General features: G+C 45.6%; 1 protein-coding gene and 2 long non-coding RNA genes across 3 annotated transcripts, besides 5 other annotated features; all 3 read right to left on the bottom strand.

Annotated features, from left to right (window-relative positions):
* Positions 26,387-26,886: an enhancer, noted in NCBI's record as "H3K4me1 hESC enhancer chr2:445149-445648 (GRCh37/hg19 assembly coordinates)". NCBI's record gives its function as "activates a minimal SCP1, AML or CMV promoter by ChIP-STARR-seq in primed H9 embryonic stem cells {active_cell/tissue: H9 hESC(primed)}" and the evidence as "EXISTENCE:reporter gene assay evidence [ECO:0000049][PMID:30033119]".
* Positions 26,887-27,388: an enhancer, noted in NCBI's record as "H3K4me1 hESC enhancer chr2:444647-445148 (GRCh37/hg19 assembly coordinates)". NCBI's record gives its function as "activates a minimal SCP1, AML or CMV promoter by ChIP-STARR-seq in primed H9 embryonic stem cells {active_cell/tissue: H9 hESC(primed)}" and the evidence as "EXISTENCE:reporter gene assay evidence [ECO:0000049][PMID:30033119]".
* Positions 35,960-36,129: an enhancer, noted in NCBI's record as "experimental_58516 CRE fragment used in MPRA reporter constructs". NCBI's record gives its function as "activates a minimal promoter by MPRAs in K562 erythroleukemia cells, with activity observed for the introgressed 2:435991 variant allele {active_cell/tissue: K562}" and the evidence as "EXISTENCE:reporter gene assay evidence [ECO:0000049][PMID:34662402]".
* On the bottom strand, positions 42,585-43,618 carry LOC124907599 (uncharacterized). The gene is made up of 2 exons (XR_007086058.1): positions 43,104-43,618; positions 42,585-42,724 (listed from the first exon to the last, which is right to left on the bottom strand). It is a non-coding gene; the product is annotated as an uncharacterized LOC124907599 (long non-coding RNA).
* A 4,168-nt stretch (positions 43,619-47,786) lies between these two features.
* LOC124905962 (collagen alpha-2(I) chain-like) lies at positions 47,787-55,423 on the bottom strand. Its single transcript, XM_047446892.1, has 3 exons — positions 55,336-55,423; positions 50,771-52,011; positions 47,787-50,197 (listed from the first exon to the last, which is right to left on the bottom strand). Exons 1-2 carry the CDS (start codon positions 55,421-55,423, stop codon positions 50,852-50,854), a joined length of 1,248 nt encoding a protein of 415 aa, XP_047302848.1. The 3' UTR covers positions 47,787-50,197; positions 50,771-50,851.
* Positions 77,697-78,396: an enhancer, noted in NCBI's record as "NANOG-H3K27ac-H3K4me1 hESC enhancer chr2:393639-394338 (GRCh37/hg19 assembly coordinates)". NCBI's record gives its function as "activates a minimal SCP1, AML or CMV promoter by ChIP-STARR-seq in primed H9 embryonic stem cells {active_cell/tissue: H9 hESC(primed)}" and the evidence as "EXISTENCE:reporter gene assay evidence [ECO:0000049][PMID:30033119]".
* On the bottom strand, positions 84,758-104,500 carry LOC105373351 (uncharacterized). Its single transcript, XR_922703.3, has 3 exons — positions 104,453-104,500; positions 85,979-86,078; positions 84,758-84,944 (listed from the first exon to the last, which is right to left on the bottom strand). It is a non-coding gene; the product is annotated as an uncharacterized LOC105373351 (long non-coding RNA).
* Positions 97,264-98,463: an enhancer, noted in NCBI's record as "MED14-independent group 3 enhancer chr2:373572-374771 (GRCh37/hg19 assembly coordinates)". NCBI's record gives its function as "activates an origin of replication core promoter dependent on BRD2, BRD4, P300/CBP and CDK7 cofactors, and independent of MED14, by STARR-seq in HCT116 cells {active_cell/tissue: HCT116}" and the evidence as "EXISTENCE:reporter gene assay evidence [ECO:0000049][PMID:35650434]".
* Positions 104,501-113,781: the final 9,281 nt, after the last annotated feature.

Below are 113,781 nucleotides of genomic sequence, written 5' to 3'. Positions count from 1 at the left end.
CTCCAGCATCCAGCCATCTCACTATTAGTATTTGTTGTCTTTCCTCATTTATGTTATAATTTTGCTGCTTTTAATGTGGTAAGTGATTTTACTGCATCCTGGACAATAAGTGGGAGACTATCTATTATACGTAGGAGATTATCAATTTACTATATGAGTAGAGTCTGCACCTTCTTATCTGCTTTGCTGGCAGGCAGTTTTCCTGCTGAGGCATAGCTTGGCCAGGTGGGGATCTATGTCCAGCTTCCCACTGGGACCCTGTGACGTCATCACAAAAGGCCACTGACCACATCCCCTTGGTGCCTCCAAGTGGGGCGTGAAATCATTTTCCTTCCGGGCTTCGCTGACACCAAAGAGAAGAGGGAGGTCAGCAGAGAGCCAGCTACCACCTCTTACCACCACCTTCTGCCTTGTAGACACCAGGTGGGGTGGGAGCTCGGCTCCGTGCTCGGACCCACTACCTCACACTGCCTGTTAGATCCCACTGTTGCTGGGAGAGGATGGACCCCACTGACACTACTCTGGGGGAGGAACCAAAGCACTGCTGCCTCCATGTGAAGGGGATGGGAGACCAGGCCGTCCTCGCTTCTGCAGTACAGACCCCGGGAGGCATCAGAGCTTTCTGCTTCTGCTCAAGGTGGGATGCAGACTCGGGCCCCACTCTGCCCAACTCCACCCCACCAGAGGCAAAGAGAGAAGTGGAAGATCAGCTTTCTCTTCTACCCTCTAAAACCAATGTTTTATGTTTTCTGAAGTAGAACAATACTGCCTTTTGTTTTCTATGGTTAGGCAACCTTGGCCCAAGCCTTTGACAAAGGAAGGAGGCTTTCCTTGAAGCTTTTGTGCCTGTGGGCACTAGTAGTTTGGTTAGAGTTTCTGCAGCTCCTGTCTGGAATCTATGATAACAAATAGGCAGTCAGGGAACTCACCTGTTTTGGATAGAACGAGTTGCAAGGATGTCAGAGACTCACCTGTCCTGGGTGAATGGGAGTTTCAGGGGACCAGGGACTCACCTGTCCTGGGGGGATTGGGACCTGCAAGGGGGCCAGAGACTCACCTGTTCTAAGTGGATTGGGAGCTGCAGGAGAGCAGGGACTCACTTGTTCTGGGTGGATGGGAGCTCCAGGGTCAGGGGGCAACTCTGTTTTTCCTCAGCTTCTGAGGTCCCGAGGCTGCCTGTTTTCTTCTCCCCTTTGGGAGAAGTGCTTGTGGTTATGTCTAAGGTGTTTCAGTTTAAGGGGCACCCCGGCGAGGAATGCGGCAGCTCCATCTCAGAGAAGTGGACATCCTGGTGCGCCTTTCTTCAGTGCTGATAGTTTTAAATGTAACTTTATATTTATAATTTTCCATTGTCCTCTTGCAGATAGGCAGTCAGAATGCAAGGGCTTGTCTTTGTGATTGTGGAGCTTGAGAAAGATGTGGCATTGCCTGCTTCTGGCACTTCCCAGGCATTCATTTATTTTTAGCTTTGATCCTTTCCTGATATCTGTTTGGGATCAGAGACTGAAAGAGGAAGTGTGTATGCTCAATAAATTGTATTGTTCCACAAACTTTTATTTGAAGACAGCTATAAATTTGATCTATAAAAGAGATTATAATAAGCCCACATTCCAGCTCTTTTGAACATATAGGAAACACTCATGTTCATAAAACAACTAATATAATAAACAAAAATATATCCTAACTGCCCAGTTTTTGTGTTCCCGAAGGATTTTCCCATGCTACAGGTAAATAATAAAGTAACACTGTCATTCTTAAAATGCATACCTGCACCCCAGCAAACTCTAATGCTGAGTCATTTAGTAACGGAAATAGTTTATTAAGATGTGCAGTGTAATTTTATGTGTCTTTCCTACCAAGGCCATTTTTTAAAGGAAAGCACAAGGAGAAAAATTAACTCATCAGATTGTCAAATCACACCGCTGGATTTGAAAAAGTCAAACACGGTGAGGTGTGCAGGTATATTTTTACAATCCGGACAAAGCCAAATGAGTGTACACCTCATTTTCGTGAGCCGTTTTGGAAACCTGGGAAGACATTGGTAGACATCATTATACAATTGGGCACATTGATAGCAGATTGAACAAGACAGAGAATTTATCATGATCATGTCTATTCTGGTTAATTTACCTTAAAAACTCTGCTAGCCTAGCTGTGCTATGAGAATTAAACACCTGCGGGATAAACATTATTGTAGATGGGACCCGCAGTAAAGAGCGCTGCGTATCGCATGAATGCCCAGACGGGCTCAGCGTCACCGAGGGAGCTGCACAGTCCTCCCCAGCTCAGGGACTCCATCCGCCGCCCGCATCCCACCTGCTGCACCAGTGGACTCTGGCCCCAGATTATCAGGGAAAATTTATAGTCGTCAGGGGAAAAATAAACGCCATTGCATATGAGTTCCACCTTCAGCACGAAGAACAGAGCATTGAACTCACCCATGCGGAGGCTCCCCAATGTGCACACAGAGCCCGCAGTTACAGTCCCTGAAATCCAGGCTCACAATCAGTAATACCAGGTGAGAGTTATCATTAAAACGGTCCACTGCGGTAAAGATAAGAGTTTAAACGCCCCCAATTTTCTTCTTTTAGATAATAGGTGCAAGGCTTACAGCACCATCATGATATTAATTTCAATTTATGAGATTAAAATTTATATTTAAATTTATATTGATGATGATGATGATTTAAATTTATGTTTGAGGCTTAAAAAAAATAACTGTTTTCAATACAATATTCACCTTTACAGAAAAGTTACCTATAAAATAAGAATAAGCGGCATAGTTAAAGCCTGAGAATTTGGGAATTCACAAAGCATGCCGACTTCCAGGCAGGCCGAGGCTCAGGGTCAAGGGATCCCTCCCAGGCCCCAGCTCCGCCCGCGATGCCCAGGGCTGCACCTCGCAGGCGGGTCTGACGGAAACGGCTCCGAGACACGTGCCTGGCCTTTCTGCGCGATTGCAGGTTTAAAGAAATTACCTGGGATACAAAGCCTGCTCACACTGAACTGAAGCATAATAACGAAACGTTGAAATTTCTTCCTTCCGCAGCTCCTGATTTGAGGCATCAAACTCCCACAGTGAGTTCCCCGCTTCAGGGCCGCAGGACAGCGTCTGGCTTCCTCACTTCCTGCCTAATGGATCTTGCTGCGCAAATTGGACTTTTCGGGTTTTATTACTCCCTAAGGGGATTGCTGCTGGATTACGCTCATTTACTTTTTTATTCTTTATCTATTATTTACACAAGAAAATATTCCTGTTTTTCTTTCTGAATATCCTCCGTTATTCCTGGCATTAGCGGAATAATTTTTGTCAGTTTTATAAATTGCCTATGACTGTACATTTCCGAGCCAATGTGTTGAGGAGTTCCTATGAATCGGCGGTAACCGATGATGAACAGCCCAGGCGCCCAGTGGCGGTGCAGGACGAGGCCCCTTCACCTCCGCTCTAAACCCTGGAGAAGGCGCTGGGGGTCTCGGGGAGGCAGGAGGTGGGAGTGCGCCCCGCAGCCTCCTAAGACCGCCCCCCGCCCCCCGCTGCGTCCTGCACAGGGAGCTCCAGGCTGTTGCAGGAGGATGCGGGAGGCGGGGTTCAAGGGGCGCGCAGGAGCCCCGGAGGCGCGCGCTGCTTTGCAGCTCCTAAGGCTGTGCCGACGTAGGGGACCTCACCCGGGGCTTGGGAAGCGCACCCCTGATTTATAAGCAGCGCGTGCTGAGCGGTCGCGGCTCAGTCCGGTGCAGCTGAGGGACCAGGGCTCCCTGGACGGCCTCGCCCGCGCGTCCTCGGTCATTGCGTTTGTCCGGGGAGCTTGCGCGGCGTCTCCCGGCTCCCTGGGCGGGCTCTGCGCCCCAGGCCCCGCGCTCACTCTGGCTCGGTGTCGACCCCCTCGCTGGCCCATGCAGCCTCGTCCTGCCCCTCGCGGCTCCTCCGCCCTGGTTTCTGCGTCCTTCCCTCATCCGCTCGCCACAACCCGGCGGAGCTGCCCAGCCCAAGGTGCAGTGTGCGCCCCTGGGACGCGCCTCTGAGAGCCACGAGGGCCCTGAATGCACAGCGCGGGAGTTTCAGGCCCAGGAGTGACCGCCTGCACTTGCGCGCTCATTAACTCTTCTCTGCCTGCCTGGGCCCCCGGCGTGAGTGGGAATCACGGCCCACGGACGCCTGGGATGACTCGGCCTTGCGCCCCGGCGTGCAGCAGGTCTCTGGGCAGGTCTCTGGGCGCAGCGAACCCTGGTCTGCCGGGAGCTCCTTCTTGACCTTCCTTCCTCCACAAGAAGGGAGCGCCTCCCGACAGGCCACAGGCTACATCATTTTGGATTATGCAATAAAATGCTTGGTTTGTGCGCGTACAAGGGCACCAGCTAATGCCCCAGGGCAGGGCTTACTGTGGCCACTGCTGAACCAAATAAAAGCCCACGTGATGTGGAAACTGCATGGAATAATACGTTGTCTGGACAGGCGTCACTTACAAATCTCGAGACCGGGTTCTTTGTGTAAATGGTACTTTACTTTTAAACAGTTTAGGAAAAGCCCAGTTATCTTTCATTCACACGCCTGTTCTCTGTCCCGGGTGGGTGCCCCTGCTGAGCGGACAGAGCACCACCCCCACCCATGCAGGGGCCACAGAGCCAGCTCCGGGCGGGGCGGGGAGGGCCTCTCCACTCCCCATAGCTCAGGAGCTGCTCTCCCTGGCAGGTGGGCTGCCAGGAAGGGTGAACAGGAGGAGGCTTTGGGGCCAGGCCCGCGGGGACCCTAGAGGAGCCTGTGCAGTCCCAGGAAGAGAAGAAGCTGGAGAGGGATTTCTCCCTGCCGGCTCCAGACGCATCTGCACAGCCTCCCAGGGCCCAGGTGGGAGGGAGGACGGGTTCCTGCAGCTGCCTGATGGGGACACTGGGGCGCCTGCCGATCGCAGACCAGACCTGGACACGTGGGTTCAACTCTCTGCATTTCGAATTCAGTTTTTCTAAGACGAAATAATGCCAGGATCCCTCTGCGGGATCGTTTCGAGGATTAAAGGAATTTATTAAGGGGCAAGTGCAGAAGGGAGCCGGGCAGCCAGTACATCTGATGTCATTGGTGGTTCTGAATAGTTTCTGGTATTTTATTCAAAATGTTAAAATATTTCATTTAAAACGTAGGCTTTGGTTTGTAGTGTGAGTTAGGGATCCAATAACAGGCAGAAAAAAAAATCCTTGCCAGAAAAATAAATAGACGGTGAAATAGTCACACAGTAAAGGGTTGGTTAACAGTGAAGAAGGATGAAGGCAAGATGCTCACGGTCCCGTGAACGAACCTTCGGAACTCGGAGGAGACTGGAAATTCCTAGCGAGTGAAACGCTACCTTAGAGGCCCTCAGGGCCGGGTGCTGTGGCTCACGCCTGTAATTCCAGCACTTTGGGAGGTCGAGGCGAGTGGATCACAAGGTCAGGGGATCGAGACCATCCTGGCTAACACAGTGAAACCCCATCTCTACTATCAGTACAAAAAATTAGCTGGGCGTGGTGGCGGGCACCTGTAGTCCCAGCTACTCGGGAGGCTGGGGCAGGAGAATGGCGTGAACCCGGGAGGCGGAGCTTGCAGTGAACCGAGATCGCGCCACTGCACTCCAGCCTGGGCGACAGAGCCAGACTCCGTCTCAAAAAAAAAAAAAAAAAAAGAAAAAAAGAAAAAAAAAGAAGTCCTCAGGTCCCCCTTAACAGATGAGGAATGAAGATCAGGGGCTACAGTCATCAGAGATAACCTCCATGGTGAAAAATAGACAGCTGGGTGTTGGAAGGCCTGAGCGTGATGAGATTCCCGTCTATCTGGTGACTGGAAGGCGCCGTTTCTTCCATGACTGAAATGGACACATTCATTTTTTTGTCTACTTCTCAAGGGAAATGTGTGGCTCGGCTGAAACAGCAGGAAATCTGTGAAATCCTTCGCAAACACCAGCTATTCAAGCTATTTTTAACCCTGAACTAGAAAACAGGTGTCTCGCCTATTGCCAGCCCTTAAGAGAATAATTAAAACAGTTGCTTCAAAATGTGGAAACTTCAGGATTGATTAAAATGTTTCTCAGTGTCAGGATTGATTAAAATGTTTCTCAGCGTCCTAGGGGCAGGGATGTGGCGTGATGGGCCCACCTTGTGTACATGCTGTGGTGGGACAGCGTTGTAAAAACACGTTTATTTGTAGAAAAGTACTAAAGTCAGGACGGCTTTTTATAGAATGACCTCAAGTTTTACAATTTTTCGTCATATATAACACAAGCGCCATTTTCTTTGTTTTAAATAAATTTCCTGGTTGTATGCATCCTCAAATATTCTGAAACAGCCTTCCGCAGAACCACAGACCTGGATGTAGCTAGTCGATCAAACAGACCCTGAGCCCAGTGGAGGCTTACGCATCTGGAAATCCTGGTTTCCAAATTATGTGACCTTTTTCTGCCTTATGTCATAATTAGAATTGTTATGAAACAGATTAAATTCTTTATTGAGCATATAGACGGCTGAGAAAGATAAGCAGAGCCCAGGTTTTTCAAGTGGGCAAAGTCACAGGCATCCACACGGCCAGCTACTTCTCATTCGCTCTTCAGCCCCTATGTTTGATGACCTACCACCACAGAGCGTCTCTGAGAAGGGCCAGGAGCTCTGAGAACAAAACAGACACCGTCCCTGAACCTTCGACGCTTTCACATAAAAATAAACTCTCCTTTCAGATTTGGATTAGTCAGGACCCAATAGAAGTCGGGAATAATAGTGCAATTAGAGAGGTGGCTGTCTCATGATGATAGACTCCACATTCCAGGGCTAGGAATGGACTAAGTAAGTGCCAGCCAGGCGGGTCCCGCTCACCGCCCCTCGCTGAGCCCAAAACCAGCTGCACGAGTTAGCTCTATGGCCCCTGCTGCCCTGTGGCCGCTGCCAGTTGGGGGCTCTGAGACCTGCTGGGCCAGAAGAAACCCCCAGGCAGGAAATGAAACCCAGCGGATGCCCTCTGTCTGTGGATTGAGGAAGCGAGCCTGCTCAGGCTTCGCTGAGCAATTTTGACTGAATGTCCGGTTCTGTGTATTATCTGAGCACCACCAATTTAGGCACTGCCAGTCCATACAATCTTCTTTCAGCCACTCACAAATGTGCTGCCAGTTAGGCAGGTATGTAAAAATAAACACATTGGGTCCGCCCAGAATAAGCACAGGTGTGTTCACGGGGAGTGCCCCTGGGACACGGGCAGCCTCTATGAGGCTCTGAAGCAAGATGGCGGCCCCCATATTCCTGCTCCTGGAGTTCCACAGAAGCAGAGCGCCGGGGCTTAGCTCCCTGTCTGCCTGATGAGGCACGGAGGCTACCCAGGGGCTGAGGTGCTGGCCAGGTACTGACCCAGGAAACAAAGGCTCTAGCAGCCCAGACCTGCCCCTCCAGCCTCTCCAGCGGGTTTGGAAGCACCTCAAATACTGGCCAAAAGTCCTAGCTTCACTTCCGAGATCTGCTAGTGAATCCTGACACCATAGGGAATACGATCATAAAATATCAGCCATGGGAAGAAAAGAACCGTCCCATGGGCAGCCGAGGGTCAGGCGTCTTTCAGTAGCGGTTGCTCGTGAAGGACACACCTGGGAGATGGTGGTGGAAGATGCGCGGCCTGAGGAGGGAAGGGGGACACATCCCAGCATCTGGGAGCTCAGGCCCGACCCAGGGAAGAGAGTGAAGGGAACAGGAAGTGGAGGAACCGGTGAAGACAGACACGTTTCCTCATCAATGGAGGAACGCCGGGTGTTCCTGTGACCAAGCTACTTTTCACGCAAAGTCAGACAAAAATTTCCAAATAAAAAAAAAAGGACATGGTTGGCTCCATCCTCACATTAACTTATAATCATAAAGTCTTGGACTAGAATATAGAGATAACCTAGATAAATTTCAACTTTTTGCTGACAAGAACTGTGCCCAACTAAAGTTCAGTGACTTATTTACGCTTAGGACAGTTGGGATAAGAAATTCAGCCTCTGAAATCTGGACCAAAGGTCTTCCTTTCATGGCATATCCTAGCACAAAATACTTCTCATATATGGTTTTGAAACTACTCTGTTTTGTAGAATAGAAATATTTGGTTTTGTTTGTGGTATGCCGTAACCTTCCAGTAAATTATATAATATTTAAGTGATTTTACCTAAGAGAAATGGTTAGTAGTTATCTTGTCAAATAAATAGTAATTTTATTTCAGGTAAATAAAGAAAAGGGAAATACATTAATGTACTTTTGGAAAAGTAGATGACTAAAGGTTGATATGCATTTTGATTTTGTTGAAACTCTGTCTCAAATTTCCATAAACCCTTGTTCACAAGGCCAGCAGGAGAATTTGAAATGAGAAGATGGAGCTGCAAGACACCTTAAATACAAAAGAGGTTTCAACGCTACAGAAATCCCCACTCTCCCATTGCAGAACAGCTGTGTCGCTAGGATTTCATGTAATTTACATGAGGAAATAACTTCACATCGCCTTCTCATTTTAATTGGGTCGGTTGTAAACAAACTGCCATGACCCTTTCTTTGAGACCATAAACTGGGGAATTTTTCATTATTGCTTTTACAACCTTTGGAAGTGGTTTGTACACATTTCAGGGAACAATTCTGGGCATTGAAGTATTTAGTTTCTAAAAAATCACTCATTCATTAAAATGTTAGAATCCAAACGCCTTTTCCCTGATATAATTAAAAAGAAAAACAAAAACACACATACCATTAAACATTAAAGAAAATTCATGAAGCCATTTGAAAGAAAACTGCAATTTTCCAACTCCCTGCCGTCCCTACAGGAGGATATTTTCAGGAGCACCTGGAAAATGCTCTGTAATGATGATCTGCATTTGCCAAAACAGCTTCCATCATTCCAGTATCAAAGGATTTACTCTCTTCCACAATAAATTCTGGATTTATTAATACCCAAACTGCACTTAAGGGGAGAGTCTATAATTGAAACAGTAAAGGAAGGACATTTAATAAATAAACATGAAAATATACAAAGATCACCAGATATCTGTGAATTCATATAATTATTGTAGTATTTTCATCTCATTAGTCTTAAATTATAACATGTATAAGTATAAATTCATGTAATAAACTCTGATACATTATTTATAGTTGTTTAACTATTATTAAATATTGTTAAAATTCCTTCTGAAAATCAATCTTATAAGAACATTTCAATAAACCAGAATTAAATAAACAAGTAACTGAAAACCTAGATTGTTGTTATATTCTATCGGAAAATAACAAAATTAAAGATACCACCTCAGATAACTATGACTAGATTGACCAGCCAAGCTTTGTCATGTTTATTTATCTCGATCTGAAATATCAAGAACTATATGGAACCAAGATTAGCCTTAGTGTGAAAATTGCAAGTAGTTCAAGAAATCTCTATTATCAAACACACAGGGCCTCCAGTTCGCTGCAGCTGAGGAGAAAATTTGACTAAAACTTTTTACAGGAGGGGCTTCAGGGAGTTGGATGCCTTTCACAAGGACATGGAGTGAAAGAAGTTAGTTAGAGAACGGGATATAGTTGGTATATGATTCAATTTACACACGCAAACACACACACAAGCCAAAAATAGGCACAACCAAAATGTTTGTTTTTAGAGCTGCAGCTTCAATAGATAAAATATGAAATTGAAGAAAAGAACCTTTTTTAAATTTAAACAAAAACATTCATGTTACAACTTTAGGACAATAATTCCCAACACGAGGTCACTGGACCACCTGCTGCAGAGTAACACCAGGCAGTTGTCACAAATGCTGACCTGGACTGGCCAAGACTCTGAACCACGAATTCATGGGCTGGCCAGGGAGTGCCCATCTTGATCAGTTCGCTATGTATTTATTAAACTCATCAAAATTATATGTTCTGAGAATCCTCTTTTATTTGTACTTTTGAAAAATTATAAAATTTTGTAATTTTTCTTACAGTGATAACATTTTTTAACATAGGAAAGTTGAAAAGAAAGAATTCTAAGCCTGCTGAAGAGTTGGAAATTTGAAGAATACAGAGTGGAGGTGAAGGACAGTTTCCTACAGGAGGGCGGGTATGAGGGAGAGAAGGTGTTTCCTGAGTCCCTGCAGGAAGCCACAGCAGTGAGGGCAGGCTGGAGGCAGAGCCTGGCCAGGGAGGCTTATCCCCCAACACCAGGGAGAGGCAGGGCAGGCAGGTGGGAGGCTCTGCAGATTGCAGGGAGAATTCATCATTATGAATGTCATAAAATTTATCTTATGACAGATAAATAGATTTTTTTAATTTTTCATGCCAACTATGAGTGGTAAAGAATGACAAGTTTTCTTCAGTTTGGCACTTACCAATATTCGTGACTAAAGTCAGTAAATCACATGCTTAGACAAGATATGAAAAAGACTCACAATTCCTTAATTAGTGAGCAGATTTTCTTTTCTTTGAGACAAAGCTCTGGGAAGGAAAACTCTCATTCCCAATGGCCCTAAACCAGCCTATTTGTTCCTCTATGTCTGTCCGCAGCCTCTTCCCCTCCATATCTCGGGGACTGCCCAGGCCATCCTGAGCTCAGCCAGGCTCCATCCCACCAACTCTCCATTCGATCCAATGGTCCGCAGGTCCTGAGGGTTCAGGAATACCCCTCTGTTCTGCCCTGTCCTCTTTCTTACCTCTCTCCTGGATTTTGTCAACCTAAACAACAAACAGAGAAAGGACATCCAAATGAGAATAACTTTTATTCTGGAATGGGCATTGCAGTAGGAACCCAAGTGCCATGCCAACCTGCACGTACTCGGAGGGGTCAGTGACAACAAAGGTTTTTGAAGGAAAATGAGGAGAACCACACGATTGTTTTGAGATGATTTATTATTCTTGGCTACAAGGATCAATAACAAGGGTGGCCCCAGTCCAGGCTGCGCAAGCAGTTGCTGGGCAGATGACCTCACAGAAGTATTTTTTGGGTAAGGTTGTGGTGGCCTTTGTGCACAGTTGTGGTTTCCTGCCGTCTTTTGTGGTAGTTCTTGTTGCCAGGCATTCATCTGTGAGTCTCCTCCCTTCCCTGGCTCCGTTTTTCAGGGTTTTGACATAAGCGTCTCCAGTCTGATTCTGACAAATGTCACAACTGGACACGTTCTCCCCTCAGTGACCTCACAGTCCTCCTATTAAAACAAACTGCCTAGAATTGATCAGATAATTTAATTCACACAAGCTCTATGTGGATGAGTAACATGAACAGAGAAATCTTGCTCAGAGAAATATTGTATTTTATTAACAATTGAAACTGCAAACCAAAAAAGTAAAATATATTCATGGTCTTCACTTTGGAGCCCAAAGATGTAAAGACAGCCCTGACATCACCTCAGCAGAGAGAAAGCAAAATTCCGTTTTCAGGTCTGGGAAATGCAGGCACAGGCAGCGAACATCAGGATCTTCTCAGATCAAACCTACTTCTCAAAGCCTGGACCCTCAGGGACAACACTCTGGGCTTAAAAATAAACAGAAACAATAATGCCTCTAACTTCAAACTATGGCGAGGAAAACTGCCTTATTCAAACCTTCATATTGAGGTTCTGAAAAGTAATTTCCTCTGGGGTTTCTAGCCCCAGTGTGGAATCCAGGTGCATTTACAGAGGCAAATCACATGGGAAGTTTAATGGAGAATTAATCCTAAAGTGGCCCTGAACTTATTTTACCTGAACATACAGGACAGTGGCAAAAATAAGTCTACTCTTAAGCTAACTTGACTTAAATCTGAACTCAAAGAAATTCCACAGATAAACTTTCAGGAAAAACGAACTAACCATCCAAAATCAAGAAACACATTAGCAACAAGTTTCAGTGCAGCAGGTCGGCAGGATCAGAGCCACAGAGGCTCCAGCCACAGAAGTCATCCGAGACTCTGGCAAGCCTGCGGCTGAAGGATTTTTAAATAAGGAAAGAACAGACTGCAGATGGACCAAGAGCAACTGTCTAAAAATGTGCAAACAAAGTTGGAAATGAACCAAATTCAAAGTCTAGGCAAGCAAAACATAACATTTAAAATTCAAAGCCTGATGTATGTATTAAAAATCAGATTAGACATTGTTGAGTAAAAAAGCAGTGAACCCCCAAAATGGATCCAGTGAAAATTCAGGGAGAGAAGGGTATAAAAGAGAGATTAGGATCCACTGCTGATTGCATGCGAAGGTCCAATGTTTTTGTATAGATATGAAATATTTTTAATCTTATTTCTAGGCACAATATCTTTTTAATTTCTGTTCATTTGTTTTATATATTTGCCATTATAAATTGGTCTCATTGTATTTTCTATCTGGTTGCAGTTCACATATTTAAACATGTTGTTTTACATATAGAATATACAGCTGACCCTTGAACAACACGGGTTTGACCTGTGCGGATCCACTCATATACCGAATTTTTTCAGTAGAAGTTGCCCTGAGGGAGCCTCCCTCTGCTGTGCCCTCATCCGCCTCCTCTGCCTCCTGCACCTCTGCCACCAGGACAGCAAGACCAAAGCTTTCTCCTCTTCCACCTGCTCAGCCAGCTCAACGTGAAGACAAGGATGAAGACCTGTACGACAGTCAACTTACGCTTAGTGAATGATAAATATACTTTCCCTTCCTTATGACTTCTTTTTTTTTTTTTTTTGAGACGGAGTCTCGCTCTGTCCCCCAGGCTGGAGTGCAGTGGTGCGATCTTGGCTCACTGCCAGCTCTGCCTCCCAGATTCACGCCATTCTCCTGCCTCAGCCTCCCAAGTAGCTGGGACTACAGGCGCTGGCCACCACGCCTGGCTAATTTTTTTGTATTTTTAGTAGAGACGGGATTTCACCGTGTTAGCCAGGACGGTCTCAATCTCCTGACCTCGTGATCCACCTGCCTTGGCCTCCCAAAGTGCTGGGATTACAGGCGTGAGCCACCGCGCCCGGCCGCCTTATGATTTCTTAATAACATTTTATTTTCTCTATCTTACTTTATTGTAAGAATACAGTCTATGACATACAACGTATACAGTATGTATTAATCGACTGTTTATGTTATCAGTAAGGGTTCCCGTCCACAGTAGGCTGTTAGTAGTTAAGTTTTGGGAGAATCGAAAGTTATATGCTGATTTTTCACTGCTCAGGGATCAGTGCCCTTAAATTCCATATTGTTTAAGGGCCAACTGAACATACACATATTTACCAGCCAGCCAATTGATTCTATTCTTTCTCAGTTGATTCTTCTGAGTTTTCTTATAGAAAGCCATATCATACTCAATAATAATAATTTTGCCTCCTCCTTAATTAGACCTCATTTCTTTCTGTGGTCTAATTGCACAGAAAAAAACCTCCAGAACAGTGTTAGATAAAGTTGGCAGAACTGTAATCCATGCGGTGTCAGTTTTCAATGGGAGCTCTTTTATCCCCCAAGCCATCCTCCTCTGCTCCCTCCCCCCAGCCCCTGGGAGAGACTTGAGAACACACTGAAGCCTGCAGCTCCTGGTCTGTCATCTTCAAACAGACTTTCAGCTTTCCAGTATGTAAGACTGAGTGGACATACGAAGTTCTCAAAGCTTCTCATCCCCAGTGGTTTCCGACTTTGACTATCATCTTTAACTGTGGCCTGGTAAATTTGAATAATATTCTCTAAATTTTTATTCATGAATTTTAGATTTATGTATAAAAATTCTACCTGACAAATGGCAAAATTGGCATGCCAACACATTTCATCACGTTTTGTTTCCTCCTTGATACCATCATCCATTTGTCTGTTTTTTATGTCTCTGCTTTGTAGCAAGTGTGTTCAGTTATCGGCTGCAATCACCGCAGGTGCTCAGCTGCCATCTGTGTGTGAGTGAATCGGCCTCAGGCCCCACCATGACTTCTCAATCTCTCGCCATCCTAGCTCTCCTGATTCGTTGGTTACTTTAATTTTGTTAAATGATGATTTTTCAAGAGACTTTCTTGGTTGCTTCATTTAGTTCTTGAGGATTGAGACTGTCTTCCCTGCTTTTATTTTTTAAATGACAAATCGGTCAGGTGTAAGCCTACTGACTCACATTTCTTTTTCTGAAGGCCTGAACAGCTCAACTGTTACTCATCCTTTACAGAAAAGTTTGGTACAAGCACGACTGTCCCTCTAGTATGGGAATGACTGGGATGCTGGGGTTTTTTTCTGCCTGGTTCCCAGAAGGATCCTTTATCTTAAAATCTAAGTTCACTACTTTTTCTGGTACAATCATCTTGCTATACTCTTCCAGAATATTGATTAAGTGTATGCTGGACTCCCTTTCTCCATATCTCTCATTTTCTAATTAAATTAATTTCTTCATCATTTCCCTTTTTGACTGGTTTTCTCAGATCTCACCTCTGTATCTCTGATTGCAGAAATTTTCCTTAAGAACCAATTTTGAAGAACCACACCAAGCAATCATAGTGTGATCTTTCTTCTAATGTAAATGTGTGTCTTGAGTTTTTTAATTACTTTCCTTTGATTTTATTTTGTTGTTTCTAGTAATTGTTTCCTGTGTTAGAGGCATGCAGCACAGGCTCTGCTGTTTTCTCAGGAGGGTGGCAGGTGTGGAGGTCTGAGGGTGGCTTCCATGCAGTTCAGATGAGTCAGCTGTGAACTCCAGCTTCAGTGAGTCCATGCTTTCTACATGTGGCTGCATCGGCTGCAGAGAAGTCTCATGTTATGCATGCTTTCTGTTTATGGTGTTGCTTTATTTTATTTTTCTGCACCAATACTGTAAAGCTCCAATTTTTCCCAGATGCTGCTCTCTGCCCCACCCCTCCTCTGGACTGCTCCACAGGGATGACAGGGGCGGTGAGGTTTCCCCTCTGGGTCCCACTCACCTGAAACTTAGGCAACAGAACCACATGGTTAGGGACAGTTTTACAGCAAGAGAAGCCTCTAATTCTCTCTCTCCTGAAGAAAACATCAGCATTGGCCTTTTCACTCTGCGAATGCATTCAATGTTTCTTTCTGCTCTTGGCATCTTCCCTGGTTTGGTCTAAACTTCACTGTGTTTGCCGGCTGTTCTTTGAGTTGGAATATACATGGACTAGTCGATGTCTTGTAATTCCATTAAATGGTGATTTTGCTACATTAGTCCCTGCAGCATGAAGGGACGATGGAGAGGATGGTAGCAGAGACTTCAGCCCCTGCTGTGTTCTCAGCTGAATCTATGGCCCCCAGCCCCAGTAGGCTGTTTGGCTTCTGGACTGGATAGGCAATGTGTCTTCTGTAGGATTTTAAACAAGCATTGATATGGTTTGACTGTCTCCTCACCCAAATCTCATCTTGAATTGTAGTTCTCATAATTCTCACGTGTTGTGGGAGGGACCTGGTGGGAGGTATTTGAATCATGGGGGTGGCTACCTCCATGCTGTTTCCATGATAGTGAGTGAGTTCTCACCAGATCTGATGGTTTTATAAGGGGCTTTTCCCCCTTAGCTCTGCCACTATGTGAAGAAGGACATGTTTGCTTCCCCTTCTGCCATGATGTTACATTTCCTGAGGCCTCCCAGCCCTGTGGAACTATAAGCCAATTAAATCTCTTTGCTTTATAAATTTCTCAGTCTTGGGTATGTCTTTATTAGCTGCATGAGAACGGATTAATCCAAGCATTTATAAAGGACATTAAATATTTGTATAAAGTGTTATTTCCTGAGTCTTTTAACAATGCTGCTCAAACTCCCTGTTTAGGATGGCATGTTCAGCAGCTGTGCTGAGCCCACGTCTCCCAGGTAGGATGCTGGCCTCTCTGTCCAACCTTCTGGTGACTTCTGGGTGGGATAGTGGCCTTTCTGTCCACCCTCCTACTCCACACTCCCTCCCTCCTAATACATTCAATTCCATGTTCCCCAACTCTTGGGAAATCCATGCCCACAGCAATGAGGTAGGACTAATGGGTCTTTCTGTTCAGTGAGGTAACACGGAGCCCAGGCTCAAGGTTTCTGCAATTATTGTGCTATTGTGCTCTGTTCACCAGCACACCCCTTTCCAGGGTGTAATTATTAAGCAAATTCCGCAGCCTGAAAAGAATGATTATTCTCATTGAAGCATGTTTTTACAAGGCTTACAACAGAATTGCTCCAGGATACATGCAAGATATGTTTGTTTGTCACTTGAATTTCTTTTGCCAACATTTCAGGCTCTACCTAGAAATATAAGCAATTTGATGCTTTAGAAATCCTGTGGGTAATTTAAACTTATATTCACATGGTATATTAAACATAGATTAAGCTTTGTTTTAAACTTGTAATTGTACTGTGTTTTCTAATCTCAGAAATTAAAAGATCAAATGATCAAATTAGTGGTTTTGAAGTGAGTTATTGACAGAGAGCATCCCCACAACTAGGATAGAAGGGCTGTCATGTCACAGCTCATTCGGAAAAGGCAGCCATGGAGAAGGAGAGTAAAGAGGAGTGGCAGAAATCCTGAGCTTGTAACTCACTTTCTGGAAACTGTCTCCAAGATAAATTCCGTTAAACACTTTCTTTAAAGGCAGTATTTCACAGCCCACCACTGCTCTATGGTTTTGCTTCTCTTTTTCAGTCCTAACCCTGGATCCCTCTTATCTGCCACAGACGTGACTGCAAGAAACCTGCGTCCACAGACACGGCTCTCCCAAGTGAGTGGACATCCCAGCGGGGAAGCACCACACATGTGATGGACAGCTCAACTTCCTCCTGGGTTTTAGGTGTCCTCCGCATGTGGAGGTGTTGAGTGCAGGTTCCTGGCACCACGCGCATGGCTGACCCAATGTCGCCCAAACCACAAAAGTCACACAAGCAGGTTCTGCAGGGCGATGGGTTCCCTCTCATAGCAGCCGTGCACACGGGCCTTTCATGAGAAACTCTTACAGGAAATGCTGGCCCACCCCTGACTGAACCATGAAATCACAAAGTTACAGGATGAAACAGAAGAATCAACACACTGCCATGCAGAGTCCAGAGACCCCGCAGTCTAGAAAACAGGGCGGAGCAAAGGGAAAGCCAGCAGCTGCCAGCAGCTTCTGAGGACGGCAGAAAGTGCTGCGTGAAAGGCCTCTGCACACCCCACGGAGTGGCCTGGGCATCCTTAGACGCCGGATCCTTTGCAAGTCAAAGAAAGCGTTCAGTCCTGAATAAGATTTTGGTTTTGATGGCACTTATTGATCATGTTGTACTTTTTGCCATTTGGGACTTGGTATCTCTGGGGATCTCCGTCATACTTTAATCCAATGCTAGACAAAGCTTTATGCAGAATCTTTTCATTACAAATACAGTTCTGCCGGACTAGAAAGCTGCACTGTTCTGGGTACCTGCCACCTGTTCAGCATTGCTCTGGGCGTTGAGGACACAGCGTGACCACACCAGCCCTTGCCTGGCCTCCCGCAGGCCTGACAACACAGACATGGGTTTGGTTAGGGGGAAATCAGGGTCTTCTATCGGTTACATTTCTGTGCAGAAAAAAACTATTTTTAGCTAAACATCTACTCTACTACAATAATTTAAAAATAATTATCGACTTAAATCGTTATTGAGTGTGATATTGTTTCTAAATTTATTTGGTCATATTATACTGATTAAACAAGATTTTTCACATTTGTGTGTGCAGTTATGGCTCGTTATATTTTATGAGAATGTTGTTTGCTAAGCCTCTCGAGAATAATTGGACCAGGCACGGTGGTTCACACCTGTAATCCCAGCACTTTGGGAGGCCAAGGTGAGAGGACTGCTTGAGGCCAGGAGTTCAAGGCCAGTCTGAGCAACATAAGGAGATCCTGCCTCTACGAACTGCGCTGGGCATGGTGGCATGTGTCTATGGTCCCAGCTACTTGGAAGGCTGAGGCAGGGGGATCATTTGAGCCTGGGAGGCCAAGGCTGCAGTGAGCTGTGATAGGTTCATTGTACTCCAGGCTGGGCAACAGAGCCAGACCCTACCTCGAAAAAAAAAGAATAGAATAAAAAAGAAAAGAAGAGAAGAGGGGATGGGAGTTTTTACCACATTTTAAAAGTCCCTTACCTCCTAAGTAGGATTATTTAGAATGACATAACAGAAAATTCTGATCTCTGGGATATCTTTCTCTTAGTTCCAGCATAAGTATAAATTAGGGCAAGTTCTGAGCATTTTCATAATTTTTTAAAAACCTCCTTAATTTCCTTATTTATCAAGCAGGATAATTGAACATACATCAAAGTATTTCATGTGAAATTAAGACATACATCAAATACTTAGAAGTATGTAGACATTCCCTGGCTTCCCTGAGCATTTGCATAATTTTCTCCTCCTGTGATCTGCAAGCACTTTGAGTCCTACGACCCCCATCACTGAGAATAGCGGTTGGCTCATAAGAGGTCCTTAGTAAATGAACGATTGGATGATTCCTGTTCATTAGATCTGCACTGAACATGCAAGTTATGACACGTTTACCCAATTATCTTACCCCTGGAATTAGGTTAGGCAGTAATATCATAGCCTCATCCTCAGACAAAAACCTAAAAGTGATTATATATTAATGCATGTCGTTTCTAAGGCCACAGGTTGTCAGCAACACCAGGGCTGGCACTTGTCCCTTGCACGTGCACGAAGGGCGACCCCCTGACATTTCACTGCTTGGCACAGGCAGCCTGCACCGAAGGCCCATGGCATTTAGTTCCCTTAAGGATGTGCGAGCTCTTACCACCCCCTCAACCCACAAATTCAGCTGAGTAATTTTACCAAGTTGACCTTAAACTCACTGAGGTATGAAGAGATGTAAGGAATGAAGAGGCTGTGAAAGATTTACTCAGCCCCATAACTGAACACATCCTAACCCAACAAGCAAGTCACCTGGGTGGTGAGGCAGCTAAGGACGCATGGCTTTTTACTTACTGTGCCTCACAGGACTGCAGAACCAAGTCAATTCTGTGGCGGCCGAGGGCGCTGCTCGTGGGTTTGCAGGCTGTCGTGGGCAGTGCCACCCACTCCCAGGCTGTCCTATTTTCCAAGGCCTTTGGGTCAAGAAACTCTAACAGGGATCAACCTTTCCTTGCAGCACTTCACAGCTCCGTGTTGCAGTTTAGCTCTTAATGTATAGGAGACACTGTGACATCAGCTGTCCACACCTCAATTTGCTGGTATCCTAGATGGGAAATAAGAAGAAAATCACACATTGACCAAGGCTGTGCATTTGGTAGCCTCTATGTGAACACAGCTGTGGAAGAGAGCAATGGGTGGCAGGGGGCCCAAAGCGTGGCCTGGAGACACTGCGTCTGAGCCCCACCCTCCCCGACTGTATGACATGAAGGCACTCTGTCTACCTGTGAGTCAGAGATGCCATCGCTACAAGCCATCTCCTAAAAGATCTGCAAGGAGAAAATATTATAAACTATGTTTAAAAGTCATTCTCAACTGCACCATTTCAGGTTTTTTTCTTTATGTGAGTTTTATAATGAAAATAATATTGGAAACCACTCCAAAACAAAGTCCTTTAAAGGCATTTAAAAATAATAGAGCATGCAATCCAAAAATATTTGGTAACAGCTGATCTATTTGATGGAAATTAGTAATAAATATCTACCCTAACTTAGCTTGCAGAGTGTTAGGATCAAATAAAAATAGTATTAAGCCATAAGCTTGCTACCAGAGGTCAGATACATAGTTGAAAGCAGTTCTATAACAAGCACAGGTGGATACTCTGTGGCAGGGGACCCCAGCCCCAGGGCTCGGGATGGTACTGGTCCGTGGACTGTCAGGAACTGGGCTGCAGAGCAGGAGGTGAACGACTGGCAGGTGAGCAAAGCTTCATCTGTATTTACAGCCGCTCCCCATTGCCCGCGTCACCGCCTGAGCCCCACCTCCTGTCAGGTGAGCAGCCGCATTAGATTCTCACAGGAGCGTGAACCCTGATGTGAACTCTGTGTGCCAGGAATCTCGGCTGCGCACTCCTTACGAGAATCTAATGCCTGATGATCTGTCCTTCTCTCCCATCATCCTCAGATGGGACTGTCTAGCTGCAGAAAAACAAGCTCAGGGCTCCCACCGATTCCACAGTATGGAGTTGTATAATTATTTCATTACATATTACGATGCAATAATAACAGAAATAAAGTGCACAATAAATGGAATACACTTGAATCATCCCGAAACCATCCCCCCACCACCCCCATCCCATCCGTGGAAAAACTGTCTTCCGTTGAACCGATCCCTGGTGCCAGCGAGGCCGGGGACCGCGGCTCCACGGCACTCTGTTATTTCTCATCTAAAGCAAGGCCATTGTCGCCACAACGGTCTTAAGGCAAACATGAAGACTTGTCTCCATGCGTCCCCTCTGGTCTTCGCCTGTCTTGGGCGTTTCCACTGGGGAGGCTGCCGATGTGTCCTGGGGTGCCAGGCGGCCTCCTCTTTTGGTCAGACGTGCAGTTCCCTCTCTCTCCTCCTGGGCCCTCTGTTTCCAGGACACTTTATTTCTTCTGCCAGTTACATTCAGTCTTCCTACTCCCAGTTTTAAGTCTGCCTTTCCTGCCCTGAGTCTCCTGGTGGGAGCGTCTGTGGCCACACGGTCACACTGTGCGCTCTCCTTTTGCATGCCTGTGTCACTCCTCCCTGAGGCCAGGCATCTGTCCTCAGAGATGGTGGCCAAGGATATTTCACGGACCTTCCCGTTCTGCAGTCCTGACCTCCCCTCCCCTACATTATTTTATGTTTAGATATCCAGGTATGTAAAATCATTCCCTGTACATCGTATGTGCCAACACAGTGTAAAACTAATTTTATTTTAGTACAAAAATTATGTGTGAATATAGATAGATAGAAAGAGATATAAAAACATACACCAAAATTGTAAAAAAAAAGCAGTTACCTTTGGGCTATGATAATTTTTTCCGTCTTTGGGATGATTTTCTAGTTTTTAAAATAATTTTTAATAAATATGCTAATTGATCATCAATAATCATAACAACATATATTATCAAAAAGGTAAAAAGAAAAATAATGCATGGGGTACTATTTTGGGTGGCTATTACAAAGCAAAAATCATTATGGAGGGTGACGGTTCAAGAGTCACTAGCAAGGAAAATTAGTACAAATTCTCACTTTTCAGACTAATTTCAGAGCTCAATTTAATGAATGAAAAGACTAGATAAAACACTAAATGTAAAGAATACGAACTAGAGTTGAATTTAGTGGCCACCTAGCACAGTGGCCTTTGATTGCACACGAGGCCAACAGCGTTTGCCTGACTTGGGAGATCGATCATGGAGTCCCCAGCCAGCACATGGAGTCCCCAGGTGTCCCAGCTCCACGTCTGGTGCCCGTGCAGTTACACCTGGGTGCTCCGGGCAGCCTGACCACCAGTCTCAGCCCAGATTGCAACCACAGCCATCGCAGACTCCCAGAATCGGAATAGCAAGAAGTTGCAGGCCCCAGGACAGTTCTGTCACTGAGTGGGGGTGTTTGCTGAGAAGCATGCTCAGGCTGTATCTGTGCCAACAGGAGAGCTCCAGGTGTGCAGTGTCTATGAAATCTGCAGTTTTCTGGAACGACATGAACCAAATGTATTTTAAAAGAAAGTCCCGCCTTTGAAATTATTGAAAACATATGGTACTTAAAGTTAAGTGCATTCAGCAGTAGAAAGAAATGTGACAAATATTTTCACAATAAAAGCAATTGAAAATGTTTTATAAGTTTTTAATCTATAGTTAAAGTGTTAAGGTAGTAATAGTCTGATTTGTAGTAATATATTATTTTCAGGCCTCCATCACTCTTTACGAAATGTATGCCAAGAACAAAATAAAATTATGTTTTGAACTACCAATACAAATAAAAATAATTCTATGTAGAAAGGAAACTCTAAAGGGGGCAGTTTTTCTTAACCGACTGTTTCACAACTGGACACCCTAGATTCTATGTTGTCGATGGTGACCGCCTTGGAGGGGCCACCGCTGAAGTGGAGCCTCAGAGGCAAAGCCACCTGCTCTGTGTCATCCTCCAGCACCCAGATTCAACAGCAATCCTCCCCACTCTTCTAGTGGGAAGCAGGCAGAGAATAGAGACCTGGAATGTCTGTCTTCATTAGCAGTGAAGACCTGCCCTCCAATCATAAGATTTGGAAGACTTGAAGTTACCTAGGAGCACAGTCACTTTAGCAGAGGCTTTGGACCACCAATGGGAATGCTAGCACTGCTCCAAGTTTGCTTTTCCACCTAGAGCTGATTACACACACCTCAGCCATCCACACATTCATGCACTGAACAAATACTTACCAAATGCCAAATTTATGCCAAGCATTGCTGATATGCAAGTAAAGAAAGCAAATTTTTTTCCCTACACAAATGGAGAAGGCCAACAGCCCATAATGAATAAGGCAGTGGCAGTGCAGCCTCCATGGGCTGCAAGGTGTCGGGTGTCATCAGCCGGAAGCCGCCTGGCCTTCCCTCTCCCGCAGACTGCTGCCAATGACAAACAGAAATACTGTAAATGTGGAGATTCACTCATGGGGAAGTGTTCAAGAGTAATTTTAAGGCTATCCTTTCAGTTCTATAGAAACTGTACATCTGATCAAAACAAAAATGTTGGCAGTACCAGGAGAACCATCAGTGGGCATGTTTCCTTGCCAAGGACTGGCTCAGACCCAAAGCCAGGGCAGTCTGGCCCTCAGGGTCTTGCAATTTGCTCTTGCACAAGCTAGAGGGACCTCTGCTGATGACGGTGTCCCCTCCCATGATAAGAATCATGACCATTCAGACGAACAAGTCTCATTATTTAAGCACAGAGGGCTAGTGTTGCTTTTTTTTTTTTAATTATACTTTTAAGTTTTAGGGTACATGTGCACAACCTGCAGGTTTTACCTTCAGCAAAGGAAATGGACACCATTTGGCCTATGGGCTATGAACCAGACACCATTTGGCCTATAGGCTATGAACCGAGACACCCAGCTGTAGGCTGTGAAATGATTGAGGGTAACAACCACTGATCCCTGTGTTGCTAGTACTGGGCATGATCATTATATATAGAAATATCACAATAAATGTTTTATATGAATAAATTAATATGCAAATCCCAAATCACATGTCCAGTTACACCAGATCAAAATTCAGTGTGTTAACATTTATTCCCAAATGGGGTATTTGGCCATGAAAATATATTTCTTTGAAAAATAATTGCAAGCTTTGGCTTTCAACACGGACCCATTATATAAATGGAGAAAAACGAGGGTATATAAGTTGCATCAACACTGAAGCAACTGACAATGGTCCATGCAACAGCACCCAGGAAATATAGTGGAAATTGATCATGTAACGCTATGCTAAAAATCCATATCCCAGAGCTGCATTCTGGGGCCAGCACTTCATTTTAAAAGTGAGATAAACGAGAAAAATGTTCTCTTATCAGCCTAAAATCATATTATCTTAATGTCATTTCCATTTCCACTCCGAGACATAGCAACTATCTTCTGCACATTAATAACATAATAACATACCAAATGCAAATGAGGTCTTCGTTCAATGTCCAACAGAGACAATAACACATTAAAGCCACCCTGTGGGTAGTAATTAAAAGAATGAGAATCTGATTCATCGGGGTGACGGCATGAGTTAATTACCCCACGCTCTTTAGCATAACTCAAGTTGAATATCAGGGAGGGGCAATCCCTGGATCTGGGCTCTTAATACCCACTGGTATTGGTGAAGGAGGTTAACGTGTGATCTGCTGGGCAGGGAAGGAGCTGGAAGTTGAGAACCACAATGAGACCCACAGCAGAATTTTATCACTCTTTGGCAGATGAGGCTCAGAAAAACTAAATTACAGACCACAGGGTCACGACTATAAAGAGCAAGCATTGTTTGTCTTTCTGTAAAAGGGTTTTTCAATCAAAATTATGGTGTAATTTGGCACTGAATCTCTGATAAATGAAAACCATCTGAAACGAAAGCTTCTTAGACTTTTTTACCCAGCGTTTCATGAGCAGCCTCCTCCTGGGGCCTCCCGTCATCATCTTCGTGCCTGTGAAGCAGATGGCATGCCCTCTCTTTCAACTTGCCGGCCATTTTCCATTTGCAAGTGACAGGCAGGACTTAGGCAATTTTTACGCATAGTGGATATTTGACAATGGACTTGTAAAGGCCCACTTGACGCTCTTGCTGCTGGACGCAGAGTGAACCCTGAGTTTACATGGACATTTGTCATTGTTCTTAGAGGATACTTAGGACACCCAACACCTGCCACAAGGTCCAGGTCCATAGTAAGGGCAAGCTCAGATGAGTGGCCCAGTCATCCCACTGCTCCTAACAGCACTGCCCTCCCCTGCCTGTTAAGGCAGAGCCCGGGTGTGGCTGTGTCTGCACTGGTGGTGGGTGAGGTGCCAGGCTTTGTGTCTCCTGCAAATGGACAGGCTGTGAGACCTGACACAGTGGCTTCGGGACACCAGTGGCATCTCCCAAGGTTGGCAAGCTGGCCCTGAGTCCACTCCTACTTGGTTGCAGGAATCAAGGAAGGGCCCTCCAAGATAGAGTCAGCCCAGAACCGGAAATGCTTCCTAAAGAGCCGCAGCATCACGAAGGGAACCAAGTGGCCACTCGAGGACAGCAATCTAGGAGAACTGAAGGGAAGAAAGAGAAACACGAAACAGCACGAAATTGGAGGTGAAAGACAACAAATCTGTCCCAGGCCAGTGGTCTGGCTTCGCCACAGTGACACGGTTAGGGCCTCTGTTCAGTTCAGCCACCAGCTGTGCCTGGGGAAAGGCTTAGCTGTCAGCTCACAAATGAACAGCATGTTATCAGTTACTTGTAATTAATGGTGAACTTTTAACCTAAACAATCAGTAAAAGCCAGTTAACTGCTGTGCGTGTGGTTCCTGGCCACCACCTTGCTAGTGCTCCCCATGTCTGAGTGGGGCAGGTGCCAGCCCTGAAGGACGTTCACAGGGTCTCTGACCTGCCGCTCCTAGGAGGTCACAAGGGACCAAGGGAGGGGCTCCGACCTGAACGGAGCAACGGCTGCTGGTTCCTCTTCAACAATCACATTTATTTTTCACCAGTTTTGCATTTCCTAAGTACATATACATTTTTTAACAGATTTCAGCAAATGACCCAGGATTGTTACACTGATTTTAAAAAACTGTTACTTTTAACACTTTTGTTTTTTTATGATTCTAGTGTAATGTTTTCAACTTTGGCTGTAAAAACTGATAAAAATTAAAAAGTTTCAAATGGCACGACTGTAATACATCACATTTGAATTCAAATCAGTGTTACATTAATCTGACCTTTGATGACTGCAGGGATAATACTTTTTAACCATGTGATCAGAATGACAGAAATTTGCATTTTCCTTCCAGATTCCACGTCCTTGTCTCCTCTCTCTCAGGGAGCAGCCATGCTGTGGGGCAGCCACGGAGATTCCTGATAGGCGAGGAGCAGCGAGGGCCGCTGGGGAGCTCTGTTCAGATAACTCCCATGGAGCTTGCTCTGGGCTTGCAGCACATTTACAGTGCCCTTGTGATGTGGGTTACGTCTAAGCCCTGAGCTAAAAGAACAAATCAGATCACTTTGAAATAAGCCCAGCAATTGCAGTGTCCTGCATTATTCAAAAAGCCTTGGTTCTGTCACAGACGCTGTTTTATGCTAGAGATGTGGGATGTGTGCGTGGTGATCAGCCCTGTCGTTAGGAAGCTGTCCATTCGGTAAAGACTGAATTGTGTAGGGGCTGATGCCGCCCTATCAGCTGGAGTATAAAATGCAGTCATTTGAAACTCTCATTCTGTCTTCCAAGAAGATACAGTCTTCATATGTAGCACACTGGGAAAAAGGCATAAACCTTTTATTAACTCAGTTTAACAATGAAAATAGGTTGTTACTGGTTTTACAATATAATGAAGAATTCATAATTGGTGCAATTAGCCTGTTGTGCTGCTGTAAGAAGATTCATGGTGACAAGATGATTTTTTTAATTACATGCAACACGGAACAGGCCCAGCCCTCCCTTCCCTGCTTCGTCTTCCCGCAGCTCTGCATGTGGCAGTTGCTGGCCAAGCACAGGTGTGATCCCAGGATGCAGCCGCATGTTCCCCTGAGAAGCACAGAATGCAGAGCCAGGCCTCAGAATCAAACCCCTCGTTCCTGCACTTTTGCATCCGAAGAATGTTTTTTCCTCCCTTGGATAATCATGAATTTTGTCCAAGGCAAAATTAGATTTAAAAATTTATAGTCACCAATAAACCAAACTTCATACTTTGAAAATAGCAAACATCAACAAAAGAGTAATGATATTCTAATGGAGGCAAAATAAACCTGATCCTCAAAAATAATTTCTTGCTGTTTACTTTGTCATCTCAGGTCTCACCTTCTCTGGGCCTCTACCTCACCCGGCACCACCCACCCCTAACAAAAATGTGTAAACGATGATGAGTAAGTGAGCTGTCCCTCCACAAGACTCGCCTTGAGTCAGAGGGACCCACCCAAGGATGGACACTTCACTTCATGTAAGATGTTCCCAGGACCACACGCTGCTCGGACACCAGACCCGAACCTGGTCTTCCCAGAAACAAAAACACAAACGCCGTGAAAATGCAAATGCCGTGGGAACATGAAAAAGCATTGAGACTATTTCCTCAGTTAGATTAACCTCAGCGAAGGAAAAGACCGAGAGTCTGTTTCCTCGGTTAGATTAACCTCAGCGAAGGGAAAGACCGAGAGCTGGTAACTTTTGAAGAGGCTCGAACAGTGACGTGGGCGTGGGGCGTGCATCCTGCGGGGAACTTCTGGAAGCCCAGACGCTAGAGAGATGCAGAGTGAAATGTTGAAATCAGACCCAAGGGGAACGTGGCTCAGGGCAGGCGGCTGGAGCCCACTGGCCGTGCCTTCCCCTGTGCAGGGCATGTACCGTGACCTCTGCTGCATCTGTGAGGATCACCAGTGCTTGATGACATTCCCACAGACACAGAGTAGGACAGAGCTGACCTGGACTCACACACGCAGGAGCCCTGGGCCTGCACTATTCCCATGGAGGTCGGCAGGGCCCGGCGGGGAGGCCCAGGCCGTGGGCTCCAGCACCTCACTCCTGCCGTGAATTAAGTATGGCGTGTCCACCTTCCCAGGGGCGCGACTTTGTCTGTAGGACGTGGGGGACGCTTCCTTGTCGCAGTGGAGCACGGGTCTGAAACACGCGTGTGAAGCCGCCCCACAATCTCTGCCATGTCATTGAGATTCTCATGCTGCCCCTCACCTCCAGGGCCAGGGTCCCGGGAGAAGAGGGCACAGGGGCTCCAGCCTGATGGGGGGAACATAGCTTCTGCCAGTGGAAGAGGCAGGGCACACATGGAATGGGAGGCTTCCGCCCGAGCCCATCTTTACTTCACGCCGAGCAAATCCCGGTGCTGTGCCCGGGTTCAAATCCCAGTGCTGTGTCTGGGTTCAAATCCTGGTGCCGTGTCTGCTGCAAGTGGGTGGCCTTGACCAAGTTACCAGGGCTGTCTCGGGTTCCTCCCCCATTTAAAAAGGATCCAATACTTCTCAGGGCCTTCAGGTTACCTAAGCCCCACACTGTTGTAAAGAGAACGTAAATGGAGCTCAGGACAGCTGAGCACGTGGAGGTTCCTGGGGTCGCTGGAGAGGGGGTGGAAGCTCAGCACCCGCCCACGAGCCTCGCCCTGGCACCTTTTCCTCTGAATCCTTTGTAGACCCTTTATAACAAAGCAGTGCACATAAACAACGAAAGAGAACCCACCGGACGTTTTGCACAGAGGCCAGTGCATAGTGAATGCCACGTAAATGCTGTTATCAGCCACTTTAAAGTATTTGTATTGTGTGTCTAACTCTGAAAAGTAAAACAAACAGGTATCTCTCTTTGCTAAAAAGACATGAGTCCAAAGATAGCCCAGAAGACTCAGAAAGGGTGAGCAGAGCCCCCCACAACGGGACTTCAGGGAAGTGGGTGCGTCCTGTTTCTCCACAGCCCTCAACAGGTGTAGAAAAAGACTCCTTGGGCTGGGATTTTAAAAATCAATTTTGTGGGTGATGATTTGTTGCAACTGCAACACCATCCTTTTTACCTTCACAACACTCAGAAACCTTCTGAGTATTTCCTAGAAGAATTCCTCGGAACCATCAGCCATCAGAAAGGCTAACGGGAAGTGCCCGCCCTCTCCAAGTGACAGGAATGATTTATCACAGCGGTTTCTCATTCTATTACAGAACCTGAGCTCTATTAAGTTTGGCGTAAGTGTGAACTCTGTTTTTGAAGGGCTATACAACGAAAGAGAAACAGTTTACTGCAAATTAAAATATAATGTACAAAGTTCTCTAATTACCTTTAATTTCACCTCAATCCATTTCAGTATTATGTGTGCATTTTGAGAAAAGTTAGCTGCTATTTTAATAATAGATGTAAAAGACTGTCTCTGAAAATAAGTCACTTCAACCAACCATGAACCAACGGCTTTCAAATACATATCATGGAACAAACGCTGGAAAAGTTGGGGTGGGATTGAAGGACACACGGGGTGGGATTTTTCCTGCACAGACCTTGGCCTCGCCTGGGTTGGTAAGAAGTGGACAGACACACGACCCACAGTGCAGGCTAGGCACCGGCCAAGCAAGTGCTGTGGGCCAAGCTGCTCAGACTTCAGTCTGCAGAGGAGCTGCCGGCGCCCTTGCTAACAGGCAGGTTCCGGTCTGTGGATCTGAGGAGGGGCCCGAGGTGGTGCTCACTGGCCAATGTGGAAACACTGTGAGTGACGAGACGCAGGGAACCCTGGGAGTCAAGGGAGGCGAAGAGCAGAGACGCGGTCCGGAGCAGAGCCGCACAGGTGTGGAGGTGATTGTGGGCAGCCTGGAGGCGCGAAGGCCAGGGCCTCACCTTGTTCACCACGCTGCTTGGTGACTTGGGGAAGCGGGCCCCCTCTCCAGGGAGGGCTGTCTGTGAGTCTGTCTGTGATTCTCCAAGTCAATATCCAAGTGATTGGCAGAGTTCCCTCCTCAAATCCCCCAGCTGATTTAGAGACCAGCATGATGGCCGAGGAGGTGGCTGTGTAGGGGCAGTGTGGGGGGTGGGAAGTGCCACTGAAGACTCACCCGTGGGCACACAGCTGTGGGGGAGCTCCCAGTGACCATCTCACAGCACAGCAAACGGTGTGATGGTCGCTTTGGTGTCCCCTGAAGACTCACCCGTGTGCACACAGCTGTGGGGGAGTTCCCAGTGACCATCTCATAGCACAGCAAACGGTGTGATGGTCGTTTTGGTGTCCACTGAAGACTCACCTGTGTGTGCACAGCTGTGGGGGAGTTCCCAGTGACTATCTCATAGCACAGCAAACGGTGTGATGGTCGTTTTGGTGTCCACTGAAGACTCACCCGTGTGCGCACAGCTGTGGGGGGCTCCCAGTGAGCATCTCACAGCACAGCAAACGCGGTGTGATGGTCGTTTTGGTGTCCCCTGAAGACTCACCCGTGTGCACACAGCTGTGGGGGAGTTCCCAGTGACCATCTCATAGCACAGCAAACGGTGTGATGGTCGTTTTGGTGTCCACTGAAGACTCACCCGTGTGCGCACAGCTGTGGGGGGCTCCCAGTGAGCATCTCACAGCACAGCAAATGCGGTGTGATGGTCGTTTTGGTGTCCCCTGAAGACTCACCTGTGTGCACACAGCTGTGGGGGAGCTCCCAGTGACCATCTCACAGCACAGCAAACGGTGTGATGGTCACTTTGGTGTCCCCTGAAGACTCACCCGTGTGCACACAGCTGTGGGGGAGTTCCCAGTGACCATCTCATAGCACAGCAAACGGTGTGATGGTTGTTTTGGTGTCCACTGAAGACTCACCTGTGTGTGCACAGCTGTGGGGGAGTTCCCAGTGACCATCTCATAGCACAGCAAACGGTGTGATGGTCGTTTTGGTGTCCCCTGAAGACTCACCCGTGTGCACACAGCTGTGGAGGAGCTCCCAGTGACCATCTCACAGCACAGCAAACACGGTGTGATGGTCGTTTTGGTGTCTCCTGAAGACTCACCCGTGTGCACACAGCTGTTGGGGCGCTCCCAGTGAGCATCTCACAGCACAGCAAACGGTGTGATGGTCGTTTTGGTGTCCACTGGGCTGGGCTGCAGTCCCAGTTATTTAACCAAACACTCAGCTAGGCATTGCTGTGATGGCATTTTGCAGAAGTGACTGCTTCTGAGAAGCTGACCCTTGATCGTTTCCCTGCTTCTCATACTTTCATTATGAGTGAACATGAAAATGCTCTTTTACAGTAAAGCACAGTTTTGATGTTACTTCCAGGACACAGAGTTCGCGCCACAGTAAACAGGGCGTGTGTGTGGAAACTGGCCTGGAAGTTGGGCTGTCGGGAGGGTGGAGGGAGAGAGCCAAGCTGGGGCTGCAGGGCTGCAAAGCCTGGGTGACACAGAGCGCGGCACCCCCCACGCCTGCTCCACCACGCGCTTGCCCTCCGAAAAGCCAGATCCTGTCTCTGTGGCTTTCTCCAGCCTCACAGGGACACAGTTCCCAGGGATGCTGCCTGTAAGTGTCTACGGAGCCTCAACACACAGTTCTGTAATTATTGTAGTATTTTTCAAATCAAGGCACTGTATAGACACAGACTGGTGCTGCCTCCTCTCTGGGATGTTGGTCAGGGTGGTGAGGGAAGCAGGCTGAAATCGAAAGGGCAACTGAACGCCTTCGTCATAAAATGTCTGTGAAGGCTTCTGTTCTGAGCCAGACTTGGACCTGGGCAGAGCCTGACTCTTGGGGCCTGGAGAAGCCACAAAGATGCTAAAATGTGATGGAACCTCCAGACAGTGTTGCCTTCTTTTAAGTCATTCCAGGACCTCCCGTGACTGTCACAGTGGTCTGTAGTGGGCCAGGTTCTCGTAAGAGAAGCAAGCATGGAGATGCCAGCCCATAGGCAGGGCAAGAAAACGGGAGAAGGGCTCCAAGGGCTGAAAGGTGAGACGGGGTGGGAACGTCTCATCACCAATGTCTGCCATCTGAAACTGCCGGTGGTCTCCACAAGCCCCGAAGCCCACCCAGCAGCTGCCCTGTCCTGCTGGGCACAGCCCCCACAGCCCATTTCTCAAGGGTGGTCTTCACGTTCCTATCTCGTGTCTTTCGGGAACAGACGGTGCCCTGTCCTCCATCCCCCCACCCTCTGCTCCACCTGCTTCCCCGAGGCCTGGGCTCTGCCTGCTCCATCTACCCGCGGCCAACTCACCTGAGCAGGTGGCACGTGCTGTAAACAGCACTGGGTGTGGAGATTCGTTTGGTTAACAAAGCTGTAGACCCACTATCAGAAAAGGAGATCACAGGCAGGAGACACTGAAGAGTATCCACTAAAACTGTGGCAGTCCCTTAGGCTAGGGTGCCCGGGTGCTCCAGGGAAACGGAGCCCACAAGAGGAATCTGTATGTATTTAGAGGGAGTGAATGTGTGTATATACATATAGAGAATATATACACTTATATGGAGAGAGAGTGGGGGAGAGAGAGAGTTACTTTGAAGTAATTGGCTTCTGCAATCGTGGGGTCTGCCTGGCAAGTCTGAGAGTGACAGAGTAAGCCAGCAGCTGGAAACGCAGCAGGATGCCACTGCTGTCTTGAGGCAGAATTTATTCTACAGGAAACCTCAGTTTTCGCTCTTAAGGCCTCAACAGATTGGATGAGACCCACACACATTATCAAGGGTCAGCCCCCTCAGAGGCAGTCACATCTGCAAAATACCCTCACAGCAACGCCTAGCAGAGTGTTTGATTAAGTAACTGGCACTGCAGCCCTGCCAAGCAGATGCGGAAATGACCATCATGCTTAGTTTGCTGCATGATGGGATGGTCATTCTAAGACCAAAAAGAACATTTTTTTGGAAAAGGAGCTTGGCAAGACTTTGCAGCCAACATTCTTGAACCGCGCAACACGAATAGGGTGCAAAGTACGGCTCACGCTGTACTTCACGCTGGCTGGCCTTTTGTTCCCGGGCGTCTGTGAGGATCTCGAAAGTACAGTTTGTTCTGCTACAGAGAGTGTCTCCAGGACCCAAATTAGCTCATGTGCAATTAATAAGTAGAGAACGATGCTAATGGGACACAAAAGCACCACAGTCAGCTTTATAGTCGGGGGCCTGGAGCTGTGGCCGCACACATCCAAGTCTTCCGGCTCAGAGAGGAGCCCCTGCCCTGCATGGCACCCCCCAGTTGCCCTGGCCTGGCCCAGCAGTGCCCCATGCAGGGTCCTAGCACCCAGCTCTGTGCCTCCGTGGCTCCTGCCCTGTCCACTGCACCAGCGGCCGCTTCTCCCACAAGGTGGCTCAGTTCAACTGGCTCCCTGGTGTCCAGGTCACAAAGTGGTTTTAGCGCCCTGGGTTCTGAGCGCTCTGCAGAAACCCTATTTCCCCTCACTGTTAGAGCAAGATATGTAGAAAGTGGTACTTTTTATAAACACATGTGTCACACTAAGAGTTCCGCTGTGAAATATCTAAACATACCATTCGACGTTCTTCCCTTCCTCAGACCTCCGCTTCTCCATATTTCTGGGTATTTTGATGCATTATATAGAATGCTAAAAACAAAGACTCTAATTCTATGTAAAGAGTCTTGAAGAAAAAGGAGTTGGAAGATTCATATCTACATTGCAAATTCTTGATAAAAACAGAATGTGTGTGTCTCTTTTCAACATTACGTACATTTTCCCTTGCAGAGGCGTATCCGTGTATTGGCTGGAAAGAGCTAATACCAGCTAACCCATGTGCCAGGCAACACCAGCAACTGGCAGAAGTCAGCAGCAATCCGATCCCACGTGACCGCTCCCTGAAGGCCCAGCCACGTGCAGGGGCCGCTAATCCGAGTAAAGATGATAAAGATCTCGCGTGCTGGGCATTGTCAGAGGCCACCTGGAGCGCACCGCACTGCACCTCCTGCGTCTCACTGCCTCTACTCTCTTCCGGGCTGCCTTGGAGCCAGGGAGATGGAATGTCTCATTCCACTGACATGGAACTTTGTCAATTTACCTAGTAAACATTTGCCAGTGCCCCCCACATGCCGGGTCTCGTGTTTGATGCTGGAAATGCAACTATGGAAAAGGCCAATCTTGTAGCCAAATGCAATCAACAGGCCCTGAAAATGCCCAGTGGGCTGGTGAGCGTCTACAACATCTACAACAGGCAAAAGGAAATTTCACGACGACTCGAGCCCCTGCATTCAACAGGGGGAAATGCATTCAATCCAGCAGGGAGAACCCAAGGTGAAGACAGTTCCCAGAAGCAGAAGCAACGCAGCCCCGGCACCAAGGTGTGAGCCCAGCTGTGGCCGAGGGTTCCTCTCACCTGGTGTGTGCCTCGTGCAAGGGAACCTGCAGAGACGCTGCCCTAAGACCTGCCAAATGGGGACCTGGAGATACATGTGGGAGGCAGCCTTCAAAAGGGAAACCAACCGCACACCCACCAGCAGGGAACAGCTCAGTTGACTTACGTAGAACTGAGGGAATGGCACTCGCTGCACCCCAGAAAACGAGTGGAAGATGAAAGGATTCCATGGAAAATGTCGACGATACATTTGAAGTAAAAAGGCACCTATATTCATAGCATGATCTCATTTTTAATCAGAAATATATTTGGAGAGAGGACAGAGATTAAACATAGCAGACAGAAAGTGGGAAGGGCTTATTCCAACTACTGACAGTACTTGACTCTGGAAAGTTAAACGGAGAATGACAGGAAGTTTAAATGGGATATTTGTACAAATATTTCAGGGTTTCCAACCTCGGCACTTTTAGCAGTTTAGGCTGTATGTTTGTGGCGGGCACCGTCGTGTTGTTAATTTAGGTTAAATTTGGGCTAAAGCTGCCTCCGTACTCTGAGGCCTCAGCCTAGCTCAGCATGTAAACAAACCACAAGCTGCCACGGGTGTGTATTCCGGTGACAGGTGGCTGCGTCTCAGCGAGCCAGAGCTGTAGCCAATCAGGCTATCTCTGCAGTCACTTCTGCTTTCTGCTATAAATATTCCCTGCCCACCGTGCGCCTGTTTTTGTCCTCGGTGATTCTTGGCTCATGAATCTTTTTTGCTCACTTAAACTCTGTTAAATTTAATTTGTCTAACCTTGTTTTAAACTGCGTGCACTGTAGGGTGTTGAGTGGCATCTTGGCCCCACCCATTCAGTGTCAGTCACATTCCTCCTCCAGGTGGGGCAAACAAAAATATCTCCGTACCTTGCCAAATGTTCCCTGGGGGCAAGATTGCCTCTGGTTGAGAACCTGAGAAACAGAGATGGGATTTGTGATAATTTAGAAATAAAACATAATGCAAGGTGGTCAATTATAATGGTGAGAAACAAAAAACTGCTTGGGAGCACAAAGGCGGATGTTGAATCCACCAACGTCCTTCACTTCCTTGTGCCTCAGTTTCCTCATCCACAGAAGCAGCGTAAAACACAGTAGTTCACAAGAATTGTGAGAAAAGTACCTGGTGCATAGTAGGCTCTTAAGGATTGTTAGATCCTTTTTTCCTCTTTAGTGTTGAATCTGGCTCCATCTGTGCTAGATCAGGAGCTCCCTTCACCTTGCTTACTCCCGTACTCATGCTACACACGCAGTGGAAGCTCAGTGAGACGTCTACACACACAGTGGGAGCTCACATCCATGCACACAGTGGGAGCTCACATCCATGCACACAGTGGGAGCTCACATCCATGCACACAGTGGAAGCTCATATCCATGCACACAGTGGGAGCTCACATCCATGCACACAGTCGAGCTCATATCCATGCACACAGTGGGAACTCTATCCATGCACACAGTGGGAGCTCACATCCATGCACATAGTGGGAGCTCATGTCCATGCACACAGTGGGAGCTCATATCCACGCACACAGAGCTGATGATATCCATGTACAGAGTAAGGGCTCATATCCATGCACAGAGTGAAAGCTCATTATGTGCTTATACCTACATAATCAAGCTCATATCCATGCACACAGTGGAAGCTCAAATCCATGCACATAATGGGAGCTGATATCCATGGACACAGTGGGAGCTCATATCCATCCACAGAGTGAGAGCTGATATCCATGCAAACAGTGGGAGCTCTATCCATGCACACAATGGGAGCTCTGTCCATGCACACAGTGGGAACTCTATCCATGCACACAGTGGGAACTCTATCCATGCACACAGTGCGAGCTTTATCCATGCACACAGTGGGAGCTCATATCCATGCACACAGTGGGAGCTCATATCCATGCACGCAGTGGGAGCTCATATCCATGCACGCAGTGGGAACTGATATCCATGCACACAGAGCTGATGATATCCATGCACAGAGTATGAGCTCATATCCATGCACAGAGTGAGAGCTGATATCCACGGACACAGTGGGAGCTCTATCCACGCACACAGTGGGAACTCTATCCATGCACACAGTGGGAGCTCTATCCACGCACACAGTGGGAGCTCTATCCACGCACACGGTGGGAACTCTATCCACGCACATGGTGGGAGCTCATATCCACGCACACGGTGGGAGCTCTATCCACGCACACGGTGGGAACTCTATCCACGCACGTGGTGGGAGCTCATATCCACGCACACGGTGGGAGCTCTATCCACGCACACAGTGGGAGCTCTATCCACGCACACAGTGGGAGCTCATATCCACGCACACAGTGGGAGCTCTATCCACGCACACAGTGGGAGCTCTATCCTCGCACACAGTGGGAGCTCTGTCCACGCACACAGTGGGAGCTCTGTCCACGCACACAGTGGGAGCTCATATCCATGCACACAGTGGGAGCTCTATCCATGCACACAATGGGAGCTCAGTGGAACACGCCAGATGGTCAGTGGAGCTGAGTCTTGACTGGGAAAACTCAAGCACTTTAGAAAAAAACACAGTAGAAGAAGTCTATGTGACTTCAGAGCAACACAGTAGTCTCATGTCTATAAAAGGAATAAATATAGTGAACATTTAGAAGAAATTATGGTTATCTTATTTACTGAAAAGGGGTCTTACAAAAATAGATGGAATGTTTAAAATTAGCACTAAATAAGAAGAATTTGCTAATTACCAATATGAAATATTAAATGGTCTGAAGGAACAATAGGAAGGAAATGGCAGAGCAGAAATCACATTAATGTCCCAAGGAGACCCATTAATAGAATTGTACTTTGCTATTGGAAATGGATCACTAATTAAGAATAGACTATCAGTGGTGCAAGTAGCTTTGTGCACAGAGACTTAAGGCAGAAGTCGTGAAATTGGATGTGCATGAAGAAACCAGCTGCATGACCCAGGTTGTGAGGCAACTTTTCCATGCCTTTCCCAAAAAAAAAAAATAATAATAATAATAATAATAATAATAATGATCTTGCCTAAATCTCAGGTACAGGGAAAAAAATGTCAATTTATCCATAAAGTTAAATGGTATTAACAATGAATCAAAAAGTAATAAAGGATGTGGAATCAATAAAACAAAATTTAAAACTGTGTTGATGAAGGTACGCTCATTTAATGCACACTGGTTGCTCTATAAAGTAGTATACAACTTTTGAAAAGAAGTTCTGTAGTTCTAGCTGTCAATTTACAGAAAATGTCTGTACACTTTGACCCACTATTTCCAATAAGTTATAAGGAAATAAATAATCTGTAACTCTAGGTTTTTCTTTCATAGAGAAGTCTTGCACCTTCTATTAACACTCTGATTTATCACCCACCGGGGGGCTGGTGGTGGGTGCAGCCCACTCAAGATGCAAGTAGTAAGGGGTGTGTCTCTGTCAATCATTTAAAAACAATAATAAAAAGCTGGGATTCTTTGCTTTACATACTAGAATTTTTAAACAATGCCAGGAAACAAGTATTGCTTCCTAAAAAGGCCTTTTGTTAGCATAAGTTCAAAATAACTGTCGAGGTTACTACTGAGTTTTAAAATATATGTAAAATTCAAATTCACATATTGTAACATGCAGTTTTTTTTTTTTTTTGAGACAAAGTCTCACTCTGTCCCAGATACATGGGGAGGTGAGAGAGCAGGACAGAGGGTCACCTGAGTCCAGAAGTCAAAGCTGCAGTGAGCCATGATTGTGTTACTGCACTCTAGCCTGGGTGACAGTGTGAGACCCTGTCTCAGAAAAAAAAGAAAAAGAAAGGAAGGAAGAAGGAAGGAAGGAAGGAGCAGGAGAGAGAGAAAGAAAGAAGAAAGAAAGAAAGAAAGAAAGAAAGAAGAAAGAGAAAGAGAAAGAAGAAGAAAGAAAGAAAGAAAGAGAAAGAAAGAAAGGAAGGAAGTAAGGAAAGGAAGGAAAGGAAGGAGAGGAAGGAAAGGAAGAAAGGAATAAAGAAAAAAGGAAAAAGAAAGAGAAAGAAAGAAAGAAAAAGAAAGAAAGAGAAAAAGAAAGAAGAAAGAAAGAAAGAGAGAAAGGAAGGAAGGAAGGGATTAAAAATGGTCAAATATATGAACTGCTAGGTGTAACACTTTTGTTTGGAAAGTGCAAATTGAAGTCATGCAATAACATTTGAATAAAGTTTACTGAATTTCAGTGTCTTCAAAATTGAAATGTATCACTTTCCAAGTATTAGTTGTTGCTTTACAAATAATTTCAAGAAAATCATCATCATCACTGAGCTTTTCATAAGTATCAACTGAAAATGGCCTTTGATGTAGAGCAGGGTGCAGAAAGGTGAGTGGCCATGGGTGCCAAGCACTGCAGGAATCCCATATGGGCCCAGGAGAGAGGGGCCCAGCTTCTGCAGCAGACCAGCCAACTCTGCTGCTGGAACTCTGAAGGAACAAAGGGGAGTTAAGAGGTCGTTGGAAAAGAGACAGAACGTAAATGGTAAAGCCACGCTGTGCTTTTGTTTTTAAGGAAATCTTGAGCATGAAACAGGAAAGATGAGAGAAGTGAACCTAGTCCAAGAACGATTGTTTGTGCCTTTAGAAAGGAAGCAAGGATGCAGCGAAGGAGGAAGGGAATATGTGGTTGTGGACCCACAAACAACAAACAAACAAACCACCAACACACTTGCAAAATCGTGAATGACTCTTGGTATCAATATAACCACAAGATAATTTTTAGAAAACAAAATCAGATGTTAAGCATTCCTTTAAGAAGGCCAAGGAAAGAATAATTGCCAATTTATCTGTGGAGCAAGAAAACATGGTAAATTTAAAATAGTAAATTAAGAATGACATTCTTCAAAAAGTGTATACTTTTAATTTGCTACTGATACATGATAATACTACAGTAACAAATAACAACAATTATTAAACAATTAACTATTGCTAAATGCTTCTGCAGTCCCTCCTTTGAGGGGCCAAGGTGGTAAGATCACTTGAGGCCAGGAGTTCAAGACCTTATCTCTACCAAGAAAAAAAAGATAGAATTAAACTATATACAAAAGTACAGATGAAATAACGTGATGTCTGGAGTGGGTACAATTGTGTTCCCCAAAAAGATATATTGAAGACCTACCTCCGTTACCTGTGAATGTGAATGTATTTAGAAATAGGCTTTGCAGGTGTAATAAAGTTCAGATGAGGTCCTCTGGGTCAGGGTGGGCCTTAATTCCAGCATGACTCTCCAGTTGTATGTGATAAAAACAGGGAATTTGGACTCAGGTGCAGGGGATGCAGGGAGCCCCACTGTGTGGAGGCTGAGGTGGGGACTGGAGGGCATGTCTACAAGTTGGGGAGCTCCGAGGATGGCTGGCAGCCACTAGGAGCTGGGCAGGGCCTGGAACAGGTTCTCACTCAAAGCCTGTGGAAGGAACCAACCCTGCCAACACCTTGATCTCAGACTTCAGGCCACCAGCACTGAGGGGGAATGAATTTCTGTTGTTTTAGCCACCTCGTCTGCGGGGATTCCTCATGCAGACCTAGGAGATTGATAGAATGCCTGACATTTCTTCTCTAGTAAATGAACGGAGAATTACGGGTGAAGCTGGAGGAGCTATGGATCCATAGCTGTAAAAACGGGGTGACGGGTTCCAGGGAATAGTGTGTGCAACTTATCATTTCATGTTTTCTAATATAAGCAAATAAGCATGTATATTTCTTATTTTCATGGACAAATGTTTCCAATACTTTACATGCTTTTCTTCACCTTGCTTTTTCCCTTAACATATGCTAGAGATATTTCTCACTCATTTTTGTAACTGCATATTTTTATGTTGTGTGAAAATGCCATATCGCTTCCTCTTCAATCTCACACCCAGGACAGAGCCTGGGACAGCCGGGCTGTTTTCTAGCTTGCTTACTTGCAATTCTATTGCAAATTGAGCCCCATACGTCTTCTAGTATTTGTGCTCAGAAGGCTAAATCCCTGGAGGTAGGATTGCTTTTTCTAGAGAAAAATGATATAATATTTCGCCAGATATTGCAAAACTTCCCACTCACACCAGTTTAGCATTTTGCATTCCCACCAGCTTGTAAAAGAACGCCCTGTCTTATAGTCAACAGAAGAGGCTACTTTTTTAAAGAAATGCTTTTATTTTAGTTTAGTTTTAATTGGTGTTTTTCTTGTAATGAATGAAGTTCAGTATTTTTAAAAAAGCATTTCTTTATCTATGAACAGTCTGTTCATATACTTAATGTATTTTTATATGCTTATTGGTCTTTCTGTTCTGTGGTTTTAGAAGTTCTTAATGTAGATGGACTGCCAACCCTTCGTGTGTGATATAACTTGTCAGTCAATATTTTCCATTTATCATTAGCTTATGCTTTTTACCATGTAGATATTTTTCCATATAATGAAACCTACCACATTTCCTCTATTGCCTCTGGATTTTGAGTCATGGGGAATAAAATAATAGATATATGTTTCTGTATAGGGGTTCATCTCCTGCATTTCAATATGATCCATTTGGAAATTATCTTAGGATACACTGTGAGGAATGGATCCAGTTTTATCTTTTCACTAAACACCGTTCCTTATACTCACATGGGAAGGGGCTAGGATTCTCCACGTTCTGAAGAGCTTCTATGCACAGTCTGGTGAGTCCAAGTGTGGCACATGAACATCTCCTGGAGGCTGGCTGGATGTGCAGAACCTCAGAGCCCACCCAGACCTGCTGAACCAGAGTCCAAATGTTAACAAAATACTCAGGAGGTTCCTACATTCGAGAAGATTCAAGTTCGAGAAGGACTAATATTCAAAAGGTAGTTTTTCTTTTGGCTTTCTCCCCAAAATAATAGGCAGATTAAAAAATGAATACTGCCTTCCATTAGCCTCGCCATACTAATACAACACATTTACACCTTTTAAATTAGGGACCTCATGTATTGCATGATGATCGGGTCTTAATGTTTGTATGAAAATCATGGAAGGTGATAAAGATGCCCCTCAGCCTAAGGCTTAGCAAACCCAACAATGACTCCCCTCTCGAATGTGACTTAGACTTGTTTATACCATAATTACTCATTTTTGTTTAAGTTGCCATTTTTGAACTTTATAAACACACTATATTTTATATAGTCTTAAGTGATAACGTTTCACTCAATATTATGTTTCTAACATTTATCCAAGTCATGAATAACTATACTCCATTCTTTTTCACTAATGCATACTACTATACTGTGTAAATGTATTTAAAATATTTATATATTCTCTTTTTATATCCTGAGATGTCCCGATATCTTTCACCGGTATAAATCATTACAAATTATACTTCTAAAAGCAATTCTTTTTATTTATATTTTTCATTTCAAAAGTGTGCTAGAATTTTTCTCAGGTGTGTATTTAGGAATGGAAACGTAGGGTAAGAGAAGGTAAGCAAGCTCAGGTGATCATGCACATTGATTTTTGATCGTGCAAAGGGCCACATGGATTCATACTCCCAGAGTAGTGTGGCAGTGCGGCCCCCAGCCAGCGTCATGCATGGGTGACCTTCATCAGATCAGGGCTTGTGAATTGACATCTATGCAGTCAAATGTACTGACTTTGGTTATCTGATTACTTCACGTTATGCTTATAAAAATTGTTTGATATTTTTAGATTTCAAAATGGTTACTTTTTATGTAATGATTCTATCCTCTTGAATTAGTTACAAATAATTCACCTTTGTGGAACAAAAGACCCAACTTGGAGCATCTTAAATATGTGGAGACTTTTTTTCCCCAAGTAATAGGAAGTCAAGAGATAGACAGTTGGTGGCACTGCTTCAGTCTTCGCTGTGAGGAGACGGATCTTACGGTCACTTTTATGAGCTGGGCTACGTTCTCATGGAGCATTGAGACCCACAGAGTCATGAGAATCAGCGGCCGCCCGAGCCCTCCTCGCCCATTGTGGTTCCTGGAGCCGTCCTCGTAGGATGTGTGTGTGAGGACGTCCTGCCCCACTCTGTTCTTTTAGGTGGTCAGAGAATTTAAGAGAAAAACAGGAAGCTGTTGTTTCTCATGAGATGAAGCCTGTGTGATCCACTAACAATTATATTTCATCTCTATTTTATTTTCTGAAAATTCCTGTTAAACTCAGATAGTAGCTTATCTGACAATTTCAGTTTCCCAGGGGGTGAGTACTGTGTTTTTTTCTCTGTGCCCTCACGTTCGGAGGGATGGGCCATGGCTGGGAGTGGTGCCCGCTTAGGGCCCTTTTGCGGCACCCCTCCCACTCCTGCCTGCAGGGTCACGTCCCCCTGGAGCGGGCACGGTCCTGTGTGCATCTCGTCACCCCGCAGGCTGCAGGATCCTGAGCCCAGGATGCAAGTGAGTCTTATTTCTTCCCCTACATGGTCCAGACAAGAGCCTGGGCTCTGGATCTTTGTATTTAAGTGTGTGGCCAGGGAAACACACAAACCAGGCTGTGATAACCAGACTTCCTCTCTCCAGTGAAAAAAAAAAGCAAAAAATACAACAATTAAAACTAAAATGCATGGCTTGATTATTGAGTCTTCTTTCATCATGGAATTCATTGCTCCTATAGATCATCCAGTGTGCAATAAAGGAACTCACTACACACACAAAAATGAAACAAAATGTTCTCTTGTCCACTAGTTTGATCTGGTTATTATAGCAGCTCTACTTCAAATTTTAAAAAATAGAAATTGGGGGACAGCGATGCTTCCGTGTGCCCTTCGAGCTCACGCTCAGCGCGGCTGTGGCTTCCTGTTTACCAGCGCTTGCCTGGACCATCCATTTGCCGTCTCTGCCACCAGCCCACGTCCCGTTCATAAAAGAGATTTCTGTTTACCGCCTGCTATTTAGAGTTCTTCCATCAAAGTTCGATTTGCAGTGTTTTACTCTATTATGCTGTCCTTCTCCTTTCCACCAGCTGTTTTCCCTGACTCAGTGGCGTTCAGATGAGCATGGCTCACCCATGCCCACGTCTTCCTGTCCACCGTTACTGGTGGCTGCTGACCTTGCTCTGCTGTGCCCCTGGCAGGCCCTCCTCAGTGGGGTGGAGGCCCTGCAAACCGGGGCAGGGCTGGAGCCACTGACTAAAGGGCGGCAGGGAGCCGGCAGGTCTGACCCATGCAGTGCTGCTTTCTGCCCAAGAGCACCTGTGTGGCTCAGTTATTTTCCTGTCTTTACCGGCACCTGGCACAACACTTTCTACACCCTTTGCTGAATAGAATTAAAATCCAAATGTAATCTTAGATGATTAGGAGACATGTCTTGCCTAGAGGATGAGTGAATATAGCCCAGTCTATTAGTCTGTTCTCACATTGCTTTAAAAAACAAATGCCGGTGACTGGGTAATTTAAAGAACAGAGTTTTTATTGACTCATAGTTCCACAGGCTGTACAGGAAGCATGGCGGCTTCTGCTTCTGGGGAGGCCTCAGCGAGCTTCCAATCATGGCAGAAGGCGAAGTGGGAGCCGACTTGCCTTTTACGGCTGGAGCAGGAGGAAGAGCAAGAAGGGAGGTGCCACGCACTTTTCAAAACCAGATCTCTTGGGGACTCACTCACTTTACAGCACCAAGGCAGGTGGTGCTAAAGCATTCATGAGAACTCCACCCCCATGGCCCCACCACCTCCCACCAGGCCTCAACAGTAGGGACTACGATTCAACGTGAGATTTGGGTGGGGACACAGATCCAAACCATGTCACCCAGTAACTTCCCTCTGTCCACTAATGCTTCACAGAAATGATTAGCACGGGCCACAGGAGAAAGGCCACATGTGAAAGGAGACATGGCGTGACACTGCATGAACCTTCCTGACATTTCTCTAGACACAGTGGAGATGGAACCAAACCAAAGAGACTAACTCACTGTTCTGATTCCTGCAGTGTCTCTACACCCCTAGTCAGTCAGTGGAAGGACCCGGGCGGGAGGGTTGTCCAAACCCACAGGCTGGGGCTGGGCATGGCTGAGGGGCACGGGCGACCCCGCTGCTTTCCTTTCCACAATGGGTTTGCAGGCTCTGGAAGCAGAGGCACCAAAAAGGTGGCAAAATGCTGAACAAAGCACTGGGACGGAGGGGGCTTGTCCCAGACCTGGCAGGACATGTGGGCAGGCTGGGCCCAAGTGAGGCAGTTTTTCAGGCACTGGACCCAAGCCCAGTACTCACCAGAGAGAGAAGAAAAGGGGCCCGGAGGAGAGTCACCCCAGCCCCTCAGTCTCCTGGTTCACCGAACAAAGAACATGCATTTGCAGGTGAAGCCATCGTTGCTTATTTTTTCTCTTGATTTGAAATGTAGGGATATATGCCTACCTCTGTAATCTCTGATGGAGGCCATAACTTGATTAGAAGTCAATATACAACACAGACTTCCCTCTCTGTAAGGCTGAGCAAGGAAGAAAAATAGCAGAATATGTAATCACATATATTTAACACAGATTCACAAGTTAAATTAGTCATATGTTGTGGCAATGGACACTTAATTCAATAACTAAACAGAAAACAAAACTAAACAATCCTCCAAGACTTAGAAAACGAGCATGAAAAGTTTCTAAAGATGGGAAGTGTGGAAGACGGACAGACCGGGCAGATTTAATCCATAAATCACAAAACCCACAGGTGGAGGGCACAGCCCCCAGGCAGAGGCAATGCCCAAAGACAGCAGAAGACAGCATTCTCTATCACTTTGTCTGTGAGGCATAAACATTTGCCACTTAATCACTGGGTCATCTCCTTGTGGTTTAAATTCACATGTTACTGATTGTTAGTGAGGCTGGAATCTTTTCATGAATGTACTAGCTATTCATTTTTCTCTTCTATAACTTGCCTAATCTTTTGCCCAGTTTTCTATTATGTGTGTTGTATTTTCTTTAAATTGTGACAGTTCATCTATTCTGTATTTTGGGTGGATTAAAGATCTAATATAAAAAGTAAATTTTCAAAATATTTAGGGGGAAAATGATGAGTATCTTCATTAAAAACTAAAATAACATAGTATCTTAAATAATTTATAGAAGCATAAATGTTAAAGTATGCCAATCAATTCAGCTACATACAAATTTATAACTTTTATTTACTAACGAATACCATGAAATGGAAGAACACAGCCTCGTAGAAGACAACTGCGGCTCCCTAAATACCTTCAAAATGAGCACCTGAAGCAAAATGACTGGGAACATGAAAAAGACAATCTCTGGTGGCTGTGCCAGCAGAGCCCCCTGCGTGCCAGCGGAGCCCCCTGCGTGCCTGCGGAACCCCCTGCGTGCCTGCGGAGCCCCCTGCGTGCCAGCGGAGCCCCCTGCGTGCCAGCGGAGCCCCCTGCGTGCCTGCGGAGCCCCCGGCGTGCCAGCGGAACCCCCTGCGTGCCTGCGGAGCCCCCTGCGTGCCAGCGGAGCCCCCGGCGTGCCTGCGGAGCCCCCGGCGTGCCAGCGGAACCCCCTGCGTGCCAGCGGAGCCCCCGGCGTGCCTGCGGAGCCCCCGGCGTGCCTGCGGAGCCCCCTGCGTGCCACCGGAGCCCCCTGCGTGCCTGCGGAACCCCCTGCGTGCCAGCGGAACCCCCGGCGTGCCAGCGGAACCCCCCGGCGTGCCTGCGGAGCCCCCTGCGTGCCTGCGGAACCCCCGGCGTGCCAGCGGAACCCCCTGCGTGCCAGCGGAGCCCCCGGCGTGCCTGCGGAGCCCCCGGCGTGCCTGCGGAGCCCCCTGCGTGCCACCGGAGCCCCCTGCGTGCCTGCGGAACCCCCTGCGTGCCAACGGAACCCCCGGCGTGCCAGCGGAACCCCCGGCGTGCCTGCGGAGCCCCCTGCGTGCCTGCGGAACCCCCGGCGTGCCAGCGGAACCCCCTGCGTGCCAGCGGAACCCCCGGCGTGCCAGGGGAGCCCCCTGCGTGCCTGCGGAGCCCCCGGCGTGCCTGCGGAGCCCCCTGCGTGCCAGCGGAGCCCCAGGCGTGCCAGCGGAGCCCCCGGCGTGCCTGCAGAACCCCCGGCGTGCCAGCGGAACCCCCTGCGTGCCAGCGGAACCCCCGGCGTGCCTGCGGAGCCCCCGGCGTGCCTGCGGAACCCCCTGCGTGCCAGCGGAGCCCCCTGCGTGCCTGCGGAGCCCCCTGCGTGCCTGCGGAACCCCTGCGTGCCAGCGGAGCCCCCTGCGTGCCTGCGGAACCCCCTGCGTGCCAGCGGAGCCCCCTGCGTGCCTGCGGAGCCCCCTGCGTGCCTGCGGAACCCCTGCGTGCCATCGGAACCCCCGGCGTGCCATCGGAGCCCCCTTTGTGCCTGCGGAGCCCTCTGCGTGCCTGCGGAACCCCCTGCGTGCCTGTGGAGCCCCCTGCGTGCCTGCGGACCTGCCAGGGAACTATAGGGTCACCCATCAGGACTCTCATGCATGAGATGGGTTATCTCATTTCACCCATGCACTAAAGTAGGAAATATGCTTTTTCTATTTCTCACAGGAAAGAAAGACTTGCAAGGTTTAATATCACTTGGACAGATGTGGGTAGCGCCGGGGCTCCAACCCTGCTTGTGGGTCTAGAGCCCGTGACACCATCCCGGAGGACGCCCGTAGGGCCCCTGCGATGGCAGTAAGTAGGGCCCCAGAAGAGGCTCCCCAGGCACATCCCTGTCTTGTTTCCCCTGGTCACTTGGTGCTAAGCCGGCACGGCGCCCTGCTGAGTGGGATCCCTACCATGAGAGAGCAGCTGGGAAGGACGACTTGGGTTCAGCTCTGAGGGAAAGCAAAGGCGAGGAGCAGAGGCGAAGCCTGGGCCCCGGAGTGAAGAGACCAACCTCAGCGTCAGCCGCACGCTGGGCCACAGCCATGCCAGGTGTAGTCCTGGGCCCACCTCAGCCATACCCACCTCTTGCCTTGGAAATGGAGGCAGCTCTCCTTTATTTCAGAGCGCTGGGGACATCGTACATCATTCCAACATTTCTGTCACTTTTTTCAGTAGCACCCCATGATCAGACACAGCCTCGTTGTCCTTCAGGCTGGCCACTTCCCAAGCCTTGCAGAGACTGAGAGAATGGCATCCGAAAAACTAGAAAAGCACATTTCATTTTCATGTTCCTTGATAATGTAATATATTACAACAAGTCATGGTGAGAAAATTTACATTCAAGCATGTTCAACTTTGTTGTGTGTTCTTCTACAACAATCAGGGGAAGAGTGAATTTTTAACATTGCCTTTATGGCCTCAGGCTTCTATAATTTGGCTCAGTAAAAATCTGTTACTTTTAATGATTGAGTCTTCCACTCCATCGTAGCTGTGGGTGATGGTGAACTCACCCCGATAACACCATGTTCCGAGGCTTCCAACCTTGCCTTCAAACCTTCACACAGGTGTGTTAAGCTGTACTTTTCACCATGGAACAGGTTTCTCCCCCGTGCTGTGTGAAGCTTCTTTTATACGCATTTATAAACTCCACCCATTCACGAGGGAGGAGCCCTCATGACCTAATCACCCCCTAAAGGCCCTGCTCTTAACGCTACTGCCTTGGAGATCAAGCTTCAACATAATCATGGGGACACTTGGGCCTGGCAAGGAGCGAGTGGATGGGAAATTTGGGGAAAACAGACAACTTTATGCCACCTGCTTTCTGACTCATATGAGCTAAGACATGACTTAAAAGGAGAAAAGGTCTTTGTTGGAAGCCAGGGAATGAGAGCAAAAGAAAGATAAAACACGTGGAAAGCACAAGACTTGTTTTTTAGGAGAGGCATCATGGGCAGTTAAAGTAAATAAACTTTCCTGCTAGACAAGCTTCAATCCACACCATCCTCCCCATGAGCTAATCACATTCCACGGCCAACTCACCTAACCCTTTAGGCCCATTTTTTTCATCTGTAAAATTTCATTATTGTTATAAGCATGACTAAAGCTTACGCATCTGAAAGGCACGCCTCAGTTGAGAAACAGCCCCTCCATGGAAACATTTCCTCCTTTATTGGCGGTGCTGACCCCTTGTCCAGCCTCTGCAATTTCACAGTTTCATTGCAGACTCTCCTGCTTCTTGCTGTTCCCGACGCGATGAGCCTGGATTGGACCCGGCCAGGATTTTGTGGTTGTCCTTTGCCATGACTGGGTTCCAGGAGGAAGCTGCCCCTCTCCACTCTGACCTCCTTGGCCATAGAGGTGGTGGTGGAGGTGGTGGAGGTGGGTGGGGGTGGGCATTTATTTGAGCAATAACGAGGGTTTCTCAAGTGGGAGGAAAATAAAAATGTCTCCTGCTGAGTCCTAGATTTGCCGCAGAACAGCAGCAGAAGCAGCCCCATCAGTCTCCCCGACCCCTGACTGGACTCTATACCCCCGGGGCCAACGCTCCCAATTCAGAGTCAGTCTCCAACCCCTGCAACATGAGCTCATGGAACCTGCTAAGTTCATGGAATAAGCTCATGGAACTTATTTTAGGACGTTATTTCTGTATGTACCTTCTCAAGGCCATGAGTGCCCCGGGCAGGAGTCAGGCCATACACCTCACCGGATGGGAAGTGCCTATCGCGGGCGCTGGAGATCAGGAGGCGTCTGGTAAGTGACGAATGCACGGATGGGCACATGAACAAATGGGTGCATGAATAAATGAATTTATTAAGAAATTGTTTAGTAAATACACTGTCTTTCAGGCTTGAAAACTCATCCTTCATTTTATGATATTAGCGACGCAAAACCATTGGTAAAACAGGGTAATTTTTCTTCATTTTGGAAGACACACTGAACTTTGGTTTTTAAGAATGTTATGAGAAGTGAAGTCCAAATAGTTTCAAAAACTGTTTTTATGTAGCTTTTGTTAAATATTCCTCTAATAATCATTCATGTGGTTGGTGTCTGATTAATAGGTAAATCACGTGTCCAGATAGAAATCCAAATCCTAATATTCATGTAGATTACATTTTATCATGTGCCGGGTGAGAGTGGGAAGTAGAGAGAGGAAGTCAGGAAAAGGCAGGACGCACACTTGGGCCACGCAGCCGTCGGCAGAAGCTGCCACCAGCAATACAACACTCAGCAGAGGCTGCCACCAGGAACACACAACACTCGGCAGAAGCTGCCCCCGCGGCCACACAGTCCTTGGCAGAGGCTGCCACCAGGAACACACAACACTCAGCAGAGGCTGCCACCAGGAACACACAATACTCAGCAGAGGCTGCCCCCGGGGCCACACAGTCCTTGGCAGAGGCTGCCACCAGGGACAGCTCCGTGTGCACCTCCAGAGACACAGACCTGACTTGGGTAGAACAGCAAATGTTCCAGGATGAAAGCATTTCCTGCATTTTCAAGCCATTTGCATTTGCCATGGGGCTTTGACTTACCTTTCAGTTTATCGCTTCTCAAGAACCCCTTCATTAAGTAATTCCTGTATTTTTGGTTATGCAGGGTTAAAATTTGAATCCTCTTTTGACAAATAAGGATACTCACGTGTTTAGATTTAAGGAGCTCACCAAGGCGTACACACAGCTGGTGATGAGAGATGGGGTCCTGGTGCTGAGTCCAGTGTACTCCACGGCCATCATGCAACCTGAGTATACGTGTTAAGCAGCCCTTGCTTTAGGGACCCACTGCAGCTGGATCAGTGAATTCCTTTTACTTCAAAGTAACAGCTATCGGACACCCCCCGCTACTCATTCTCAACAATGTCACCTGTTATGGGAGACAGGCATAAAAACATAGAGCCAGCATATGGCTCATGGAATGATGAGAGGGTCTTTGCCTTTCACAGGTGCATTAGCACCAAGAGGCCTGCTTGTCCAGCTGGAAATGGTTTTGAGAGGTGCAGACACCCAACTGCAAGCTTCATGGTGCATCTGTGCCACTGCATGCAGCTGACGAGGAGCCATACATGAGCTATTTTGCCCAAAGCATCGATGGCATGGCTCCCATTGCAATCCAGCAACAGGAAGCATGGTGAAGAGTGGCCGCTGTCCCCATGAAGATGAGCAATGTGACCCACAGACCAGCCAAGGAACCAGCTTCCTCACTGTGAGCAATGCACACAGTTTTCCACTGTCTCCCCTGGTAGGAGGAGACCCTGAGCAACAACATCAGGACGTGTAAATGACTAATCATGTGCTCTTCAGGAGCGGAGATTCTCACCATGGCAGGTCACTCCTCTTCCTGGACACGGGGTGAGGCCGCGTTCCCCAGCCCCTCGCTGTGAGGTGCAGCTGTGTGACCAAGTCCTGGCCAGGAGACTGGGAGGGAGAGTGATGGCCACCACCTCTAGGCCTCCTCTGAAATCTCACCAGTTCCTCCCAGCTTCCTTGTTTATATTCTACCTGCAGATGTCCATGGAGCTACTGGAGCCCAGGGGAGGATCCCAGATTCCTGGGCGGTGTTGTGGAGCACAGCCCTCATCTGGCCTAGGTTTGACAGTCATGCAAGTGAACAATACGTTCTTATTTTGGTAAGCTACTAAAATTCGGAGGCGTTGTTACAATAGTGAGCCTACTCTGAGGAATACATCATGTCTTTTATTTCCTATAACTTTAAACTCTTAGAAACTTGGAAATTGCCAATTCTCATCTTTTATTAACCATGGCTCAGTTTAGCAGAATGGATAGAAGCAATAACAATATCTGAAGCTGTGTGGGGCTAACTAAGACATGTGGCCTGGGGAATCCAGGCAGGGTGCAGTAGCTAACAGAGTACGTTTAGGTCTTTTTTGCCTAACAATGATTAAATGTCTGCCACATAGCTGCCGAAGGTGGAGGTAGAAACAATATTTAAGCACTGCAGGAAAACAGACGTTACCTACCACTGTAGTCAGCGTAGAACTTAGTAGGATGGGAAGCATTGGAGCAAGTTGAGCTCCTGGCACCAAGTTCCCAACTAGACAGGGGTCGTCCATAGGACAGGACCCCATGGAGGCAACAGTGATTCTCAGCGAAATGGGTGCTTGCAGCTGCGACAATGCAAATACTTACAGAGAAGCACACGAGCAGGTGTCCATCAGGCACCCAGCTTCAATCTGTAGTGCTTGGTCTGAAAAAATAAAGATATTCAAGGCATGAACTCACCTTCAGGCAGGGTGAAGTTGAATTGGGGACACAAGATTAATACAACTGAAATAACACCAAGCAAAACTAGAGAGAAGAAATACAGTTCTCATCTGCCCCTCACCACGAAGGCCACGTGACATCACGCAGAGAGCCCTACCCGGGCAGCAATGAGGTGGCCACACGTGAGCTGGGCCTTGCAAGAACCCTGAGCCCTGCAGAGCCTAGAAAGAGCCAAGGAGGGTCTGTGGGGATGGAAGGCCCTCGAGGCCATTCCTCCCGGACCCTTCATTTCCCCATCAGCACAATAAACACAGCATGCGGTGTGACCCCACCGTTTCACGAAGGTAAACTGAGAATACGCGTGAACGTGCCTTCTAGAAGGAAAGCACATGCGTATCTATGGTCTGTAATTATCCTCTTCCTACACTGAATTCCTGGACAACAGGGCCACACCTTTCACCTCTGAATCCACAGAGACTAGAAGAATGCCCAGCCCAAAGCAAGCACTCACTAAGTATTTTCTAACTTATTAAAAAGTATGAATGGACAAATGAACCTTTTTCTATTTCAAATTAGATGAAACTTCTGGTGAGATTAAAACAACATGACTTGTTCTGCGATAAAAATCACCCTTTCTCTACCCCCGCTTCTGGACAGACCTCTTCACAGCAAAACCCACGTGAACCTCGTCCAGCCACAGGCCGCGCGCAGCAACGCCTCCAGGTAAACCCACGTGAACCTCGTCCAGCCACAGGCCGCGCGCAGCAACGCCTCCAGGCAAACCCACGTGAACCTCGTCTAGCCACAGGCCGCGCGCAGCAACGCCTCCAGGCAAACCCACGTGAACCTCGTCCAGCCACAGGCCGCGCGCAGCAACGCCTCCAGGCAAACCCACGTGAACCTCGTCCAGCCACAGGCCGCGCGCAGCAACGCCTCCAGGCAAACCCACGTGAACCTCGTCCAGCCACAGGCCGCGCGCAGCAACGCCTCCAGGCAAACCCACGTGAACCTCGTCTAGCCACAGGCCGCGCGCAGCAACGCCTCCAGGCAAACCCACGTGAACCTCGTCTAGCCACAGGCCGCGCGCAGCAACGCCTCCAGGCAAACCCACGTGAACCTCGTCTAGCCACAGGCCGCGCGCAGCAACGCCTCCAGGCAAACCCACGTGAACCTCGTCTAGCCACAGGCCGCGCGCAGCAACGCCTCCAGGCAAACCCACGTGAACCTCGTCTAGCCACAGGCCGCGCGCAGCAACGCCTCCAGGCAAACCCACGTGAACCTCGTCTAGCCACAGGCCGCGCGCAGCAACGCCTCCAGGCAAACCCACGTGAACCTCGTCTAGCCACAGGCCGCGCGCAGCAACGCCTCCAGGCAAACCCACGTGAACCTCGTCCAGCCACAGGCCGTGCGCAGCAACGCCTCCAGGTAAACCCACGTGAACCTCGTCTAGCCACAGGCCGCGCGCAGCAACGCCTCCAGGCAAACCCACGTGAACCTCGTCCAGCCACAGGCCGCGCGCAGCAACGCCTCCAGGCAAACCCACGTGAACCTCGTCTAGCCACAGGCCGCGCGCAGCAACGCCTCCAGGCAAACCCACGTGAACCTCGTCTAGCCACAGGCCGTGTGCAGCAATGCCTCCAGGCAAACCCACGTGAACCTCGTCTAGCCACAGGCCGCGCGCAGCAACGCCTCCAGGCAAACCCACGTGAACCTCGTCTAGCCACAGGCTGCGTGCAGCAACGCCTCCAGGCAAACCCACGGGAACCTCGTCTAGCCACAGGCTGTGCGCAGCAGTGCCTCCAGGCAAAAGTTTTTAATTTTCTTTGGTTTGGGAATTTTATTTTATATTGGACTGAGTAACTCCGTTTCAAGGGCTATGTCTCCAACATGTTACAGTTCATGGAAAGGACACATCTGGAGTGTAATTTACAATGTATCTGGGCACATATGGTTTAAAAGTTATTTCTGAATGCTATACTGTGGGCCTTTTACCTTAAAATTATGTAGCATTTTCAGATTCAAAAGCAAGTGTTTGTGAGTCAGCTCTCACAATTTGTCTCAGTCTCAAAAGCAGATATTAAAGGTCCACATGAACCCAGGGATATTATGTTAACTGACTGTGTTTTCGTAGCAAGCGGCTGTATTTTAAAGGGAACTTAGCACTTGGAGGAAAGAGAAGCCTGGATGTTTAAGGCATGTCCTCTGGTTTCAGAGGATTTCAAGCCCAGTAGGAACCACTGCAGCATCCCCAAGCCAGCCTCATCTCATGACCTAGTTTTTACAAAAATGTGGCTAGAAATATTGAGAACTGGGAGTTTAAAATTCAAAACTTCAGCTAACTCTAGAAAGTCTTGCCGTGGATATAGAGACAGCTCTTTACAGAACTGAGGCACTGACGGAGCTTCTACAATTCCAACTTCCTTACAGGATTTAAACAACGACAACAAAGAAAAAAGCAAAAAACAAAAAAGTGGGAAAGGCTAAATCCTGAGTGATGAATACACAGACAGGAAGAAGACAGAAAACCCAGCTTTTCTCAGAGAACACAAAGATCAGGACGTCCACAGACTGGGGACTGTGAGCTTTCCAGCTCTGCTCTGTGGGCACATGGGTGGTGGGACAGCATTGACTTTTGTGTGATACTATAATAAGTTCTGTAAACTATACTTTTGTTTTTTAAGTTCAGAGTACAAATTCAGGTTTGTTACATAGCTACACTGTGTCATGGGGGTTTGCTGTACAGATTATCTCATCACCCGGGTATTAAGCCTAGTGCCCGTTAGTTACTTTTCCTGGTTCTCTCCCTCCTCCTAGGCCCCAGTGTCTGCTGTTCCCGTCTATGTGTCCCTGTGTTCCACCATTTATCTCCTACTTGTAAGTGAGAACGTGTGGTGTTTGGTTTTCTGCTCCTGTGTTAATTTGCTGAGGATAGTGATCTCCAGCTTCATCCATGTCTCTGCAAAGGACATCATCACGTCTTTTTTATGGCTGAATAATACTACACTTTCAATCCCATAATTTTTAGGGTTCTATGTTGAATGCATGCGTATTCACAGATGCTACAGTGTACATCTGTCTTTTCCTCAGGAAAAAGACCAGGAATCTGAAAGGACATCAAGGAGTGGCCATGAACGCACCATGTGCCATGAGGTCATGGAGACCATAACACGGCGGGGATGCTGGAGAAACTGCCCATGTCTTACCCTCCCAGGGACACAGTACTCTTCCTGGATACATGGAAGCATTCGTTCATTCATTTTACAAAATATATTGCTTTTCTATAAAGAACACAGGATTATAAAGATATATTAACTGTATCCCCAGCTGCCCCTAAGAATGTTACTGAGACAGACCAAAACTAAAATACTAACAGCAACCAACTAGACACGCAAACAACCAAAACACTCACCCTGTCCCACGCTAAGGGAAACAGCGGGATCGTAGGGACCGGTGTCCAAACAAGACTACGTGCTTAGGGATGGTTTAGTAAAAAGTAGAGCTTGAGAGAGAACTTAATGGAGATAAAGAAGCTAGCAGGGTGAAAACACGGATTGCTGGCATTCTAGGAAAAGGAAATACCATTTCTGGAGACACAAATTTATGTAAATGCATGGCATATTTGGAGAATATAAATAATTTCTGTGAATAAAATACATCAAATTAGATAAATACAGCTAAATAGTATAAGCTTTATCCTAAGGGTTATGGAGAGCCATGAAAAGGACCTCACTGCCCCACATATAACGTGGAAAACTCACTCATGTGGCAGGCAGCCTAGGGAGAATCTGGGTGGGACATGTCTGGAACATCACTGCACTTGCGTTAAGTAATGACTACTGGGGTGAAGAATGGGAAGAAATTCAGAAGGAACTTCATGTATACAGGATTTGACCTGGGTCTGTAGGTCACGGAGGCTGCAATCATGGAAAGCAATGTTTGGAGTTGGCAATATGAAGTCCCAGTGTTTGGGGTCGTTCAGGAAATGCTCATAAGGGAACAGGAGGAAGAAGAGCAGCTTCTCTGTCCCGAGGCTAACACACCCAATCCATGCCTGGTGCTCACACAGACCTTCTGTCCACAGCACTGTGCGGCATCAGCCCCAGTAAGGGTGCTTGTCTCACTTGCTTTAATCTGGGCTTCCTGAAGGCAGGCACTTTATTAGGTGTTTAGTAAATGTTTGTTAAGAAAACAAACAAATGGATAAACTCCTCTCTTGCCTTGTGTCCATCTCACAGTAGAAAAGTGTGGACTTCCCAGTTTGCAATTAGCTTTCGTGAAAGTTACAACACATTTTGTAAATGAATGTGACATTGCAGTACTTTGTAAATGAATGTGACATTGCAGTACGTATGGCTTAATACAGCAACAAGGGAACCACAGCTGCCTCTAAGAGCTCTCCGGTTCACACTGAAGTGAATTTCCTTGGTCACCTGTTATCTCAGCCAGATATCTGAAATGTTCTTCATCTCTCAAACCAGCCACACAATTAGGTAGAGGCAAGACCCCAATAAAAAACAGATGCTGCCTGCTTCAGAAACAACGCTTTCTTGGGAACATAATTTCAAGGTCTGAAGCATGAGTTATTTCCCCAAAGCAATAGAATTGTTGATCATGTTAGATTCCCAAGAACATTATTTTTAAAAGCCTGCTGACAAAATTGGTTAGTGTATTTCAGCCCTGACAGGCGCTTAGTCAGAATGGTTTTGCTCTCCAGGGAAACACAGAAGGTGGAAATGCACAATTATTAGGATTGAGGTCACCGACAAAGCTCCTCTCATTGAAAAAAAAATTAATATAAATATATAAATTGCATGCACACATACATACGAAGTGTAGCTAAATTTCATTTTCCATTTCAATTCAAGATGCGGTTTTGTTTTCTGACAGATCTGTTCTTGTAGCAATCCTTCCTGTTATAATACAACAGCTTTATATCTTTTAAAGTATTAAAAGCAAATTCAGAAATGTGCCTTTTTACAGACAATTTTAACGTATTTTGTCCATCTTTGGTCTTAAAATACTAACTTTAACAATCAGGCAAAATCATCATAGCTCAGGTATCCCATTTAGCAATGACATCAAGTGGCGATTTACCCTGAAATTGTATGAAGACCACACAACCACCCAACGAGAGTGCCATCATCAGCGTGGTGGGGCGGGAGCTTTCTGCCGTCATCAGCGTGGTGGGGCGGGAGCTTTCTGCCGTCATCAGCGTGGTGGGGTGGGAGCTTTCTGCCATCATCTGCCTGCAGAAGCATCAAGTTTTACAACTAACCACGCAAGAGAAGGTCCAGCACACTGAAAGAACAAAAAATCCAAGAATGAATGCTTTGAAGTGGGCAAAAAGCACAGTTTCAGCTTATCTGCCTCACTCCTCCTGCCAGGCAGCATAGCTCGGTGCCAAGGGGAACCCCCTCAGCCCATGATCTCCCTGATGGGGGAAAGTGAGAGTATAGTGAGTAAGCACCCAGCCCCCCCAGCACTGGCGGACTCTGCCCAAGAGGCCCACCTTTTTCTTGCTCCACCTGGAACACTGAGGTTAACAGCACGGCTGTGTAGTTGGGAGATACTGGGAGCAGAGAAGAGAGATGGGTGCTCTACCAACATTCTGCAGACTCCATGAGGAAGCCCGCCCATAAATCACCCAGGACACCCACATGTGGACCCCCCAAACAGACCCATGGGCACCCCAAGGACTACATACAGCTCGTCTCCCCCGTACCTAAGCTGGCTTCCCAAGCATGCCCCTGCAGACAGCGCGTGCAAGCATAGCCAGCGGACACTCAGCTCAACTCGGCAGAATTTGGAGAAGACACACATACATCAGCATTTCAGGGCATCACACTGGAGAAAACAAATGGGAGGCTTTTAGCACCTGTCCTGGACTTTGCACAATCAGAAGGCATACAATCTTAAGAACTTCCTGTCAAGAAGGAATATGAGGGATTAAGCAGATGCATGCACAAAAAAGATCTCATATAGCCTCAGAATCCAAAACAGAGCTGATTGGTGAAGGTATTTCTCTCCTGAAGCAAGTCAGTAAAGACTGAAGGAGGTGACCGCTTCTTCAAATGTGCCAACATCAATGCAAGACTTCGAGGAACATGAAACAATCAAGGAAACATGACACCACCAAAGGAGCATAATAATATTCCTATAACCAACGCTAGAGAAATGGAGATATACAAACGGCCAGAAAAATTCAAAATAATTGTGTTAAGGAGGCTTGGTGAGCTACAACAGAACACAGACACTCAACAAAATTTAAAAGTAATACATAAATAAAATAAGAGGCTCAATACAGATATAAAAATCCTTTTAAAAACAAAATGAAAGTTCTGGAGCTGAAGAGTAAATTAATGAAAGCTTAAAAGGCAATGGACAGCATCAATATCTGGCTTAAACAGAAGAAACTTGAAGACATGGCATTTAGAAACATTCAGTTGGTGGGAAAAAAAGATTGAGAAATTCTACAAAATGTATGGGACACCATCAAGAAAGCTATAATTCATACTACAGAGGTCTAAAAAAGAGAAAAAGAGGGAGAAAGCTTATTTTTAAAAATAATGGCTTCAAATTTAGCAAATCTTTGAAAAGGTAAGGACATTCAAGTATGTGAAGCTAAAATGTCTCCAATTAAGTTCAACCCAAAGAAGACTTCACCAATACACATTATAATAAAACTTTCAAAAATCAAAGACAGAGAATTTTGAAAGCAGCAATAAAAGAAAGGAAATCAAATAGAAGGGAGCCCCTACAAGGCTACTAGAGGATTTTTCAGCAGAAACCTAGAGGGCCAGGACAGAGGAAGATGCTACATTTGAAATGATGAAAAAAAGAAAAAAAAAAATAAACCTCAATCTGACAAGCAAAAAGACTTCACCTGGAAATGCAGTCTTTTAGAAATGAAGAAGAGATGAAGACTTTCCCAGTCAAACAAAAGATGAAAAAGTTCAGCACCAATATAACTGCCTCACAAGAAATGCTAAAGGGAGTTCTTCAAGTTGAAACAAAAGGACACTAACTGACAACATGAAAATATAAAGTACAAAACTGACTGGTAAACACATGTAGTCAAATTCAGAATACTTTAACGATATAACGATGTGTAAATAACTTATAACCCTATTAAAATATTAAAAGACAGAAATATTAAAATCACTATAGCTAGAAACATTTGTTAATGGATACACACATAAAAATATGTAAATTGTGACATCAAGAATATAAAATGCTGAGAGCGGGAGTAAAAGTGCAGAATGTTTTGATTCAATTGAAGTTAAGTTGTTATCAATTTAAAATAGGTTGATATAACTATAAAACGTTTTACTTAGGCCTCTTAATCATCACAAAGCAAACTATGGTAGATACACAAAAGATAAAGGAATCAAAGGATACTACTTCAGAAAAGCATCAAATCATGAAGAAAGACAACAAGAGAGGAAGAAAGAAACAAAAGGTCTACAGAAAAGCCAGAAAACAATTAACACATGGGCAATGGTTAATCCTTATCTGTCAATAATTGCCTTGAATATAAATGGGTTAAATTTTCCAATCAAAAGACATAGATGGGCTAAATTGATTAAAAAATAAAAACAAGATCAACCACCTGCTGCCTACAAGAGACTCATTTCAGCTTTAAGAACACACATAAGCTGAAAATGAAAGAAAGGAAAAATATATTCTATGCAATTGGAAACCAAAAAATAGCAAGGGTGGCTATACTTATAGTAGACAAAATAGTCTTTAAGTCAAAAACTATACCAAGAAACAAAGAAGGTCATTATATAATGATAATGGGGTCAATTCATCAAGAGGATCTAACAATGATAACCATATATGCATCCAATATCAGAGCACCTAAATATAGGAGCAAATATTAACATATTTGAAAGGATAAATAGTCTGTAATATAAGGGGCTTTGACACACGCCCCATTTTCAATAATGCACAGATCATCTAGATAGAAAACCAACAAGGAAACATTGGACTTGATCTACACTTTAGACTAAACGTACCCACAGACATATACAGAACATTCCATCCAGTGGCAGCAGAATACTTATTCCTCACAAGACACTCAAAACACACTCCAGGATACATCATCTGTTAGGCCACAGAACAAGTCTTAATAATTTTTAAATTATATCAAACATCTTTTCCAACCACAATGGTATGAAATTGTAAATCAATAACAGGAAAAGTGGAAAATTCAAAAATATGTGAAAATTAAACAACCCATTCCTGAGCAGCCAATTGGTCAAAGAAATAAAAATTGAAAATAACATGAGACAAATAATGGAAATATGATGTAAAAAAACTTATAGGATGCAGCAAAATCTGTTGTAATAAGTTTATAGTATTAAATGCCTACATGAAAAAAATACCTAAATAACCTAACGTTATACTTGAAGGAACTGAAAAAAAGAACAAACTAAGCCCAAAGTTAGTAGAAGAAAGGAAACAACAAGGACCAGCAAAAATGTAAATGAAATAGAGTCTAGAAAAACAATAGAAAACATCAACAAAACTAAGAGTTGGGGTTTTTGTTGAAAAGATAAGCAAAATTAACAAACTTTTTGCTAGAGTAATAAAGAAAAAGAGAGGAGTCAAATGAATAAAAACGAGAGAGGATACATTAAAACATACCATATAAATGCAAAGGATCAGTACAGACTACAATGAACAATTACATTCTATCAAATGGGTAACCTAGAAGAAACAAACCAATTCTTAGAAAGATACAACATATGAAGACTGAATTATGAGGAAATAGAAAATCTGAATGGACCAGTAATTAGGGAGATTGAATCAGTAATCAAAAATTGCCCACCAAAGAAAAACCCAGGATCTGATGGCTTTGCTGGTGAATTCTACCAGGTATTTAAAGAAAAATTCACACCATCTTTCTCAAACTTTCCCAAAACCTTGAAGAGTAGGGAAGAATTCCAAACTCATGTTATGAAGCCAGCATTACCCTAATACCAAAGTCAGACAAGGACATTACAAGAAAAGAAAATTACGTCTATATACCTGATGAATGTAGATGCAAAAATACTATGCATAATAGTTTTAATTTATTTCCATAAATAAATGGATACTCCATGTTCAAGCATCAGAAAATAAATATTGTCAAAATAGCATCACTATCCAACATGATCTACATGTTAAATATAATCTCTGTCAAAATTTCAATGGCATTTTCAGAGAACTTAAAAAAAAATCTATTCTAAAATTTGTATGGAATCACAAAAGATCCCAAATAGCTAAATCAATGTTGAGGAAAATGAACAAAGCTGGAGGTGTCACACTTTCTGATTTCAAATTATATTGCAAAGCTATGGTAATCAAGACAGTATGGTTAGTACCACACAGACCAGTGGAAACAGATGCATGGACCAATGGAACATAACAAAAGTCCAGAAATAAATCCATGCATTTATAGTCAACTAATCATTAGCAAAGAGACCAAGAATACACAATGGGCAAAGGAGAGTCTCTTCAATAGATGGTGTTGGGAAAACGTAACATCAACACTTAAAAAAAAATTAAGATTCTTAGCTTACACATACAAATCAGCTCAAAATAGATTAGAGATTTAAACATGAGAACTGAAACCACAAAACTCTTTAAAAAAATCACATGGGGAAAAGATCCATGACATTGGTCTTGGCAATGATTTTTGGATGTGACACTAGAAGCACAGGCAAGGAAAGCAAAAATAGAGAAATGGGATTGCATCAAACTAAAAAAGCTTCTGTGTAGGAAACAATTGACAGAGTGGAAACAACCTGAGACAAAATGAGGGGAAACATTTGCAAATCCTATATCACATAAGGGGCTAATGTCCAAAATACATAGGGAACTCATACAAGTCAAGAGCCAAAAAAAAAAAAAAAAAGCAAATAACCCAATTTAAAAATGCAAAGGATCTGAATAGACATTTTTCCAAAGAGGACATACAAATGACCTAGAGGTCTATGAGGAGGTGCTCAGCATCACTAATTGTGAGAGAGATGAGACTCAAAACCACATGAGATAATATCCCACCTGTTAAGATGGCTAATACCCAAAAGTCAGAAGATGTTGGTGAGGATTTGGCAAAAATTGAATCCTTGTATACTGGTGGTGAAAGTGTAAACTGGTACAGCAATGATAGAAAACAGTATGAAACCATTTTTTAAAAATTGAAAATAAACTGTCATCATAACCACCAATAGTCCATTCATGTATTATCCAAAGAAAATAAAAGCACTATCTGGAGGACATGTCTGCACTCCCACACTCACTGCAGGACCATTCACAATATCCAAGGTATCAAAATGACCTAAGTGTCCATTGATGGATGAATGGGTAAAGGGATGTCATATGATGGAATATTATTCAGCCTTAAAGAAGAAGGAATTTTGTCATTTGCAACAACATGAAAAAACCTGGGTATATTATGCTAAGTGAAACAAGCCAGACACAGAAAGACACATACTGTATGATTTCATTTGTCTGAGGAATCTAAAAACAGTCAAACTCATAGAAGCAGAGTAGAAGAGTGGTTATCAGGAACTGGGGCAGGGAGTGGAAAAATGATGAGATGTTGGTCAAAGGGTACGAAGTTCATTTATCAGATGAGTAAGTTCTGAAGACCTAATGTTTATCATGGTCACCATAGTTAATAATAATGTATTATTTGTATGTACATATATTTGTACAATGTATACTTGGAATTTACTAAGATGGTAGATCATAAATATTCTCATTCTCTACACACCCAAAAAGGTAACTATATGATGAGATGTCATGGATGTGTTAACTAATTTGATTATAGTAATCATCTCACAAAATTTACTTATTTCAAAACACCACATTGTGTATATACAAATATATAGAGTTTTGTCAATTACACCTCAATAAATCTGGAAAAAGGTATTGGTAATAAATGTGAAACCCATATTACATAATGGGGATTGTGTCAGTTGACTGTGTGGTTTCAAAGATGAGAATCTATAAATCATGTGCGGTAGGTTCCAATATCAGCCTCTATCTGCTCTTCACTAAGAAACTGATGAAAAATTTCCAGATTAGTTATGGGATTTTATAGAAATATTTTGGATGGGAGAGATAAATCTATACAGATCACCATCTCAAGTGAAACATAAAAATAATATCCAAATTATTAAAAAGCCAAGATAAAAAGGAATGAACACAGTGGTAAAGCACAGTGCAGGACAGTGGTGTGGACAGTGAGGATGTTGGTGTGGACAGTGGAGGATGGTGTGGACTGTGAGGATGGTGGTGTGGACAATGAGGATGGTGGTGTGGACAGTGAAGATGGTGGTGTGGACAGTGAAGATGGTGGTGCAGACAGTGGAGGATGGTGTGGACTGTGAGGATGGTGGTGTGGACAGTGAGAATGGTGGTGTGGCAGTGAGGATGATGGTGTGGACAGTGAGGATGGTGGTGTGGACAGTGAGGATGGTGGTGTAGACAGTGAGAATGGTGGTGTGGCAGTGAGGATGATGGTGTGGATGGTGAGGATGGTGGTGTGGACAGTGAGGATAGTGATGTGGACGGTCGGTGGGGATACTGGTGGGGACAGTGAGAATGGTGGAGTGGAGGGTGAGGATGATGATGTAAATGGTGAGGATGGGGGTGTGGATGGTGGAGGATGGTAGCATAGACAGTAGAGGATGGTGGTGTAGACACTGGTGGATGGTGGTGTGGACAGTGAGGATGGTGGTGTGGATGGTGAGAATGTAGAGGTGAACAGTGAGAATTATGGTGTAGACACTGGTGGATGGTGGTGTGGATGACGAGGATGGTGGTGTGGATGGTGAGGGTGGTGGTTTGGATGGTGGAAGATGGTTGTGTGGATGGCAAAGATGGTGGCAGGGATGGTAAGGATGATAGTGTGGACAGTGTGGATGGGGGAGGATGGTGGAGCAGACGGTGAGGATGGTTGTGTTTGTGGTGATGGTGGTGTGGACAGTGTGAATGATGATGTAGACACTAGTGGATTATGTTATGGATGGTAAGAGTTGTGGTGCGGATTGTTGGATGGTGGTTTAGACAGTGGAGGTTGGTGGTGTGGACACTGGAGGATGGTGGTGTGGATGAGGATGGTGGTGTAGACAGTGGAGGATGGTGGTCAGGATGGTGAGAATGCTGTAGAGTCTGTAGATATGTTGGAGACAGAATTTCGAGGCATTGCTGGTGGTGTTTGTGTGAGGAAAGAGAACACAATAGGAAGGACATTAAGATTCTGCTTGGAGTAATGGATTCGTGTGGGTGACTCACCTTTTCTTCAAAAGAGCAGTGCTTCTGAGCCTCTGCACACTGACACAGGGCATCCTTGCGTTGAAAGTCCTCTGCTCTGTAAACCCCAAGTCTTCTTTCTTCAGGGCTGGTTTTTTTTGTTGTTGTTTGTTTGTTTGTTTGAGACAGAGTCTCACTCTGTCCCCCAGGCTGGAGTGCAGTGGCGTGATCTTGGCTCACTGCAACCTCTGCCTCCCAGGTTCAAGTGATTCTCCTGCCTCAGCCTCCTGAGTAGCTGGAACTACAGGTGTCTGCCACCACGCCCAGCTAATTTTTGTATTTTTAGTAGGGATGGGGTTTCACCATGTTGGCCAGGCTTGTCTCGAACTCCTCACCTCAGATGATCTGCCCACCTCGGCCTCCCAAAGTGCTGGGATTACAGGCCCGAGCCAGCATGCCTGGCCTCTTCAGGGCTGTTATAAAAGAGGCCACATAGGCGGCTGCTGTGACCTCTGCTTATGCAGAATAAACGCACTGTTCCTCTGAGCTCCTCCGTCTCTGCGTGCACAGTAGCAGTCCATGTCGCACATCTAACTCGTGTCAACTGATTTTTCCACAGCCTGTTAGACAAAGGATTTTTTAAAGAAGAGAGTATGTCCTTTTTTCTCTGTACCCAAATATCTCCATTTCCTGTAAAAAATGCCATGCACTGGTGAATGGGGAACGGACACACGTGTATGTATTTCCCACGGCATCATAAGCTGACATGCCCAGGTGTTGTTGGATGAACCGTTCCTTATATTTGGGCACAGAGCCTACACGAGAACTTTCAGATAATATTTCCTTTTGGCCTTACTGCTGTGCCTAGATTAGCTGCGATTCTTCAAAGACATTTGTTTATTTAATCATCATTGACCTTACTCTTCAGCATCTTTTTGGTTGTTTAGTTTGAAAAGTCATGTCGGCTTTGTTACACATCAGTCCCCTCTCACCTGGACCATAACTCTTTCACACAATTGAGTCATCCAATAACATGCCTCCTCCTACATCCCACATTTAAAACTTGAGGGATTTAAAAAGAAAGTTTTTTTTTAAGTCAGAGGAGGGAAATAAAACAAGATTCCATAAACTCAGCAAGAACTCTATTTAAAAAAACTTCTCATTTACAAAACTTTGAAAAGATTGAATATCCAGTATCATCAAAAGATGGCTTCAATAATTAGAAAACTATTTGCTTTGGAAGTGTTGAGTTCAACACATAATGTAATTTCTGTCCACTGCATGAATGACAATATTGGCAGCAACACATTTTACGATGCAGCTGCATTTCGTCCAAAGCTTTATGATTGTAAAAGCACGGCAAAACATGGCACTTCATAGGCTAGTGTTTTGGGATATTTTTGCAAAATCTGCATTTAAGATTTTAAAAGCTTAACTTTTGCCCAGCAAATTCATAACTCATATGCATATTACTTTTTCGCCTCAGCCACACAGTCCTACACTACGGCTGGAGCTGAGTGTGTATGGAAGACACAGCCACACTTCCACACTCCACACCTGCATGCTTCCTGCCACTGAGGAACCTATGAAACGTGCCGTGAGGGATGAAGTCCTGTCCAAAGACATGCTTTGGAGGACGTGGCCGAATGCAAATAAGTCTTTCTGAGTGAGGACCCATCAGACACATGGTCATCTCACAGCAGGGCTAGTGCAGGTGAGGGGTTGAGCTGCAGGGAGAGTAGACGTGGGCTTGGAGGGTTTTGGGGGGGGTTCTGAGGAGGACCTGGCATCCGGAGCCACTGGGACAGGGACTGAGCACCAGCCGGGGTAGCTGAGAGGGTCACCAGCCCTTCCTTGCTGCTCACAGGCTGAAGTGGAGTTGCGCTTCTGCTTCTTGCCCATAATACAGCCACGGTCAATTAAACTAACACCCTGAAACCAGACGCAGCCAATCCAGAGTGAGCCTCAGTCGTGTTAGCCTTTATAGTAAGGGTGACACTCTCTGGCATGCATTCTGCTGGGACCCGGAGGCACAGGGACAGACATGTATGTGAGGTCCACACAAGGAAAAAGGTCCACTGGTTTGGGTCAGTTAAGGTTTCCACAGCATGATTATTGGCCAGGTCAACTCCAGAAAGTGCGTTGTCAGTATTTCTCAAAAGCACTAACATTTAATTTTATTGCTCTTCCTGTTTTGCAAAGTGGCGTCATCACTATTACATCAAACACGACTACTCAAGCAGTGGCTGAAGATTTAAAGGAGCTTCACCACCTGTGCCCAGCAGCAAAATAAGATTTGATCTTTTATAGCATCTTGCTTGATAAATAACTAACAAGCTTCCCCTGAACCGTGGACCACATTCCTTTAATTCAAGTTTTAGAAATGAATGACTGTGTTAATTCCACACATGTCCCCTAGCATATTATGTCTAACTCACAGAATCAAGGGTAATTTCGGTTGTATAAATGCCGTTAATGCCTTCCAGCCACACCCCAGGAGCACACCTGCAGTTGGACAGCTGGGCTCATGAATGGTTGCAGCAGGGAGGACTCACCCTGGGGAGCCGCAGGTTGTCAGGAAGGGGGTGTCAGGAAGGACTTATCATAGGGTTTGGCTTGTGCTTGGTAATTTGGGGGTGGGGTTAAGGAAGCAGGATTTTCTGTGGATTGGATCTCCTCAGGAAGCAGGAGTAATTTTACAATTTGGTCTCAAATATATCCCCTTTAGGAAGAGGGAAGACGAGACTGGGCAGAACTGGTAAAGATGTAGCCACCCCTCACATTAGCTAGAAGAGGGGATTGGGGATTCTGTGGCTTGAACAATGTTCCCGTTTTGTCTGTACTCTGGATGATTACTGGGGGGTCGTTTTTGTCTTAAATCATGATTGGCATTGTCTGATGTTTATGTTCTCCGAGTTGTCCAACAGGAGAGTACAAAGCATGTCCCCAAGGCACAAGGCCACTCCTGGCTGTCAGGGGCTGCTTTTTCATTCTTAAATTTCACAACTGTGAACTTACAACCCTACAGTCAGATGGCCAGGAGAGGTCAGGTGCTATGTGGAAGGTTGGATCGCCACCATCTGCACAGAGACCAAGCATGGTCTGTTCTTCCTGCTGACTGTCTGTGGCACTGTCTCCACCCAGCACATCACACAGGCTGTGAGCTCCATGTGTCCTGAGGCCTGAAGGATGACTTCTAACTGGGGCTCCCTGGGCCTCATCGCATTTCCTTTGGAAGTGTTTAGTTCAACACATAATGTAATTGCTGTCCACTGCATGAATGACAATATTGGCAGCAACACATTTTACGATGCAGCTGCATTTCGTCCAAAGCTTTATGATTGTAAAAGCACGGCAAAACGTGGCACTTCATAAGCTAATGTTTTGGGATATTTTTGCAAAATCTGCATTTAAGATTTTGAAAGCTTAACTTTTGCCCAGCAAATTTATAACTCATACACATATTACTTTTTCTCCTCAGCCACACAGTCCTACACTATGGCTGGAGCTGAGCATGGATGGAAGAGATGGCCACACATCCACACTCCACACCTGCATGCTTCCTGCCACTGTGGAACCACTGAAATGCCAAGGTCTCTTTTGAAATTACCACTGGAGTCCCAGACTTCAGGCCCTGCAGGCATTTGAGTTTTCTCTGTCTTCATTCCCTTGATAACCAACCCAGGGACGATTCTAAGTCAGGTGCTCTGGGGCCAGACCAATCACTGGTGTGTTTTCAAAGATTCTCAGCTAATTCCAATGTGTAGTCAAGATCGAGGGCCGCTGCTTTAGGATATGACATCAGAAGACATCAGATTGAGGACCAGTTCTGCTAAACTACTAATAAACCATTTTTCCTGGTTATCATTGTAAGACTCAAATTAACCATGAATGTACAATCACTTTCTGTCCTGCACGGCCTCCAGGAGCCTGACTTATGGATTCCTTCAATAATGTTGGAATGCTGCGCCTGAGGAAAGTGAGGGGCTGGCAGATCCACTCAGCTACTATTCTGTCATGACTTTCAGTTCAGCCTCAGCTTCCAAGTTTGCTTGTCTCACCAAGGGTCTGTGAAAAACTAGCCTCCAAAAATTAGCCAGAAAAGCTGGAGAAGATCCTGTATTTGAAAGCGTCATGATATGGTTTGGCTTTGTCCTCACCCAATTCTCATCTTGAACTGTAATCCCCATAATACCCATGTGTCTAGGGAAACACCTGGTCAGAGGTGGTTGGCTTATGGGGAATATTTCCCCCATGCTGTTCTCATGCTAGTGAGTTCTCAGGAGACCTGATGGTTTTATAAGGAGTTCTTCCCCCTTCACTCCTCACTCCTCTCTCCTGCTGCCATCTGAGAAGGTCCAAGCTTATCTTTCACCTTCCCCCATGATTGTAAGTTTCCTGAGGCCTCCCCAGCCAGGTGGAACTGTGAGTCAATTAAACCTCTTTCCTTTATAAATTACCCAGTCTCAGGTATTTCTTTACAGCAGTGTGAAAATGGACTAATAAGGTAAATTGGTACCAAGATTGGAGTGCTACTATAAATATACTTGAAAATGTGGAAGTGACTTTGGAACTCGTTAATGGACAGAGGCTGTAACAGTCAGAGGGCTCAGAAGAAGACAAGAAGATGTGGGAAAGTTTGGAGTTTCCTAGAGACTACGAAAATGCTGGTAGTGATGTGAACAATGAAGTCCAGGCTGAGGTGCTCTCAGATGGAGATGAGGAACTTATTGGGAACTGGAGCAAAGGTGACGATGGAGATGAGGAACCTGTTGGGAACTGGAGCAAAAGTGACTCTTGCTCTGCTTCAGCAAAGAGACTGCTGGCATTTTGCCCCTGCCCTGGGATCTGTGGAACTTACAACTTGATGGAGATGCTTTAGGGTATCTGGTGGAAGAAATTTCTAAGCAGCAGAGCACTCAAAATGTGACCTAGGTGCTCTTAAAAGCATGCAGTTATATTCATTCACAAAGAGATGGTTTGGAATTGGAATGTATGCTTAAAAGGGAAGCAGAGCATAAAAGTCTGGAAAATTTGCAGCCTAAAGATGTGATAGAAGAGAAAAACCCAATTTCTGGGGAGAAACTCAGGCTGGCTGCAGAGATTTGCATAAGTAACAAGGAGCTAAATGTTAATTGTCAAGAAAATGGGCAAAATGTCTCCAAGGCATGACAGAGACCTTCACAGCAGCACCCCATCCATTGCAGGCTCAGAGGCTTAGAAAGAAAAAATGGGTCTTGCTGCTTCATGCATTCTTGGGACTTGGTGGCCTGCATCCCAGCCATGGTTAAAAGGGGCCAGTTTATAGCTCAGGCCATTGCTTCAGAAGGGTGTAAGCCCCAAGCCTTGGCAGCTTCCACGCGGTGTTGGTCCTGTGGGTGCACAGAAGTCAAGAATTAAGATTTGGAAACCTCCACCTAGATTTCAGAGGATGTATAGAAATGCCTGGGTGTCCAGGCAAGAGTTTGCTGCAGGGATGGAGCCCTCATGGAGAACCTCTGCTAGGGCAGTGCAGAGGGAAATGGAGTTGGAGGAAAAGGGGTTGGAGTCCCCACACAGAGTCTCTACTGGGGCACTGCCTAGTGGAGCTGTGAGAAGAGGGCCACCATCCTCCAAACCCCAGATTGGTAGATCTACCAACAACTTGTACCATGCACCTGGAAAAGCCACAGACACTCAACACAAGCCAATGAAAGCAGCCAGGAAGTGGGCTGTACCCTCCAAAGCCACAGGGCAGAGCTGCCCAAGACCAGGGAGCCCACCTCTTGCATCAGTGTGACCTGCAAGTGAGACCTGGAGTCAAAGAACACTATTTAGGAGCTTTAAGATTCAATGACTGCCCTGTTGGATTTTGGACTTGCATGGGGCCTGTAGCCTCTTTGTTTTGGCCAATTTCTCCCATTTGGAATGGGAGCATTTATCCAATGCCTGTACCCCCATTGTATCTTGAAAGTAACAAACTTGCTTTTGGTTTTACAGGCTCATAGGCGGAAGGGACTTGCCTTGTCTCAAATGAGACTCTAGACTTATACTTTTGGGTTAATGCTGGAATGAGTTAAGGATTTGGAGGACTGTGTTTCAAAATGTGAGGACATGAGATTTGGGAGAGGCCAGGGGCAGAATTATATGATTTGCCTTTGTTCCCACCCAATTCTCATCTTGAATTGTAATCTTTATAATCCCCATGTGCCCAGGGAGAGACCTGGTGGGAGGTGATTGGATCATGGGGTCGGTTCCCCCCATGCCATTCTCGTGATAGTGAGTGAGTTCTCCCGAGATCTGATGGTTTTATAAGGGGCTCCGCCCCATTCCCTCTTCACTCTCTCCTGCTGGCACGTGAAGAAGGCCCAAGCTTGCTTCCCTCTGCCTTCTGCCATGATTGTTAAGTTTCCTGAGGCCTCCCCAGCATGTAGAACTGGGAGTCAATTAAATCTCTTTGCTTTAGAAATTACCCATTTCCAGGTACTTCTTCATAGCAGTGTGAAAACAGACTAATACACTCACCAAACTACTTGAAGAGAATTCCAAATGCAAAAATCTTCCCAAGCTTTTGAACAGCTCCTGCAGACAGAGAGAGCTAGGAAAGGCTGGTCCCTCAGGCCCATCACTGCTGAGGTGTGTGAGGGGCCACTCAGCATCTCCCATGCCCGTGCCAACCTGGACCCTGACAGACAGGCTGTGAAGATGGAGCTCGCTCACCTCTGGCCAGGTCAGTCAGCGGTTGAAGGCAGCCCTCCAGACAGCAGCATTCACTCAAGGACAGATGTGGGCAGTGCCCCAGAACTTACCATGTGCCCCCTCAATATTTAAAACTGATCCAGTGATACACACATTTTTTCCTGATCTTGAATTTTACCACAAACTGGAAAATAACTGGAAAGTTGTATTTTTGTTCAGAGGTTCTCTCTCTCTTTCAGGGCTGTCAGGGTGATTTCTTTACCACTATTCCCAGACTATAAGGCTGTTTTGATATGTAAATGCACTTTGTCATTATTTTAGATAGTATCAGGGTTCACTCAGCCAACACTGATGAAGGCACCAAGAGTTAAGTCCCTGCAGTTCCTGGTGCCGTGCTGAGGGGAGGATGATGCTGCTGGAGCTGACCCTGCAAGGTGCTCTTGGATCTAGAAAGGAGAAGCCTCTCTCCTGGCCTCAGGCCCAGTTGGTGGCTCTCAAATCTAGAAAAGAGGGGCCTCTCTCCCAGCCACAGGGCCAGCTGGTGCCACATCCCTCAAATCTAGAAGAAGAGGCCTCTCTCCTGGCCTCAGGCCCACTCAGTGGCGCTCAGATCTAGAAGGGAGAGGCCTGTCTCCCGGCCACAGGGCCAGCCAGTGCCCTATGTTTTGGAAAACTGGATGCTGGGGTCCTGCTTTCATTTCTCCAATCATGTCAGTCCCAAACATCCAAATCATTTTTGGCCTTCAACCACCAAGGTGAAACTCTAGCTCATATTCCTGTATTTGAATACCCATTGTGGTATTTATGAGATTATTCCTACAAGTGTAGGAAGAGAGGGAACGTCCTAGCATGTATGGAATTTCTACCAGGTGCCTGGATCAGTATAATAATTTTACTTGGTCCAAAGTAAATCCCTTCAGGTAAGTATTAATCTCCCCATTTCACTGATGTGAGTACTGATGCTAAGAGAAGTTGAAGTGTCCAAAGTCACACGGTCAGTCCATGGTGGGGCGTAGGACCACAGACCATTTTGATTCCAAAGCCTGTGTTCTTTTAGGATACACTTTTGTCACCTCAGGTGGAGAAACAAGAAGAGAGATGAAGGGCTGGCCCTGTCAGTGACAAGGAAGGAGTGTGTCTGTGACATCGTTACTACTAATACAAATATTAGTATTATTATTATTTAGCCACTACATTGGACCAGACATCACACAGAGTGACTTTCAAACATAGACATTTAAAATTTTCACAACCACCCTGCAGAGCGGGTGTTAGTATTTCCATTTTTATTTAAAGAAAAACTGAAACCCAAAGTGCTTTGTTTTCCTGGCCCAGGTTTCACAGCTGGGAGGCAGCACAGCGGGAGCCCATCCTTCTTGGCCCGGCTCCAGCCTCCACCGCCTTCCACACAGGCCCTGAGTTTGGGGGCAGAATTGCAGAGTGCCATTTCTACAAATCCATTGTGTGTATTTTATGGATTTTTCTAATCACCAGTTAATTCAAAATCCATCAGTGACATGCCATGGCCCCAGCCATGAGGAGCGCACAGTCTGAGACTCACATTCCTCACGCAGCTCTGGGGCTATGAACCCAGGGCCTGTCCCATCCTCCACAGCCTGGAGGCAGGGATGAGAGACATCAGTGATGGATTATGTCATTAGAAAGATAAGGAAAACTTCAGCGAGATGGCAGAGAAGCGCGAAGTGGGTGAAAGGTCCCCCCTACCTCCGACGTGGCCTGGAGACCTGTGCAAACCAGTTCTCTCAACGTGCCGCATGTTCCTTCTCACTTCCGGATCCTCTTGCCTGTGCCATGGTGTCTGTGGGATGGTCTGTGCCTTCTGCCTGGCTGACTCCCCACAGGGACCCCTTGTTACCCCCTGAGGCTGGCTGGGGTGCCTGTGTTGAGCTTCACTGTTGCAGCACCTGTTCCGTAGCCCTGTAATACTGACCTGTTCCATACCCTGTGGCCCTGGCCTGTTCTGTAGCCATGTAACCCCAGCCTGTTCCATAGCCCTGTGGCCCTGGCCTGTTCTATAGCCATGTAACCCCAGCCTGTTCCATAGCCGTGTGGCCCTGGCCTGTTCTGTAGCCAAGTAACCCCAGCCTGTTCCATACCCTGTGGCCCTGGCCTGTTCTGTAGCCATGTAACCCCAGCCTGTTCCATAGCCGTGTGGCCCTGGCCTGTTCTGTAGCCAAGTAACCCCAGCCTGTTCCATACCCTGTGGCCCTGGCCTGTTCTGTAGCCATGTAACCCCAGCCTGTTCCATAGCCGTGCGGCCCCGGCCTGTTCTATAGCCATGTAACCCCAGCCTGTTCCATAGCCCTGTGGCCCTGGCCTGTTCTGTAGCCATGTAACCCCAGCCTGTTCCATAGCCCTGTGGCCCTGGCCTGTTCTATAGCCATGTAACCCCAGCCTGTTCCATAGCCGTGTGGCCCTGGCCTGTTCTGTAGCCAAGTAACCCCAGCCTGTTCCATAGCCCTGTGGCCCTGGCCTGTTCTGTAGCCAAGTAACCCCAGCCTGTTCCATAGCCCTGTGGCCCTGGCCTGTTCTGTAGCCATGTAACCCCAGCCTGTTCCATAGCCGTGTGGCCCTGGCCTGTTCTGTAGCCAAGTAACCCCAGCCTGTTCCATACCCTGGGGCCCTGGCCTGTTCTGTAGCCATGTAACCCCAGCCTGGTCCATAACCCTGCGGCCCCGGCCTGTTCTATAGCCACGTAACCCCAACCTGTTCCATAGCCATGTGGCCCCGGCCTGTTCTATAGCCATGTAACCCCAGCCTGTTCCATAGCCGTGTGGCCCCGGCCTGTTCTATAGCCAAGTAACCCCAGCCTGTTCCATAGCCGTGCGGCCCCGGCCTGTTCTATAGCCAAGTAACCCCAGCCTGTTCCATAGCCGTGCGGCCCCGGCCTGTTCTATAGCCAAGTAACCCCAGCCTGTTCCATAGCCCTGTGGCCCTGGCCTGTTCTGTAGCCAAGTAACCCCAGCCTGTTCCATAGCCCTGTGGCCCTGGCCTGTTCTATAGCCATGTAACCCCAGCCTGTTCCATAGCCGTGCGGCCCCGGCCTGTTCTATAGCCATGTAACCCCAACCTGTTCCATAGCCGTGTGGCCCTGGCCTGTTCTATAGCCACGTAACCCCAACCTGTTCCATAGCCATGTGGCCCTGGCCTGTTCTATAGCCATGTAACCCCAGCCTGTTCCATAGCCGTGTGGCCCCGGCCTGTTCTATAGCCATGTAACCCCAGCCTGTTCCATAGCCCTGTGGCCCTGGCCTGTTCTGTAGCCAAGTAACCCCAGCCTGTTCCATAGCCCTGTGGCCCTGGCCTGTTCTATAGCCAAGTAACCCCAGCCTGTTCCATAGCCGTGTGGCCCTGGCCTGTTCTATAGCCACGTAACCCCAACCTGTTCCATAGCCGTGTGGCCCTGGCCTGTTCTATAGCCATGTAACCCCAGCCTGTTCCATAGCCGTGCGGCCCCGGCCTGTTCTATAGCCATGTAACCCCAACCTGTTCCATAGCCGTGTGGCCCTGGCCTGTTCTATAGCCACGTAACCCCAACCTGTTCCATAGCCATGTGGCCCTGGCCTGTTCTATAGCCATGTAACCCCAGCCTGTTCCATAGCCGTGTGGCCCCGGCCTGTTCTATAGCCATGTAACCCCAGCCTGTTCCATAGCCCTGTGGCCCTGGCCTGTTCTGTAGCCAAGTAACCCCAGCCTGTTCCATAGCCCTGTGGCCCTGGCCTGTTCTATAGCCATGTAACCCCAACCTGTTCCATAGCCGTGCGGCCCCGGCCTGTTCTATAGCCAAGTAACCCCAGCCTGTTCCATAGCCCTGTGGCCCTGGCCTGTTCTATAGCCATGTAACCCCAGCCTGTTCCATAGCCGTGTGGCCCCGGCCTGTTCTATAGCCAAGTAACCCCAACCTGTTCCATAGCCATGTGGCCCCGGCCTGTTCTATAGCCATGTAACCCCAGCCTGTTCCATAGCCCTGTGGCCCCGGCCTGTTCTATAGCCATGTAACCCCAGCCTGTTCCGTAGCCACGTAACCCCAACCTGTTCCATAGCCGTGTGGCCCCGGCCTGTTCTATAGCCATGTAACCCCAGCCTGTTCCATAGCCCTGTGGCCCCGGCCTGTTCTATAGCCATGTAACCCCAGCCTGTTCCGTAGCCACGTAACCCCGGCCTGTTCCATAGCCGTGTGGCCCCGGCCTGTTCTATAGCCATGTAACCCCAGCCTGTTCCGTAGAGCCACGTAACCCCAACCTGTTCCATAGCCGTGTGGCCCCGGCCTGTTCTATAGCCAAGTAACCCCAACCTGTTCCATAGCCATGTGGCCCCGGCCTGTTCTATAGCCATGTAACCCCAACCTGTTCCATAGCCGTGTGACCCCGGCCTGTTCTATAGCCGTGCAGCCCTGGCCTGTTCCATAGCCCTGTGACCCTGGCTGTCTGCACAGCCCACGGCTTTGGTCCTAGAAGGCCCCAACTGGGGCTTTTCACCTTTGTGTCTCCGACACGTCAGTGCCCAGCAAATAATGAGCACTTAATTCATATTTGTTGAATGAATGAATAATAAAAAGAGCAATTATTTTCATTGAGCCTTCGATTAATTGAATTTAAGATATTATAGTTTGAGTTTGGACTGAATGTTGCCTTCGTCATGTTGCAAACACCTGGAATCTCGGGAACTTAAGTCTAGTGAACCAGTTATGTATGACACAAGTCACCTGTTTCTCAAGAGAAATGCTCAAAGGCATTCAGGAGATTCAGGAAATTCACTGACGCCCAAGGGCTGGGTAGCGTTTGATTCACAAACGGAAAAATGATCGAACGATGCCTCATGTCCTCGTGAAGCACATGTTAATTTCTGAGCATAGGAATAGTTGAGGATGGCTACTGCATTCTGCATTTTTTAAACACTTGGCAAAGTGGTTTCTTTAATTGTACTATTTTCTCCAGAATCAAAATAAAAGAATGCATAGCAAGAGCCTAAACTTACAGAAACGAATAAAAGATCTCTGTCCTTTGGCTTTCTTTTGTGCCCTGAACGAATCCCGAATTGCTGTGATGATTTGATTTACCTGCCCAGATCCTTCGCTGTGCATGGAAACACGATCCTCCCTGAGGTGGCCTCCTGGAAGCCGCACGTGATGCCTCCCATTCCGGGGGAACCAAGAAGCAGCGCTCGCAACAGCTGTCCTCAGTCACCTGCACCGTAACTTTGAAGAAAAAAGTGCCAAACTCTGATGGAATCCATTGCACAACGCTGCAGCTTTGGCTTTTCAATATGCACCGGGAGTATAAAAGCATTCGCAGAGAAAAGAAAGAAAATCAACCTAAGCCACAAATGACAGACTATGCATGTTAAAAGTCCAAAACAAATTAAGATAAACTGTTAGAATTTAGTAAGGTTTCTGGATAAAAGGTCAAATTTTTAAATGTAATTATATTTCTATAATCCAGAAACAAACAAAAAATAAAACAGCACTACAAAATATTTAATACCTGGAACAAATTTACAAACTATGTACAGGGCCCACTGACTCAATGTTGTGAAGGTATCTTTTACTGCCAAATAAATCTGTAGATTCAATGAATTATCATTAATTGCCCAGAATTTGTGCTTGTAAAGTTTTTCAAATTCTGAAATTTATATGGAATTGCAGAAGCCGAGGACAGGTGAAGGGGCTGGGAAAGGGGCCCAGGGCACTGGCTGTGCCCTGAAGGTCCTGACCCCAAGACCAGCAAAGCGGGTGCGTGGAGAAGCCTCGCAGCCAGGCAGGCAGGGACACCCACCTGTGACGGATGTCTCTGAAAGCCTCCACCCCACGGCGCTGGATCATCAAACGCGCGTAGAGAAAAGAAGGAAACTCAACCCACCTCAGGCTCACACGAAACAAACCCCAGGTGGATTGTGGAAATGAACAGGGAGGGTGAAAAAACAAAGATCCTACAAGATAACCTTGGAAAATGCCTTTATACTGGGAAAGAAAAAAATTTTCCTGGCAAAACACAAACGTTGTGACCATAAAGGAAAAGATTTATAGCCAAACTATATTAAATAGTAACATAAATAATATAAATATAAATGCAAGTGCAAATGTGCATGTATTTACACACATATACACACACACCAGGTGCAGGTTAAAATTCTCAAAAGGAAAGATGCAGGATGTAAAATATTTCACAGGCGTCCGCACACCTCCGTACTAAAATGATTTGAAAGCATCACAGTGAATCCCTGCACAGCGTTCTGGTATCTCCCTGTGCCATCCTTCATCTAACCTGCCCCTTCCTTAGCTTCCGCAGGTAGAGGGGTCCCAGGCCGTGGCAATGGCTCCCATGCCCGTTGGCGGGGTGGGGAGGTCACTGGGTGGGAAGACGAGGGCTCCACCTGCTTCTGGGTTCCAGGAGGGCACAGGCCATGTGCAATGCACATCTCAGGTTCTCTGTCTATAAAACAGGAACAAATCCTATCTGCCCTATTTCTGCCCAATATTTACGGAAGAATCAAGATAATAGCATTGCAATACTCTATAAACGCTATGTTAAATTGAATGAGGAACAAGCATGTCACTTCGTACAGATCATTTTAATTTTGGTTGTCACTCTTGCCATTCAAAATTTCAGCAGCAAACTTTCCCAGGCCTGTGTCCTAGTCAGCCCAGGATACTGTAACAAAATACCATGCACTGGGCAGCTTGAACAGCAGACATTCGCTTCCCACAGGTCTGGAGGCTGAGGTCCAAGACCAAGGCACTGACAGGGCTGGTTTCGCCTGAGGCACCTTCTCTGGGGGCCACGGCCACCGTCCTGACTGCACCCACAGGGCTCGGCTTCTCTGTGTGGGCCCAGGAAGAGAGGGAGCCTGTGGGATCTGGTGCCTCTTCTCACAAGGACACTCGCCCCAGCACGAGGCCCCACCCTCACGACCTCATCAAACCCTAATCTCCTCCGCTGAGGGTGAGGCTGCAACCTACGAATTTCAGAGCGACACACACATTCCGTCCATAACACACTTGTCCGTTTAAGGGCATATTTTCCTTCTAGTTCTTCACTAGAAATAGAAAACATAAAAAAAAAAAAAACTGGTAAGAGGATAAAAATCTCGGTCATCCCAGTTGGCCCAAGATTTTCAAAAGAACAATCCTAACTCTGAGAAAATGCTCAGGTTTTGTTTTCCTTCATTCTGTACTTATGGTTCCACACTTAGGCAGACTCGGCTTAAACCCATGTGGCTCTGTGGGGTACCTGCCCCCAGTCCAATCAGTGTGTGGCCCTGGGACAGCCACAGGGTGAACAGCCACACTTTCCAAATGCCGTTTGCTGTCACTCCACAAAGAAGCCACCTGCAGTGCAATTCCACTGACAGATCCATGACAAGACCAGAATAACACATCATTAATGACTTAAGCCAAAGGAAAAGGTATCAATAAAGCAGATATTTTATAAAAAGACAATAATTAACCAAACACCCACGTGCTGGCAGACACTGTTATTTCACAGCAGATTCAATGTGGTGGCAACACAGCTGATTTGGGAGTGAAATAATTGATGCTTTAGGCATACGTGGTGCTGAAAACAGGATTTTCTTCCATTTGAGAGTGGAGCTGCACTGCTGACTAAAAACATCCATTTCTATAATCAGCAACCTGAAGGCTTTCTTAACACAGAAGGGCCAGAGAATATTCCGTCTCCACGGTCGCCCCCGCCTGAGCATCTGCGTTGAGGCTTCCTGTGTTCAGTTGTTGGACATCACTCAGCTGAAGCAGCTGAGAAATCAGCTCCATTACTGCACCCACAGCTTCGCAACTGGACATTTAAAATGAAGCAACATAGGCCGGGTGCGGTGGCTCACACTTGTAATCCCAGCACTTTGGGAGGCCGAGGCAGGTGGATCACTTGAGGCCAGAAGTTCGAGGCCACACTGGCCAACATGGTGAAACCCCGTCTCTACTAAAAATACAAAAATTAGCCGGGTTTGGTGGCACATGCCTGTAGTCCCAGCTACTCGGGAGGCTGAAGCAGGAGAATCTCTTGAACCTGGGAAGCAGAGGCTGCAGTGAGCCGAGATCGCCACTGCACTCCAGCTTGGGCCACAAAGCCCAGGCTGTCTCCAAAATGAAATAAAAGAAAAAAGTAAAATGCTGCCATAGAGATTAATTAAATCTAGGCTAATATCCTCCCAAGTAATAAACATAAAGTTACTTAAACAGCTGAGCCAGGCGCCCGCCAGTGTCGAGGGTGCTGTAGTGAGACAGGTGCACAGTGAGCATCCAGGAAATGTGGAGAGACCGCAAAACGAGGAGGCACAGAGGAGACGCGGGCCCCAGCGGGGGGAGTCAGTGACACGCCATGAAAACACACAACACGGACGTGGAAGGATAGAATATGCCAACACCGGGGAGGTGTCGACTGCGCTGTTAACTGAAGCGTACAACAGATAAAAGGAACTACAAAGCAACATTGTAAGTTCAAAAGGTGGCACAAGCCACTGAGAAAGGTTTCGAGTGTTAGGTTATATTCGCGGCAGATGTGGGGGTCTCTGGTGAGAGGAGGCCGTGGAGACCCTCAGAGCCTGACTTCACAGGACACGAGGCTCAGTGCAGGGGTCCACAGACCACAGTGAAGGCGAGAGCTGGGACTGCCAGCGAGTCCAGGAGCACAGTGGGTCTGGAGATGAGATGAGGCTGCAAATAAGGAAACTGACAAAGCCATCCAGGCTCCATGGCAACGGCACAGCTTCCGGAAACACGTTTCTTTCTGAATGAGAGGCTGCGGGAGGCAACAGGGAGGAAACCGGAGGTGGAGGCCGCCCCACGCGTCTGCCCAGCACCTCCTGGAGGGTGGATCTCCGAGCTGGGGGCCTCATCTGAAAGGGGCTGGAGTCTTTCACAGTTGGCATGGCAATGAAAAAAGGTATGAAAAGGCAGTTAACACATTTCAGGACAAGCAGATCAGAGCCAGCCCTGCAGGCATCTAGGCAGATGAGTAGGTACTTTTGGAATGTGGAGTTTGAGTGCAGGCTGCATGAGATCGCTTGGGAGCAGGCACCTTCAGCCTGCCGTGAAGTTTGACTGCCTAGTAAGCACATGCCTGCACCCTCAGCCTGTCGTGAAGTTTGAGTGTGTGGTAAGCTCGTGCCTGCACCCTCAGCCCGCCGTGAAGTTTGAGTGTGTGGTAAGCTCGTGCCTGCACCCTCAGCCCGCCGTGAAGTTTGAGTGCGTGGTAAGCACATGCCTGCACCCTCAGCCTGTCGTGAAGTTTGAGTGTGTGGTAAGCACATGCCTGCATCCTCAGCCCGCCCTGAAGTTTCAATGCGTGGTAAGCTCGTGCCTGCACCCTCAGCCCGCCGTGAAGTTTGAGTGCGTGGTAAGCACATGCCTGCACCCTCAGCCTGCCGTGAAGTTTGAGTGCCTGGTAAGCACATGCCTGCACCCTCAGCCTGCCGTGAAGTTTGAGTGCCTGGTAAGCACATGCCTGCATCCTCAGCCCGCCCTGAAGTTTCAATGCGTGGTAAGCACATGCCTGCACCCTCAGCCCACCATGAAGTTTGAATACCTGGTACGCACATGCCTGCACCCTCAGCCCCCCATGAAGTTTGAGTGTGCGGTAAGCACATGCCTGCACCCTCAGCCCACCATGAAGTTTGAATACCTGGTAAGCACGTGCCTGCACCCTCAGCCCACCGTGAAGTTTGAGTGTGTAGTAAGCACCTGCCTGCATCCTCAGCCAGTCGTGAAGTTTGAATGCCTGGTAAGCACGTGCCTGCATCCTCAGCCCGCCCTGAGGTTTGAGTGTGTGGTAAGCACCTGCCTGCACCCTCAGCCTGCCTGTGAGGTTTGAGTGTGTGGTAAGCACATGCCTGCATCCTCAGCCTGCCGTGAGGTTTGAGTGTGTGGTAAGCACATGCCTGCACCCTCACCCCGCCGTGAAGTTTGAGCACACGCTTACCACATGCCAGGTTCTATGTTAGGCTCCAGCTGCCCAAGAGTGAGCAGGGGGAAGCAGCCGCCCTCACGGGACCCAAAGTGTAGCATGAAGGTCAGTTGTGAGCTGGCGTGAATTCGGAAACCAGCTTCCGGAGCATTGAGCGAAGGTTCGCCTTGTGAGCAGCGCACGTCGTCTAGATGCTGCCCGTGGATCTGTGCATTGCGCCTGCGTGCGCCCTTTCCTCTTTGCAGTGACCTGCGTGCGCCCTTTCCTCTTTGCGGTGACCCCACCCGAGAGGCTTTCTCTTCTGTACATCCACGCTTCTCAAGCATGTACCAGTTTTTCCGGCACGTGGGAACTGCAAAGGCTCAAGTATCTTTGTTGGTTGGTTTCTTCAGAACTGAAAGCTGGACATGCTGGGGAGATTGTCTGACTCTTGCCAGTCCTGGTTCTAACTCGGGCTGTGTGGAGCTCCAGGCTCCTGGTTGGCTGTGGAGTCCAAGCCCAGGGCCTCCCACCTCCACCAGCCACAGCCCTGATGGACCCCTGTTCTGTGCTCCTCGTCCTCCCTGCTCTGGGAGGCAGGGACAGCGGAGCCACGCATGATGCCAAGAGCTTCCCTGCTGGCCTAGAGTCACAGACGCTTAGAGGTGGGACGGATAGGCCTCTCGCCTGCAGGTGGGAGACCGAGGTGGAGACAGGGCGAGCACTTGCTCGATTTCTTAACTGACTGATTCCCACCCCCCTTCGCTGTTTCTGGGGATGGTCACTGATGTTTCTTTTTTCACGGCCCATCAGCACAGTGAAGCTGAAATCCCATCCTCCCATCCGTAATCACAGCAGGAAAGGAACAAAAAAGGAATATCCTGGCATCCTGTGGCCTTTCAAAACTGGGTCTGGGTAAAATGGAAATAACTTTTTGATTTTATCTATACAATACCAGGACTTCCTGGGTGTGACAGAGAAGCGTTATGTCAATTATGTGAAAGAGAATTATCCAGGAAGATATCTAGGACTTCTATAGCAACAACTCAGGTTTCTACAGCTCCTGGGTGTCTCAAAATGCTCTCACCTGACTCATCTCCTACCACGCCCACTTTCCCACCCACCTCCCAGCTGTGTATCATCATCTCTAATTTAAAGAAAAAGTACCCCAAAGTGTGAGGGCCTTCCCTCTGCCGCACATCATCGAGAACACCAGGAACAAGCCCAGAATGTTAGACAGCATACAGCGCAGCTGGAACCATCTCTCCACCCACATCACCGAGAACCCAGGATGTTAGACGGCACACAGTGCAGCTGGAACCATCTCTCCACCCACATCACCGAGAACACCAGGAACAAGCCCAGAATGTTAGACGGCACACAGCGCAGCTGGAACCATCTCTCCACCCACATCACCGAGAACACCAGGAACAAGCCCAGAATGTTAGACGGCACACAGTGCAGCTGGAACCATCTCTCCACCCATATCACTGAGAACACCAGGAACAAGCCCAGAATGTTAGACGGTACACAGTGCAGCTGGAACCATCTCTCCATCCACATCACCGAGAACGCCAGGAACAAGCCCAGAATGTTAGACGGCACACAGTGCAGCTGGAACCATCTCTCCACCCACATCACTGAGAACACCAGGAACAAGCCCAGGATGTTAGACGGCACACCGTGCAGCTGGAACCATCTCTCCACCCACATCACTGAGAACCCAAAATGTTAGACAGCACACAGCACAGCTGGAATTATCTCTACATCTCAGGAACACCTCGGGGGTGGCCGTCGCTTACTGGAGCATTCACCTGCAAGACTCCACAGGGCCACTGAGGACTCGACTCAGTTCCACTGCTGATGAGAGTGGCGTTCTTCCGTCTGAAATCAGGCATCCATCCCTGCCCCACGACGACAAGCACGGAAGTCCTGGCAGCCCTGGCACCGGCTCTCGCCTGAAACCCTCACAGAGCCGGCTCTGGAATGCTGCTCTGTACTGCACCCTCCAGTTAATCCCATTCCCAACACATGTCCAGGAAAGATGATAAACAAAGTGAATATCCATGCAAAAGAGATCACTTAAAGGTCTATTTAAATTGTGTGCTCTTCTCTTTTATTTTCCTTCATATGTGATCTTTCCCCTAGTCATACAGAAATAGCCATTTGCTCAGGGAGATGTGATTGTCAGGGTGGAAATGCAAATTAAAGGAAGAGGCATCACTGCCGCCCTGACTGACGGAACGAGATAACTGAGTTCCCACCAAAACACGTGTAAAATCATGGCTGTAAGGAGAAAAGTAAGTGGATAAATAAGTACTTGTATGAACTCACACACACACATACACACGCATGTACATATACACATACATATGTACTATCTAAATCCCTTGAACACCCACACACACATACACACACGTGTACATATACATACGTACTGTCTAAATCCCTTAAACACACACACACAAGCACATGTACATATACATATGTACTGTCTAAATCCCTTAAACATGCACACACACACGCACGTGTACATATAGGTATGTACTGTCTAAATCCCTTAAACATGCACACACACGTGTACATATACGTATGTACTGTCTAAATCCCTTAAACATGCACACACACATACACACATGTGTACATATACGTATGTACTGTCTAAATCCCTTAAACACGCACACACACATACGCACATGTGTACATATACGTATATACTGTCTAAATCCCTTAAACACGCACACACACATACGCATGTGTGCATATACATATGTACTGTCTAAATCCCTTAAACACGCACACACATACACACATGTGTACATATACGTATGTACTGTTTAAATCCCTTACACACACATACGCATGTGTACATATACGTATGTACTGTCTAAATCCCTTAAACACGCACACACACATACGCACATGTGTACATATACGTATGTACTGTCTAAATCCTTAAACACGCACACACACATACGCACATGTGTACATATACGTATGTACTGTCTAAATCCCTTAAACACACACACGTGTACATATACATATGTACTGTCTAAAGCCCTTACACACACACACGTACATGTACATATATGTATGTACTAAATCCCTTAAACACGCACACACATATGCACGTGCACATATACGTATGTATTGTCTAAATCCCTTAAACACGCACACACACATATGCACATGTGTACATATACGTATGTAGTCTAAATCCCTTAAACACGCACACACACATACACACACGTGTACATATACGTATGTACTGTCTAAATCCCTTACACACACATATGCATGTGTACATATACGTATGTACTGTCTAAATCCCTTAAACACGCACACACACATACGCACATGTGTACATATACGTATGTACTGTCTAAATCCCTTAAACACGCACACACACACGCACATGTGTACATATACGTATGTACTGTCTAAATCCCTTAAACACGCACACACACGTACACACATGTGTACATATGCGTATGTACTGTCTAAATCCCTTAAACACGCACACACACATACGCACGTGTACATATACGTATGTACTGTCTAAATCCCCTAAACGCGCACACACATACGCACATGTGTACATATACGTATGTACTGTCTAAATCCCTTAAACACGCACACACACATACACACGTGTACATATACGTATGTACTGTGTAAATCCCCTAAACACGCACACACACATACGCATGTGTACATATACGTATGTACTGTCTAAATCCCTTAAACGCGCGCACACACATACGCACGTGTACATATACGTATGTACTGTCTAAATCCCCTAAACGCGCACACACATACGCACGTGTACATATACGTATGTACTGTCTAAATCCCTTAAACATGCACACACACATACGCACGTGTACATATATGTATGTACTGTGTAAATCCCCTAAACACGCACACACACATACGCATGTGTACATATACGTATGTACTGTCTAAATCCCTTAAACGCGCACACACATATGCACGTGTACATATACGTATGTACTGTCTAAATCCCTTAAACACGCGCACACACATATGCACGTGTACATACACGTATGTACTGTGTAAATCCCTTAAACACGCACACACACATACGCACGTGTACATATACGTATGTACTGTCTAAATCCCCTAAACACGCACACACACATACGCACGTGTACATATACGTATGTACTGTCTAAATCCCTTACACACACATACGCACGTGTACATATACGTATGTACTGTCTAAATCCCTTACACACACATACGCACGTGTACATATACGTATGTACTGTCTAAATCCCTTAAACACACACACACACATACGCACGTGTACATATATGTATGTACTGTCTAAATCCCTTAAACTTCTCTTGACATACCAAGAGCCAGGCCTGGAGGAGTTTTCACAAAGTCCTGGGTGGAAAACTGGGGATGTGATCAAGGAAGTGTCCTGCCCAGAAAGTCCCTGATGGAGAAAGATGGAGATGGACGTCTGGAGTGAAAGAAGGTGGGACAAGGAGCTCACAAGCCGGGTCTTTTCTTTCCTGATGCTAAGGACGGAATCTAAAGGCAGAGCATTCAGAGCAGGGCCTCGGAGCGGCTGCGGGTGCCTTGTGGGTGCCTGTCGGCCAAGCCACAGCCCCGGCTCAGACCTGCAGCCGCCTCTGAGTCAGCATTCCTAAGTAAGTCAGGGGGTTCCAGTGGAGACCACGTGCAGTGGCTGAGGAGGCCGTCTGGGGTGTCGAGGCTTTGCTCCAGAGGGTCCCCAGCCAGAGGCAGTGGCAGGAGCACAGTGTGCTCAGCCCCCAATGGTGCCCACCTGCCAGGAGCCACCAGATTTCAGAGACCAGATCCCGGCCTCCACGGCCAGCCCAGACCCCGGCCTCCACGGCCAGCCACAGACCATCCCAGGACCCCCTCTCGCCCGCAGCAGGGAAGAAGGAGCTGCAAGAGGTGGAGTATTCGCCCCTGGAAGCTGAGTCCGCCTGAAACTCAAAGAACCTGAAATCCTCGTAGTAGCTTCTGTCTCCTCCAGCTGCAGCCAGTGTGTGAGGAGGAGTCAAGCACAGAAAAGCAAAGAATACATGAGGAAGCCGACCATAAAATTATAAAAACTTGGATTCTTCTTCCTCTCAATGAAGGCTTAACACCTATGTGACAATAGGGAGTTATGCTTATAATCGAGTTATAAACATGAAAAGCAGATAGGTAGTCGCCTGTATGTTATAGAGATGACTATACAGATATGTAAGTGTAGAGAAGAAATTTAAAAATTACACTGAAATATTCGCGACGGTTGAATTATGATGTTTGTATTGTTCAAGGTGATTTCATCTTTTTTTCTATTTTGTATAGTTTTTATAATATGAAAATAACATTTCTTTGAGTCTGCATTTTCTCCTGAAAATCAGTTTCATATACATAAAGTTAATTTTGCTTTCCTCCCAGAAGTTGTCTTGCTATTTAGACTTATGATCAGCTATTTCCTCCATCTCAGACAGGGACATTCACAGAAAAATATTAAGAAATTTGACTGATTACCTTGGTGTGCTGGACAAGTCAGAAAAACCCTTTGGCTATAATAAAATACTTTGTTTTATTCAGTTGTAGGTGATAGTTGGTCTAGAATTTTTTCTTTTTAAACATATTTTGAATTTTACTGAAAACTCCTAGGAATACACAGTTAATGTTGAGTAGGGGAGCTACACAAGGATGTAAAATTTAACCAAATCATCTGATTGTGAATTCAAAAATTAAAAACTTACCATGGGTCCCATGAGGAGCCAATTCCACTCCATAGTCTGAATTTTCTAAATAGGAAACTGACAAGTCGGGTAAAGTGATTGCAGTTGTCCTGATCTTGTTGATATTAGTTTCAAAAAATCACTGTTTGGAGAAAGTGAAGGGGGGAAAAGCTGGAGTGGATGCAGAGAGCGGTGAGGGGGGCAGAAGCCCAGGACAGAGAAGGGAGCAGGGCAGAGGCGACAGGGGAGAGGGGAGAGGGAGAAGGCAGAGGGGAGAGGACAGAAGGGAGAGCGCAGAGGGCAGAGGGGAGAGGGCAGAGAGCAGAGGGCAGAGGGCAGAGGGGAGAGGGCAGAGGGGAGAGGGCAGAGGGCAGAGGGCAGAGGGGAGAGGGCAGAGGGCAGAGGGGAGAGGGGAGAGGGGAGCGGGCAGAGGGGAGAGGGGAGAGGGGAGCGGGCAGACGGGAGCGGGCAGAGGGCAGAACCTGGCTCCTGCTCTCAGGTAAGTGGTGAGCAGTGGGGCGCCTGCAGGGAGACCCCTCTTGCTGATTTGCAGGATGGAGTGAAGGCCACTCAGAGCCACCCCAGGACAGAGGACAGGAGTCTGAACCGCCCCCCATGGAAGGGGAGCCAGGGAATGGGGAGGAGTTGGGCACAGCATGGGGGACCTGGGGCCTCAAGCACAAAGCCCTCAAATCTCCTCTCATGAGGTCAGCCATGAGGAGACATGTTCTAATGATTCGTTCTTGTCAAGGTAAAGGTATTGCTGAAGAATTTAATATAAGAATAAAACTGAAGTTCAGAAAAGGGAACAGGTCCAGCTCTGAGAGCTGCTGTTCTGAATCCAGTGAGCCTTGTGTCTGTCAAAATTAGGAGACATTGCTTCTTTTTCCTATGACGACTGCACGGAGCAAATATATCCCTCTCTGCCCAGCCCTGTGGTCCCACCTCCTCTCAGGGAAACTGGCTCTTTGGACCAGGAATGGATAAATGGTTTTATGTTTGGCGTTTTTTTCATCAAAGAATTGCTTTCTCCGGGGACTGCCTGCCACTTTGGGGATTTGGCCCCAAGGCGGCCTCATTGGGAGGGCTGGATGATTTCTATTAGCCAGAGAGAAGAAAACAAAGTTGTAGAATCCATACACACTTCCTGGAGCTGCTCTTAAACACTGTAATTACCTTTTCGTTCAGAAAGAGCACTTTGTAAGCCTCCGACATCCAGTAACTCAAGTCCTGAGCAGGCAGCAATGATCCCAGCTGTGGGTCATTAGCCATCTCCCTGTGGGAGGAAAGGGGAGCAGGATTTTAATTCACCCTGTTCCACCTTCCCTCCAGAGAGGGAGGAGAAAACCCTCACCCAGCCGAGCCCCACACCATGTCCACATGGCTTGTGAATTGTTGCAGGACTTTCTAAACGTATTTGGCCACATTATCTCAAAGTATAAATTCGGATTTCAGTTTTGCACTCAATTCTTATTCCATATTTTATTTCAGAACATAAGAGGACAACACAATATAAAAGTGCTATTTAAAAATACGATTTCCTTCTTTATAAAATGCACCAAGTCCAGCACTTTGAGCACTTTATAAAGAAGGAAATCGTATTTTTAAAAACTGTTCGCAATTACAATAGTGAACCACTCACTTTCCAAATGATTTCTCAAAGGGGGTTCCAAGAATAAAGTCCAGCCACTCACAGACCCTTGACTAAGAAAATGTCCTCTCCTCTGTAAGAGTGTCCTCAGCCAGCTCTGACTCTCAGGAGGGACAGGGGGGACGGAGGGTGGTAGGTCCCAGGCTCCAGACCGCAGGAGCCACCAGGAACCCGTGCAGGCCCCACGTGCACCCAGTAGTAACATCAGGTGACAGCAGGCGAAAGGCCAAGGACCTTGAGGGAGGTTCACAGTCAGCTACTGGGTGTGTGGAACTCTGCAAAGCTTTCTTTATGTGACAAATGCTGAATGCCAGGGTGAGAGGGCTGCCTCAGGGTGGCTGGCTGGGCTGGAGGGGGTTATGGTTTTAGAGGGGTCTTGCCGAATAGAGACAAGAGTTGCCATGCTCATAGGTGCCTCGGTGCAGGTTGACATTTGGGGGTTCAGGTTTGAAGGTGAAGAGTGTTCCCGCCCTGCTACAGCCCTGAGCAGGAGAGCCTGAGTGGGGCGTGAGTCTCTAGGTGGGCCTGCGGTTGCGCTTTCTGAGATGAAGATTAGAAACGTGGAATTCCCAAACCTCTCTTTTCATAAACCACCTATTCATTAAAATTATTACACTTCATTAGTTTTTCAAGCCTTATGTTAGAAATAATACCTATACATCATTTAAAGAAAAACAAAGCAAAAGATGGCTCCCTCTCTGGCCTTAGCTGATATTTAAACAACATAACTTGATTAATAAGATTAATTTATCCTAACATTTGACTACCATGATCTTTTTTTTTTTAAGACAGGGTCTGCTGTCTTGCCCAGGCTGGAGGGCAATGGCACCACCACTGCCCACCTCAGGTTCAACCTCCTGGGCTCCAGCCATCCTCCTGCCTCAGCCTCCTGTGTAGCTGGGACCACAGGCATGCGTCACCATCCCCAGCTAATGTTTATTAGTAGAGATGAGGCCTTACTATGTTGCCCAGGCTGGTCTGGAACTCCTGGGCTCAAGTGATCCTCCCGCCTCTGTCTCATTACAGGTGTGAGCCCCGCCCGCAGCCTGATCTTTTCTATCACATTCTGAGTCCTGGTTTCAGAGCTAGATCCTTCTTCATTGGCCCCCAGCTCCACAACTTCAAAACCACTTGGAATCAAAGTACATATACAGTTATTGACTATCTATATGCATTTCCACTTAACTGGTAAGTCCAAACATTCCCCTTTGTTATAATCTGCTATAAGAACAATTCTATCCAAATTCTGCACCCTCAAATCCTACTATTCCTTGCATGAAAGAAAGGATAAAAAGATACAGAACTTTAGCGTCACTGAGTTCCAGAAATGTTGTCCGTTTCCCTGCATAGGAAGAGGGCACAGCACCCAGCACATGAGGCCTGGCGGGACCTCCCCATCAGGGATGCAAGCATCACTGCCCACCCGGCTCCTGCTGCATCAGAGCCTCCATCCTGGGCCCTCCCACCTGCACCTGCAACTGGGCTCCTTGTAGACACGCCGTGGCCGCTGAGTCACAGGGTCACAGGCGGCTGCCAGCCCTGCAGGGTGGGGCTGGCTTCATCACGGAGCCACACCCCAAGGATCTGTTGGCCGGCATCTGGAAAAAGCCCAGCACTCAGGACCTTTACCCAGAAAGTAGGAAAACCTGGATGGTAATAATTTTCCATATCAAATTATACAACTTTCTACTCCCTTTTTAAAAGGACAGAAACACTCTGTGCCCAAGTAGAAATTTTCATGGCAGCTTCTTACTAGGCATTATGTGAAAAATAAATTCCTTGACTTTCATCTTCAGTTCAGGCTGTCGGAAGGTAGTTTTAACTGGCACAAATAATGTAAATTTTATTAGCAAAAAAAGTGCAGTTAAATTGTCTAAGTGTGTGCGTATGTGTGTGTCAGAAAAAATATTTAAAATAATTGTTTAAAATAATTCAAGTATTTTGATTACACTCACACAGTCACGCTATTGATTAGACTTGCAATCAATAGTTGATGAATGCCGAACTGTCTTAAGCCACGTTGGCTTACACTGCAAGACAGCGTCAGGGAGGAGAAAACTAGGAGAAAGACACAAAGCAAAGCCAAGATAAACGCTGCCCTCATTTTTCTCAGAGAAAACAGCGCCAGGGAAAATGGAGCCAATGGCTGGTAATGGCTGTTTTCAGAGCCCGTTCTGCCCGTGTGAGGACACAGTGACCGTCCCTGAGCCGCGCAGGCTCTGCCCGAGCTCAGCTCGCCCCTGCAGGCTTCCCGGGTAAAATACCAGTAATTCAGTCCCATCTCTGGCGATGCTTGCTGCAATAATGGATCTTTTCTCTTTTGCTTTACTGCATATTTGACTCTGGGTTTTTCTTATTAACTATGTTCTTATAACTATTTTCTTATAACTCTTAATTATTTTTATAACTACTTTTTCATATTTTTTTTCTCTTACAAAGTCAGGTTTGGAATCTCTCAGCCACATTTCTATGAATGGGTATTTCCCATATATATCTATGTGCCATATCTAGTTTCCAGGGTTATTCATCGGTGCCTTTAAAAGGTATGATTCTGTGTTTTCATCAACATGCATCTCGGAAAAGTGATGTGGGGAGCTGGGAAGTGTGTGAGCTTCCGTCTGGGACATTCGATGTAAATCCACCGGCACTCCCCAATCGTGTGGCCACAGTCGATTTGTTCAGTATGTCTCAGGCTTGGTTTCCTTATCTGCAAAAGGGGAGTGTAGTAATACCTACATCACAGGATGAAATATCTCATCTCCTGCACATTTATGTTCAGTTTGAATAAACACATTGAACAACTCTCCTGCGTTTCAGTGCCTGGGGCTCAGGCTGGGTGAGATGGGCAGTCTGTGGCCTATGCCAGGGTGCAGGTGCTTTGAGAAGCTTCTGCTTCTGGGATGGCACTGAGAATCACTGCCTCCCATGAATGTGGCCAGCTGAAGGCCACAGGGACACAGAAACGCCAAGCTCCATGGACAGTCATGGGTTATTATATCTCAAACTATGTGTTTACATGTCATCATTTGTAGAAAACTGTTCACAATGTATATCCGAAAGGTTTCTGGCTGGAACACACATGTGGATAACTGCACGTCAGCTCCACACTTCCGCTGGGGCTTGTCTGGTGGTTCGGGTGCTACTCTGCAGTCCCTCAGAGCCTGAGAAGTGCTGCATCTCAAACGCCCAACATTTTCACCCCGGCTACAACCCCCAGGCCTCCCCGTTTAGGAAGCCGCATGTAAGCAGCGCTCCTGGGGAGCCATTCACAAAATCCTCTCTACTGCCGGTTTTTCCACTTTGCTGACTTCCAGGTAATAGCAGTTTTAAAAGGATGTTTTCCCGGAGCTTCTCGGCCCACCCAGTCAGAGGTTGTTATTGTCGGTTTTATTGAATGTGTGTATTTTGATCTCTGTAGGATTTTGCATTCACGGTAGAGGGGGAGGACTGCACAGCAAGATCGCATGAGCAGGGCTGCAGCTGTGAGGGCCGGCGGAGAGCGCACACAGCCCAGGCCATTCCTCCGGGCTAATTCTCCACACTTTGCTGCCCATTTTTATTTAATAAGAAATAGGAAAATACCTGCTTTTCTCCATGTTCTGTGTGGACTATTTCCTCAGCTCACATAGAATGGTTTCCAGAATAAGGCACATTAACAGGGTATAGACTATCCCCAACGTAAAATGGTTTCACTTAGATTTTTTGACTTTACGATCACGTGAAAGTGACAGGCATTCAGTAGAAACTGTTCTGTTTTTCACTTTCAGTAAAATATTCCACAAATCACATGAGAACTCAACACTTTAATATCAAGTGGGCTTTGTGGGAGATGAGTCTGCCCAACTGTGGGCTGATGTGTGTTTTGAGCGTGTTTAAGGTGGGCCAGGCCAGGCTGTGATGCTCCCTAGGTAGGGGGTACTAAATGCATTTTCTACTGACAGTATTTCCAAGGAATACGCTGGGTTTACGGAGACATGGAGACATAACCCCGTTGTAAGTTGAGTGTCTGTATATTGAGGTCAGTAAATCTTTTATCATCCTCCTTGGCAGCACGGAAAATCATAGAACCCTTGGGGATGACAACCAACTGGTAGATGGAACTGACAGAAATTTCAAACAGACTGACTTCCGATGGCAACGGCTCCCCTGGCCAACCCAGGCAGCAGCAGGGCAGCCTCATGCGGTGGGAAGTCTCGTGACTTCTCCAGCTCCGCCGGCTGCAGCACGTGACCCAGCCAGGGTCCGAACATCCCAGCACTCAGAGCACCACCTGGAAATGACAGACCCAAAGATCTACTTTACTTTTAAAATTCCACCATCCTAAGAGTGAGTCATCCATCCTGGCAGGCCGTTCACATAATGGAGCTATTGGGTTGCCTCTGTTTCATGCTCTAAGATGTATTCACATTTATTTCCATGGAGTTGTTGCTATTTTTTAATAAAAACACTATTTTTAAAAAATCATGTCATTTTTTCCAGCTTTATGGCATAAAATTGACAACGTGATGATTTGATATATGTGTACATTGTGAAATGGTGATGACAATCAAGTTAATTAAGACATCCATTGCCTCACATAGTGACCTTGGAGGGTGTGTGTGTGTGTGCGCGCACGTGTGATGAGAGCACTGAATTTCTACCCTCTTAGTGAATTTCAAGTATGCAATACAACGTCACTAATCATAGTCACCCACTGTGCCTAGGAACCCCAGGACTTAGTCACCTGCATAACTGAATCTTTGTACCTTTGACCAATGTCACCTCATTTCCCCACCCCAGCCCAGCCCCTGGGAACCGCCGTCTACTCTCTATTTTTATGAGTTTGAATTTATTAGATTCTACATACAAATGAGATCATGTGGTGTCTGTCTTTGTGTGTCTGGCTTACTTCACTTAACATAACGTCCAGGTTCATCCATGTTGTTACAAACAGCAGTATTTCCTTCTTTTTAAAGGCTAAATAATATTTCCTTATATGTACGTATCACATTTCTTTATCCAGTCTTCCTTTGATGGACATAGGTTGATTACATGTCTTGGCTACGGTAACATGGAGTGCAGACATCTCTTCCAAATGTGATTTTCTTTCCTCTGGATAGACACACAAAAGAGAGACTGTTGGATCATATGGCAGGTCTATTTTTAATGTTTTGAGGGAACTCCATACTGTTTTCCATATGGCTGCACCAATTTACATTCACACCAACAGCATGCAAGGGTTCCCTTTCTATCACTGCCTCCCCTAAAGTTGTTACTTTTTGTCTTTTTGATAGTAGTTCTAACAAGTGTGATGTCATAGCTCATTGTGCTTTTCATTTGCATCTTCCTGATGATCATGATATTGAACATTTTTTCATATATGTATTGGCCATTTGTATGCCTCTCTTGAGAAATATCTTTCAGGTTCTTCGCTCATTTTTAAATTGGGTCTCCTTGGGTCTTTTTCTTCCTGTTATTTTGAGACAGCGTCTGGCTCTGTTGCCCAGGCTGGAGTGCAGTGGCACAATCTCAGCTCCCTGCAACCTCCGCCTCCCAGGCTCAAGTGATTCTCCCACCCCAGCCTCCCAAGTAGTTGGGACCACAGGCGCATACCATCACACCAGGCTAATTTTTGTAATTTTTGGAGAGACGGGGTTTTGCCATGTTACCCAGGCTGCTCTTGAACTCCTGAACTCAAGCCATCTGACCACCTCAGCCTCCCAAAGCACTGGGATTACAAGCATGAGCCACGGCGCCAGCCTAGCCCTTTGTTTTCTTGTGATTGACTTGAGTTCTTTACATAGTTTGGATATTAACTGCATATAAGATGTATGGTTTGCAATTATTTTCTCCCATTCTGTAGATCGTCTCTTCACTCTGTTGATCATTTCCTTTGTGTGGGCCGAAGTGTTTTGGTTTGGTGCAATCCCACTCTGTTGGTCATTTCCTTTGTGTGGGCAGAAGTGTTTTGGTTTGGTGCAATCCCATTTGTCCATGTTCGCTTTTGTTGCCTTGTGCTTTTAGTATCATATCATTACCCACACCAACGTCAAGAAGTTTTTTCTCTCTGTTTTCTTCAAGTAGTGTTGCCATTTAAGGTCCTATGTTTATGTTGTTAATCCATTTTGAGCTGATTTTGTGTATGATGTAAGAAGAGGTCCAATTTTGTTCTTTTTCATGTGGATATTTGCCTTTCCCAACACCATTTATTGAAGAGATTATTCTTTCCCCACTGTGTGTTCTTGATGCCTTTGTGAAAAATCAGTTGGCTGCAGACGCACGTGTTTTTTTCGAGGCTCTCTATTCTGTCCTGTTGGTCTGTGAGTCTGTTTTTACGCCAATACCATGCTATTTTGGTTACTACAGCTTTGTGGTATACTTTGAAGTCAGGTAGTGTGACGCACCCAGCTTTCTGTGGCTGTTTTTATTGTTGTTTGTTGTTTTATTCTTGCTCAAGATGCCTTGGGCTCTTCAGTATCTTTCATGATTTCATATGAATTTTAAAATTACTTTTTTTTTATTTCTGTGAAGAACACCGTTGGTAGTTTGAAAGGAATTACATTGAATCTGTAGATTGCTTTGGGTAGTATGGACATTTTAACAATATTAATTCTTCCAGTTCATTAACAATGGATATCATTCCATTTATTTGTATCCTTTTTAATTTCTTTAATCAGTGTTTTATAGTTTTCGGTGTAGATATTTTTCACCTCCTTAGTTAAATTTGTTTCTATGAGTCTTAATTCTTCATCTCTGTTATAAATAGGATTCTGTTTTGTTGATTTCTTTCCCCCCATTATCTATTTCTAGTTTCATACCATTGTAATCAGAAAAGATACTTCATATGACCTCACCTTCTTAAATTTGTTAAGACTTGTTTGTGACCTAATACAGGATCTATCCTGGAACATTTTTCTTATATGCTTGAGAAGAGTGTGTATTCCATTGCTGTTGGATGGAATGTCCAGTACATATCTGTCAGGTCCATTTAGTCTGTAATGTTATTCAGGATCTCTGTTTGCTTATTGATTTTCTGTCTGGATGATTTATTCATTGTTGAAAGTGGGGTACTAAAGTTCCCTACTATTACCACATTGCAATTTCTCCCTTTAGTTCTGTTAACATTGACTTTATACATTTAAAGTGCTCTGATGTTGAGTGCATATATATTTGTAACTGTTATAGCCTTTCAATGAAATGACCCCATTGTCATTATACAATGCCCTTCTTTGTCTCTTGTTATAGTTTATTCCTTAAAGTCTGTAAGTATACCCTCCTTATCTCTTTTGGTTACCATTTGCATGGAATATCTTTTTCCTTTCCTTCACTTTCAGCCTGCAAGCAGCATAGAGTTGTATCTTCTTTTAATATCCCTTCAGCCACTCTATGTCTTTTTGCCAAGAGAAGTTAACCATTTGCATTTAAAGTAGTTATTGATAGGTAAGGAGCACTATCGCCATTTTGTTTTGGCTATTCTGTATCTCCTTTCTTCCTCACTTGCTGTCTTTCTTTGTGATTTGATCATTTTTCAGTGGTATGCTTGATTCTTTTCTCTTTATCACTTTTGTTCCTACTATAAACATCACTGTCCTTTAGGAGACTTATGTATGTGAGGAGACTTTTTTCTCTTGCTGCTTTCAATATTCTCTATTTGTCTTTCACTTTTAAGAATTTGATTGTAATATGTGTCTATGAAGATCTCTTTGTGTTTAACCTCTTTGGGGCTTCTTTGGGCTTCATGCGTCTGGATGCTCATTTCTGTCTCTAGATTTGGAAAGTTTTCCATCATTATTTCTTTAAATTAGCTTTCTGTCCCCTTTCTATTTTTCTGCTTCTTCTGGAATTACCATCATGCATATATTGACTTGTTTGATGGTGTCTCTTAGCCCTATAGACTTTTTTCAATCTTTTGTTGTTGTTGTTCCACTGAGTAATTTCATTTGACCTGTCTTTGATGTCACTGATTCTTCCTTCTGCTTGTTCGAGTCTCCTGTTGAAGCTCTCCATGGAATTTTCCAGCTCAGTCATTTTGTTCTTCAGCTCCAGAATTTCTGTTTGCTTATTTATAACGATTTCAATCTATTTCTTAACTTCTCATGTTGCTTATGTATTTCCTGATTTCATTCAGTTGTCTATCTGTGTCCCCTTGTCACTCATTGAGGTTCTTTAAGATGATTGTTTTGAATTATTTGCCAGGCAGTTCATATATCGCCATTTCTTTAGAGTTGTTGGGCCTAGAGCTTGGGGCTTCAGGGGCTAGTCTGGCCCTGAAATTTTTGGAGGTGGGCCTGGTCCTGGGGCCCATGGCAAAGTCAGATGCCTGCTGCATCCCCCACCCTCTGGCAACAGAGGGTATAAGTCTCTGTGCTGTGCTGTGCAGGTTTGGTGGAAGAGTGACGGGTAACATGAAGCTGTCTTTCCTACCCTCTTAAATACATTTTTGTTTCTTTATTCCACTAGGTACTTTAGTGCCTAACGTTAGCCCTTATGAAGGTATTTTCATGTGTGGATAATTGTCCAAACTGATGTTTCTGTGAGGGGAAGAGCACCAGGAACTCCCATTCCACCATATTGCTAACATCACTTTTTCTATACAGCTGTTTTTAAACCCTGCATTTTTATAATTCACTGAAATTTATTATATAACCTACATTTACAAAATCTACTTCATAAAATTACTACATTGTTCTGACAAGAATCTTCCTGTTTAGAGAGATTCAGAAAATGTACATTTGTGTCTTCAACAATGACAGGGAATACCTACCTCCCAGTTATATCCACCTGCCATAAAAATCTGATATTTCCTCCGTAGTAGTAGAAGAGTGGGACCAGAGTTGTTATTTTTCAGAATCTTTTCTAATTCTTTATAATTTTACTGTATGTGTTGAGTATAATATTTAAAAGAAAATAAAATAACAATTGGTAAATTTATATCTACATCAGAAATATCCATTTTGTAAAAGTATATATGTCTGAAAATACATTTTAAAAGTCAATAACAGGCCAAACAAAAACATCAAACATTTTGAGCTAAAAATGATTTTTAAGAAACAAGAGACAAGCAGATTGAAGATGATGGGTAAAGTTCACAATTACAATCTTTATTCTTCCAACAGAATTATGCACATTTGGTTTTTAAGAGAAAAAAAGGAAGTATTACAGAAGCTCTTCATTTTATCTGAGCCAAAAACAGACTTATCTTCACAATAACGATTAAATTTCATTAATCTGATGTTGTTCCACTATATAAGTGCATTTCAAAAATGAATTTTAAAATAATAATCATCATCATAAATTAAAAACCCAAGCTTTCACTTTATTTTTAGTTGTCTAAACTTAGCCTGAACCCTCTGGCTGGTTTTTGTAAGCTTGAAAACAAGCCAGTCTCTTTAGAAAAAGAATTTTTTTTTCCTTAGGGATTTTATGGCTCAGGAGATCAGTAACATGATATGCAGACTTTTTTGTGTATTACACGTAAGCCCTGAGCATACCCTAGTTTGAAGCTCTAGAGAAATGTACCATAAATTGAGTGCTGGACACAAGTTGTGTGTGGTTTGATCTGTGATGCTCAGCTCTGTCACGATCAGGTAGTCAGCACTAAGTCAAGGTTTGTCAAATGGAGGAATGAAGGAACTACTTAATGCCGTTCGTCCTCTGAGAAACTGTCTAGCGGCTGCTCCATGCACAGGTAACGAGTTAGCATGACAGAGACTGATGACTGAGGGCACCGGAGCCTTCAGCACAGAGGGTCCTTGGCCTGGCTGCCCGGTTTCAACTTCCAGGGCCCGAAGTAACAGCATCACAGGAAAGGGGAGGCCATGTGGGGAATGTCTCCTCCGTGACGTGCCAACAACACCAAACATGCCCTGAATTGCCACTGTCCTCAGACCCATAGGAAACAATAATGCATTGTTACTGGGAATAATATCAAAGAGGGAGAAACAGGGAGGGAATTTTCTAAAGAAAAACAAAACAAAATCTCAGTGTGCCAAGACTTTAGGGCATGTAACAAATTGGACAGATTCCCACAGATTTACCTAAAAATAATTTGGCCCAATAAAATTTGCTTGGTCTGAGAAAACTACAAAAGCCCTCTCACTTAATGAAATCCCAGCCAACACAGCACTAATAAATCTAACCTCATCTTTCAAAACTGTGTTTTTGGACAGGAGAACTTCATAATACTGGATAGAATCCACAGTAAACTGATTCTTCTGAAGGCGTTAGTGAATCTGTGGTCCTTTACCATGTGAAAAACACACAGTTTGGGGTGTTAGGGTTTTGTAATTGAATCAAAGCTCAAAATATGTTGACTAAGATAGACACTGGTGTGAAAAATATTAATTAATGCTCAGAGAGAATAAATGCCAGGTAGGCTGTTATTCTAAAAAAATCTCAGAATCAGCTCATTAATTCAATATAAACATGGTGTCTTTAGTCTTTATATAGCGACTCTTTGTATTCCAGATGTCTTTGTGCTTATGAACTGCCTTTGACACACATCTGTAAGAGATCCATGGAGCAAACAGCACTAAGGGAGACAGCTGAGGCTGGGGATTCGTGGTCAACCAAAGGAACTTTTAGAAGAAAACACCTTTATACTCTTTGCTCCAAGGCTTATAATGAAAGCAAATATCTGAATCAGAATTCATGTCTCTAAAGAGAAAATACTTCATGTAAGACTCGGCAGTGCGCTTTGGAAAGCAGTGATTTTCTAGGGAGCAGCCGGTCTTTAGCCACGTGTGACAGAAGGAACACGGAACTCGGAATTCGGGCGCCTGGTTCAGGATGGGGTGTGGAAGACACGGATGGATGTTGAAGGAGGAAGCGAGACCCTGAGTATTTCCTAGAGGAAGAGGAAACCTTGTTTCAGGTTGGCTGGTGTGGGAGGGTGTGGACAGCCATGGAGGGCTGCTGAAGAAGGCAGACACCCTTAGAAATGTAGGTGAGTTAAGGATGCAGTGTAAGTGCAGAACCCGCTTGGGGTGTGTGTTCATAGAAATGTGCTTGCACAACGTGTGACACAAAGACGCCATTAGGATGCAATACGGTCAGTATTCCACCTCACTGTACAACACGTGAGCCGTATGAGACAAAGACGCCATTAGGATGCAATACGTTCAGTATTCCACCTCACTAAACGTCACAACAAAAAATCTCAATTTGCTGATTTCTTTTGCTCCTGCAAGGTGGTTTCTCTGTCCTGCTTTTTATTGGTTTTGTCCCCGTGGCATATCCTCCAGCCAGTGGTAGCTTTCTAACATAGTGTTAACCTTGCACTGCCATTCTGGGTATTATGAAAAACTCAGGCCATGGGTTGCAGATGAGGTATCTTCCTTTTGTTTATCTTGAGACTGGTCTGTATCTGGGTCACTATTCACGTAGCTGCCTTGTATACTACACTTAACTGCTGCGGTTCGCAGAGCAGTTGAAGAAGCTTCCTCAGAGCACATAGCACACAATGGCCATCCACTCCACCCCGCAGAACCTGTAGGAATATGGTAAACAGGAATGCTGTCATCTCGTGGGTCAGAGTGGCTTTGGATAACCATAATTTCAATCCTAATACTGCCATCAAGTTAATTTGTGATTTTGGAGCAGTCGTTTATATTACTGGTCTGGCTGGGCGCAGTGGCTCATGCCTGTGATCTTGGCACTTTGTTTGAGAGGCTGAGGTAGGAGAATTGCTTACGCCCAGGAGTTTAAGACCAACCTAGGTAACACAGGAAGAACCGTCTCTATAAAAAATTAAAACTTAGCCAGGCATGTTGGTGCATGCCTATAGTCTCAGCTGCTCATGAGGCTGAGGTGGGAGAATTGCTTAAACCTGGGATTAAGAGGTTGAGGCTGCAATGAGCCATGATTGCACCACTGCACTCTAGCCTGGGCAACAGAGTAAGATCCTGTGTCCAAAAACAAGACTGTTTGCCACTTGTTTGTCAAAAATGCAAACCATGAATATCAGTTGAGCCAAATACTGATTTCTAAGCTAAAAAAAAAAAAAGTAGACTTACTCGTTGTTATTTGATACAGAAATTTAAAAGTACTAAAAAGATGTTAACAGGACACCTACCTGAGTCCAGGTTGGCCAAGGACCTTAGAAGATATCAGCTACCTTTGCAGACAGTGTTGCCTGCTTGCACAGGAGTCACCCACTTTTACATCCCAAATCCACCTCAAACTCAGCAATCTCTGATCAAGTGCAGCAGCTTCTCCTGGCTCCTGATGACCCCTGACCTTCTGTGAACTCCCTGCTTCTGCGGTATCACCAACCCCCATCCAGTTACACAGACCGTGTCCTCTGCCTTCGTCCTCATGGTCCATTTTCCACCTAAATATCTCTTAATACCACTCCTTTCTGCACACCTGCTCATCCCAGCCATCATCTTATGTTTGTATTGGCCCAGATTTAACTCTCAACATTCCTCTGAAATAAAGACGGTTCTGCTAGAGTTGCTAGTGTGGGCCTTGGGGTGAATTCTCAGTACAGCTCTTTGATTCAGTCAATAGTCTTTCTAGTGCCTCAGGAAAATTAGAATGATGAACAAAGTTAATACGGCAGGAGGGGGCATGTCAGGAAGACTGGGTTTGTCAAAGGTCCTGATGGCTTTGCCAGACATTTGTACAATGCTCCTCTAGTCACTACAGGGACCTGCTGACAAAGCACATGAGCCATTTGTCAGAAATCACTCAACTTCATGATGCATGTGCACAAGTGAATACCATCCAATAGCTCAATCTAAACACTGTCTGTGTCCTGGCATCTGGTAATTCATTCTTCCAATGCATAAACAACTTCCCTGAGCAGTAAATTTACCCCTTACTTTTTAAAAGTTAGGTAAGATCTCTCCTGTAGGGAGAAGCTTTGTTACAAAATAGCATCCCAGCACACTACTTCTTAAGAAAGTTCAAGGAAATCAACAATGTGACCAAATATTATTCCACGGTAAACACCTGGGGAGCCCCAGCCCTCCACTCTCAGAATCCCCTCAGACTCCATTCAACCTTCTTTCTCCTCCTTAGTTATCCAAATCGTTCAGAGAAAAGAATCCGTGTGAAGAAGGTGAGACTTCCCAGTCACAAACCTAGGAGGTGGCAAAGCCAGGGTTCCAGTCCAAGTCCACACAATGCCAAAGTCATGCTCCATGCCCTGTGTCATACCTTTGAATTAGTCTGAAAATAACCTGTATTAATCATTAAGAAGAAGAGTCTAACCTGAACCCAGGTAGTCATCACAGCTGGTGGCATTTTTCAGAGGTAATACTTGCCGCATAAACTGTAGCATGCGTAGGAAATCACAAGGAATACAACATCTCAGGGCCCCAGGATGAGGATGCATCAGTAAAACTTCCTTAGGAGCCACACTCCACCTGTGCTGGTACAGAGCAGTCCCCCCACAGCTGAACACAGCTTCTCCTCAAGCACACGCAGAACACTCTTCAGGACAGAGCACATGTTCAGCCACGGATAAAGTTCTAACAAACTTAACAAGACTGAAATCATAACAATCACCTTTTACAAACACAATGATATTAAATTAGAAATCAATAACAGGAGGAAAGCTGGAAAATTAAAAAATATGTGGAAATTAAACAATGCATTCTTGAACAACCAAAGGGCCAAAGAAACTTTTTTTAAAAATTAAATATCATGAAACAAACAAAAGTGTTTTCATCCTCCCCAAAACTTTTATGCAGCACAAGTAGTTCTGAGAAGGAGGTTTTTAGTGATGAATGCCTACATTAAAAAAAAAGATCTCAAACAAACAAATTGGATAAAACAAATTGGATAACCTAGAAGAAATGGATAAGTTTCTAGCAACATACAACCTACCAAAACCAAATCATGAAGAAAGAAATCTGAACAGACCAATAACAAATGAGAGAATCAATAATCAAAAATCTCATCAAAGAAAAGCCCATGATCAGATGGCTTCAGGATTGAACTCTAACAAACATTCAAAGAAAAATTAGTGCTAACATTTAAATTATTCCAAAACCTGAAGCTAGAGAAAATACTTCCAAATTCATTTTATGATCCCAGCATCACCCTGATACCAAAGCCAGACAAAGACACCACAAAAAAATGATAGTCCAATATCTCCAAGACCACAAGAAAATGATAGTCCAATATCTCCAAGACCACAAGAAAATGATAGTCCAATATCTCCAAGGAACATAGATATAAAATTCACTATAAAATACTAGGCAAAGAAATTCAACAACAAATTAGAAAGATTACACATCATGACCTTGTGGGATTATCCAGCAGATGCAGGGTGGTTTAATACACAAAAATCAATGTGATGCCCTCCTTTAATAGAATGAAAAATAAAAAACTCCCTCTCGTCTCAATAAATACAGAAAAAACATTTGACGAAGTTCAGTTCCCTTTCATGATGAAAACTCAGCAAAGCAAGTTTAGAAGGAAATTTCCTCAACGTAATCAATTCCACTTATGAAAACTGTAGCTAACAGCATAGTCAATGGGTGAAAATGGAAAGATTTCTCTCTAAAATCCAAAAGAAGGTAAGGATGCCCACTCTTACCACTTATTTTCAACATAGTCCTGGAAGTACTAGCATGAGCAATCAGACAAGAAAAAGGAATAAAAGGCATCCAAATCAGAAAGGTGGAAATAAAAACATCCCTACTGTGGATGACATGATCTGGTATGTAGAAAACCCTAAAGATTACACACACACACACACACACACACACACACACACACTGTTAGAAGTAATAAATGAATTCAGAGAAGTTGCTGAATACAAAATCAACATCCAAAAATCAGTCTCATTTTTTTACATGAATATTGACCTATCCGAAAAAGAAATCAAGGAAATAATTCCATTTATGATAGCCTCAAAAAGAATGAAATACTTATGAATAAATTAAACAAGGAGTTGAAAGATACGTACCCTAAATGTAAATTAGTTCAACCATTGTGGAAGACAGTGTGGCGATTCCTCAAAGATCTAGAACCAGAAATACCATTTGACCCAGCCATCCCATTATTGGGTATATGCCCAAAGGATTATAAATCATTCTACTATAAAGACACATGCACACGTATGTTTATTGCAGCACTGTTCACAATAGTAAAGACTTGGAACCAACCCAAATGTCCATCAGTGACATACTGGATAAAGAAAATGTGGCACATATACATCATGGAATACTAGGCAGCCATAAGAAAGGATGAGTTCATGTCCTTTGCAGGGACACAGATGAAGCTGGAAAGCATCATTCTCAGCAAACTATCACAAGAACAGAAAGCCAAACACTGCATGTTCTCACTCATAAGTGGCAGTTGAACAATGAGAACACATGGACACAGGGAGTGGAACATCACATACTGGGCCTGTTGGGGGGTGGGGGTCAAGGGGAAGAAGAGCATTAGGACAAATATCTAATGCATGGGGGCTTAAAACCTAGATGACGGGTTCATAGGTGCAGCAAACCACCATGGCACATGTATGCCTATGTAATAAACCTGCATGTTCTGCACATGTATCCCAGACCTTAAAGTAAAATAAAATTTACAAAAGAAAGATATGTACCCTAAAAACTATAAAACATTAGTGAAATAGAAAGACATAGAAGAAGACACAAATAAATGGGAAGGTATTTTATGTTCATAGATCAAAAGAATTGACATTGTTAAAATGCTCGAGAGGCCAAGGCAGGCAGATCATGAGGTCAGGAGATCCAGACCATCCTGGCTAACATGGTGAAACCCCGTCTCTACTAAAAATACAAAAAATTAGCCAGGCGTGGTGGCGGATGCCTGTAGTCCCAGCTACTCAGGAGGCTGAGGCAGAAGAATGGCAAAAACCTGGGAGGCAGAGCTTGCAGATTGCGCCACTGCACTCCAGCCTGGGTGACAGTGAGTCTCCATCTAAAAAAAAAAAGTCATAATACCCAAAGTGATAAAGAGATTCAATGCAATGCCTATCAAAATTTCAATGGTATTTTCCACAGATATAAAAAAGTCCTAAAATTCATATGGAATCGTAAAAGACCACAAATAACCAAACTAAGCCTAAGAAAGAAAAATAAAGTTGGAAGCATCACACTTCCTGATTACAAATTATATTAGAAAGCTAAAGTAATGTAAATAGCATGGCACTGGTATAAAAACAGACACATATGCCAGTGGAACAGAAAAGAGAGCCCAGAAATAAACCGTGGCCAACTAATTTTCAACAAGGGCACCAAGAAGACCCAATAGGGAAAGGATAGTCTTGTCAATAAATTGTGCTGGGAAAACTGAATATCCACATGCAGAATAATGAAATTAGATCTTTATCTTGCACATACATGAAAACACACTCAGAATGGATTAAAGACCTGAAACTGAAAGACTCTAGAAAAACAATTGGTTTTGCTCCTTGACATTGGACTTGGCAATGATTTTTTGAACAGGACAGTAACAGCACAGGCAACAAAAGCAAAAATAAACAAGTGGGATTACATCAAACTAAAAAGTTCCACACAACAAAGAAAATAATAAAAAAAAAGGCAGCCTACAGTTTAGGAAAAAATATCTGTAAAGCATATAGCTGATAAAGGTTTAATATCCAAAAAATATAAGAAACTTACACAACTAAACAACAACAGCAACAACAAAAACCCATGATCCAACTTGACCCTTAGTGTGGTGGTACTGGGAAGTGGGGCCTTTGGGAAAGTGATTAATGCCCTCATAAAAGAGGCTTCAGAGAGAGTTCATACTCTTCCTACCCTCTGGCCCTCTGTCCCTCCCTCCATGTGAGGACACAGCCTCCGTTCCCCCGAAAAGCAGCAGCAGTAAGGAACCACCTTGGATGGAACCCCTAGGGCCTCACCAGACCCCAGTCCTACTGGTGCCTTGATTTTGCACCTCCAGCCTCCAGAGCAGAGAGTTAAATTGCTGTTCTTTATAAATTACCCCATCTGAGGTATTTTATTATAGCAACACAAAGAAGCCAGGGCAGCTAGAAAGGAAATGAGCGAGACCACAGGAGGAGGTGCTCACGCAACACCCTCTATGTGAGGGCACACAGGCTCGGTGGGAAGAGCTAAGGAGGGCATCTCAGGTCAGCTGAGAATATTCCTCACCAGCCACTGATAATGAGGGGCTCTCGCTGGCAAGAGGCCAAGCACGGGTGTTTCTCCAGCTCTCAGGAAGCATTATAAGAGTTATATGAACATGTATTAGTCTGAACCATATGAAATTGCTATTTGACCATTTTTGATGCCAAAAATATGGATTTGATAATATTCAACTTTGTGTGTCTTCTTGACATTTCAGTATTTTTGTTGTTAAATAAAATTGTTATTATTATATTTTTTCATACTTCATATTGTTTATATTGATAACTAAATATTTATTTTTCAAATCATAATCATTTCTTTTTTATTTTTGAAATTTGTTATTTTTATTTTAAAAATAACTTACTTCCTTGTATATATAGTAGTTTTGTAAATGTTATACTTTGAGACAGAGTCTCACTCCCTTACTTCTTCAACCAGGCTGGAGTGCAGTGGCATGATCACAGCTCACTGCAGCCCCGACCTCTCGGGCTCAAGGGATCCTCCCACCTCAGCCTCCTGAGAAGCTGGGACTACAGGCATGTGCCACCATGTCCTGCTAATTTTTGTATTTTTGGTAGAGACAAGGTCTCACCATGTCACCCAGGCTGCTTTCAAACTCCTGAACTCAAGCAATCCTCCTGCCTGGGCCTCTCAAAGTGCTGGGATTACAGGTGTGAGCCGCCATGGCTGGCCACATTATAGTTTTATAGCTCTTTATTCCCTAGTTTCAACTCTCCTTTTATTGTGATTTCATTCTGGTTGTTGTGTTCCCGAGAGCTCTGAAGCGACACCGAAGGGTGAAGATTGCAGAGGCTTCAGGCCATCGACGGGGCTGCCCGAAGCCTCTGCACTGCTCACCCCCACCCTTCTGTCTCCACCAATGATCGATGATAAATTTTAAAAATAAAATAAAATCTTAACATGGAGAATCATAACCCCTACCTGCATATATTCTCTCCATGACAAAAGTGCCCCTGAGCTCCTGTTACATCACACGCATCACCTGGACTTGGATTTGCAAACTCAGACCCCTGCAGACACAGGCAAGGAATGACGTGCCTGTGGCCGCTGGTCTGTGGCTCTGGTCAGCTGAGTCAACGCTGGGGCGGTTTGGATATTCTGGAGTCAGAATCATCCTGTTTCAAGGAAAACTGGCAATAGAGTTTTTTACATAAACTCCTGATTTCTGAAAAATGTTAGCCTACTTTTTAATGCTGTGAGGGCCAAACAAAATATGTGTGTAAGCCATATTTGCCCCCAAGGCCTCCAGGAGGCCCCTGATGAGAAACTCTGAGACTCTGAGGGCCTTGGTGGCCTTCTGCCATGCAGATTTCTTAGACATTGGCTTAGCCAAGGAGAGAGCTACCAAAACCCCTGATAATAAGGTCACAGATGCTTTCTCCTGGTCAGGATTGAGGAGGTTATTCCTCCTATTTCATAGCAAAATGCACAAACCCGCACTTACTAAGCAGGGAGAAATGGGTGGGGAGGGAAAAGGTAAAACAAGTAGAATCAATCTTTGCAGGTTTCTTCAAGCGAAGTGCACAGAGGTGGCAGCCGGCAAACGCACGCTCTGAGCTGCTGGGAACGGGGCCATCCTCTCGTGAGCTGGGCCAGCCTGTTTGGAAGCCTTGAAACGCCCTTTGCTCTTTTAGTTTAAATCTAGACAGAGGCTGGCGTGCACCGCTCCAATCTTTCCTTGGATCAATCACTGTGTGGGAAGAAGTCTGACCAAATTAGACCCATGGAGATGGTAGAAGGAGGAGCTCCAAGTGCAAGTAGGGTTTGAAAGGAAAAGCAGCGCAGACAAGGGTGCAGGTGCTGTTCTCTTCAGAGCTGCCTGCTCATCCTCCCCTTCCCGCACGGGTCATCTCCAGCATGCGGTACGAGAGCACGGCTGAGGATACGTCCACTGTGAGATTGTTGATCGTGTCTTCCTCGAATCTCACTTTTAGTCAAAGATAGTAGGGGGTAAAACTATTGTTTTTTATTTATTAAAAATTAAAATACTGTGAAACAAGGGACAAAATTCATATACATTTTAATATAACATATCAGTGTTCAAATAATCATCCTAATGGCACCCAAATGTTCTCTGGCCTCAGGCTCTGTGGGTCACAGGTCACTCCTTGCCTTCAAGCGCATCAGTAAATTGATGCCAGACAGCACCTTCCCCACAACCGCAAGTTTCTTGTTTGCTGTCAACAAAGAGAAAATATGTTTTCTAGAATCCGTGTCTCAGAGAAATCTGGAGGAGCCCTTCTGAGAGTTTGTTCGCAACAGCCCATCAGGATTCACTTCAGGGGTGGCTTTCAGTCATAGGAAGGTGCTCATGAAATCTGCCAGGCTGCACTGAGGATCGGGTTTTGGTTTTGTCCGTGCAGGCCGGACCCCCATGATAATGTGGCCCCGCCTGAGTCCTGGCGAGGACGCTGCCTCTGGCTCTCTGTCTCTCTCCTGCCCACTGGCTCTTCCTCACACCTGACCTCTGACTCCACCCCTCACATCGGCCGCCCTGGCTCAGTCTCTGCTGTTATTGGGACGCACACAGTGGGTGCCCCTGGGACCCCCCACTTGTGATGACGGCCAAGGTCCTCCAGCCTCAGCTTCTGCCCTGAACTCTTGACCTCAGCACACAGTCGTCTACCTCGCCTCTCCTCTTGAATATCCAGTCACCTAAAACTCAGCATCCCAGACGGAGTCCTGGCCGCGGCCTCGCCCCAGCCTGCAGCCCCTCTTATCCAGCTCATGGCAGCTCCGTCTTGCAGGTGCTCTGGCCAAGCACTGGAGCATCCTTCATTCCTGTCTCTCTGCCCCCCAAATCCAATCTGACCGGAAATGCTGTCTTATCTGCTTTTAAAACATTTCTGGGAGCCGGGACACTGCCCACCTGGTTCATGGCACAGCACCCAAAGGCTGTTCCTCTTCTGCCCTTTCAGGCTGAGCACAACAGCGCAAACCCACCGTGAGGCACAGCCAGTCACTTGCGCAACGTCCTCAGGTCTTGCTGGGGTAGGGACGGCGCTTCTGATCTTACTCAAAATACCAATTACATCCTTTTCCTAACTTCCCTGATCTGGTGATTCTTATAACTCTCAATTCCTCGAACACGAGTGTGCCTGGAGCACCAGTGCTGGAGACTGATGTACTGACACTTCCCTAGAGGAGATGCGACAGGGTATTGAACATGCCTTCTTTCTTGACACATGGAAATAAATGTGCAAGAAAACAAAAAGATGCAGAGAGAGCCACCAAGGCCTGGAGATGAGAGCCATGGGGCATCAGCCCAGGCGAGCCCCGTCCCCTCCCTCCCTGGCCTGAGCTTTCTCATCGGCAACATGAGCGGCTCTGGCCGGGATTAGGTCATCGCCGGTCTCTGTTCTAGGCCAGCCGTATGGGACTGATGAGGCTTCTAAATCTGCTCTATGCTCATCGAGGTTTCTCAGATGCCAGGCAGAGAATAAGGCGACGCTGGAGACCCTTCTGGTGGTGAAGTTACCTGCGTCTCCCTCTCTCTGTAAACTGTGGACTCTCAGTTTCTGTTTGTGGCTTGTCTCTGTAATTAATTAAGATTGCACCGTATTGCTCAGGGCTCAAATGATGTTTGCAACAAAGTATAATGTATTGATGGAGCTAATCAATGTCACTTAGCATTGATTTCACAGCCCCGTTCTCAGGGCTTGTATTCATCCACTGATAGGCAGTGTCTGGGCACTGTGCCTCTAGATAAGGGTGTGACCCGATGGAAACATTTGGCCTCTCACCTCAGGGTCGCCTTATCCAGGAGGCAACATGGGCATAGTCACCCCCAGAACCATGAGCACTTCAAAGTTAAAAAATGGCTTCAAAACCGGAAAAATAAGCTACAAACTTAAAATTAGCACCTTAATTATTAGTCAAAAAAGTTACCTTTTTCATCTTAGCCACGTGATTGCAACTCAACTAACATATTTCTTCATCAGTTGTATTTATCGTGTGATGCCACTGCATTTGACGTGCGATCTGCTGTGAGGTTTGGTGCTCAAGGCCTGGGAAAGCCTCACAGAGGTCCTCCTCCAGCCATCTCCCTACCCATCTCTACACTCTAAGTCAGGTTCAATCATCAACCGGGAGACCAGCCGTTCAAACCCGTTCACTTTCATCTCTAACACTGTAAGTCGGGTTCCATCATCAACCGGGAGACCAGCCGTTCAAACCCGTTCACTTTCATCTATAACACTCTAAGTCGGGTTCCATCATCAGCCAGGAGACCAGCCGTTCAAACCCGTTCACTTTCATCTCTAACACTCTAAGTCGGGTTCAATCATCAGCCAGGAGACCAGCCGTTCAAACCCGTTCACTTTTATCTCTAACACTGTAAGTCGGGTTCCATCATCAGCTGGGAGACCAGCCGTTCAAACCCGTTCACTTTCATCTCTAACACTGTAAGTCGGGTTCCATCATCAGCCCGGAGACCAGCCTTTCAAACCCGTTCACTTTCATCTCTAACACTTTAAGTCAGGTTCAATCATCAACAGGGAGACCAGCCTTTCAAACCCGTTCACTTTCATCTCTAACATGGTAAGTCGGGTTCCATCATCAGCTGGGAGACCAGCCGTTCAAACCCATTCACTTTCATCTCTAACACTGTAAGTCGGGTTCCATCAGCAGCAGGGAGACCAGCCGTTGAAACCCATTCACTTTCTGCAGCCTCATGATGTCTTCTTGATGTATTTCCACATCAGTTTGGAGGCAAGTAAGTTGCTGACTTAAGGTTCTGACATTTTCTTGGTCTTAATCTTGTTGTTGAGGTTAAAACTCTGCACCGATAACTTAGTTTCTAAATTTGAGTAAAAAGCACATCAGCCTCCCTGTCTAATCCTAAATGCTCTGAGCATTCCATGCTTGAAAATTAGGTGGCCAGTTTTCAAAATATGGGTAGCAGACAGGCAGCATGATATAAAGATAGAAAACGGTTAACAATTCAATCGTTATGCACACTTATCTCTACTACACAATCATTACAGACATTGATCTCTTCATTTCCTTAAAGGAAAAAAGTGGAATCACTAAATAGAATTACCAGCTTAGGCAAGTTAGGCATTGATTTGCCAAACCACTCTCTAGATTAATAATAAACTTCAAGTTTCTAGGATGTTGGACTCTCAGATCAATACCTTGTACCTTTAAAATACATCTTTTGTCGCTTTCACTCACATTAAAAGGCATTGTTTTCTGGCTTTAGTCCAACAGAAGTCATGATTTTAGAAGGCTGAAATAGTCTTTCTCAGTAGATACTAAAATTGCTTTGCAGAGAAGGAATCATGTGTCTCAGGTCTTGACTTCACAAGCCCTTGTCCTCAGTTCCTCACAACATAAGGTCCGAGTGGTTGGTACCAAATCCCCCAGGGCCTGGCACTGTGCCGAGTAGAGCTCAGTAACCTATTAAAATAGCCAACTCAGTAAAATAGAACAGGTTATGAATGAACAGGCTGTGATGTCTGAACATGGAGATGGAAAGTGTAAAAGGAAACCTTCTGCATGAACCTTTATCTTCTGTGTGAAACTTTATCTTCTGTGTGAACCTTTATCTTCCGCATGTCCCTTTATCTTCCGCGTGTCCCTTTATCTTCCGCATGAACCTTTATCTTCGGCGTGAACCTGTATCTTCTGCGTGAACTTTATCTTCCACGTGTCCCTTTATCTTCTGCATGAACCTTTATCTTCTGTGTGAACCTTTATCTTCTGCATGAACCTTTATCTTCCGCATGTCCCTTTATCTTCTGCATGAACCTTTATCTTCTGCGTGAACCTTTATCTTCCACGTGTCTCTTTATCTTCTGCGTGAACTTTTACCTTTTGCGTGAACTTTTATCTTCTGCATAAACCTTTACCTTCTGCATGTCCCTTTATCTTCTGCATGTCCCTTTATCTTCCATGTGAACCTTTATCTTTTGCGTGAACCTTTGTCTTCCACGTGAACCTTTATCTTCTGCGTGAACGTTTATCTTCTGCGTGAACCTTTATCTTCTGCGTGTCCCTTTATCTTCTGCATGAAACTTTATCTTCTGCGTGTCCCTTTATCTTCTGCGTGAACCTTTATCTTCTGCATGAAGCTTTATCTTTCGCATGTCCCTTATCTTCTGCATGAACCTTTATCTTCTGTGTGAACCTTTACCTTCTGCGTGAACCTTTATCTTCTGCGTGAACCTTTATCTTCTGCATGTCCCTTTATCTTCTGTATGAACCTTTATCTTCTGTGTGAACCTTTATCTTTAGCATGTCCCTTTATCTTCTGCATGAACCTTTATCTTCTGCGTGAACCTTTCTTTCGCATGTCCCTTTATCTTCTGCATGAACCTTTATCTTCTGCGTGAACCTTTATCTTCTGCATGAACCTTTATCTTCTGCATGTCCCTTTATCTTCTGCGTGTCCCTTTATCTTCTGCATGAACCTTTATCTTCCGCATGAACCTTTATCTTCTGCATGTCCCTTTATCTTCCACGTGAACTTTTGTCTTTTGCGTGAACCTTTATCTTCCCCGTGAACCTTTATCTTCTGCATGAACCTTTATCTTCTGCGTGAACCTTTATCGTCTGCGTGTCCCTTTATCTTCTGCGTGAAACTTTATCTTCTGCATGTCCCTTTATCTTCTGTGTGAATCTTTATCTTCTGCATGAACCTTTATCTTTCACGTGTCCCTTATCTTCTGCATAAATCTTTTATCTTCTGTGTGAACCTTTATCTTCTGCATGAACCTTTATCTTCTGCATGTCCTTTTATCTTCTGCATGAACCTTTTTCTTCTGCGTGAACCTTTATCTTTTGCAAGTCCCTTTTTCTTCTGCATGAACCTTTATCTTCTGCGTGAACCTTTATCTTCTGCATAAACCTTTATCTACTGCATGTCCCTTTATCTTCTGCGTGTCCCTTTATCTTCTGCATGAACCTTTATCTTCTGTGTGAACATTTATCTTCTGCGTGAACCTTTATCTTCTGCATGAAACTTTATTTTCTTCATGACCCTTTATTTTCTGCATGAACCTTTATCTTCTGCATGAACATTTATCTTTCACGTGTCCCTTTATCTTCTGCATGAACCTTTATCTTCTGTGTGAACCTTTATCTTCTGCATGAACCTTTATCTTCTGCATGTCCCTTTATCTTCTGTGTGTCCCTTTATCTTCTGTGTGAACCTTTATCTTCTGTGTGAACCTTTATCTTCTGCGTGAACCTTTGTCTCTACCTTGGCAGGCACCTGCCTCTCTCTTGGCCTCTGGTTCTCCCCCACTCTCATTAACTGTACTCAATTTTCTCTTTAATATATTGAACAGTTTGTGTTAGGACAGTCCAAAGTTGATGCCAAGTGGCAAATTTTCTAAAGCTTTGGATTTTTCCTATATGTACATTAAGATAAAATACAGAAGAGGAATACAGGAAAGAATTGCCAAAATGTCTGTCACATAATATTGTAACGTTTAAAACACACACTTTATGTGTAGTGCAATGTGGAAAATACCTTCAGAAGTATTGATAGTATTTGTGAGAAAGCCCTCATTTTTACTGTATAAATAGATATTACATAATATTTATCATTGTAACCATTTTTAGGTGTGCAGTTCAGCAGCATTAAGTTCATTCACATTGCTGTGCAATCAGCCCCACTATCCACCCCCAGGGCGTTTTCATCTTCCCGAAGTACAACTCTGTATCTGTTAAACCATCACACTCCTCCCCACTCCCCCAACCCCTGACAGCCTTCATTCTACTTTCTGTCTCTGTGAATTTGACTCCTCTAGGGAACTTTGCACGGAATCACATATGTTATGCCTGGCTTCTTACACGTAATGTAGCGTCTTCAAGATTCATCCATGTTGAAGTATGTATCACAGCTTCATTTTCTAAAGGCTGAATAATATTCCCTTGTGTGTATACACCATGTTGTGTTTATCTGTTCATTCGTTGATGAGCATTTAGGTGGTTTCTACCCTTTAAATACCATGTAAAATAGTGTTTTGAACACTGTTGGGCACACATCTGTTCAAGTTCCTGCTTCCAATTATTTTCAGTATATAACCAGAAGTGGCACTACTGGATCGTGTGGGGATTCTATGTTTAGTTTTCTGAGGAGCCCCGATACTGTTTTCTGCAGCTGCTGCACCATTTCACATTCTCATCAGTGTGAAAGGGCTCCAATTCCTCCACATCCTGGTCACACTTGCTACTTTCTGTTTGCTTGATAAGAGCCACCCTGATAGTTGTGAGGTGGTATCGTGTGGTGGTTTTGATCTGATTTTCCTTTGACTAGTGGTGTCAAGCATCTTTTCACGTGCAATAAAGTTATTGGCCATCCATGTGTCTTCTTTGGAGAAATGTCCACTCAACTTCTTTGCCCATAGTTTAATTAGGTTGGTCCTTTTCTTTACTTGTTGCGCTGTAGGAGTCCTTTATATATTTTGGAAATTAATTCCTTATCAGATTTATAATTTGCAGATATTTCTTCCAATTATATGGATTGCCTATCCACTATGTTGATAATTTCCTTTGCTGCACAAAAGTTTTCAATTTTAATAAAGTCCAATTAATCTATTTTTTCTTTTGTTACCTGTACTTTTGATGTCATAACCAAGAAACTACTGCTAAATTTAATATCATGTAGCTTTTCCCTATGTTTTATTTTAAGAATTTTATACCTTTACTCTTACATTTAGGCCTTTGAACCATTTTGAATTACATTTTTGTATGTGGTGTGAGGTAAGGCTCCAACTTCATTTTTCTGCATATGGATATCGAATTTTTCCAATACCACTGATTGAAAAGACAGTCCAGAAGGTTCTCATTTAAAAAAATAATATTCAAAGGATGCATTATTACCAGTTTTTAATTTAAATGCTAATTTTTATGTTAAAATACAAAAATGTTTATCATTTTTCTGCACTTACCCTATGCCAGGCACTATAGTAGACACTTTGTACCTATAATCCCTAAGGCTCGCAGAAGCCCTTGGAAGTTTATTCTTTTAACAAATATCTGTTCAGTGTCAACTTATTTACCAGCTACTTTTATGAACACTGGATTTAGCATTGATTAAAAAGCAAATGAAAATCCCTGGTTTCTTGAAGATTAATTCTAGTTGGGGATATAAACAATAAATCAAGAAAATGTAGAGAATCATAGCTAATTAGTCCTGGGAAAATAAACAAAGGAAAGGTGATAAGGAGTGCAGGGCAGTGGGGGATGCAGTTTAAAACGCAAGCCCTGGGGCTCACAGCAGATGCCTCTGACTGTGGACCTGGAGCTGAGAGGAAGCTAGCAGGGGAAGTGGGAAGGTCACGTCATCCACAGCCTGGAGAGCAGGTTCAGGGAGGGAACAGGCCAAGTCGGCAGCAGCAGGAGGGGTCAAAGATAAGGTCAAAAAGTTAGTGGGGTAGGGGAGGGTGCAGACCTGCAGGGCCTGGAAGCTGATTCGAAAGACCTCGAGAGATAGGGGTTGTCATTCTCATCATTCTCCAGCACCCCACTTTACGCACCCCACACAGCTTTGAGAGGTTTGGTATCATGCCAGGATGCCACAGGGAGCAAATCCTGCAGGTGGATGAGAACCCAGGTTGGCCTCACTCCACAGCCTACACTTTTTTCCACTGGGCCCTACTAACCAGCCCCAAATGAGAGGGACACAGTGACTTTTAGGAAGTTGATTAAATCACAATGTGTTCACTGATTGCAGAGTGAAAGAGTAGCTTCTATTTTTTATCACCCAATACAGGGAATGTCATGCCTTCTGCCTGGAGTGCCCCTCTGGCCCTCTCTCACTAATTAATTTGTATTCATCTTTCAAGTGACACTTTTTCCAAGCACTGTCCTTGACCACTGGATCTAAATCAGTGCTGCTAATCACACCTGCCTGTTTACTAGCACCCTTGTTATAAATTTCAATTACATCTTGATCTCTGGCTTTATTCGAGTAACACATTCCACGGACACTGTGTTGGGAATCCCTAAGACCAGAGCCTGTGACTTGCTCCCAGGGTCTCCAGTGCCTCCACTGCTCCAGGGTCACCGTGGATGCTGGGAAAGGCAGAGCTCAATGATGTGTACAGGAACATACAACGCCAGACATGAGCCACATTGTCGGGCCCTGTTAAAACACGGGTACCTGGTATCTATTTAGAAGATCGTGATGTTTACACAGCAGCTTTTATTCCATGCCATGGTCGTGTGCCACTCAGCCCGAAAAATGCTTCCTTTCATCATGAATCTCAGCCCCAGCAAACACGACACTCCCTTAATGC

This window comes from Homo sapiens, chromosome 2, assembly GCF_000001405.40.
Source record: "Homo sapiens chromosome 2, GRCh38.p14 Primary Assembly".
Lineage (NCBI taxonomy): Eukaryota > Metazoa > Chordata > Mammalia > Primates > Hominidae > Homo > Homo sapiens.
Note: the sequence above shows the minus strand (reverse complement) of the source record. Positions and strands in the feature narration are given on the sequence as shown.

Coding starts and splice junctions, on each gene's coding strand:
- LOC124905962 (XM_047446892.1), bottom strand. CDS start 55,423: ATGACGGCAGAAAGCTCCCGCCCCACCACGCTGATGACGGCAGAAAGC. Junction 52,012..55,335: donor GATGGCACTCTCGTTGGGTG/GTTGTGTGGTCT, acceptor TTTTGCCTGGAG/GCACTGCTGCGCACAGCCTG.